The 121896-nt window shown below is 37.0% G+C and overlaps 1 protein-coding gene across 3 annotated transcripts; it reads right to left on the bottom strand.

The window, feature by feature from the left end:
• Positions 1 to 5894: 5894 nt before the first annotated feature.
• SCAF11 (SR-related CTD associated factor 11) lies at positions 5895 to 79531 on the bottom strand. Of its 3 annotated transcripts, none has more exons than XM_054591202.1 (17): positions 79297 to 79531; positions 59212 to 59265; positions 51039 to 51120; positions 48595 to 48752; positions 37591 to 37668; positions 35311 to 35328; positions 33199 to 33299; positions 31219 to 31277; positions 18335 to 18390; positions 18068 to 18177; positions 17016 to 17117; positions 15265 to 15371; positions 11854 to 14607; positions 10680 to 11026; positions 9493 to 9663; positions 8971 to 9090; positions 5895 to 8712 (listed from the first exon to the last, which is right to left on the bottom strand). In XM_054591202.1, exons 3-17 carry the CDS (start codon positions 51097 to 51099, stop codon positions 8566 to 8568), a joined length of 4389 nt encoding a protein of 1462 aa, XP_054447177.1. In that variant the 5' UTR covers positions 51100 to 51120; positions 59212 to 59265; positions 79297 to 79531; the 3' UTR covers positions 5895 to 8565. The 3 variants fall into 3 exon arrangements, with proteins under 3 accessions (XP_054447177.1, XP_054447175.1, XP_054447176.1); XM_054591200.1 differs by having other exon boundaries at positions 5896 to 8712; positions 9445 to 9663; XM_054591201.1 differs by lacking the exon at positions 35311 to 35328 and having other exon boundaries at positions 5897 to 8712; positions 9445 to 9663.
• Positions 79532 to 121896: the final 42365 nt, after the last annotated feature.

Here is a 121896-nt window from a genome sequence, read left to right as displayed (position 1 = left end):
TTAGCCAGGAAAAAAAATAGCTGAATGCTGCCACAGTCTAATACAAAGAGCACAATTTCAAGTGCAGACACACTAACATCAGTCTTACTGAGGAGACTAGATAGGTGACCAGTTCATTATCACAGTTGGCTATGATTGTGAAAATTTCATGTACTCTGGAAAGGGGCAATGGATATAGAAATAGGGACGAGCTGCTTCGGTTTCCCAACCTGCCTAGGTAGGTGGAGTGAGGAAGGGTGATTGTGGGGCGCACACTGCTGGGTAGGCCTGGTGACGAGCCGAGAGGCAGGGCTGTCAGACCGTTACAGTGACTGGCTTTGGACTCAGGCCCACTCGGGAGGTGTGATTTGTCCGCTGACTGAGTGTTCTTGGGTAACTGAACTTCACTTCTGTAAAATGAGGTTGATAATAGAACCTCGATGCCGGGTTGTTAGGAAAATTAGGAGATAGCGTGAATAAAATACTGGCACAGAGCCAACAAGAAGCACTCAATGATTAGCGATCAAAACTCATACTTCCTAGAGTTGAGGACATGATGTCAGCTATTGAAGTGTAAAGGAAAAAGCCTTCTTGAAATGATGGTTTAGAAAAAGCCATTTATAATGATAATTTTAGCAGTGCCTATAATTCCTTTAAGCAAGTGTGTAAATAAAAACCTGTTCAATTAAGCATACACAGCCTGACATTCCTGTAGGAGTCTGCACCCTGGAACTGTGTGAACAACCTGGAATGTTCAAGACCTCATATCTCTACTTAGTGGGTTCTTAACCCCAATTAAGTAGATTAGGACTTGAAAACAAGGTTTAAAAGGGGGGGGGGGGCGCCAAACTCTCAGGAGCTGCTGCTGCTGCTGCTTCTGAGAGAGCAGGATAGAATCCAAATGGTTTTAAGGCAAGCTGTGATCTAATTATGCTTTTCTAACAAAACAGCTGTGATGTAGAGGGGATCTAAAAAGTTGACTGTTGTTTGCGTCTTGGTTGGACATTAGCCTCCACCTGGGAGATTTTTAAACTATCCCATAACCAGAGACACTAATCAGTCTGGGGTGAGCCCAGTTAGAGGTATCTCTGCAACCCTACATATGAGCTAGGTTGCAAACCACTGGACAAGTAAGTTGTATTTTCATCATTATCCAAGAGAGGAGATAGTGGAAAAACTCATCTGAATTTTAAGGACAGAAATTATCCAGGGAAATAAGATATTTTGCCATTCACATCGCTGACCCCAAAAAGGACTATGCCTGCCAAAAAGGACTTCTTGTGGTTAACAGGGCCCAAATTCATAGTTAAGAGTCCAGTAGCCATTGCTGACAGAGACCTTTCAAGTACACTGCATATCAGCAAAGCCATGGAGTGGCTAAGTCTCCTACACCACATTCCTGCCCTCTGGGCCACGACCTACTCTGTCCAATTGGAGCTTTGCAGCTACATCCTTATTTGCACCCATATAGACTACTCAGAATGGTTCCATTAACCATCAATCAGATTGCCCAATTCAGACCAATCAGGGACACAGTTGGGGACTTTAAACGAGCTGACCGCACCTTTTGCTCCTCCTGCAGTGCACTTTGTTTCCTTCCCAGGTTGCACTTCCCAGGTTTACAGAATGTTTACCTTAGGTTTCTCCTTTCACTACACCCCAGACGGGGACTCCTGCCAGCACTCGACTGACTGGTGGCGGCAACGTTTGTGGACAGCATCTATTATCTCAAGCCTCAAGGTAGTGGAGCAGCAGCCCCTGTATATAGGTCACTACAGCTCAAAGAAAGAACATAGTATATTCAAGGTCACAAAACTATGCCCTACTTCTATGTAAGTTCTAACTTCGCCCAGTAAGGCTATGAATGTGGCCCAACACAAAATCATAAATTTACTTAAAGCCTCTTTTGCTTATGAGTTTTTATCAGTGTTTGGATATTTAATGTGTGGCCCAAGACAGCTCTTCTTCAGTGTGGCCCAGAGGGGCCAAAAGGTGGGCACTCCTGGAAGCCAAGACACCTACTTAACCACCACAGACAGATTGTCTTCTCTAGTGCTCACAGGATTGGAGGCAATATGAACAAGCTAGTTATGGTTTGGGAAGTATACTGCCTTACGGCTAAAGGGTGTCTAAGCCACAAAGCCAGTAGATGCTGACAACTTACACACTAGCACCAGTTACCAGAGGAGGCCGAGTCTTCCCTTGGGAGCTGTGTGGGAAGCATCTACAACTGTCACAGCCAGGTGCTCAAGCTTGGACTTTAGGCCAGTTCAAGAGTGGGAAAGGAGTTGGCCTATCTCCAGCTTAAAGCAAAGCCTCTAGGCCCTTCCCCTACCTTCACGCCCAAGAAATGAGAACTGCAATTAAAAAAAATTTTTTTTCTGATCATACAACTCTTGTTCTATGTAGGAAACTTGGAAGCCAAAGAAAAGCATACAGAAAATCCTCTACTGTTCAGAAATAATCCCTATTAATAATTTGTATTTTCTGGTCTTTAAAAAACAGTAAGGTTGGGCCCTGGCTGGGGTGGCTCAATGGATTGAATATCAGCCTGCAAAATGAAGGGTCGCTGGTTTGATTCCCGGTCAGGGCACATGCCTGCGTTGCAGGCCAGGTCCCTGGTTGGGGGCATGTAAGAGGCAGTTGATGTATCTCTCACACATTGGTTTCTCTCCCTCTCTTCCTCCCTCTCCATTCCTCTAAAAATAGAAATAAAATCTTTAAAAAAAAACAGGTGTTAGTTGTGGAGAAAAAATAAACCCTCATTCACTGCTCATGGGAATGTAAGGGTACTGCCACTATGAAAGAACATGGGGGTTCCTTAAAAAATACAGCAGGGCCTCGAATAATGTCATTTTGTTCAATGTTGCTTTATGTTGATGAAAAATTAAATCAATTCCCAGGTGGGGCCACTGTGTGTGTCGTTTGCATGTTCTCCACATGTCTATGTGGGTTTTCTCCCAGGGCTGTTTCCTCCCACATTCCAAAGACAGGCAGCTAATCTGGTCTAAATTGTCCAAGTCTGACATGCGTGTGTCTCTGCCCTGCAGTGAATGGAAGTAGCAATGTGTCCTGTCCGGGGTGAGTTGTAAAGTCATTACCTTGTTATCTATCTTTATTAAATGTGTAGCTTACATGTGTTTCAACATTTAATATTAGTGTTTTGGGTCTTCAGATATTAGGTGATACTCTTGTGACAACATATGCCATAGGAACTAAACTCTTGTTTATATCAGTTAGTCTAGGGTGAAATCAGTTACCTTATGTATCGTTTCACTTTAAGTCACAATTTCCAAGAACCTATCAACGATGTTGACGACTTAATGCATAGCTGTTTTTTCGTACCATATTGTATTGCTCCATGAAGGCAAGAACAGTATTTCTGCCAACTCTTCCTTAGTGTGTAACACAGGCTGGTGCTGTATGTTCAATAAATGATGCAGAACAGTGATTTCCAATCGATGTGCTGCAAGAATTTTAAAAAGATGCAATGCATACTTGGCCAGGGACATTGACCTCTTTTCCCTTAAACTGTCAAATAAAAAAAATGACAACAGCCAACACAATAGCTGCCTGGTGTGACTGAAACAAAATTATACCTATTTTTTTAAATCAGGTCAGCAAAATATATATTTTGGTGTGCCACATTATTTTAATAGTTTGCTTCCCATGAGGTGAAAATGGTGGAAAATTGCTGATGCAGAATAGTATGACCAAAGCTTATGCTCCTGGAAGATTAGTCTGCAGTGTTTAAGATGATCTAGTGTGTACAGAATCTAAGTAACAGTTGAGACTATTCAGAGGTCAGACAGTAAGGTTCCCAGCAATGGGAACCTTAAAGAGAGATTTTATTGCAAAGTAAGATGATACGGAGGAAACAGCAATTGTTTGAGAATGGAGATGGAGCGAGGAGAGCAAAGCATTCATGAAACATGGCTTCAAGATTCAAGGCTTAGTATCTCTAAGATAGGAAGACATGGGAGTGTTATTAAAACGGCAAAAATTACGTCGTTAGACACAAGGTGAATATCCTCTCCTCACTCCTTCCCCCAAGTCAGTTTTGTCCTCTTCTCTGCTCCTACTATACTTCACTTTTTGGTCAAGCCATTACTCCCATGTGCTATATAAATGTTAGTTTACATCTGTGAGCTCAGGGAAACATCCCAAGTCAAGAACTGACTTTGGCACCTACCAACTCTAGGTCTGAATTCTGGTTATACCACCAAGTAGCTGTGTAACTAATTCAGTTAATGCCTTTAAAACTTTTTCTCATTTATTTACTGACTTGAGAGAAATATCAATTTGTTGTTCTGCTTTCTGAAGAGATTTTATTTATTTTTAGAGAGGGGGGGAAGGGAGGAAGAAAGAGAGGGAGAGAAACATCAATGTGTGGCTGCCTCTCGCACACCCCCTTACTGAGGACTTGGCCCGCAACCCAGGCATATGCCCTGACCTGGGAATTGAACCAGCAACCTTGACATATCTAGATGATGCGCTAACCAACTGAGCTACCTGGACAGGGCCCAGTTAATGTTTTATGCATCTCAACTTTTTCATCAAGAGAACAAAGATAATGATTAGCTTTGGTTTTATAGATCAAATGAGGTAACATAAAATGTTTGAGCCTGGCACATATTACAAGCTTATAAATGTTAATTTTGTACTATTCTTTTTGAAGACCATGGTATGAGTAAACTTGATATGTGAAGAACCCAACAATTCCTGAGAAAAAGTAGGCATGCATTGTTTGGTGAGATGACTGTCCATTAAGACCTTATAACAAGAACAATTTTATATGCTCAGTCACAATATCAAAGGTAGAATCGTTAAGCTCAGGAACTGCAGTGGGACTATAGATTAGTATACTCCTTCTAGAGAGCAGCTTGGCAACACCTATCCAAATTAAAATGTACTGTCTTGAAATTCAATGTAACCCCATACAAAAGAAGGTTCATAGAAATAAGTCACAAAGTATGTTCATTAAAGCATTGCTTCTAATAGCTAACCGAAGAACATGATAGAGCCACCATAAAACAGAACATGGACAACAGACTGTATCTTCAGTTTCTTAAGGGGACTAGAGATGAAGTTTACAGAATATAATTTATGTGCTGGGGAAACTGATTACTCTGGAACCTCAAAAAGCATTTTTGTAAATACGCTGAAGAGTGTGGGAACATAAAGAAACATCTTTCTGATGGTTCTCTCTGGATAGAAAAACCAGCCTCAGAAAATGATGGGAGTTTTACACTAACTATAATTGAATTTTTAAATTTATGGGGAATTAAAGACTGACTGACCAAGATATTCTACTTCTAGGAATTAATCCCCAGAAAAATATCTGAAATGGGCAGAATTTATGTAGTCAGATGTTTACATCAGTCTTACTTTTATTAGTATAATTTATATTTTACTAATTTATTTACTTGTATTAGTAAAAACAACTTATCCAACAGAAGGCTGGTTCCAGTTAGGGAATATCTGTGTAATTAAATATTATATGGCCATTAAAAATCATGCTGTATTTTTTATTAAAATGGCAAGTTCTCAATACATCACTAAATGAAATGGATGTTACAGCAATTTATGTGCAGTTTCATCAGTGTTAACAGTTGTTACCTTTAAATGGTAGAATAAATGATTTTTCTCCTTTTGTTATTCTGTTTCTTCCCTCTTCACTAATTTTTTTACTTACCAAAGTTTTTCTAATTTCTTACAATGATTATATAATTAGGAAAAAGTGCTAATAAAATAGATGCTTAGAGCTAACTCTAAGCTTGCTTTACCACTTGGACATTAATGTAACTATGATGCTAGTTACTTCGGTACCATCCAAAAAATACTTCAAGAAATGTTTGGAAGGAGTTACAATCAAGTAAAAGTCCATTTCACAGGAATCTTAATAAAATGTTAAAGACACTACTTTGTTTATCAAAAGAATTTATTAGAAAATATTACATACTACATATCTGTTTAAGAGCATTGTTTCAGTAGACAGCACTCCATCCTCAAACAACGTCTCATGGACCATGGGCAACCCCTGTGGTTCTGAAGCTACACCTTTTAGATGAACATTCAAGCAGTACACACTGTGACCGTTTAAAGGAAGGTAATGAAGAGAATGTGGTAATTACCAGGGGGGAAAAAAGCACAAAAAACTGGAATGTTCAAATAGTAAGTAACTACTTTCAGTCTCAAAATTCCAGGCATCGCTATAGCCTAAAACATTGGTCAATGTGACTAGTAAGTTAAAGGGACCAAGGTTTCAAAGGTCAAGTTAATACTGAATCTTCATAAATACTGTAACCCCACAAAATGTTTTTGATTAAATTTACGTACATGCAAAATTAATATAAACTTCTGAAAAAAAGCAAGAACGGGGAATGTTAAAGCAACGTATCTTTTAACATAAAGCATGCACTTTCTAACACATTCTTAAATATTTCAAAGTTTTAAAAGTTTGAATTCTAATCCAGTAACATTCTTCATTAGCTATTTTAAATGCGGTCTAGCCAGTACCCCAGCCAGATATGGAATACACACTGGTTATTTTCAAGAAAGATGAAAATAACTCATGGCAGTGCTAATAGCGACGTGAGGCTTGACCATACCACACCACCGAGTTTTTCTTCAGAACTTAGTTTAAATATGTTTGCAAAAGATAACTCGTGTAAAGCAAATTTTAAGATGTCACCCAACTCCCACACGTCACTGAAAGAAAAGGAAGGGAAAACGCAGGCATCCTGTGATCACTCAGTTTAGGCAAAAATGTGCTAGAGAATTCTCAAAGTGTGAACCAGCTTTAACTCCGAATAGATTGAAAGTTCACACAATTTTTTCTAGACCTCGAAACTAAAACAAATGAGGATGTGTGCATTGATATTTAAAAGTCTTAATATTTTATTGGAAGAAATATACTTCTAAACTTCTTTCCCCATCGTAATCTAAACCCAAACTTTAATTAAAAATATATCAGTAGAATACCAGTATCACTAATACCCAGAAATACAGAATAAAGATCAAAAACTCCTTGGAAATATTTCTAACACTTTTTGGGATTACACTCATAATCTAATAAAGATTATGAACTAGCACAATCATTATTGGGACCATCGTTTCAAAATACTTTGCCTATCAAAGCTAGCACCAGGAAAGCACTGTGCACATAAAAATTGAGAAACACATAATCTTTACTTCAGAAAAGCACAGTCCTACAGAGTATTGCTCTTGCTAGTTTACCTAGTAAAAGGGTCAGTCTGTCTCATTGAGGCATATACCTAACTTGAGCCATTAAAATCTAAATAGCTTTCCAGTTATTTGGTATCTATTGAAAACTGTTACTAGAATAAAAGATTATCATGGAAGACAACCCATTTTTTCTTCCAAAATGCCAATTAAAATAATGGCACTATAACACTTTTAACTTACCTTTTATAAAAATTAACATATTCTAGTATTTAAAAAAAAACCCACCAAATCCCTAGTCCCTGAAGGCCTAACCAAAACTCCATTACTTAATTCCTCTCCCTTTCCAAGACACAGATTTTAATGTGTCTATATTTTTGCAACATGCTCAACGGCCATCACGTGGTCACCAAATTAACACTTTATTCATTGTAAAGCATTTGGAGATTTCTCAAGTGTGAAAGAATTTCATTAGTAATTGGACAGATGAACAACAACCCGAAAGCCACTGAAGTAAGACGCATAATTCTACCTTAGTCCCAAGGGAGGGTCACCACCACTTAACAGCAATTCTCCAGTTGGCACAGATAATTCATCATCTCCAACAGGTAGGAAATAGGAAAGAACATAATATTTACAAAGTCAACACTTCTTCCAAACTGGTCTTCCGAATTCAACAAAGAAGTTATTAGACTGCCAAAGTCGTAAATCTAGCACATCAAACTGCTTCATCTCCATACGGGGGAAAAAAGGCACAAAGAAAAACAAGCAGCATACCCTTTATTTGGTGATACAATGGGTCAACAGTGTTCCAAAGTTTTGAACACTGAATTTTACTCATGTGATAATTTGTATTTTATCTAAGCAATTTATTCAGATGTGTGCTTTAAAAATACAGATTAGGAACCCTGCAGTTGGTATGTTCTGTTATTAGAAATATTTTTCATGGTAATACATTACTTAGCTTTCTATAATTAGAGGGAAAAATCATATAGATCATACTTTATTTTTAGCCTAACAGAATAAATGTATTATATATACATCTCTTCCAAAACCAGTGCACTTAGAAATGCCTAATTTATGCACTCCACTGTTCAAATCAAAAACGCTGTACATCTTTCAGTACCCACACTGCGACAGTCCTAGTAAAAATGCACATTCCTTTAACCCCTGTACTTCCCCTTGAAATTGCTTTTATTGGGAGGTGGGGAGGAAAGGATATAGAAGTTGCAGTGCAGAACTAGTATTTATTTTGAACAAAACATTATATCCTATGTTAAAAAAAATAATTTTATCAAAACCAAATTTCAATCACAGTTATGTACGATTTTCAGTTAAAGGTACTAGTTGAAATTGCACTTTGCAGGTATCTTGATAGTGTCCTCTACAGTGCTCTCCACTTCAGCCTATGTTTTTTTCAGTAGACACAGGTTCTTCCAGAGCTTTCTTTTGGCTTCCCTTCCGTGAATATTTGTATTTGTCTACATAGGCTTTAACCAAATTTGCCACTTTAGTAGAATTGACTTCTCCACTTTTACTATGACAAACCTATGAAAAAATGAGGGGAATTTTTTTCATAGTTAAAGGGAACAAAATGGGAAGCTTGGTGAAAAACAACTAACCCCAAACCAGACATTTTTCCATGGTTTATATCTCATATGGACTTATTCAAAAGGTAAAAAAGCAGGCAAGAATTAGCGGAAGCTAGCTAGCCCTTATTATTTTAATTAGACTTAAGCATTCCTTTGTTAAACTAGAGAAGGTAGAAAACAATGCATACAGAACTTCACTAAAGCTTTAACTTACTTTGTCTACTGCTTTTCGTACAATCTCTTTATATTCTTCCTTGGTGATATCTTTATTTTGGTAAAATGGCTTAATGGCCAGTTTTACCTCCTGTGCTGCTTTCTCTTGAATTTGCAATTTCTGATAAGAGGAAAATGTATAATTATTATTTGTCCAATCATATGCTTCCAAAAATTTCTTTAAAGGTATAAAATTAAAAACACAGTGCATTTGCATTATTAGAAGGAGCTCATCAAATATCAGTGCTGCAAACACAAAATTTATGTACTTACATATCAAACATTTCTAAAAATAAATATGAAATATTACTAATAACTTATTGGGCATCAAGGTATCTAGAAAGTACCCTTCAAATAATATTAAAATTTAAGACTAGCAATAAATTCCCTTTACCACTTATACAACAGAAAGCTATTATTTTTTCCACTTTATCAGATACAAAATTATGTAGGTTGCTCTCAACCTTGAACTTGCCTTGTCTGTCTTCGAGCTATCTGCGCTGGCTTCCACTGTAACACTTACTTTGCTTTCTGCCAATTTTACAGCAGCATCAGAGGCTTTGCTGTGACTCGATGACGAAGTATTACCAGAACTTGGTCCCTGAACTGTTTCCGTATTTCCTGGGGCTGCTGTTGGAGCAGGCAAGACTGGTGCACTCATGTTATTACTTACATGAGAAGCACCAGGAATACCCTGTTTTAAAGAATTATAATTAGTTAATGAATTACTTGTACTCAATAGAAGTCTTTTAGTCAGGTATTAGAAATAACATTAAAAAAATTCAAAGCAATTCAACCATAGTACTTAAGAGAAATGCGTATTTCAGGTCATTCATATCAAAAAGGACTCTGAAGAAAAACGGGTAACATTCTTCAACAGAACCCTATTTAAATATGCCAACGTGACTTTTAAATTATATATGTGAATTGTAATGGTCTGATACCAACATAAAAGAACAGCACTTAAAGAATAGTATCTTTCCTGCAAGGCTCTTCAGGAAAATTAACTAAAATATAAGTGCCCCCCTTTATAGAAGGGAGAAAATGAGACAGTGAAGTCAAATGGCTTGCAGTGAGTTGATAGCAGAAAAAGATTTGAGATCCCATTTTCTGGAATCCCCTTCCCCTGTTCTTCCAACTATATCTTGCTGTCAGGATTCTAGAATTTCTGAAATGTAGACATAAAACTATAAGCAACACAATGTTTATAAGTTATTATTTAAATTATCCATATGCCTCATAGGCACCTCTTTCTTTTTAACATGATAAATTCGTGAAAATGAAACACAGGTAGTGATTGATAATGCACAGCTTAACTGGTGTCTGTCTAAACAAGACAACACAGCCTCGTCACAGTACTGTATCACAAGTTCCCGCCCCCAAGAAAGTCCAATAAACTAGGGAAGAATAAGCACCCAAGACTCGATTCTAGTTTGGCTCATGATCTGGTCTTCTTAATCTGAAAAAAAATATCTGGATGTCAACGACTGCATAATGTAGCCTAGACTTAATATGCATTCAATTCATTTTCTTACTTGGTGGGTGGGAGGTTTGGGGAAGAACTGTGAAAGAGGGGTTACAAAGATTTACCATAAACCTAATCGAGTAATTGTTTTAAGATGCCAGAAAGCCCCTTCTTGAACATCTGTCCCTAATAGCTAAATGTTTACAATGGCTATGTTGATTGAACTTGAGTTGCCAAAAACATACCTGCAATTGCTTTCCATCTGGCTGTGAAGCCATGTAGTTGACTTGCTGGGATGGCGGGGGAGGGGGTGGTGGTGGTGGTAGTCCCTGAGATACACTGGTAGGAGCAGCTACCTGCACGAGAGGTACTCCTGTGTGCAGATGCAAGGGTAGCTGAGGATGAATATTAAATGGACCACGTTGGATATTCATCAAAGGAGCATGAACACCCACTGGGTATGGGAAGATATTCATAGGCTGGTGTTGTGCATTCATTTGTTGCTGCATTACATTCATTTGTGGTTGCATCATATTTATAGGTAGCTGAGAACCATCACCTTGTTGGTTTGTTTGGTCTTTTAGGTTAGAATCTAGTGAAAGAAAAAAGGCTTATGAAAAAAATCACGTTACATTATTTCTTTAGACAGAGAAGCAATGAACCACTGGTTATAGTAAAATTAAACAGCAATTAACAGGCTCACACCACCTAAACCAATCTCCAATTATTTGTCTTAATCCCATCATTTCTAAATAATGTGGGCTGATTTTCCAAATGAAAATATTCAACTAAAATAATTTTTAATAAGGTTAGATAACATCCATCAATATTAGCAAAGAATAAAATAGCTCAAGAAACTTATGAAAGAAATAAATACAGATTTTATTTAGATGACTAAATTAGAAGGTTAGTCCATTTTTAATTTTCAATGGCTTCTTTCTTTCAATGTTAACAAAAAAAAAAAAAAGCCAAGCAAAGATAAATCTTTATTAAAAGAATGACTTAATTATGTAAGAACAATGATCAAAATAATTCCAGTGCTCACATATGAAATAAAATAGAAGTTAAATCCGGAATAGAAATACTCCAAACTCTTCTACTGTAGCAAACTGTACTTAAAATGTTAAAGTTTTTGGCAAGGTTTGGGGCACGAATGGGATGAAAGAATATTAATGTGTATATATATTTATATAATGTAAAATGACTTGTAAACAACTGGGATTCAATTTAACATTATACAATTATAAAGAGGGATCATTTCAATTCATACAAATACAGCATTAACTTCTTTCCTCAGATAAAAGTAATTTAACATTATACAATTATAAAGAGGGATAATTTCAATTCATACAAATAAGGCATTAACTTATTATCTCTTTCCTCAGATAAAAGTGTTAATAAATAAACAAAACATGTTACCTTGTTCAACTGTCTCCTCTTCTTGTCTCATCCATCCGGACTGTGAGCCTGAAGAGTTCCTCCCTCGTCGCGAATAATAGTTTTGTACATCTGCTGGTAGTGTCTTTCTCACAGCCCAACTAGATGCAGATGTCCACCCAGATCTGTCAGCTGGTGTATCAAATGAGAACTCTTGCTCACTTTTCCGTTTATATGGTTGCTGTTCCACAAACTTGAAAGACTCATTCCCTGAACCATTTGAATTCCCTGAGAGCGGTTTTCGGTTTTGCCACCGATTTTCATTTTGATCCGTATAGGCAAAACTACCTCTGTAAGTGCCTCTGCCACGGTTACCTCTACCACGGTTAGACATCCAACCTGAACCAAAGTTTTTATTCCAAGAATTCCCTGAATTTTCATTTCTAGTTTCTTCCCAATGGGAATTTTTTAACTTTTCTGGATTCCTGGTCCTCGGATCAGGCCCAGAATTTATTTTTTCTGTTACCCAACTGGGACAGTCATTTCTATGTTTGTCAGCAGAATTTGGATAGTCAGCATCTGAACTGATGTCATTTTTTTCTTTTCTTGTATCTTCATTCTGTTTCTCTGGGTCATTCTTTCTGTACCGATCATTTCCTCGTGGACATCTCCATCCATCATTTGCCCACCTTTCCTTCCACCGAGGAGAGTAACTGTCTCTGTCACTTCTACCAAATGATGAACTCTTACTTTTTGTTCTAGATCTTGATGGTGACCTAGAACGAGATCTGGACCTAGACCACCTTCTGGTTCTCCTTTCTCTATCTCTATCTCGGTCTCTCCTCTGCCCATCTCTATCACTTTCTCTTTCTCTGCTCCGGGACCTGGATTTTTCTCTTGGGGAGGAATCTTTCACTCTTGACTGAGACCTTCTATTCTCTCTAGAAGTCTCTCTTTTGGGGGAGAGTGATTCTGATCTTTTGCCTTCTCTAGTGCTATCTCTTTTTGGAGATCGAGACTGCGACTGCCTTTTTTCTCTTGCAATATCCTTTTTTGGGGACTGAGAACGAGATTTTCTCCGTCCTCTTGCAGATTCTTTCTTGGGAGATGGTGACTGAGACTTCCTGCTTTCTTTTCCAGTTTCTCTTTTGGGAGATGGAGACTGAGACCTCTTCCTTTCCCGTGTGGTGTCTTTGTTAGGAGACCAAGTTGTAGATGGGGAATGAAATCTAGATCTTCGAGTACGAGGCTTTTTGGTTTTATCTATCGTATCTATTGGGCTTTCAAATGGCTGAGATACAGTTTCAACCTTTTCACTCACAGGATCAGAAGATGGCATGTTATTTTGAGAACTGCTCTCTGCTGAGCTTTTATTCAACTGTTTTGCATCAGCACTTACAGCCAGTTCAATTCCAGATTCATTCTGGTCACTGCAAAATGAATCACATTCCATAGGTATCATCTCATTGTTGTCTTCACTAGAGTGCTTCTCAATCTGCTCAACGTGTATGTTAGGCAATTCTGTAGATGTGGGATGTTCAACCAGAGACTCAGTTTTTTCTTCTAAAAATCTGTCTAATTTGGTGTTAAGATTATTTTTTAATAAATTTTCAGAGTCTTGCACGCTACTGAAATTTTCAATCCCTGAACTATTATCACATGTTGCAGTTGTTTCTGCATCTTCAGTTTCAACATGGGCAGGCAACTGAATCTCTGAGCTCTCAACAGATGTTTTGTCAACTGTTTGTGTAATTCCACCCTCAGAAGGTTCTAATTTTGGGCTGTCTACAAGCTGTTCTGCTTTTACTGTAGAATCTTTATGATCAATAATTTCTACTATAGGACTCATTATAACCTCTTCATTATTAACATCTATTATTTTTTCTTCATTAACCTCTACAACATTTTCTTTATTAACCACTAGCTCCACATTCTCAGGTAACTCACCTAGGCTTGGCATAGGTTGGTGTACTTCAATTTCAGATGCTGAACATGTAAGAAAATCATTTGGAGGATGATCTGTACATATATCTGCTTTTAACTCTGGTTCTGAAGGTCCAGCTATTTGGTCTTGATTTTCTAATGGATCACCTCCTTTTTCAAAGATATTTTTAGAAATCTCACCTTCTAAAAAAACATTAGCCTCAACACCTGTATTTCCAACTTTTTGAACTTCCTCCTCCCCAACTGGCACAGGAGGATCTTGAGTACAAGAATCAGAATGTGAAGATTCTACTCTTTCCTCTATATCATGGTTCTCAGTATGTTCCTCACTTTCTTCTATTTGCTCACTGCAACTTTTCAAGCCATTAGCAGACTTATCTTCTATATTTGTCTGCACAGTACAAGTGTTACTATTTTCTTCATCTGATTGGTGCTCTTTCTCTAACACAGGTGGTGTATCAGATTCTGCAGTTTCATCTACTGAATCACTGGAAGATGTTTTTTCAGGGGGTACAGAGCTCCGAAGTTTCTTTTTCAATAAAGGTGGTTTTCTTCCTCTTCTTACAGACTTCCGTTTTGGAGCCTGTCTTGTTTGTTTTTCAGACTCAGCTGAAGAAGAAACACTTACAGATGGGTTATTGTTATCTGGTGCATCACACCCAGAATTATTTGATACTGGGGATCTCTGAGACTGAGTGACTGTTTCCCCTCTCGTGTTACGTGTAGATCTCCTTGTTGGAGTTGTTGCTGCAGGTTTTCGTCTTGATCCTCTGGAGTTTGATGTACCAGAAGTTTGCTTCTTCTCTTCTCCTTCTTGAGTATGTGCTAGTGCATATCCCTTGCAAAAAGTACCTAATAATATATATTTTTTAAAAAAGTAAAAATATATGTTTCAATAAAAGATATAGTTTGGCCTTAGCTTATTTTACTTAAAAAATAGACATCTACAACAGAATAAAATATACTTATGAATGAAATTACCATTAAATGTATAGCTACTACTATCTGAGTAATGTCAAGTATTTATCAGCTTCCTTTAATGCTACTGAAAAAAGTTATTACAAGATTTGAATCCATGTAGGCAATTTTGTAGGAAAAAAACATAGAAAATATGTTTGGTCTGATAACTGCCATTTGCTTTATGAATTGGTATTACCTAGGCAAAATACAAGAGAGAACAAGTTATCCACAAATAAAGACTCAAATTATTTGTCAATAATTAACAGGAGCTAGGAGATGGTACTGCTAAAGATCTATGGTTTGGATACTGAAGCCCTAAACAGAAGGGAGACTTCTAATCAGTCTTCAAAAACATTAACTTGTAATTTCTTAAGTAAGAAGGATTTTCTAGTTTGAACAATTTAAAAATCAAGTCATTGTCTAAATATTTCGGACTTACTAATTAAATCTTATTTAATAGCTTTTCTAAGTCATCAACTCTCACTCTTACGAGACTGAAAAGAAGCTCATAATAATTTAAAAAGTAGATAAAAACTTCACAAACTTTACCGAAGTTCTCTAACGATACGGTACTTGATGGAAAAATAGTTCTTGGCATCACAGAAGAGATGAGAGGAAGGACTTCCGTTTCAGTATTACAGGCTATAAAGCCAATTCTGAAAATTCAAAACAAAGGCATTTTTGTTCAAATCATTTAAAAAATTAAGCCATCAATTTCCCCAATCAGGTTAGGGATCTTAAAATACAGTGTGCCTAAATTATTTTTTGCCCCAATAGTTCAAAGTAAATTCAAGGTTACTCATTGTTGAAGGAGGTCTACCAACTGGCCACAAAGGAAAAAAACCTTTAAATGCATGTTTTTCAGATAAATTAACAGAAAATGCAGAGCAAGGTCAAATTAAATATAAGAGCTGTTTCTCTTTTTAAATAATTTAATATTGTGTCATGATTTAGCTATTCTTTTGCTATTCTAAAAAAGTCACTTGAATAATAAAATGCACAGATTTTAAATGTACAGTTTGATGACTTTTGCCCACTGTATTTATCTGTGCAACTACTAACCCCATACAGAAACAGATCATTCCTACTGCTCCAGAGAGCACTGGCATGCTCCTTGCACACTACTTCTATCCCAGGCAACCAAAGAGATAATTTGGTCAAATTAATCAAATCAAGGTTTTAAAGAAATTAGCAAGATCAAAGGGAAATTTGTCCACGAATAAATAAAAACCTAAATAGTGAAAACAGAACCATATTACTTGAATTTAGAAGCACTTCATAGATGACATCACAGCTTTTTGTTACATGTCTTTGTTTTACAGTGTATATATATATCAAGGCCCCAAACATCAAAATATGTAATTTTTTTTTAAAAACCTGATTTCTATTGCTATACTACATTTTCAAATTCCTCACTTTAACGATGATGGCTCTTCAAAGTTCCTTGTGTCCCTAAGGACCTGCTAAGACCCCAAAGTTTCTGCATCCAAACCTAATCCACTCTCAGCTTCTTCTTTTCTGATTCATATTTGTTCATCAGTTCAGGTCTCCTAACAAGACTGTCTTATTCAATATAAGGTGAGATTCTAGAATAGGGGCTGAGAAGCTTGAAAAAAAATGTGTAACATATACACGTACAAAATATATAACTCCAAGAAAAGGTTTCATATTATACATATCTAGACTTCCTAACTTTACTTCTGTCTGTTCTACTGTCATTCCAAGTGTGTAGGTCCCTATGCAGAATTACATTACAATGATATATAAAATAAAGTTACAAGTTATAAGCAATGACCTTGATCTTTATGTATAAGCTTGATTTAAGTATTTATCATGTACCTACCAATGTGCTAGTAGCCTCAGGACTTAAATTAAGAAAAGGCAATATTATATAATGTCATAAATACCAAGGCAGAGTAGGGGCTTGATCAAAGAACTATTTAAAAGAACACTGTGGAAGGGCAATACCACAATATAAGCAGTGATTCAGCTAATGGCACATAGGTAATACTGGAATGGGGAAAAAGTAGAAGGAGGACAGATCTGAATACTATACTAACAATGAATCTTATCATTTAGATACTCTCCCTTTTAAATGAATCAAATACCTAGATTTTAAACAGGTTAAAAAAGTCTTCAAGGGGCTCTTTAAATAGCACTCCTTGTTAGACACTAAAATACAATTTGCACAAAACTGTCTTAATAACATAATTACTAAATATAAGATATATTTGTACTTAGGTATTAATGATATGCTCATGTTAGCATTTAAACACTTCAGTAAATAATTTCTTTTTTACCTTCCAATTCCAGGTAATGTATCAGGAAACCATGACAATTCCAGTTCCTGTCTCTTCTGCCTAATTAATGCACTGATTTCATTGACTTCTATAAATTCTGTACTAAAAGATAAATTTTTACACCTTGATCAGAATTCCAAAAATTTAAGTCTGGAATAACAAATGAGTTCATGATATATACAATTATTTTCATACCTAGCATTATAAAGCACATTTAAAAGAATTAGAACCGTTTTCTATTTAAACACTTTAAAAATGAACTCATTCCTAAAATTAGTCAAAATAATGCTTCAGTTTCTATTTAAACGATAGAATATTTTAAAAATCAATTCAGACTAATATCATTATTGAGAGAAAAACAACCAACAGTTTCTAGTCCATGAACCAAAGCTATAGCAAGCAGTTCCAGCAGAAACTGTAGGTGTAATAGTTTCCATCTGAAACTAAGCAAAGGACCAAAGAAGAAAATCAAAGACGGTATTGTTACCATAACAAAAAAATGGGTATAGTTCAACTTTTCAAGTTCTTTTTCAAAGGCCATCCAGATGTAATTGCTTTCTTTGGTGCCTTGCAAAGCTTGTAAATTAAATCATAATCTGTCTTGTTAGTTCAACCAACTCTATGTGATTTTAAAACTCCAATTTAGTTAACAAAAGTCCACATATACCTACTTAGTATCTATTTGCCAGACACTCTGGATTGAAGATGACTCAATCTACTCTGAAAGGGCTCTGCTTTCTAGGTACTACTGCCACAATTTAACAAGTAGCCTACTTTTCTACATCACATAAAAAGCCTCTGTAGAACAACTTAATTTATTATTAATGGAAACAAAGCCCCACTAGCAGAGGCAGTCATTGCATAATAGAGAACACAACAAAATGATGGGTTTTTCTTTGCTAAAACTAGTTTATTTTCCAAAAGAAATAAAAACAGAAAACAAGGTGGGCTTTTATAATGTTTCTTTAGCCTGAGTTTCAATTTCTACCAAAGTTAATTATAACTAGAACATCAAGTATAAAAAGCATAAATTAAGACTAGAAAATACTAACCAGTAAGCTCTACAGGTAAAAGAAGATTCTCCAGTGTGACTACTAGAGGAAAACATATTTGAGAGAAAATTTCTGAAGTACTGACTTGTACACTGATTTGATCTTCGAGGCTAGAAAAGCAAAGAAAGGGTTACTGAAACAGCAAACAAAATGCCTCCACTGCAGTAGGTAAGAGCTATATTTAAAGATCTTCATATACCTGAGGCACTAATGTTATGTACTAAACAATCATAAAGTATTATCTAAGAAAAAGATTTTTCAACAAACCTTCTTTTTCTTTATTTCAGTTTTCTTTTCTCTGACTTCACTGTATTTAGTTTTTCCTGTACAAAAACACAAAAAGAGTTGGTTACCTTGTCTTAAGTTTTATTTTAAAAATTATTTGTAAAACTAGTATTGATACCATCATATTGACAAAATGAAGTGAAAATATGCAGAAAAGTTGCCTTTAAAATAACAGTACTTTTATTTACATAATTCTTCCAAATGCTAATTTTATCTTATTTTGTTAAGCCACAGATATATATATAAGAGACCACAACAGATGAAACTGGTAAAACATGTAGTACTGCTTTGCTTAGAGCATGAGTATTAAAATTCTAGTCAACATTTTCTGGCACCCTATGCAAATTTAAACCACCATGTAGCTAAAAAAAAAAAAAAGTATATATAAGAAGTCAAGTTACTTCATACCAACAATGTACTCCATATGTCCTTTTCCAGCTATGACCTAAGAAACAAGTCCTGTTAACTCACCTCAAGTAAGAGCTGACCAGGGGACCTGAGGCCACTTAACCACTGGCATCATCTTCCAATAAGTACCCTCTTTCCTCCTCAAACTTTAGAATTAGAATGAGGAAAAGCAGAAGTGTTGATTAAAACAGCTTTCTGTTATAGAAATGTTTTTGGCTGCACTGCTCATGACTTATTTTTTGGCGTTACCTGTCCTACTTGAGAACTTATTTCTACGGATACATACTTCCAGGTTAAGGAGGATAAAGAATAGTCTCTGCTAATCACAAAAAATGTGCTAGCATCTTTATAGATTACTGCTCTTAGTTTTTCTTTAGATACCTGTGCTGTCTGCAATGAACTGGGGCTGGTACTGTCATTGCTCTCTCTTCAGAACTCTGGATAAAGTCTACAATGTAAATGACAACTGGTCTTTCACTCTTCAGCCTTGCTTGCCATGAGAGCTTACTGACTGTTCAAAATAAATCACCGTAACTAGGCAGCCTGTTTCCTGCTGTTGGATGACCATATGTGTCTGGGGTTTCCTCTGTCAGTCCAGTTAGTTCTAGCCTATTTTCTACATAAGAGCATACTAATTTCCTTTTAAGTTATTATACAACAGCTGTTTGATTTCATGCTATTATTCATCGTGCACACATGTCCCACCCAGAACTGTTGTAACAAATATAATTGCAACATTGGGTAGAGGGGTGCTGGCTGAGTTCCAGGAACTTATCTTCCTACTCTTTGATGTGTATTTAAGAGATGATACAGATTTTTTAAATTGCTTAAAGAAGCCAGAAATTGAAATGTGTGATAGGTACCTAGCCACTTTCTTAGAAATAACTACTTCCTCAGCTAGACAGAGAATTTCTGTATTGTAGCCACAGTGTCTCTTAGGCCCTAAGGTACTGAATTGCTTTCATTCAGGTTTCATTCACTCAAGACTTAATGACTTACATTCTGTTTACATAGCATTTCTTCACCTGGAAGCCTACCTTGGGAAGCCAGCATTAGACAAAATGCTATCTGAAGAACTGTCAGTTTTCTGACCAATACAAAGTGTGAAAATCTAGTTCAAAAGCTGTCTCACAAATTTCTGTGTAATTCTGAGGTAATAATTGAGCAGCTCCAATAACAATCTCAAAAGTGTTCAATACTTGTGGATTTATCTAAATTGTGGTTTCCTGGAGACCATTTCACAAATCTATGCTACTAATCTATCTGTCTCTGAAAAGGAGTGATGTATATTCTCATTTAATATTTATCAAATAATGCTTGTACATACTTTAAGAAGTCAAAAAGCACTTCTAGACTTATAAAGAAAAACTACAGAAATCCCACTCTTGATTTTTGTTCCCAAAGCACTCATCAAATCCTTTAACTGTTTCTTCTAATATTTGCTCATTTCTAAGTAACGTGTTTATACTATTCTAGCTTGATTTTTTTCAGGTTCAGATATTTTCTTTCTTTTTTTTTACTACAGAACAGATTTTCAACCCTTTTCATCTCATGGCACACATAAACTACTAAAATTTTGTGGTACACCAAAAAATATATTTTTTGCCAATCTGACAAAAAAAGGTATAATTCTGGTTCACTCACACCAGACAATTATTGTTGTGTTGACCACTGTCTTTTTTTAAGTTTGACAATCTAAGGGAAAAAGATAAGTTCCCTGACTAAACAGTCAGGTATTGCATGTCTTAAAAATTCTTGTGGCAAAACAGTTGAAAATCACTGGGATAGACGATAAAGATTATTCTCTTATACCACTGATCTATCTCCTTTTCTACCTCCACCTAAATATTCTTCTTGATATATCCACATTTGATATAAGCAATATTACATTGTAACTATAAAAACATTATTCATGGCTGAACTATACAGTGAATTATGATTACTGTTCTTGTATAACTTGTTGCTTTTCTTAGAGTTAATAACTGCTGTTTTTCTCTTGTTTTTTTTTGTATTATCTATCATTAATTTAGCTAACTCTACAACAAAAGTATAAATCTCTTACTACGCTCAAATACATAAACTCACCCATAAAGTTTGTTCCCCACTCTCTTAGAAGAAATATTGTTCCCTTTTCTTGCTCTAATCTGAACTTGTAACCCTCTAAAAGCTGCTGTTCAATTGTCATTCTGGGACTCCTCTGTCATTTTCTTGATAGTCCATTATCTTTTTCCTGGGTTGGAACTCATTTTCCAAATCTCACACTGTTCCTTTATTACTTTTGCATTCAGTGAAGCATACATAACTTTTGGTAGAATTCTGAGAAAAGGTGTTGTGGGAGTGAATTTTTGCATTCTTAGGTGTTTGAAAATGTCTTTAGTCTGCCCTAACACTTGATTAACAGTTTGGCAGGGTATAGAATTGTCTAGGTTAGTAATTACTTTCCCCAGAGTTTTTAAGACATTGCTCCACTGCTCCATCTGTTGTTGATAACATTCCTTTATATGTGGTCTGCTTTCTCTCTCTAGAAGTTCTTAGGGTATTAGGATATGTGAGGTTCTAGAATTTTATGAAGCACTTAGTATAGTTCTTTCCTCCCTTACTAGGTGTTAGGTTATTTCTTTATCTGAATACTCACACTCCGCTATTCTGAGAAATTTTCCTTTGCAGTACTTTTCTTAATAACTTTCTGCCTTTTGTCTTATTTTTCCTTACTAAAATTTTATTATTCAGTACTGATTTTATGAACCATCTCTACGACTTTTCATCCTGTTGAATTTTTAAAATTCCTGCTATAATATCTTTAATTCCCTAAAGTTTTTTTTCATCTTTTGTTGTTTCATTGATGAAATATTCCTTCTCTTCTTTCTGATGGTATTAATTTTTAAGTTCTTTCCTATTTCTCAGCACTGGGTTGTACTTTCAGGTTCCTTTTGTTTCTGTTTTGGTGTCTGTTATATTGAACAAAGCTTTCCCTCAAACATTTGGTGATTCTTGATTGTATTGTTTATAGGACACTGAAGTATTTATTGATAATGGTGTGGATGGGTAGTCACAGTGTTCCAACTAATGGGTTTGAAGCAGAGATTTGGCTATTTCAGAGACTCCCAACTGTTACTACCTCTAAGTTTTTTCTCTTAGGCAACACAATATCCCAGAGCCTTCCATCTCCCACACTGGGAACAAGCAAGACTTCCAGTGCTTTGAAAAATGACCACAGGTAGAGAATTAGAGACCTCAACATTTAATTTCCCTCTCTTTATCCTGTTGTTTCCTCTATTCTCATTCCTGCTAGAGTTCAATCTGGTTCAACCCCTCACTACAGAGTAAGCCTCCAGCCTCTGCCTGGGTAGTCTTCTTCCCCTACCCTGTTTGGCCAGGAATCTGCAGGATAAACTCCTTGAAATTTTTTTGCAATCAATTCTGCTTTTTGACATTACGCCAATTCCTTGCCTTCAGAGATAACGGAGTCCTCCAGATCCAAGACAGTCTAAGGTTCTACTGTATGTGATTTAATTCTTAACTCCATTCTCCCCATGAAAGGTGTAGGTTTCAGCTTTCCGCTAAGAGAGTTTACCATTCACTTTGTACAGTCACTTTCAAGTTTCTATATTGTGGATTCTCTTATCTGCTGTCTATTCTCTCTAGTTCTCCTAAAGTTTTTCTGTTCATTTCTTTGTCATTTTATTAGGGTTCTGGGAGGGATTAGAGAATTAAACAGGTGTTCAATCTGCTATGCTTAACTTAAAGCTGTCTTACTCATTTGAATTAAGCATATCTCAAACATATTTCATGAACCACTAATCCCAAAAGATGATTCATGAAAACATCTTTTTCTATAATATAACCCTCTATAGTAAAGGTTCTGAGCTCAGAACCCAGTGCTTGGCAGGCACTCAATTAAAGTTTGATTAATTTAATTCAAAGTTAATAAAGCTATAACTAAATGGATATAGCATGTATTTAAAGAAGTACTCCATTAATAAATTCATGAAAAAGAGATGCTTCTATATACAACACCATTATAAACTCTTAGCCCAAGGAGCAAGGTACATAAAGGAGGTTAAAATTTTTAAAGTAGCACTATCATTCAGTTATCTAGTTTAACTGAAGAATGAAAGTGACATTTCCTTATATAGTTTTCCTAGAGTCATAGATGATTTAGTGGAAAACCTAGTACAAAACCCAAAGGGCCAACTTCCAATATTGTCTAGTAAGTTTAAGTATTAACTAATGTTCTACTAATAATTTCTAATCCAGATAAAAGAAGTTCAGAATGTTACATGCTCTATTCATTAGTTTGTGTATAACATAAATAATTTTAGGTAAAAAGTTACACATAAATGTTCAAAGAACAGCCCCTTCCTGCTTCAAAAAACTTGAAGAAATTAAAGAAGCTAAAACTGAGTTCTTCTAAAATTTATCCAAGCAACCCTAAATAAAGAGACAGACATTTTCCCAAGATGTTCATTTATAAAAAGAAATTTAAATTATCCTTAAAACACCATGATTCTAGTTCAGTGTAACTGAGTAAATAAAGATGTACGTAATCTGCACATCTTCCAACTAACTCTAGCTTCACCCTAACTTTGTCTCTTAGTTCCTGCTCAGTTATGATAGGTTAGTTACTGCCCCAATACTGTGAAACAATTTACAAGTTCTCTTAGTCTTCTAAAAAGACCAGTTGTTAATATCTAAGAAATGTGAGAGAAACAAGATGGCAGAAGAGTGAGTGGAAGTCACATTGACCTCCTCCCGGGACCAATCTGAAATTACAACTAAATTGCGGAAAAATTCCCTAGAAGAAACAACTGAACAATAGCAAGAGAGGAACCTTATAACCTCAGGCAGATAGAAGGATCAACTTTAGCACAACCTAACTAGTAAGGAGAGTGGTAGAGACTCGAGAAGATGGGCAGGGCATCCATGGACAGCAGCATCAGAAGGAGAGAGAAACGGCCAGTTGGATTCTCCTGAAAAGACCAGGGTCTAAACCATAAGCAAGGATCTTCAGCCTACAGCACGAGAGCACAAAAATGACACAGATAACAACCAGCTGCGAAAAGCGACAGGGTTACTCTCTGCCAGAGACAGGAACCTGGAGACCCAAAAAGCCATTTAAAGGGCCAATGCATAAATTTTTATTTGCAGTCACTTACCCTAGTCTCTGGCAAATGCAGGAGCAAAGTGGGCTAGAGACGCCTGAGGAGAGACTGGGAAGGGATGCTTAGGGGGAAAACTGACAGCAGCCAGCAGGATCCTGTCTGGTGGGTGCTGACTCATCTGCCGGACAGCAGCAGCCATCTTGCTCAGGCAGACTACTCCCCTGAGAGGCAACAGCATCAGGACACAATAACATCCCCACCCCCCAACATTGGAGAGACTCTGCCCTGTCCTGGTGGTGCTAAAACCTGACAGCTGAGTACAGAGTGGCAGCCACATATAGTAGATCCCTGGCTGAAGGGGGCGCAGAGTGATCCAGAGGCACTTGGGGAGAGACTGGAGGTGGGGACTTTGAGAAAAGAATGGAGGGAGTAGCTGGCGGGATCCCAGTGCTGACTCCTCGCCATATAGCAGCAGCCATCTGGCTCAGGCACATAACTCCCCTGAGTAGCAGCAGTGTGAAAGGACCCAATAACCTTGCCTTCAGGAGGGACTCTGCCCCACTCCATGGTGTCTAAGCTGGCCTGTTGAGTGAAGACTGACTAGATTAACAGCTGAAGGAAACAGCCACAGATAGTAGATTCCTGGAAGTCTTGAACAGACTGCCTAAGGTCAAACAGGGTCAACAGCTGACATCATCAGGGGCAGATCCAGAAAGAAAAAACAGCAATCTCCTAACATAGAAGTTCGCACCACAAAGTTAAGAAATCAAGACAGAGCAATTTAAGAAGCAGAAGCAAAAAGGAAGGGTCTCATAAATAGCAGGAAGACAAAGAAACACCCCCTAGTCAAAGGGAAAAGAGGAATCTCAAGAAAGAGAAGTAAGTGAAATAGAGGCTAGTAAACTATCAGATATTGAGTTCCAAACAATGTTTCTAAGGAAGCTCAATGAGCTCAGTGAGCCTTACAAAAAACTACAGGGAAAAGAGGAGCTTACTGCAAACTATATCAGCATGAAAAAGGACACAGAAACTATCAGTAAGAGATGAGAGGAAATTAATACAATTTCTGAATTGAAGAACACAGCAGAAGGATTCAAAAGCAGGCTAGATGAAGCAGAAGATCAAATCAGCAAGCTGGAGGATAAGATAGGAAAAAGCTCCCAGAAAAAGCAAGAAAATGAAAAAGCACTCAAAAAGAATGAATAGGCCTTTAGGGAAATGCAGGACAACCTGCAATGTAGTAATATCTGTACAATAGGGATACCAGAGGGAGAAGAAGAGCAAGAGATAGAGAACCTGTTTGAAAAAGTAATGATGAAAAACTTCCCTCATTTGAGGAGAGAAAAAGTCACACAAATCCAGGAAGCACAGGGTCCCATTCAAGAGGAACCCAATGAGGCCCCCTCCAAGACACATCATCAAAATGGCAAATACCAAAGACAAACAGAGAATCCTAAATGAAGCAAGGGAGAAAGGGGTAGTAACATATAAGGGAGCCCCGGTACAGCTAGCAGCTGACTTCTCAACAGAAACACTACAAGCCAGGAAGGAATGGCAAGAAATATTCCAAGTATTGAAAAGCAAAGACATGCAACCAAGACTGTTCTACCCAGCAAGGCTCTCAATTAAAATGGAAGGCAAAATAAGGAGTTTCCCAGACAAAAGAAGGCTAAAAGACTACATCTCCACCAAACGAGCACTGCAAGATATGCAAAAGGGACTGCTTTAAGGAAATGAAGAAAAAGAATCTATGAATACCCAGTTCCTTTCACAGTCACCAATACTTGATATTACTAATGTTTTTAATACTTATTAATCTGATTGTGACGATGTGTTGTTACTTTTTATTTGTTGAAACTAAACCTGTTTTTGTATATTTCTTGCCTATTTCTATTTTATTTAAAAAGCTTTAAATGACTTTTTGATATTCTTTATCCATTTTTTGATTAAATGTAGAATTTTTTCCCTTAAAAAAACTATTAACCCTTTTTTAGATGTGCTGCAAGTACTTTCCCATTCTATTATCTGTCCTTTAACTTTTTTTATATGTATATTACTGTACAGTCTTAAATGTTTAATACAGTCATACTGTCAATTTTTACTTTATAGCTTCTGGGTTTGAATATTTTACTTCAGGGTAAGAAAAATATTAGTTTGTATTTTCTCCTAAAACTCGTTAGATTTTACATATTGATTTTGAACTCATCTGAATATTGTCTGTATAATGTGTGAAATAGTGCTCTCTATATTTGTTTTAATTCAAGTAATAGTGGTTCATGTACCATATTTGTTAAATAGGCCTTATTTTCCCCACTGACTTTAAATATCAATTTAATCATATATTACATTGTTAAATATATACATTTGTTTTTAGAATGCTAATTTTATTTCATTGATCTACTTGATTATTTCTGTGCTGATGTCATTTTTTTAACTGCTAAGACTTTATAATGGATTTAAAATCTTACTATTTTATAATGGATTTTGACATTTAAAAAGATAAATAAATAAAATCAATCTGCATTTTTTTAAAAAAAAGAAGGAAGGAACTCCTACCTCTTGTGACAACATGGAACTGGAGAGCATTATGCTAAGTGAAATAAGCCAGCTGGTGAAAGACAAATACCATATGATCTCACCTATAAGTGGAATCTATTCAACAAAATAAACTAACGAACATAATAAACCACAGGCAAGGAACCATAGAACAGACTGAAAGTGACCAGAGGGGATGGGGAAGGAGGACAATGGTGGGAAGAAGGAAAAAGGGCTAGACAAAGAACATGTATGAATGACCCATGGACATGGACAACAGAGTGGGAACTGACTGTGGTAGCGGGATGGGTGGAGGAGGGCAAACGGGAAAAAATGAGACAACTGTAATAGAATAAACATTATTTAAAAATAAAAATTAAAAAAATCTTTAAAAAACCTAAGAAATCTCATAAAAAAATGTGAAAATTAAAGTTTAAAATTCTTAAAGGTTCTATGGTTTATTAACAGTATGAACTTTAGCCTAAAAAACAAAAGACTGATATCTGTCACATTTCTAAAAGGTAAGGCAAACTAATCAAGGTTAGTTGGTCTATTAAGTAGGGAGCAGACACTGTACTACCAAAATGATAATTTTACATTAAGAATTGTTTTAATCTCAAAAGTGCATCCAAAGCCACCAGAATAACACAATAATAGTCTGAGTTATAAAGGCTGCAGACAACCATAAAGTGAAAGGTTATAAGGTGGACAGCATTAACTCCGTCATGCTTTAGTATTATCCTGCAGTGAGAAGAGTCACTGGATGTGTTAGCTGTGTGATCTTGGCCAAGATATTTTGGCCTTTTAAAATTATTTTAAAGTTTATAATTATGATCTATTTTGAACATTCTATGAAGTATATAAAATGACACCTACAGATGTTTAATTAATGTTCATATTTAGCCATTTTTACTTTAATTAATCTGTCTCCTTCATTTCACTAGAGGAAGTTACTTTCCTAAAATCAATGGTATCATTCTCACATGTCTTTATTACTTAAGCTTTCCAAGTTTCAGTTTCCTGTTTGTTATATCCATTGATCAGTTATCTTTCATTATCAGAGTTACAGCCAAGGGCAATCGAATAAGTACTTAATAACATTACCATTGGAAAGTGCTATACAGAAAACACAATTACTACCCTCAAGAAACTTAAAACCTTACTAGGAAAAAAACATAAAACAGCCCTGGCTGGCGTGGCTCAGTAGGTTGAGCACCAGCCTGTCAACCAAAGGGTCTCTGGTTCAATTCCCAGTCACAACACATGCCTGGATTGCAGGCCAGGTCCCCAGTGTGGGGCGTGCAAGAGGCAACCACACACTGATGTTTCTCTCCCTCTCTCCTTCCCTTTCCTTTACTTTCTAAAAGTAAATAAATACAATCTTAAAAAAAAAAACAACACACAGAACAAGACAACATATTGTATTTCACTAAAGTTAACTAAAACCTTGAATTATGTGCCACTATGAAGGGAAAATGGCCAATTAAATTCTTATAGTACATTTTTTTAAATTACAGAAAATTTCAATATAAAAGAGGGAATAGCATAAAACCCATATCCCAACCTCCACAACTATTAATTCATGTCTAATGTTAATATATCTATTACCTGCTTGAGATCATTTTGAAAAAAACTTTTTGACATCAGATCATTTACTGTATAAGTATTTCAGTGTATAACTAAGTCTAAAAGGTAAGTGCTCGTTGGGGTGGGGGGGAATCCATTAATACCATTAGCACAATTAAAAAAAAAATCAGTTGATTTGGAGTACAACAAAAGGTTGTGGGTTCAATCCTCATAGAGCATACGGGAGGCAGCCAAACAATGTGTTTTTCTAGAATCTCCTCTTTCACTTCCTCTAAAATCAATGAACATATCCACAGGTGAAGACAAAACACACAAAAAATCCCAATAATTCCTTAATATCAAATACCTAATGTTCAATTTTCCCCAACTGTCCATAAAGTTGTATTTTTTTAGAACATGTTAGAATATGGATCCAATTAAGATCTATATGTTGTGACTGGTTAAATGTGTTTTTGTCTATCTTATTTAATCCTCACCAAAGGATATATTTTTTTTTTAACATTAATTTTAGGGAGAGAGGAAGGGCAAGAGGCAAACATCTATATGAGAAAGAAACATCATTCAGTTGCCTCCTGTACATGCACCTCCACCTGGGATCCAACCTGCAACATAGGTATGTGCCCTGACTGGGAATCGAACCTGTGACCTTGTGATGAACAGGGTGAGGCTCTAAACAACTAAGACACATGGCCAAGGCTCTTTGTCTCTTAATCTACAGGTTATCCTCCATCCCTATTAAACAACTTGGCATTTTTTTTACTGAAACCAAGCCATTTGTTTGTGGTCCAAGTTTTGCTGATTGCATCCCACTGTCACTTAACATGCATTTCAGTCTCTGTACATCTTGTAAATTAGTAAAATGCAGGTTTGTTTGTTTTTAGGGTTTTTTGGTCATATTATTGTATATTTACTGTTATTTCCTTCAATGAGAGTGTATTGAAGCATGGTTGTTTCTCTTTTTGTGATGCTAATAACCACTACTGATCAGTTCCTAGAACTATTAATTCCATTAGTATACAAAATGCTAATACATGAATTCTATATTTTTATCTTCAATTAAATTATTTGCCGAAATACTTCTAAAAATATTTAACTTTCCTTTACCACCTGTTCAATTATGCTCATTAGTAAACTGATGTAAAGTTTATTTAGGAAAGCAAGATAGAAGTTCAGATTTTCCTTTTATACATGTCTCAGTTTTCACCATGAGTTGACTCTTCAGCATCCTCCAAAATTGACCAATTAGTTAAAAAAATTTTTTTAAATCCTCACCCAAGGATATATTTACTGATTTGAAAAAGAGAGGAAGGGACAGAGAGGAAGAGAGAAACATCAACGGTTACTTCCCTGCCACAACCAGGGATCTAATGCGTGACACCTTTTGGTGTATGGAGTAGGACAATATTCCAACCAAATGTGCTACTCAGCCAGGGCTGACCAATTAGTTTTTATGTTTATTTAAACCTGAGTATTTTCTTTAGACATAATACCTAAATACAAACTAACTATTTCACCAGGTATATAATGTATTCCAAAGCAGAAAAAACCCCCCAAAAACTGGCCATGTTAGAGATGTTACATTCCCCAAGTAAAGAGCAACTGTATAGAAAAACTAAACAGATAATAAATACCCAGTACCCCACAAATGAATCAAACTCATTCAGTTAAGACATTTCCACATAATTACCTTGATCACCCATTCATAAAAGTAAAATGAGTATTTTACAAATGACTTCAGACATCCAGACATCTTCACTTAAGTAGACCCAACATTAGGTTTATAGGCCTTGGACAATGTTAACCTTCTGACATGAGTAAGTTTCTTTAAGAACTATAATTTAAAATTAGCGATTCAAGTGTTAAATTAGCCTAGGATATCCACTAAAAACTTTTTTAGTATTTCATATTCTGAATTGTAAAACAAAATCTCAAATGTAAATGAATCATAGATTCTTACAAATGGTTTTCACTATGCTGAAGCACTTGAGGTAAGGTTTGCCTAAGTTTCTCTCTCTAAAAAGAAGTCCAGGCAACAAATACATACTGAAAGAAAATTTTAGTGGTCTTCAAACCAAGATCAACATAGTGAGAGTAGGCCAAATTATCTAGAGAAAACATATAACCTCATTTAATCTTTCTCAGCAGTAAATTTTATATCAGATCCTATACCCAGCAAAGTCTATCCATTGAAAAGGATGCTCATCTACCAGCAATGTCACAAAGAAATCTGATATCTAAGGTTCTTTAACAAAAGAAAAATGCTGATCTAATCATTAAGTTCTTTTAATGCAATTTCACTTTAATAGTAAATTACCAAAGGCAGAACGTTTCTTAATCTGTAAATCTGGAATGTATAAATCCCAGAGGTCAAGTTAATTAAATTCAGAAATCACAACATCAAACTTGATATTCATAATGTAAAAAATGAAGTTGATTATCATTTACTTTTAAGAACAATGACTTCATTAATTCTTTATATCTATAAAGAGAAATTCATTGCAACCTTTCTTGGAAATTAAATGCTCTCCTTGCTTACAAACAGTTCATAGAAAGTTGTTCTTTAGAACAGAATAAACAGGCTGGGCACCAAGGAGGAGTCAAAAGACACTATTGTGTCATTTTTTTCAGGACCTGCCCCAAATTATTCCTGTTTTGGAGAACTATGTACTAGATAAGAACAAAAGACAGTAATATTGAATATTTCGCTGCTCATGTAGATACATATATATGTAAAAGGTGCTTTATTTCCAAACATAAATTTCAAATTAGAAGTGTGGCTAGAGGCCACACCACCACTTCCTCTGGGAACTGTGAATTAGCTTCTCACTGTCACAGACTTCCCTTGCTACTTACTACAGTTACTGGTCCACAAGGTTCTTAGTTTTTCCCCTTTCCCCTAAGTTCTTCTGCACTAATGGGTGGAGTAAGACCCATTAGTAGGTTGCCAGCCACCAAGTAACTGAAAAATACCCTTTTCTTCTTTTTCCTTTCTTTCTGTCACTCATGCACTCTCCTCTTTTTCTTCCTTCAAGCTGAGCATAAAATCAAAATGGGTAGGAAAAGCATAGATGATTCCATGAAAGCAGTTTACTTAGGATTTAACCACTGTACAGAGTTCAGTAGAGTTCTGTCTGTGCACAGCTGTTTTCCAAACCAAAGCGTTACTAATAAGAACTCTGACACAAGCACTAAAGAAACAAAAAAGGTAGAAAACAAAAGTAAAAAGCCACTTACTATGCATCTTCAAGTCATAAAGCTTTGCACTTAATAGATCTTCTCCTATGATTTTTTTCCTGTAAACATCAAAAAAGAGGAAATAATTAAGAGAAAACTGCCATTTTGCTCATTTATTATCAATTCCCTGCCCACCAAAATGAAATTTACTAGGCACTGAGTTTTAAATTCTAGCAAAGAAAGTATAGCTAGTTGCCCCTCCCCATTCCAGTGACTGACAATAGAAGTTTACTACCAAGACACAAAATACCATTACAATCCCTTTCTCTAGAACTGAATGAAATTATCAGAAAGAAATAGTGTCTGTCAGGGCTCCTGCTCTGGGAGGGAGAAGCAATGGACACTGTTGAAATGCTGAAGAGATTAGGCATATATAGTAAACATAAGGCTGAATGGGAGGAAAGTTAAAAATTTTCCAAAAGATTCTAAAAAGAATGTACTGTAAATTTCCAACAGCTGAAAGATTATCCACCTTGGGAGAAATCATTTAAGGGTCTGACTTGATGGGCAAAGCAAATTACTTTTCTGTATGTTACTTCTGTACACCATCCCCTTATCATAAATCTCTGAGAAAAAGCAGTTAAGCATGTGGACTATCTCAGCTGTGTGAGACCCACTGTATGAACCTATTATAGGTCATGTAGTGATGAACACTACACTCTCAGCTAGAGCAAAGAGAACTGGGGTAATTCTGAGAAAGCACAAAAATACACACCCTGACATTGCCACAGCCAGTGACAGGAGCTATATTAAGAATTAGGTTGGCAAAGGTGTTGGGGAAAGTATGCTACTATCTACTACATAAACATATGCATGAATCAAAACTGACTCAGATACAGTTAGTTAAAAGGAAATATAAATAAAATCTGCACTAATGCAGTTAATATGGGTTTATAGATGGGCTCTTGTAGTGGGTGTTTCATGAGTCCCTTAAAATCATATACAAAGTTTTGTCTATGTTTTATAACATGATTTTCTGGAAGAAGGTGTCTACAGCTTTCTTCAGATTCTTAAAGAAATCCCTAACTTCCCAAAAGTTAAGATCTAGAGAGCTATAGTGTTATAAATTACTGGCATGATTCAATAAATCTCAGAGACTACTGCCGACTATTTTGGTAACTAAATAAATTTATACTCTTAAGAAATTAGTAATCTGATGAAATGAACTAATGAATTATATATTTAATTATGAATTTGACAGTATACTGACTGAACCATACAACTTTTGGACAGCTCTAAATATATTTCAGATCAAAACGGGCTTAAATTTTAAAAGTATTAGAACAAGTTATTTTATGTTTTAATAATAAATTAATTTCCAGTTTATTACTAAAAACTGAGGTAAAAAAAATACGTTAGATATCTATTAAACTTAAGCGCTGTATTTCTAGGCAATTTTGCTTAACAATAGCAATTAAACAAACAAATCCAAACATGTTAAATCTTTCAAAAACATAAACATTTGTTACAGTAGATAGCAAGTGTCTGCTATAATACAAAGAAGCAAAATGAGAAAGATAGTAAGTACTCTGAATTATAACTGTCTCATGAAGAATAGCGAGTTACATCATTGGTTACTTTCTATTTTTTTTGTCCATAAAGACTAAAGCAGTGCTACTCAAAAATGTGGTCTGTGCACCAGTGCTTATCCATTATTGGTTGTGGTATGTACGAAAATGAATAAGCATTCATAAAGTTTAACAAAAACTTTACACTGCTGTAACGTTTTATTTTACAAAAAAATACAAATCTAAAATCAGATTAGGATAAAAACTAAGAAAATCAATTTCTCAAAGATAGAGCTCAAATTATAGTCTCAGCTTTCAGCTGGTCTTTCCTTAAATTATCAAGTATATGCTTTAAAAGAAACAAATAAATTTAAATCCCACATCATTTTTTAAGTACTCATTTATTTATTTTTTTAATAGCTACCTTCAGGTTCTATGCATTTGGACTTCACTTCTAAAATTCATTACTAACCTCATATAGCTTTTAGAATTTTCATGACTGGAAAGCTGTTTCTTAAAAGAGTTTTCATTTATCTTGTCTTTTGTTTCTCTCAACTGTCTTTTTACCTGAACCTATGAGAAAAGCAAAAATCGCCGATTTAGTGATAATCCAGCATCACAAATGATAACATCTCAATTTTCCCTTGAAAAGATAAAAAAAAATTAAAGAAACAAAACTGAATGAAACTCTAGCCCAAGTACATATGCTTACTCATTCAAGCATGCTAAACCATAAACTTAATACATGTGCTAAGCTCTAGGGAAACAAAATAGTGGGAGATAAGCACATAAAGAGATTAAGTACTCATAATAAAGATATAAGCACAGATCAGCATATGCACTGACTGAAAATTAACTCTAGAAAAGACTTTAATGAGTAGATGATTTATGAGTTGGTCTTAGAGAATGAGTAATTTGTCTACAAAAAGTGCTCTAAATTAAGAAAAGAACACAGAAGCCAATGCAGATGGGAAGATTAGTAGGCTATGGAGTTGATATAAAGTATTAGGGCCAGATTATAAAAGGCCATGAATAATGAATTAATTCTATAGGAATTAGAATAAGTGAGGTTTTTAAAGCAAGTGAATGAGAGGATCAAATTTGTTTGTTAGGATTTACTTTGGCAGTGGTGTGAAGAATGAAGCAGTTAAGGGGAGACTATAAAATCCAGGAAACCAGAAGAAAGCTCTTAGAATACATGGTCTAGATTTACACTGAGAAAATAGTAACTAGCCACATGTGGCTCCTGAGCACCTGAAATACAGCTAGTCTGAATTGAGATGTACTTAAGTGAAAAATATACACAGCATTTCAAAGACTCAGAACAACAAAACAGAAAAAAAATCTCTCAATAATAATTATTTTAAACTATTACATGTTGAAATAACATATTAGATATATTGGATTAAATAAGTTATATTACAAATTATATTTGTTTTTGTTTTTTACTCTTTTATATGGCTGTTAAAATTTTTTTAAAGATTTTTTTTATTTATTTTTAGCGAGAGAGGAAGGGAGGGAGAAAGAGAGGATAAGAAACTTCGATGGTATGAGAAATATCAATTGGTTGCCTCTCGAATGCACCCCAACCAGGGACCAAACTCGCAAGCCAGGCATGTATCCTGACTGGGCATTGAACTGGCAACCTTTTCAGTTTGCAGGACAATGCCCAACCGACTGAGCCACACCAATCAGAGCATGGCTATTAAAATTTTTAAATTACATAGTGGCTTGTATGTTTCTATTGGCAGAACTGGTCCAGGTGGCAGCATGATAGCCTACAAAGAGTTAAAAGCAGATACACGGAGAAGGAACAAATTTAAGTCATTGGGCAGAAGGAACAGGCAGAGATGGGGCAGAGAGAAAAAAATGAAAAATACCCTGATGATTTTTGGATTTGTTAATGTTTAAATTCCTTTTGTATTATAAATGAAGTTATCTAACAAGTGGGTGAAAATACAAGTCTAATTCTAAGGAAAAAGATCTAGGCTAATGACAGAATTTTAAAGACTTAGAGAGAAAGTACAGCTAGAGAATTGAAAGGAAGATCCTTATAAGGCAGGGGTCCCCTACCTCGCTGTGGACCAGTACTGGTCCAGGCCTGTTTCGTATTGATCCAAGCCTGTTAGGAACTGGGCTGTACAGCAGGAGGTAAGCTTAAATGTAATGCACTTGCATCATCCCAATACCATCCCTTCCCCTCAAGTCCCTGGAAAAACTGTCTTGCACAAAATCGATCCCTGGTGCCAAAAAAGTGCAGTGGTTGGGGACCACTGCAAGGAGCCCCAGTGATTTAAGAGGAAAGCAGGGCTCCAACCAGGTAACTAGCTCAGGCTGGTTAGAGCATCCTTCTGTAACACCAATGTTGCGAGTCTGATCTCCACTCAGGGCTCACACAAAAAGCAACCAATAAATGCATAAATAAGTGAAACGACAATGGAACAACATATCAAAGTCTCTCTCTCTCTCTCAAATCAATAATTAAAAAGGAAAAAAGGTATGGAGGGCAGGGAGGTGGCAAAGAAGATTGTAAAGGTCAGATAAGTAAAACAAACACATACATAACACATACTTACATACATACCCATAAGAGAAGTATAACCTAGAAGCCAAAGAAATAAGAGCACTCAACAGCATTATATGTAATGAAAGAATGAAGTCAAGAAACAGTGGGATTGGCCAGTCAGAAGATTATTCTGGCCTTTAGTGAGGACAGTTTTAGTAGGACAAAATGACGGAGGTGAATGTTCAATGGAACTGGGAATGGAGAAAATGAAATAAGCAAGTGTAGACGTCTCATTCAAGTTTAGTTGTAAAAGGAAAATGATAATAAAGTGAAGAGTCAAAAGAAGCATAGGTCAAAGTAAGATACTGAGAGTTGTACATGGACAATATCACATATAGGAAATACATTTTAAGTTTGACAAAATTAGGTTAACAGTGCACCAAATTTTTAAGTACAAACCCTATTAAATAAAACAAATTTTTACTCCAAGCAACAGAACAAAATTTTACAGGAAAATATCTTTGGAAACTAGCTCATGTTAATGAATTGTTAACAACATAACATATAATCTAGAAAAACAAAAAACATGTCTTTCAGAGAAGTCATGCTTTAATTTTGATTATAATATAACACATTTATCTTTTTGCCAAGATTTATGCTAATGTGCATAGATGTCCAGACTTACACAATTACAACAAACAAAATTATTTTTCATGTGTCTTTTTATTTGAGTTGGTCTTATTTGTACATCAAGACACATCTATTAAAAATATATCAAAACAAAGTATAAACACCTAAAATGAGACCATCTAATTCTTAAATAGTTTTATTCCATATCCCTTCCTATTCACACGGCAACCAAGTTTACCGCTGACTTACAGTACTACCTGATAACAGTTTGTTTTTCCCATCAATGGCATCATTCATATATATATATATATATATATATATGTATGTATATATGTGTGTGTGTGTGTGTGTGTGTGTATGTATATATATATATATATTTTTTTTGGAGTATTCTCATTTTTAGCTCTATACCATTTGCGACTTGCTGGAAACAGTATGGTGATTACCAGCGGAAAATGGAGGTGGGGGCAGAGAGAAGAGGGTAAACGGGGGGGTAAATGGGGGGTAAACGGGGGATAAACGGTGACCAAAGGAGACTTGTCTTTGGGTGGTGAACACACAATGCAACAAAACATATGATGTGATACATAACTGTGCACTTGAAACCTACATAATTTTATTAACCATCATCCCAATAAAGTTAATAAAATTTTGATGAACAAATAAACAAAACAGTCAAGGTCATAGGAATAAAAAAGGCTAAGAAAATGTTCCAGAGTGAAAGAGATGAGTCATGACAACTGATTGCAACACATGACCAAAGACTTTCTTTTGCTATAGGGACACTGTTTGAACAAATAACACCCAATTAAAAGATATAGATTATTTTAAAAAGTCTCTTTTTTATACAATTTACTTAACTACTTACTGTCTTTTTCTCTTTTCATGTTTTACTCATTAACTCCGAAATATGTTTCAATTTCTTTTTTCTTTTATTTGTAAGCCAAAAATGTGCATACAAATCATATTCATAGTTCACAATAATTAACATCAATGAGGTATGTATAGTGCATGCATCTCACAGACGTGGTTAAGATTCAGCATTATAATAAAACTACACTTAATAAAAGAATGAAGTCATTTGCCTATGACAACCCTGAAACTCTTGAGAAGTCTCTCAAGATTTCCAAAAACCTCCTTTTCCTTCTCCAGTTAAATTCCTTTTCCTTCAAGCAGGTTTAAGAATTTAAGAACAAAGACACCATTTTATATTTAATTTTACCAGCTTCATCTTCTTAATATTACATTTTCTTTTATGAAAACATACCTTTCAGGTATTTTGGGGTCAAGTTTTGTGGGGGGTTAGTCTTCGAATCTATTAGTCCATTTCAAATATTTTTTTCAATTATAAAGTATATTCAAAGCACTATCCAATTAATCAATCAATGTTTTTTGAAATACATCCTCACACTAAAAATATTCTAAGAATTAAAATACTTTGTAACTAAGAATGTGAAACTGCTTTTGGAGATTTGATACATTTTGTGGAAAAACATAATGTGACTACCAAAAATATGCCCTCTTTAGGGGGCAAAGTCAAAAAAAAAAAAGAGTCAGAATTTTTTAATCCTTGTAGAAAAGTCTGGGCTTTCATGTTGTGGACGAATGATAATCACATATCAAACCCAAAGTTGAACAGGTCACATATTTATTCAAACTGGAGAGCTTTTAAAACAAATAAATTAAGTTTATACTGTTCATGCTGCAAAATAAAATATAAGCCCTTACCTTAACACAGCCTTCCAATGCACTGACTTTAAACACTGCCTGGAAAGGTTTTCGGTCAATTGGACATGAAGCCAGTGTCTGAAAAATGATTAACAAAATAAAACTTGAAAAATGTTTCCTTAGAATAAATTAAAATTAATATATAACAAACATATTTATGATAAGTTTTCTACCGGAACAGGAAACAAAATTTTTCTTCTTTTAAAGGTGAAGATGAAAAACTTTCCACCGGCATCATGCCACAGAGTAATAAATACCTTAAATTTGTTTAACTCGTTCAATATTTATTGAGCATCTACTGTACTCTAGGTAAGTGGAATACAATGATAAGAGATAAGATCTCTGTTATCAAGGTAATACCTATTAAGACCTGCATGTCCAGTTGAGAACTCCTGGGATAATAAAAGACAGCTGGGCTGACAAGGACAACTCTGTTATCTAAAGCTCTTGGGCAACTCACTATCAGCTGTAAAACGAATGGCTTGAACAGGTCCCATACGGATTTTAATATTCTATGACAATTTTGTCTCCCAAAATTAATTATTTTAAATAGGCAGTTAAACCACCAATAAAATTTTTTTAAGATAAGAAAATGAAGGAATCCTCTACTCCTTTTCCCAGCCACCTAGATGTCCTCTCCAGAAGTACCATATTTTGCCGTGTATAGTGCACACTTTTTGCCCACATTTTGAGGGAAAAATAAGGGTGTACATTATGCATGGGTAGTACTAATTCCGTATCTATATTTCTTAATTCTTTTATTTATGCTTATGCATTAAAAGTCTAACTCTAGAAGGCATAATGATATCCATATGCAAAATAATACCCTGGAATATGATAAATGTTTTGTTTCTCAAAATAAATAAACTGAATTAAAAAATTAAAACGAAATATTTTTTTCCTGAAAGTTTGGGCCAAAAACGTGAGTGTGCATGATACACAGAGTGCATTATACATGACAAAATATGGTAGTTTCTTATAGATCCTTTTGGAGATAACCAATTAATATACATATATATGTATTTTAATATAAAATATATTATAATTCACATGCTGAACTGAATTTTGTTTTTTCTAAGTTATGTATCTTAGATTAGTTTTTATTACCACTTCAGAGCTGCCTCATTCTTAATAGCATGGTATGCCATAATAGTTTTTTAATTTTACATTCCTTTTATGAGTTAGGTTGGGCATATTTTCATATTTTTATAAGCTATTAAATTGCTTTAAAAAAACTGTTCATGTCCTTTGCCTAGCTTTTTTTTATTAGGTTGCTGGTTCTTTTCAAATAGAATTGCAAGCATTCTTTACAGATATGGAAAATGGTCCTTCAATCATTCTGCAAACCTAAATCAAATTTATTTTCATGTAAATATATTTCCTATACCTTAAAAACTGATGTGCATCACTATAATTAAGAGTTTCTCTGAGCCTTGCCCTGGTCACTCAGTTGGATAGAGTATTGTCCTGATATGCCAAGACTGTGGGTTCAATCCTCTGTCAGGGCACATACAAGAATCAACCAATGAATGCATAAATAAGGGGAACAACAAATTGATGTTTTGCTCCCTCTCTCTCTAAAATCAATTTTTTAAAAGAGTTTCCCTGATAATACTACTAAATATTTGTATAGAAATGGGTTTATATTATCTAAACAATTTAAGATAAAGTTGTCTACCAGGGTAGAAGAGTAGATCCTGTAGTCTATGAAGAAAATACTAAAATGTGGTATTATTAATATCTGTGGTTTAATAACTTAAAAATAATTCAAAAAGTCAACAGGATTTTAACAATTTAATAGTAATAGTCTAAAAGACCAGAGACAGTAATGGAATTTTGATAAAATCTGATATTCCCTAGTGAAAAAAATGTTGTGATTTTTACCATTCTGGACTTTGGTATATATTGATGCTCGTACAAGTACAGGTAGGTCAGACTATGAAAGGCCCTTGATTATATAATACATGTTTCACAAAACTTGCGACTCACTTTGGAGCTGCCAAAATATAAATTGAGCTACTTTTATTACTCTGTTAGACTTAAGTAAGTAGGCCTTGATAAAATGTTTTACCACATCTGAATTAGGAAATGTGACCTTATTATATATTAAATTGGTTCAGATGGTAGAATCTAGCTCAGCCTACTTCTAAAGTACTATGGGTTTAAGATGCTATTACTTTCCCCACAGAACACTTGACCTTAAGAAGCTTTACTACAAGTAGCAACAAAAGTGTCCAAATCTTTTTAATAATGCACTGCAAAGAGCAATTCTAGTTCAAAGAACTCAACATCATGATGATGTGTTTGTATTTAACCACATTAGCATTTACTGTATGTAATTCTTAGTCTAGAGGTTATGTTAATACATTTATCATTCAAAAGAATAAGTAAAAACTTTTAAGTACTTCTTATTTTTACCAAAGTTTCAAAATATATTTTAATTTCAATTTTTTAAGGTATATTTTGATAAACATGTAAAAAGATAATAAAAATGTGTTTCCTTCAAATTTTTTTTAAACCTATTAGGACGATGTGTTGAGGCTCTGGATTTACATGGTACTTTCATATCTTGTCCTTGAGTGTAACCTTGAGCAAATCACATAGTCCCTCTGTCTCAGTTACCGTATTAGTGAAAACAGGGTTAATAATATAACTTATTTCTAAGGTATTTATGGGAAAAAAGGAATGAGCAGTCTTAGAAGAGTGTGTGGTATATACTAAGTATTATATAAACTCCATCAACTAGCTTTACTGGGCTAACAATAAAAAAGCCTGGTCTATTAACATAAAGATAACCCTCAGTATGATGTATGAGTTATATACACATGTGATAGACATGAGCTCTTAATGACTTTCTGTTGGAATTTCAAAAGTTCATGATATGTAAAAGTTAAAGTTATCATTTTATTATATCTATTCTAATATGTAACACTTACTAAGATCCCAAGAAAGCCACTCTGTGTTCAAAAAATTTATTATATATCAAATGCATTGAATTTTTCAAAAACTCTGAAATTACACAATCCTATTTTCTTCTTTATTAAATTTCCTCTGTTGACATCAGGTAAATGGCACTTTTTCCTTTACAATGTTCAAACTGACAGCTTTAACCTGAGCCATTCCATTCTGATCTATTTTAAATAACAGAATTTTGAGTAAGAGTTTTGTTTTTATTCTTTTTTACTTAAGCATAATTACCATGGATTTGTCTACAGCTTTATTTGAAGGTTTCTATTGCTATTATAAAAACAAAAATAAAAAATAGTAGTAGCTGGAAAATCACTGCTATCTATTATCACAATCTGCATGCATATATGTGTATTTCCTAAAAAACAATCTACTTAACACCAGAAAATAAGTTAATAGATTTTCTTTGGTTCAGGTTCAGCCATCAGAAAAATTTCTTAAAACCAAGTTATCCTCTCCAAGTTAACAAAAGCACAGCTTGGAAAACAAGCTATCTAACGTAGACAAAATCTCTTTGCTATTGCTACTGAGAAATGATGATATCCATTTCTGACCTTAGAGCAGTTCAGCAAAGCATTTCAAAGGGGAAACAGAAAAGAAATTTAGTTATTCTAAATTAAGTCTTCATAGCACACTTTAATAAATTAAAAAGATTTTAAAAAATTAAGTAGATCTCTTTCTTTGTTAATGTATACTATAAATATAGAACTACTACAACACAAGTGCAAAGACACCATCATTAATAGATACTACAGCATAAAATCACATAATATGATGAAAAAGTTTTACAAATAGCTTTTTAAAAAATTGTTTGCACTGCCCTAATTTTAAGGCATTTCCAAAGGTACTTCACCATTAGATCCAGCAGATACCCACTTGAAAAATCCAAAGACATTTTAATCTTAAGTTTTCAGAGTTTGTGCCACTAAACTAATTTAGCTTTTGAGTTGTGTAGTTTTGAAAATTCATATTTAAAACTCGACGTTGAAATTTTTTGACTAATATACCTACCTATTCTACTAAAAATAATTTTAATTTTGGAGAAAAGTATCCCAAATTTTGTTTTACTTATTATACACAACAAAATAAACATCTCTTTATCATTTACCATTTGATTCCTTATATACAACAAAAATATCCTTAATTATTCACCTATTTAAATCAACATGGCTTTCATTTCAATAATTTTTAAATTATCTAATTTAATTAGTGTCATAATCAAAGTAGTCCAATATCACCATTTAACTTTGTGATACAACTATTAAATATAATAGGACTTGATCACTGCTTTACAATGTAATGTGTATTTGAAAACAGAGCTTACATTTTACTGTGAATGCTCTGTACTAAGATTATTATCAGTTAAGGAGGCAATTTTGATAGAACAAAAATCTTCCTAATGATTTCAATAAAACATACCCTAGTATTCTGAAGCGTTGTAAATTCCCAGCTCAGACAAACCCATATTTAAATGTAAGAAGAGGAAACCTTCCTTATTTGGGAATTCAGGATTCTTGATTTCTAATATTTCTTGCTTCCTGCTGCTGCTCTATCCTCAATCACAAAGGCTGCCTACAGATAGCCCCTCCTAGAGAGAGAGAAGCAAGCGTTAAAGGTAAGTGCTTAAAGACTAAGTCCCAGTACCTATGCTTATAGCATGGTTTGTATGTTCATGGGAATCTCTAGAACATCTATCTCTGCTACTAATAAACACAGCACATTATATAAAACTGCAGTTCAAAATCAAATAAATATTATTTAGAAATGTACACTATTAGAGGTCAGTGCTTATTTTAAAGCTATTCCCCATGACATATCCTTTTAGGGTGATGATTCCAAGATTCCTAAGCTGGGCCTCCAAAGAAAGTGCTCAAACTGTAGTCAGCCTACATGTTCCCTACCACACTTAACCAGTTCTTTCAAGACAGTCCTTATCAATCCGTATTAGTGAAACTGTGATTCTTTGTAAGAGATTTCATGAATGTATTCCTAAAAGACAAAAGGCTATCAGTGACAAAAATAACACCAAGAAGGCATTTTCTCTAATTACTTAAAGGAAACCTTTCAGATTCTCAAAGATACAACAGTTGGGTAGAATTACTTTTAATTTTAATTTCTTCTGACATTTAATAGTTAAGACTTTCTTTTTCTAATATAAAAACAGAAAATTCTATAAACTAGCTATATAAATCGTTTTACAAATTCTGATATTTAAAATGAGGCTATATAGAAATATACATTAATTTATCCAACTGGTAAAAACAAACTATTTTAAATTAAAGTCTATTACATATATACTAGAAGGAATGAGTGTTTACAATGCAAAGATTTTCTTTGTTCTATCAAAGGTTTAACCAGAGGATTAACCTACAAGGTGAAAACAGTGGGGGATTTGGGATAATTAAGTCACAAATCCTGGAGAAATCAGAGCTAACAACTTGAAGGATAAAGAGAGAAAGCCCTGAATCATCTATTGCACAGGTTATAATAATTAAATGAAATGTATTTGACAATGCTTTATAAATTATAAGGGTAAGTACTAACCGTAGCATTCCACAGGTATATTTTAATTATTACTATTCACAGAGAACTATATAACAGAGAGGTTTGGTTTAGTTCAGGAATAAAGAAAAATTTAAATTATAGGAAAAACTGACTGAAAAATCCAAACAATATAACTTTGTTGAATTATGTAATTGAAAAATTACATAATCACCAGAATGATGTGTAGATTTATATTCACAGTATATAGGAACATCTATATATAAAATACATCCATAGTCATGATATAAATCAGTCATATTTTGATTTTTGGTATGTATCATTAATTCAAAAATGTACTCCTCACCTGTCTGCATTGAACACTGCTGTTTGACTTCTTCAAGAACTGTACATCACCATAGTAAGACTCTCTTCATTTCTAGTCTCATGAGAGAAAACACACCTGTGCCACTGTCCAATTTTGATTTCATTAACCTCACTTTCTCAAACTGAAGCTGTCAGAATTTGATATGAAATAGAAGACTGAGATAAATAAATTGAGGGAGGATAATTTACTTATAGTAAGTAAGGTAATGACATTTCAAAAATTACTTAAAAAATAAGAAAGATATTTTATATTACTTAAGAGAGAAAAGAACTGGTGACATCAAGAACCTCATAATCACATATATTATTGCATGTCCCTTAAAATAAAGTAAAAACTCTTGAACACTTCAAGCATGAAACATTCCCAAGTTCTCAAACTTTAACTGTTTAAGGGCCTGCAAAATTTGAAGCACTTCTTGGCAACCTGCCAAATCATAAATTCTATTTTCTTAACCAGCATGTATATGAATAGGGTATTATTCTTATCTGTGAGAAATCGTAATTATGGTGAGTTGTCACTACTATAGGCATGTGTCAGACTTCTCTAGCCTTCGCCTTTCTGATTATTGACAGTCACACGCTGCTTAACAGGGACACTTTCTGAAAAATGCATCATCATGTGATCATGCCATTAGGAGACTGCGTCATTGCGCAAACATCATATAGTGCACTTTACACAAACCTAGATGTCTAGCCTACTAACCACCTACACTATGTGGTACAGCCTATTGTTCCCAAGCTATAAGCCTATACAACACATAATAGTACAAAACAACAGAGGCTAAATTAATCACAAGAGAAAATGATTCACTCAAGAAACATGGTATTCATAAGATGTATAAGACTGCTGCTAGTTTAGCATACTGTTTTATAGCACACTTTTTTAAATAAGTAGAAAGAGTACGTTCTAAAATAACAATAAGAAGTATAGCTTAGCCCTGGCTGATGTGGGTGAGTTGGCTGGAGCATCATCCCATAAACCAAAAGGCCACGGGTTTCATTCCTGGTCAGGGCACGTGTCTGGGTTGCGGGTTCAATGCCCAGAAAGGGTGTGTGTGAGATGCAACTGGTTGGTGTTTCTCTCCCTTTCTTTCTCCCTCCTTTCCCTACTCTCTTTTAAAAAAAAAAAAGTATAGTGCATCATAAACCAGTAATATAGCTGTTTATCTATCAACAAGTATATGCACTGTACATAATTGTATTGCTATACTTTTATATGACTGGCAGTGCAGTGGGTTTGTTTACACCGGCACCAACATAAATATGTGAGTAATGTGTTCTACAACACTGTGATGGCTATGACTTCAAGGCAAAAGAATTTTGCTGCTCCATTATAATCTTACGGGACTCCTGTTGTATATGCAGTCCATAGTTGACTTCAAGTGTCATCATGCCGTCCATGACTATACTTTAAAATACGCAAATTCAGGCAAACATGTGCAAACTAAAAACTCTCTTTATGTTTAGACTGTATTTTTGTTCACAGCATGGGTAACATAAATAACTTTCTGAGGGGCTGATAAACTTTAGTATGCTGGCTCTATACATATTTATTTCATCAGTTTAAAGGCTTTCTTTTGTTTAATTTCAGATTCTCAGCTCTAATATTGATGCTTTAACAAAAATTTCAATTTTATTTAAGCGTCAATTGCTGTGTCTTTGTTTAGTTCAATATTCTATTTCTACAATTTTATAAACGAAAGGCTTACTTATTATGAGTTCCTTAAAATTAAACATAATTATACTGGACATGCTTAATCTGAATTTGTTCTAGTGACCTCAAGGGTAGGCAATTATGCTATGGGCCATTTAGGCCACCACAGGTTCCATTATCTTGAATCTTTTTGCTCTAAAGTGGATTCTCTGAAATACCTAAAGATTAAGTTCCATTATTTAATCATTTTAAAAGTCCTTACCTGGCTTTTGTTTTAAATAACCACAAACCAAAATTTTAGAGCTCAAGGAGACTGATACTAACTTTGGATATAGACACTTTAAGAACACAAAAAATTTCAGGAATGTATCCAAAACATATATACTAGATTATTATACACCTTAATTTTACTTGTTCCTTACAAAGCAGAATTTCTTCAATGCCTAATATGTTAAGGGGAAGATAAATGAGTCCTCCTTTCTGGCTCTTGATATCCACTCTGAATCATATTTCAGTGAACCTTAAGTACAAATTTTCAGAATTTCTGAAAGACACATAGGACTACAAAGATGGTCCTGCATACTTTTGTACCGTTTTCTTACTATATGTATTTCCAACTACTATAAATCTCACTTTGACTTCTACCTTCCTACTAGAAGTGTACATTAGTAAAAATTTAAATTATAGATCAATTTTTTTTAAAATTATTTTAATTTCAGGCACTCCCTTGAGGTTATTTAGAAACAAGTAGCATTCCAAATCCTTGCCTTGAGTATTAAATAAATACTGACATAGTGATTTAGCGTAGGGCCTGAATAATTAGGAGACTTTAAATATAGACATTTACTTCCTAATCCTGAGATCCAAAGTAAACTGCATGCCTTCTTAAAAAGCAGGAGCAGTTTGAGCCCTGGCCAGTGTGGCTCAGTTGGTTGGAGCATCGTCCCATAAACCAAGAGGTCAGGGGTTTGATTTCTGATCAGGGCACATATGTGGCTTGTAGGTTCAGTCCCAGGTCAGGGCACGTAGGAGAAGCAGCTGACTGATGTTTCTCTCCCTCTCTCCCCACTCCCTTTCCTTCTCTTTAAAATCACTGAGCATGGTCTTGGATGAGGATAAACAAACAAACAAACAAAAACAGGAGGGGTTTGAGGAAAATGAGAGTAGAGATTAATAACTAATAGTCATGGAAAAAAGCACTAGTGAATCTAAAATCTGATTGTATTTGTCAAAGCATATATATACACTTCAAAATACATCTCATTTTTACCACACCAATAAAAGATTCAAACTAAAAATTGAGCTCAAAGACTAGGTGATTTTGTTAATCAGTATTTATTACTTATAATAAACAATTTATTAGTAGATTATGCTCTTCTTACTGCTCTATTTAATGGTTTATTTAACTGATTTGATGGCTTCCATCCCCATTAGGGACAATAAAATAATCAGAATATTCTCTTTATTCTCCACTTTCAATTTTAATTACTTTTGTTTACCACAATACCCCACCCCCATCACAATTTATGGTAGTACAGCAGATAAGTATTCTTTTAAAAGCAATTTAACTTCAACAAGAGTAACACAAAAGAAATATTACATGCAAGAAGGGCGTCAACTGCAACACTATGTATGCCATCAAGTATTTTCAACTTAAAAATATTCAACAAGAGTTAAAAACAGATAAGTTTGGCTCTGTCTATTAGGATTAAATATATATATATTTTTATATATATATATATATATATATAGTGTACAACCTAGTAGTTCCACTTCTAGACATACTACAGAGGCACCTGGAACATGTACATCATAGTAAAGCTTATGGCTGCATGAAAGATATATGTAGAGTATATGGAAGGGTGGAGAATCATGTCTATTTTACAAATTCTAACTTCCACAGAGAAAAACATATACTCAGATTACACTGCTAAACCTTACAATTACGTAGTCGCTGGACACAATCTTATGAAAAGCACTAAATTGGAACCTTCTACCCATTTGGTAATACTGCTTCTCTACTGGAAGCAAATATTTATTTTAAAAATATTTAATCACAAAGCAAACCCGGATGCACTAAATTCATCACAGATGAAATCTTTAGATGGGTAGTAGAGAATAAGCACTCTTTTTGTTTGTCTGTTTGTTTGTTTGTTTTCTAAATGTCAGAGTTCTCGGTCAGACTTGAAAACACCTTAAAACAAGTCCTTGGCAACCTCCAAAATACTCTTGGTGACTGTGCTATCCTTCTGGCCATAATTTGGGACCAGAAGAGTATATAAAAAGTCACCTTTGAGAATAAGCATTCTTATTTCATTACTCAATGCTCCTGCAAACACAGAATTTATAATTATATCAAATAATTAAATGAAACTCAAAATACTTTTTCCCAAAATACATTTTTCACCTATCCTTAGTCACTTTCTGCCAAAGACCAGTTCAGATTTTAATTTAAATAGAAATGTTTCCAAGTATACTATTATGAACTCAATTGGTACAAATCTTTTTTCCTCCTCCCAAACCTCAGCTATAGTCAGTATACAGTTATATTCTCCTTTCTACGCTATTTATGAATATATAAGTAAAACATAGAACTCTGAAACCTCAATTATGTAATCAGTGATTACTTCCAATGTGTTTAGGGATATCAAACAATTTGAATGTAATTAATGTTACAAATATTTTTGAGATTTACCTCCCTTACCAATGTTTATACACTGACAAATTACTAATTCTAAACATATAGCATAATTAATATGACAATGAATTTTATTTCACAACCCATAACAATGGGCCTTAAAATGAATGTTCATGTACCAGTACTATGACTGACTTATGTAGGCCCAAACTGAGTGAACACAATACACTAAATTTATTTTAAATTTATTTTTAATCATTTTTCAACCTATGAAGAAATTCAGTTATATCTCTAACTCAGACTCTGAATTAGTTCATACTAAATTAGAGAGTGCAGTTCTAAATTCATTTCTGCTTCTTTAGCTTTGAAACCTTCGCCAAGCTACAGAATGCAAAAATCCAAATTTCCTCGTCTATAAAATGGAAGGACATTATTACACCTGCTCTCGTTATCCCACAAGGCTACCATAAAGAAAAAATTCAATTGATCTATGTAAAAAGTCTCTGGAAAATATAAAACACAAAGCAGACAGAGGGTATTATTAGTAGTAAACCGGTATTTAGCCCAAGAGGGTCAAGTATACTGAAGATGAATAATTATATTTCTACCAGAAAAATAGTTAACCTGTTATGTCTATGAAGTTATCAAAAAATTTTTAAAAGGTATATATTCAAATTTTTTCCTAAAAGAACAAAAGCTGAATATATTGACAGATTTTGAATAATACAGGGAAATTTTTCCAAAGTAAGGGGAACATATATTACTGTGAAATAATTTATGAAAGGGAGTGTTAAACTGTTAGACTAAATGGAGTGAAATCATGATAAGAAACTAAAATACAATAATATTTAATACTTATTTAATATTTAAGACTTACCTCTGCCCATTTAAGAATACATGTCATACAGAAGACATGATTACAACTTTCTGGAAACCCAACTTCCTTCTCTAATAGGCAACTAAGACATATAGGACATCTGTCAGCTTCACTGTACAACAGACCAGTGGCAGCAGTATTATCTTTGTTGTCTTCACCTGTAAAAAAAAGCAGCCATATATTCTTTCAAGTTTTCCAGACAAAATGACTTATGTTTGTGTCAGTATCATGGACTAAGTAACTTTCTAATATGAAGTAATGAGATCTAAATACATTATAACAAACATACTCCTTGAGCATAATACTCACAATGTTAACATATTTTTTTAATGTGGAAATGAAAATAATTTGTCATGAATTTATTTTTAAAATGGTCACATGGCTCAAAAATTTAGATGTGAAAAAGGTGATAGTGACAAATCTCCCACTTGTATCTACCCCCATCCATCCAGTTCCACCCAACATTTCACAACTGTTAAGTTTCTTTTCCATTCTTCCAAAGATTTTTTTTAATGCATAGATAAGCAAACCCTAAAACATGTTCTTTTAAATTTCCTTCACACAAATGCTGGAACACTATACACACCAGTTGGCTTTTTTTTGTACTGTTCAACCTACTGATGAACACTCACTTGTTTTCAGCTGTTGGCTTTTATAACAACGTTGCAATGAACAACTTTGTCATTTCACATTTTTAATAGTTTTTTATAGGATTCAATTCCTAAAATGAATATGTCAGATCAACATGTATGTACATATCTAATTTGGATATACCAAATTATACCTCTTAGGTTTTGCACTAATTTAAAACACCCACCAGCAATGTAACCAACATACAAAATTATGCACTGCTGACTCAAAGTAAATAAAAGCAACTCCAAGGTTCAACATAATATAAAACAAAAATAAAGAAATGGTCAGCTGATATGTGAACAGTATACACCAAGTAAATAGAAAATATAGGATACTCCTGGGAACAAACATTCACACTAGTGTTCAGCTCTGGAGACTAACCCTTAAGACCTCAGCAGGAAAACTTTCTGAGAGACTCTCACGTTAAGCGAAGACCCTTAAATGGTGTTAATGTGGTTCCAGCACAGGTTCAGGGGAAAAAAACACAAATCCTCTGCAGGAAAGCATCCTTAATTCAGTCCCCCAGGATTCTACAGATTAAATTGATCAAATATGAGCTCATAATCAAACATTACCAAACCTAAAAAAATAAATCACCTTGAATAAGAATCAGCAAAAACAAGATTTAGATTTTACTTTTATATTTACATATTATATTGATTATAAACTTATTTAGATATACACTGGCTTCAAATATTGGAATTTTCAAATACTACATAGAATGACTGAACAGCAGATTAGACCCAGAAGAAAAAAATACCTGCAGACTAAAAGAGAGAGAAAACTACTTAGGCTGTAAAAAACTCACAAGGAGATATCATCTATGAAAGAGGATGGGAAATGAGGTCAGACCCAAGTCTAACATTCTAATTGAAGTCTAGAAGAAAATAATAAAGAAGAGGCAATGGTCACAGCATTAATGACTGGAAAACGATAAAATAAAAAAATAAAAAACAAAAGACATGCCAAACGGAAGAAATGAAAATAATCTGTGCCTAGAAACAGTATAGCAAAGCTGTACAACATTAAAGATGAAAACAATAGTAAAAGCAAAAGAGAAAAAAAATAGGTGATCTAAAACAGAATGACAATTAAGGCTGAAAAGAGATTTCTTGATAGTAGAAATGAAAACCGAAATGGCTAAATTAAGTGCTAGGAGAGGGGGGAAAAAAAAAAACTATCAACCCAGACTGTATATCTATCTTTGAACAGTTTTGGAAGGATAAAATAAATACAAAAACTTAAAGAGTTTATCACCAATGGATTTTTCAGTAAAAGAACTTAAGATTTCAGAAGAAAAGCAATGGAGAAAAAAAACAACCCCCTCAAATATTCTGTCTCAACTATCATTTGTCGTGCACAGAAAAACAAAATAAGTGATGGATGACTATATAATATATAAAACTAGAGTAGGATAATCAAAATTAAAGTGTTTTAAGGCTCTTCTACTGTTGGCAGTGAAGAGTAAAACATTAACTTTAAGAGCAGAGAAAAATCAGTGCTATTTTACAAACAAAACAAAAGACAACAAAAACACAGTGTGTAATTCCTACACAGGTAAGGAGTAAAAACTTAACAAGAAAAAGAAAAGAGCTCGAGAAACCCAAAACCTTGATCAATCTAAAATAAGATATGGAAGGAGGGGGAAAAAAATGTGTGCACTTCTTATCCAGGCAGCTTATTTCAGAATTTAAGAACAAAAATAAGTAAAAATAAAAATCCTTATATATTTTGAAAGGTATACAAGTGAACAGTTTGAATACATTAAGTTTTGCTTTCAATATAAAAGCTTTATAAAAATAAAAAGTTACCTTCCGTATCTTCATACTCCTGATCTCCCACATTTAAGGTATATACAGTTTTCTTCTTCATTTCTCTTTGAAACGTGGTTCCCTATAGGATGAATTACAGTAGAGAATTTTAATGTATACCTTCTCCCAATAATATAAAAAAGACCCAAAACTGAAAGAAATTACTTTACACATAAAAGAAAACAGTACAAACCAGTAAATTTTGTGGATAATTCAGTATACTTTTATAGTCCTTGCCATCAAGGACACAGTCTTACTAAAAGGAAAAGCCTTAAAAAGTATTAAGCAACAAAGACTACATGATAAATTTTGTAGTCAAACTTAAATATAAATGGATCTTAGAAAAAAGGAGATCAATTTGGACTACATTTTCCATTGAAGTTGTTAGGTTATATATGTTGAGGAGTTCAAGGCAAAAAAGGAGCAACATAGTATAAAGGGAAAAAAAAAACACCCAGCATTTAGCTAGGCCAGTCTGACAGGAACAAGAGTGAGTGAAAAGTGTAAATGTGTGTCTGTGTGTCCTGAGGAAGGACGAGCATGTATGCCAAGAAATTCATCTGAAAGATTACAGTGAGGAGAAAGGAAAGCAGTAAGCAGAGCAATGTAAATCAAGCAGGCTTAGATTACAGAGTTATCTCTAATGGTTAGTGAGAAGTTTAAATTCAATCTTATAGATTCCTCTGAAGAAGACTGACATGATAAAAGTGATGTAAATGATTCTTTTAAAATGACCTACCAGCAAAGCACAGAGCAGATTACAGTGGGGAGATACTAAGGCCAAGAGATTTGCACAGCTAAGATAACTCACTCTAAAGTGGACAGAAAAGCAAGAAATTAAAGAGTTCAAGAATTTCTGAGATTTGATAACTAAATTAAAAAAATAATAATACAGGGAAGGAATGAGAGATTATTCTGGCCTAGCGAATTAGAAAAATGGTGATCCCAACAGGCAAATGAGAAATGTGGGGAAGGGAATTAATTTGTTAGTAAAGAGGAACAAATGTATGAAGTAAAAGCTTTTTAAAACAACTCTTAGAATTCTTTCTTGAATTGATGCAAGACATGATTTCAACAAAACTATTCAAATACCTTCTGGAATACCTAGACACAAGAAATCACTAACTTCATCTGTTATTATTCTCCTATGTGTATATTAAGTACTTCTAAAAATTAGTTTCCTAAATAATTTATGCATGCTAGTTTCTACATTAAAGGAATCCATTGCCCAGGAAAATTCTTTATTAGATAAGTAAGAAATGTAAAGGCCTGGCTTTGGTTCAAAAACTGTAAAGCAGAAAATAAATTTAGTAACATTTTGTATAGAATAGTAATAATTTAAAGGTTTTAGTGTATTAAAAGTTTGAAATGAGTCAGGATTAGAGTTAAAGAGTCAATTCAATCACAGCCTACCTTAATAAAAGTAGGATGTCAAACTGAAGAGGAAATCTCACTCAGCCTACATTTACAACATCTGTTTTAGTGCAAGTGCTATTCTTTAGGGACAAACAAAATGAAGACTGTCCAAGGAAGATGACTAAAATGATGGCAGCCCTGGAAACAGTAACATATGCAGAAAGGTAAGGGAGTAAGGCTGTTTAGCCTGGAAGTACCTAAAGATTAAGGAGAAGTTAGCAGTTATCTTCAAATGAAATGGGCTTTTCTGAGGGGAGGTAAAATAATCTATCAGTGAAGGTATTCAAAGAGAGGCTCAATTATATATTGGGGTTGTTTTTTTTTTTTTTTATTCAAAGGTTTAGTGACTGCTATAGACATACTATTAGGCAATGCCCTAAGTACAGAACTTACTAAGACACAAATTCCTGCCTTTATATTCTAGCAGAGGAGATAAAGTAAAATATCTAGTATGTTAGATATTGAGAAGTGCTGTGGAGAAAAATAAAACAATGCAATTTTTTTAAAGCCATACAATTAGTACGACTAATAAGTGAGAAAGTGGAGAAGCTGTTATTTCATACAGAGTGTTTAGAAGAAACCCTTCTGATAAAGTGACCCGTGAAGAAGCAATAAAGTTATGTAGGTATCTAGACAAACTGAATTCTAGGCAAAAAGAACAGCAATATGAAAGTCCAAAGGTGGAGTAGAGGAGCATGTCTGGTGTGTTTAAGGAACAAAAACAGATTAATGTAGCTAGAATACAGTAAAAAGACAGGAAAAGTAGATAAGGACAGAAAGGTAACAGAACATAAAATCATGCAACATCTTCAGGACTAAGGTACTTGCTTCTTTGAGTGAGACAGGCTTACAGGGGATTTTGAACAGAGGAGGTGGCAAAGCAAAAAGCAGAGGCCAGCATGGCGACTACTGCAACAATCTAGAGGCACAAGTCACTGGCTTGTACCAGAGTAGTAACAAGGATGATGCAAAGTGCTCAGATTCCAGCTGTGTTTTCAAACCACAGCCATAAAGATTTGCAGACAAGATCAAATGTGGGGTGTATGTTAGAAAGCAAGAGTCCTGGATAATTCCAAAGTATTTTGAACGGAGCAACTAGAAATGATGGACTTGGTGAGACAGAAGATTTCTTTAAAAATATTCAGATAGCCCTGGCTGGTGTGGCTCAGTGGACTGAGTAGTCAGCCTATGAGTCGAAAGGCTGCTGCTTCAATTCCGTCAGGGCACATGTCTGGGTAGGAGGCCAGGTCCCCAGTTGGGGAAGTGGAAGAAGCAACAAGTCAATGTTTGATGTTTTTCTCACATATCGATGTTTCTCTTCCTCTCTTCCTCCCTCCCTCCCCTCTCTCTAAAAATAAACAAATAAAATCTTTAAAAAACTAAAAATAGAAAACAATTAAAATATTCAAGTTGTTATAGGTTACTCTACTTGATATTCACTCAGCAAGACAGTATCGCCCTGGCTGGGTAGATCAGTTGGTTAGAGTGTCATCCTGATACACCAAGGTTGAGGGTTCAATCCCCGGTCAGGGTACATTCACAAGAAACAACCAATGAATGCATATGTAAGTGAAAACAACAAATCTATGTTTCTCTGTCTCTCTCTCTAATCAATAAATTAATATAAAAAATAAAGACAGAATCAGTATCACTTGGGGAACTTGTTACAAATGCAGGATACCTCAGGCACCACCCCAGATCTAGTGAATAAGAATCTGCATTTTTAGCAAGATCTGTACATAATTCATATGTATTCATTAAAGCCTAGGAAACACTGCTCTACACAAATTCAAAATTTAGTTGATTTTAGAGCTATGTTGTGCTCCTATATGACCTATAATTGAGTATAATTCTTTATTTGGGTAAAGTCATACCATAACCTCTCCCCAATTATCTTAAATATCTAAAAAATATATTTAAGTTGGAGTCAATTCAATGTGGTAAAATGTTAACTGGAAAATTAACAATATTTTTAAAACCTAGGAATTTTTCAGAACATGTAAAATACCATCCTTTCATGTAACTAAATAATTTATGTCCTATTGAATAGTTTACGTTATTTTCACATATCCTCCCGTAAGGATATTAAGTTTATAGTACTTATACATTAATACACAATTATAATTTATATTTTACAATAAATGTCTTCTCTGTTTCAACTCATGTGATAAAATACATAATAGTTTATCACTGAGAAGCTAAGAAACCTCAGTCATGTTACAGACTGCCTTTCCTTATATATTAGAAATCTGCTTTAAAAACTGAGTGTTTCAAATTTTTAGAAGTTGTGTGCTTCTTCTGGAACATTTCATTCATTAACTGTTTCCATACCTAAAAAACAATTATGCCACATTACCAGTTTATTCATTCAAAATTATAGGGTCTTAGCATTTAATTAAAAAAAAGTCCCAAGTTTCAGTTCAACAACTTGCAACCTGTTCATGTTAATCTGTTCTAACTGCCCAGACTCAACTTTTTAATCCAAGAATCCAGGGTTTTTAATACCAGTTTTGCTTTAAACTTCCAGTAACGGGAGCACAGGAATACAATACAGACTCATGGTCTTAGCCAGTAATTTGTGGTCAACAAAAGATCTAAGAAATAAGCCGTGGGTGGCCAGGACTATCCTTTATGGTTTCCAGAAAAGTCAGATATATACCAATTTCATGATTAACTATTTATGACTATAATCATTAGGTCATATATATATTTAATTATGGGGAGTGGGGGTCTGGGGAGAAAGAATTCTTTTCTAATTTTCAAAAATTTTATTTTAGGGAAAGGGTAAGGGAGGGAGAAAGAGAGGGAGAGAAATATCGATGTGAGAAACATCAACTGGTTGCATTCTGCCTTCTGCAAGCACCCCAGTTGGGGCAGGCCACAGAGCCTGCAACCAGGCACATGCCTCATGCCCTGACCAGGAATCAAACCTGTGATCTTTCAGTTTGCAGGACAACACCCAACCAACTGAGCCACGCCAGCCAGGGCAGTCATATTCCATCTAGAGTACTTATTAGTATGCTTTGTAAGTTAATTAGCTATAACTCAAACAATATTTTTTAAATTTTAATTTACCTCAAATAAATTTCTAAGAATGGATGTTCACTCTAGATTTTAGGTAAACTCTTCATTTTTCAGATGAATTTGCAAATTTAAATCTTTAATGTCTCTTCCCAGGTCTTATCTTTCCAAACTAAAATACTTTCAAGTCTGTTATCCCTAATATAATGATCTTAAAGTACTTCTACCTTCCAGGTTGCCCTTTTCTATTATTGCCTCTGTTATGTATTGCAAACATTAATCCAAACATGTTCATAAAACAGTTTGGGAAGAATAAATGACCTAACTTTAAAATTTTATTTATCATGAAAGCTACCAACTTCTAGAATGTGGAATGAAAAAAGCATTGACATAGAACAATTTTCAGGAACTTAACACCCATTTTCCCACACAAACCCTGGAATACATGAAAGTGAGAGTCCCAGGCCAGCCCTTACAGTGAACAGTAGTACTCTTGCATATATGAATGTTCAGTTCCCCAGAACACTGCTGCCCAATAAGGAATTATTCTATCAAGCCCTTGAAATGTAGCAAGCGAAGAATTAAATTTTTAATTTTATTTACATTTTAATTAACCTAAGTAGTCCAATCTGACAACTGGCTACTTTGGGATATAACTACCATCCTCTATAAAAGAAAATTGCTTCAAGTTATACCAGCAATGCTAACAATGTATTTTCTACTACAGCAGTTAGTTGATGGAGTATTTCAAGGGATTAAAGCACCAGAGGCTTCTGGTCATAGACACTAAACCATTCAGCTTTGGCTGGCTCCATTTAAAATCCCCATCCTTCTTCCCTTATCCCCATCTTATCCTCTTCCAAAGTGTGCTTCCTTCCATCTGCTACAAAACAGAACTCCTTTCCTTTCCAGTTCACTTCAAAACTCCCTGGTCTTGCTTCCTCCTACTGTCCTTCAAGCTAATCCACAGTATCTAAAGAAATGAACATCCTAGTTCTAACTATAATGTTAAGAGTCCAACAGATCTAAATTCAAATCCCAACTCCACTACCATGTAATTAATGGCTGTTATTATTATTATCATTGCTAATAAGAACAGAAAAATAGGGAAGGGTAACAAAACTGTTGTTTACCCAATTTCTTTGTTTTCCCTAGACAAAAGTGAAAGACAAATGCAAACACAAGACAAAAAAAAAATCAATATCTGGCTAAGAAACTAATAGCCATATCTAGTAAAATATTTTGTCAGAAAGGTAGAATCAGATCCTTTGGGTACAAAGAAAGAAAAAGAAGGTATATGAATGGCTATGAGGAAGTTTAATTCTATTTCCCACCCTATTCCTAAACTCAATCCTGCCATTACAGACTCTACCAAATACAGGCACTAACATGATAAATGGGAGCCAGAGTTGAATGACAAAAATACTGGAGAAAAGTTAAGGGCTGTCATTATGTTGGGTACACTTAAGCCAAGGAAAAAGCACACTTCATGAAGATGCTAAATATTATATTGATCTGTATTGCTAAGGTACTCAGAGAATCCACAGTGGCTCTCTGAACCTCTCATAGATAGGCTATTCCTATTTATTCTTTATTTCTAATCTTCCATCCAAGACAAACCAGTCCCCAAATTCAACCCCCTGTCCAAAAAACTTCAACTAAAAAAGAGGGGGCATTCAGTAAGGTACACCAAGTAATGTATTTCAGTGATTAATGACTTGGACACTGGTGTTAGGCAAGCCATTGTCTAACAATAATAAGCATCCAAATGTTAACCATTACTGTTAATGCAGGACCTTCCATCCCAACCCCAGTCTTAAAATAAAGTGCCTCCCAATTATCTACTCAAAAATTTGATTCTGCCTATAAGTATGTTATTTTCCCTTGGAAAAACCACAGGCAAGGCTATTTTTTAATGATGTCTAGGGAGGGATTCTATCCATTATTGTAGGCCAGTAGTCAAAAAACTGGCTGTGTTTTTAATTATTAATATTTTTTAATCCTCACTTGAGGACATTTTTTCATTGCTTTTAGAGAGAGGAAGGGGGAGAGAGAAGGGGGGGGAGAGAGAGAGAGAGAAAACACTGATATAACAGAGAAACATTGATTGGTTGCCTTGACCAGGACCAATCCTGCACCTAGACATGTGGCCTGACCAGAATTGAACCCACAACCTTTCAGTGTACGGGACAACACTATGCTCCAACCAACTGAGCCACTCCAGCTGGGGCTGGCTTAGAGTTTTTATAAATAAAATTAATTTGGTTGACACACAGCCCTGCTTATTCCTTTACATATTCCCTATGGCTGCTTCTGCACTACAATGACAAAACTGAATAATTCCAACAGAAACCAAATACTCTGCAAAGCCTAAAATAATTACAATCTGGTCTGTTTTATAAAAAGTTTGCCAATCCTATTAAAGAGTACAGAAGATTACCTAGTTTTGCGGTGTGGTTCAGTCTCTCATTAGAGGGCTACTCAAGCTTTCCTAAGATTAGGACTCTACCTATATTTGTATTCAATCTGCACTCTGGCACAAGAGCTGCTTATTACACATTTTAGTCAATGGTTCTGCAATGTCATCTTTAATTTTCTTTAAAATTCCCCTGAAGGCCATGTAATTTTGTTGATTTATCTACCTTTATTTTATCAATCTGACTTAAACTATCACAAATATGTGCCCTACTGTCTTCAACTTGTTCACTTCAGAGTAAGGTTAAGGCAATTAACTCCTTCAGCTTGACAGTTACTTCCTTTTCAGCTCTTCACTACAAAAATCAACTCCTACTTCTGATATGTCACTGTTAATTTCTTAATCCCTTGCAGAATGCTCCACAAGTATTATTTTCTTACCTCATTTCCACCTTATAACAATTTTGTCAGATTTTGTAAGTACACTAGCTATTCCAACATATTTTTGTTCAGGATATCCTTCACATGTGTGTTTGGTGCTCGAGTTTTAATACCAGTACTCTTCATAAACAGACAAGAATATTCCCATAGAGCAGGTTTTATAAAAACTCTCTAGGTTCAAACCTCACCTTGCCTGTCAGTAGCTGTATGACCTTAATCTCTTTAAAGCCTGTTTCCTAATCTATAAAATAGAGATATAGTAGTAACCACTTCAGTCATTATAAAGGTTAAACTACATAGTCATATCAGCCATTTAAATGCTTAACACAAAAGAAGTACTTAACTAGCATACATGCACAAACACATGAAAACCCCCCTACTCCAAATGGATTTTAGGGTACAGCACGATAAATCCGTATGGCTTTAATAGGTTTACATTATTTTAAAAAAGAAAACTCCTGTATTTCAAATATCCACATATAGAAAAAACAGTAAGAGTTAAAAGTTCACAAAATTTAAATTGTCAAATATTTTTTCAAACATTTTATAGCACAAACAGAAATAAGTTCTTTATTCTCCACTGAAATTTATCAAGATTCTGGATTATCTGGAAATAAAAATGCTGAACCAAGCATAAAATCTAGGGTAAAAAGGAAATAATCCTGAAGTTTTTGTATCCTATTCTCTACTTTATATACACAGTAGTAAACAGCTCTAACATATGGCAACCCCAGCAAAAAAAAAAAGGGGGGGCGGGGGCATGGTTAAGCTATAACCACAATAGTCGTACCTAGGCAGTGTCATTTATTTATTTATTTGTTTTCTAAGAGTGTCATTTAAAGTATTTAATAACTATACAAACATTCAGAAGCCTTCTTACCTGTAAGATTCTTCAGGATAAGACGTCAGGTAATCAGCTTTCCATCAAAGTATTCTGGGAAGGGAATTATGAAAGTTAGTCCCATTTTATTTCATTTTCACTCAGCTGCTTCTGTATTTAACTTGAGCTCAGAAGAAAAGATATTGGAAAGTATAAAGAACAACTTATTCCAGAGGGCCCCTGGATGTAAGAACGATTTATTTAGAATGTAAGACATTTTGATAGAGTAACTGTATGCCTTCAAATATGAAGACACACATGGGTGCTGAAGGCCAACAATAATAAAAACACTTTATTCAGTGAGGCAGAGGCACAAGTCACTTTCAGCATATTAGAAAAATCCAATTGAAAACAAAGTAATGGAGAATTAGGAAAAAAATCTATTCTAACAAATAGATGGGTCATATCACCCTAGAATGCAATTTAGGGAAAAAATACACAAAAAAGATACTTAAACATCCCAGCAATTTAACAACTACTAGAATCTAAATTATTTCCTAAACTAAAGATCGTAAAAGTATCCTCAACCAATCATCACTTTTTTTTTCCAAATAGACCCTACACCAGACCCCCTACATTTCCACACCCTGCTTCTAATTTATTTATTTATTCAATAAATATTTAGCCAGTTTCCCTATTTTCTAGTTACTGCTAGGCCTTAAGCACTGACACACCTGACAAAAACAGAAACCAACAATTACATTACAGTGTAGCAGGTAGAATAATGGGGGTAAGCACATTATGCAAGCACACAATAAGCATCAAATCTTTTCAAGATTTATGTGTTTGTAAAAAAAAGGCTTCCCAACTGAGACCAAATGGATTAAAAATATATTTTTCTACCTACCCCCCATTATAGCATTTCCATCTTTATGGACTCAGGACTGAAATTGTCATTTTTAACATGATAGTGAGGATTTTAATTTTAAAGAAAAGGAAGGATACATGCAAATAAGAGCACACATGTCAGTAGATGTTATGGCCATTTTAGACCTTCCTTCTAAATGACTAGTGGGCAAATATAAAAGATACATTGAGCCTGACCCCACATCATAAAGGCTTATGGCCAGAAAAGGCTTTTCAGACTAATTAACATTTATTGGTGGAGAGAAGTATCTTCTTCAAATTTTATAAACTAGTACATTTTCACAAATTATCTGAGTATATTAATTATCTAACTGAACAACATGAATTTAAAAAAATAACAGGCCTTTAATAAACAAAACATTTGTCCCTTCAACACACCAGTTCCTCTCTATTCATGATCATGGATGGTAGTTACATATTTTTTTAACATCATATTATTTCAGTTAAGAATAAAATTCTTAATCAGGAAGTAAAATGAAGAACCAGTAAATTAGGGTATTCACTTATAAAAACAGCAACAAAATTTTTACTTCTACCAATAGCTTCATTACACCCAACTTTATAACTACCAACCCATAATAAAAGAGAAATGGATATGAAACTCAGAATATCAATTTTTGTGTTAACAGAATTATTTACAAGCTGCTAATGTCCAAATTATTTGTGCCCCCTGCCCACCCAAGTCATATGCTGAAATTCTAACCCCTAATGGTAATGGTATTATTTAGTAAGTGTGGTCTTTGGGAAGTGCTCATAGGGAATTATTTGGGAAGTCTTGTGAGTAGAACCCTTATGAATGGGATTCTTGCCTTTTAAAATGAAGTCCAAAGAAATCCCTAGCCCCTTCCACCATGTGAAGATGCAACCCAGAAGAAGGCCCTCACCAACCATGCTGGCACCCTGACCTTGGCTTCCAGCCTCCAGAACTGTGAGCAATCAATTTCTGTTGTTTATAAGCCACCCACTTTGCAATACTTTGCTATAGCAGCCAAAACAAAGACAAATGCCCTGTTTTCAGTTACTATGGCACATCATTCCCTGGATATACTTTCTAGCTCAGTTTTTAAAAAAGATTATTAGTGATTTGGTTGCCTGTCAGCAACTGATCAACAGCAGCAATTTCTAGGGCTCTTTCATATTCAATTCCTTCATCCTGGACCTATCCAGAAAAAGGCTTGTTTTCCAAGCACCATTCACTGATGAACCAATGATCCTATATCTTGTTTACCAGGTAAACTGAAAACAAAGAAGATGAAGTCACCCACACTTATAGGTCTTATAATAAAATCAGCTTCATACTTCAGAAGGTCTCTAAAATTCTTGCACACAGCATCTGCAACAGTGAATGAGTGCCAAGAGTCCACAAAGCATGTCACCCCATACTACTGTTTTATGACGACCAGTAACCTAATTATTGAAATAAATCATTTTTAAAGGCAGGTAGAGTAACGGGGGAAGCACATTATGCAAGCACACAATAAGCATCAAATCCTTTCTTTATATATAAAGAACTCTTTATATATAAAGAATTAAAAAATCCCAAAATGAAAGGCAAGCCAGAAATTCTCAGGCAGAACATGGATCAAACTGAAAATAGAAAAAAATTTTCAAACATAATATAATTATGGGAAATTAGAGTTCATGAAAACTATGCTGTAAAAGAGAAATTAATTTTCCTATTTCCTTCTACAAATAATGTAGCATCATCTCCTCAACAAGGCTTGTGCTGTTACACACGGCAGGTTCACAGATACAGTGTGGGGCAAAAGAAGGTTTACAGTTGTTTGTATGGAAAATAATACATTAATAAATAATGAAGAGTAAATTGTTTCTCATACTTACAACTGTAAACCTACTTTTGCCCCACCCTGTCTGTTGAAAATGGCAAACTGTAACTGACAAACCATATGTAATTATGACAAAAGGAGAGTCAAGTTGCCATTACATTGTAAAATAAATGAGATTGGGGAGTTCCAGTTCTGGGTAAAATGGAGTACACACATCCCACTTTGTTAATCTCACTGAGACTATAAAACATGGACAGAATAAATGGAGCAGTTAATTGAAAACTCAGAAGTTAATAATAGCAGGTGAATTGGAGAAGAGCTCAGAACCTGTAATATTATCAAAATGGCAGTGTTTCTAATTTTTTTCCACATCCAGTTTTGCCCAAGCCTGAGCTTAATGGAGACTTAAACCTAAAAAGTGACCAATGATAACAGAGGGAGCTCTAGGAAAAGCCCTCTAGTTCTGTCCAAGGAGCGGGAAAGGGGACACTCAGAAAAAGGAAGAGAAATCTCTTTCTCTTTTTCCTCTGTTCTTCATCCTTCATGTCCCAGTTCCCAGGTAATCCTATGGTTGGTGCTAGCTACAAAAGTGGCAGCAGCAGGGTCAGCAGGAGCCTAAAATTCTGAGGAAGAGTGACCACCCTCACCGACTGCAACAACTCTGGCCTAATCTCATTGATTTTTTTCTCCTGTCTTCCTTTCACTTTGCTCCAGATGCAATTGTGGAAAGTACACACCACAGTGGAGTAAAAGAATACTATGCTTTCTGGACAGAGAACAAAAAACAGGGTCCCAGGAACTTAGAAAATACCATGGATATAACAGAGAGAAAAGTGCTTAAGAAAGTAACCTATATTGTTTATAAATTCCTAGCTTGCCCCTGAACTGCATGTATACATATAGATTTAACTAACCATAAGCAGCATACCATAAATTCTGAATACTAAAAAATGGGAATAGACCCCCAATGGCTACTGGGTAGTGCACATATGGAAAAAAATCCAAATAGCATTCACTGCAAAAGTTTTGAAAATAGAACTGAGATTAAACTACAACCTTCAACAAAGGTGGTTGGATCTTGTGGCCTCACCAAACTGCCTGCCAAAACAAAAATATTATCAATCCCATAGCATTTAAATAAGACACTCAGTTTCAAGGCATAATATTCAAAATGTCCAAAACACAATCCAAAATTGTTTGGCATAGAGAGAACAATGAAAATTTTAAGGTCATTTGGGAAAATCCAACCAACAGAAACCAACACCAAGATGCTACAGATATCAGAGCACTGGGTAAGTTAGCAGACAAAGATTTTAAGCAGGAATAAAAATGCTCCAATAAGTAAGAGCATATACTCTTGAAATAAGTGGAAAGCTAGAAAATCACGTAAAATCACATTATTTGCTGCAAAGAAATAGAAGATATAAATAATTACCAAGTGAAAATTATAGAACTGAAAAATGTAAAACCTAATATAGAAAACATACTAACAGACTCAACAGCACAATGGAAAGTCAGTGAACTTGAAGACAAATTTATAGAAAATACCCAATGTGAATGGTAGAGAGAAGAAATATTGGTTCGCAAGCCAGCACACAATCCACTGATTTGAGGTTTTTTATTTGTTTTTTTTAAAGATTTTATTTATATATTTTAGAAAGAAGGGAGGGAGAAAGAGAGGGAGGAAACATTAACATTGGTTGCCTCTTATACACCCCCTACTGGGGACCTGGCCCATGACCCACACATGTGCTCTAGACTAGGAATCAAACTGGCGACCCTTTGGTTCAAAAGCTGGCACACAATCCACTAAGCCACACCAGTCAAGAAGAAAGAAGAAATATTGAAAAAACATTATTATCACCCCAGGGATACCAAAACCCTCATATTCACGGCAAGAGCTCAAGGGGAGGAAAAGGAGTACAGTGGGAGGAGGGAGAAGAAAGGAGAAGGTGGAGGAGGAGGAAACAGCAGCAACAGCAACAATAATGGTTAGAAATGTCCCAAATTTGGTGAAAGACAGAAACCTCTAGATTCAAGAAGCTCACAAGCCCCAAACAGGGTACTTACAATGAAATCCATGCCTGGACACATCACAACCAAACTACTGAAAATTACAAAGGAAAAATCTTGCAAGCAGCTGAAAAAACAATGTATTATACTTGTATGAGGAAGGTGGGTTAATTATTTGAGTAACTACTGATTTCTCATCATAAACTGTTTAGGCCTGAAGGAAGTGGAACTATAACCTACAATCCTTAATCTAGTGAAATTATTCTTAAGGAACAAATGTGAAATTAAAAGACATTCTCAGTTGAAGGAAAACCATAATATTAGTTGCCAGCTCTAAAAGAACTGCTAAATGTTCTTCAGTAGGAAGAAATGGCACATGAGGAATAATAGAAGAGCAACAGAAGTGGTAAATATCTAGGTAAATATAATTAACTATTCTGCTTGGGAATTCTTTAAAATGACTGGCAATTAAAAGAAAATGTGAGGCTTCTGATACAGATGTAGCACAAGACAATTATAACATAAAGGGGGAGGGGAAATGGACCTATATGGTGGAAAGATTTCTATCATTTCACTTGAAGTAGTAAAATATTGATTCTAAGAAGATGAAATATAAGTACGTATATTATTATCCCTAGAGCAACCCCTAAAAAGTTATATATAGGCAAAAAACACGACAAATTACAATGGAACACTAAAAATTGTTCAAATAACCCAAAGAAAGAGGTTACAGAACAAAACCAGAAGGAACAGAAAATAAAATGGTAAACCTAAACCCTAATGTACCAATAGTTAAAATATGTGAGATGCAGTGTAAGTATTATAGCGTTATACAGCTTCTATCAGAAAAGGTCTCAAATCAATAATCTGAACTTCTACCTTCAGAAACTAAAACACAAAATAGATACAAACTAGGCAGAAGGAAGAAAACAGAGCATAAGTCAGGAAAATTGAAATCAGAAAAATAGAGAAAATTCAATGAAACTAAAAGCTCTTTCACCAGATCAATAAAATGTAAACCTCTAGCAAGACTGATTAAGTATAACAGCACTGAATAGCCCTAACACTATTTAAAGAAATTGAATTTATAGTTAAGTCTTCCAAAAAGGAAATCTCCAGGCCCAGATAATTTCCCTACTGAATTTTACTAAACATTTAAAGAAATAATACACATTCAATACAATCTCTTCCAGAAAATGAAAGATAAATACTTCCCAACTCATTTCATGAATCCAGCATTATCCTGACACAAAAACCAAAGATAATACAAGAAATGAACAAATTGATATACTAGATTTCATATAAAAAAATAAACTATGGTATACAAACTGCCAGTTACAGAATTAAGTCACAGAGTTGTAAAGTATGGCACAGGGGATTATAGTCAATAATATCAAAATAACTTTGCATGGTGACAAACAGTTAACTAGACTTAAGTGTGGTGATCACAACCTAAGTTATATAAATGTCTAACCACTGTGTTGTATAATTGAAACAAATGTAATATTGTACTTCAACTATAACAACAACAAAAAATTTTTAACCTATGGTACATTCATCCATATAGTAGAATACCACTCAGCCATAAAAAAGTATGAACTAATGTTTTACTCAACAACTTATATGAATTTTTAAAGACAATATACTGAGAGCTTCTGAGCTGGTGAACACATGGAAATGTGGGAAGAGCGGTGCACCCCTGGAGAGAGCATGGAAGCTCCAAAATTCTTCCCACCTTTGTTGTCCTATGCCTCTCTCCACCTGGCTATTCCAGAGTTACATCCTTTTACAATATATCAGTGATGTAGACTTGAAAAATTACACAAATAAGACTTTGGGCCTTTGCAGAATTAAGTCAAGGTGATCATATTTGTGCATATATATTCCCAGAAAAATCCCCCACATTCTGCAAAGAGAACCAATGTATCAATCCCTCAGCCAGAAACTCCGAACCAATGAAATGCAAGTCAATTAAAAAACACAAGTATTAAGCACTTAAATAGGATAAGATAAGATAGGTCAGATAAAGGGAATATGCCGAAAGAAGCCAGTTTCAAAAGGTTTCAGACTACACAACTGCACTTATATAACATTCTCAAAAGGTTAAAACTGTAGTGATGAACTATTATCAGTGGTTGCCTGGGATAGGAGAAAGTTTGACTACAAAGACAGCGTGAGAGTGTTATTTTTTAGGGGGGAAGATGGAACCTTTCTAAATCGTAACTCTGGCAGTGGTAATACAAACTTGTATATGTTAAAATTCACAGAACAACATACCCCAGGAAGGTCAATTTTATAGTACATTAATAAAATGTTTAAATATTTTTAAAACTAAAGAGTAATATGAGAGCAAATCCTCACCTGAAGACTTTTTTTTTTTTCATTTCTTTTAGAGAGAGAGGAAGAGAGGGAAACACAGAGGTGAGAGAGAAACATCAATTGGTTGCCTCCTCACATACACCCTGATCAGGTATCTAACCCACAAACTGGGTACGTGCCCTGACTGGATATTGACTCCACAACCCTTTGGTATAGGGGACAATGCTCCAACCAATTGAGCCACACAAGCCAGGACAAACAAAGGTACTTTTTGATTGACAATTTCATAGTCTCAGCCTTTTCAATGGTTGTATACCAACACAATGGTGATAGTCAAGCACACAGAGGCCACCCAAATTACATCACCACAGATGAGATTGAGAGGAGATATTTGAAATTTCTATCTCTGGTTCCTGCGCTTCTATAGCACTAAAAGGTCTGACAGACAATACATACCAATAGCCTGTGGAGACAGAGAATAAAAGCAACAGGCACAATTTCACCTCCCCACTAGGTTCTAAGCCAGAGTTGTAGAAATAGTCAGTTCCAAGACTATAGAAATGGTAATGAGCTGGCCAGCTTTTCACTGCTTGGGGGAAGACAGGTACTGAAGTTGGCTCCCATTTGGGTTACACACTTATGTAACAGTTGTCCGTTCTATGAGAAGAGCATACCTACAATGAAATACGTAATTTAAAAAAGAAAAACAGGCACCTTTAATGCTCCTGAACATTACCATAAAGAGTTTGATAAAGAAATCATATGACAGGGTTCTATTATTACTCCAAATGAGAAACAATTATAGACCAGCATATGTCCTCCAAAATTTCAATACATTTATGCAATTCTTCTCTAATAACCTCACTCCTGCTTAAGGTATGGAGAAGGGAACAGGAAGAGCTGATTACATCATCTTCGTTTGTCCTTGAGATTCATATCTCCATTTACTAAAGTTCTATGACATATCTAATTTAAATGATAAAGAGGCAAACCTAAAGCTCTTACCTTTTTTTTCTGTTTTGGTTTCTTTACATCAGCAATTCCTCAGAGCCTATTGCAGGTCACTTGAAAGAGAAGAGTTACAAGTGTGGAAATGTAAAGTTTACATTTAGAAGATTATGCCTATGCCTATTAGAAACTAAAGGCAAAAGGACAGTGAGATGTTAAGAGATTCATCTTACCTTGGGATCAGCAGCCCTGTATTCTATCTGGGAAGAATAGCCAAGAGAAGAAAAGCATCCTGGATGGAAGTACGGACGTAGAGGAAGAACTAGTGTTTTTTTTATCCTTTACTTCTAACCCAAAACAGAAAAACTGTCATCTACGTCTTTAATTTCACCTTGGTCTACCTTGGCAAGACTCACGAACTGAAATGGCAATGTTTGTCTACCAACCTCCCTAAAAGAAGATGGGGAAATCAGGCAAGACGCAGGAAACACTTGCAAATAAACAAACAAATCCTAAGTATTAAAGGAGAGGAATTAGTGACAATAAATGGCCACATGCAAATGCTTGTTACAGAGAAATGGAAACAGATTTCATCTATGGCAACAGAGAAAAAAGATGAGTGTTTGAAACATTCGTTCTGAAATACTGCTGTTCTGTTTAAACAAGATTTAAAAACCTTACATTACAGAGTTTCAACTCTAGAAATTAGTCTTTTTTGTGCAGATGCTAAATGGCACTCTGACTGGTACCTCAAGAAATGTCACTTTCCTGGTACTAATCCCTTCTAAATTGGTACAAGCTGCTATAACAAAACTAATATTGAAAATAAAAAGCAATTGTGCTATATATTAAAAATAGCTCCTACTGTTTACTCTAGCTATGTGTATTTTCTGAATTTCTTAAACTCATTCTAGGTAGTTATCTCAGCTAGAGATAAGTACAATTTTGTTACATAAATATGTAACCAATGTGTTCTCAAATGAATACTTCACAATTTAAAGAGGCATTTCACAATCCTACCCCTATGAAACACTACTATATATTCTAACCTGGAAATACGTTATTACATAATATGAAACCATTTTTAAAAAAACAAAACATTCTTCCACATTAGCATGAGGCATGGACAGATACTGGGATTCTCTCCTACATGTAATCTTATTAAAAATGCTTTGAACATCCCAAGAGATAAGTTTTGATTATGCTTTTCATATTATTTTTAGCTATTACTTTTGACAGGTAATATGTTCTATAATTTAGCTCTTACACTATTTTGTGAGATTACTTCCATTTTACATATAATGCAATTAAGTGACTTATCCAAAGTCACAAAGCCAGTGGTAAGTACCTCTTTGCCAGAAAAAAAAACTCTTAATTCAAGTCACTAGATATTAGAAGTATTCATACAATTATTAGTGGTAAGACTCTTACTGATTCATATGACTGCAAAGTTATTAAGCTGTTTTCTGCCGTGGTCACTATATCACCAGGATCTATCACCAATGTCTTCAAATGAGTGCCTAATAAACAGTTCTGAATGAATGATTTATGTTTAACAACCATAGGCAATATATACTCAGCACATTTTATTTGTGAGGCATGGTTCTACACTTCTCTCTGTCTGTCTGTCTGTCTGTCTGTCTCTCTCTCTCTCTCTCTCTCTCCCCCCCCCCCATGCAGGAAAAAATGAACACTTCTGCAAAGAATGGAAAGCCAACAATTCTCAGCAGAAAACACTGACTAGAAAAAAAGAAACAAATGGAAATTTTAGAACTGAAAAATACCATGTCTAAAATAAGGTCTCAATAACGGAATACAAATACAAAGGAAAGAGTCAGTGAATGTGAATATACATCAGTAGAAGTGATCTAATTTGAAGAACAGAGAAATAAATGACTGAAAGAAAATGAAAAGTCTCAGGGTCCTGTGGACAAAATCCAAAGTTCTATACATGTTATACATGTCATTTGAGTTCCAGAAAAAGGAAAAGAGACTAGTACAAAAAAATTTTTTGAAGAAATATGGCCCCAAAATCTTCCACAAACTTGGTGAAAGGCACAATTCAAAAATTCACAAAGGTCAGCACTACCAAATCATAATCAATTGCAGAAAAGCAAAGATAAAGAAAAAATCTTTAATGTAGACAGTGAAACACATCACACGGGAAATTAACGATTCAAATTACTAAAAACTTCTCATCAGAAACAATGGAATCCAAAAAGACAGCAGGACATCTTTAGAGTTAAGTAACTGTTAATTCAGAATTCTATATCCCATGAAGCAATCCATCAGAAGTAAAAGTGGAAAAGACATTTCCAGTTAAGAAAAACAAAGAATTTATCATTGGGGCCACTTTAAAAGATACGCTAAAGGAAAGAGAAATGATACCAGTGAGAAATTTGAAATACCATTAACAAAGAACAAGAAAAATAGTAAACTGCCAGGTATATATGAGACTATCGTTCTCCTCTTAAGTTCTTTTAAAAATGTATGATTACTGAAAACAAAGATTACATAATTGTAGATGGGGTTTTCATTGCATGTGTATGTAGTACATGCAACAACTATACTAGGGGGAGTTGTAGGGCTTCTACCTTTACTTCAAGTGGTAAATATTAGGTACACTGAATGATTAGGTATATGTATTATAATCTCTATAGCAGCAATTAAAAGAGAAATTGCCAGATTGGATTTTTAAAAAGACTGAATTACATGTTGTCTACAAGAAACTCACTTTAAATATAAAGACATGGATAGGTTAAAATTAAAGTATGGTAAAGGTATGCCATGCAAAAAATGATCAAAGCTAGAGTAGCTATATTAACATAAAATATATTTTAAGCTTCTCTTAAGGGCTTGATTGTATTTATTTCTCTGCCTTCAATTTCAGTTTTATCTAGTTTTGCAGCAGTTTTTGAAACAATTAAAATTATTTTGTTTCATGTATCTCCCTCATACTACTCATATACTGGTATCTAAGTAACTGGACATGAACAATAGTTCCTAAAGAAATATGGCCTAATGCATTAAAGGTGTTACTATCTGAAAGCTTTCTATGACAAAGTTTTGAATGAATGACAGCTTACAAATTTTTTAAGTTATTAATATTTTACTCCCCATTAGAACAGTAGTTAAAGAAACAATTGTCTTGACAGGCCATCTAGGCACACAAAATAGTGTTACAATTATACTTATGTTAACAGATCATATATCATTTATAAACTGTTTCACTGAAAACAGCATTCAAAACAGTGTTGCTGCAGCTGCTCTCTTTAATGTTTATATTTCTCTTTGTGTTTACTTTAAGATGCTAACCTACTACTGTGGTCAGGATACTGAGCCTGGCATTGGAATACAAAGACATATTAAGATACTGTAGCCCTTCCTGGTGCACAAAGTAGAGTTGGAGAAATAGAATACATAATACAAAGAATACGACAGCATATGCTTGGTGCCAAATATGAGGTACAAGCATTTTTCAGTATTAATTTAGTCCAAATGAATTCATTTGGGACAGCAATAAGAAATAAGGCCAAAGACATAATTATAAGCCCAAATGTAAAGAAACTTTAAGTCCAAGGTAGGACTTAAATTCTTTTTTGCAAAAAGCAGAGAATCACTAAGGAAAAGGCCCTCTCTCACTGATTTATGTATTTTGAGAATGGTCCTCAAGATGTTTAAACTGGGGGTTTTTAAGATAATGCAGCAACACAATATGAGGGAAGAGAGGAAAGTACAGAAAACAAGTTAGGAGAACACTAGGGAGCAATACAGAAGGCCTGATGAGGACTAAAGCTTCCCAAGAGCAAAGACCATGTTTCATCCCCAGACCTAATGAACACAGAAAATCAGCAAACCTGAAGCACAGGATTATGGGTAGGGAGAGTGCCTATATTTTATCAGGCAATGACTAAATACTCTGGCATGTCTTTGCACATTTAATCCCCAACGTATATATCAAAAACTGTATCACCACCAACATTGAACACCAGAACATTACATTAAAAAGGCTTGAAAATCACTCACAAATGGAACTAACTTAAGGATATGAAACACAGGAATAGAGTTAGCTAAAATTACCACTGGATTTAGTTAAGTAAATGCTACGAAGTTAAAATAGTTGAAAAAATTGGAACACTGATTAAGTCACCTATACAAGGTGATAATCAGTATATGGAACAACAAAAATTCAAAGCCAGGTCTGATTGCCTCCAAAGCCTATATACAGAAAAAGTCAATTTTTATTTTATTGACAATAAATTTATTGTCAAAATTATATAAAAAAGACTCCCCTAGAAGCACATTGAGAACTCTAAGAATGAAAGTGAGAATAAGGAAGAAGATTAGTCTTATCACTAATAGAAATGTGAGTCTCAAGAAGGTTTAAATTTAAAAAGTTGAAAACATTTTATCACCAATTTTCACTAAAAATTTTGGTGTAATACCTTTTATAAGAAACAAGTTAGTATAATCTTTAAAAAAAAAAAAAAAAAAAAGTCTGTACGCTGCTATTCTGCCTGGAAGTGTTAGAGCTCAAGTTGGTGAGCAAAATATCATAATAAGGATGGTGAGGGAGCCTAACATGAGACACTGGAACTGGAGCAGAAAGGTGAGGTCCTTAGTATGAGGTATGAGAAGTGTGGAGTGAGACATGCATCCTGGCACAAAGTGTCAGACATAAGTAGAGTGAAAATGTTATGCAACAGGGGAGGGAGCAGCAGTGGCAATGGAAAACAGGTATATATAGAGGATTGATCATATAAGTAAATATTGATAAATGAAGGATAACGGGAATCAGGTTTCTCCTTGTAAGAGAAGGGAGTTATAAATTTGGAAGGGGAGAAAACTGTAAACACTGTGGATTGAAACTGGTACTGACTCATGGTTTTCTATACACAGATGCATAAATGAATACAGCACCCAAATTTTGGTTCCTAAAAAACTTTCTCCACAAGAAAAGAACAAAGAAACCCATTTCCTTGGAGAAATGGTTTATTCTAGCATAGTGGTAGGGAAAGTACAGCTGAACCTGGAACATTTTCTTGAGTCAAAAAGTAAGGAAGTGCTCAAAACAAATCAAAAGAACACAGAAACTACCTTGAAAGGGCTTTCACTGGTGAAAGCTGAGAATCTGAGAATGAAAAGTTTGACAAGGACTGGGTTATTTAAAGTCTCAAAATACTTCCCTATCCTAATTAATTACTAAGAGGAAAAAAAGAAACCTTTATAGTAAAGAAGCTTGTGAGACTTCACCTTAATCAAGTGATCAAAGTGCATATCTGCAATGAGAGAGAAATTATATCATTTCATCACGACAATGCACCTGCTCATCCATCACTTCTCATGTAAACTTTTTTTGCAAAACATCCAATCGCCCTGGTGACTCAGTCCTGATAGGATGCAATGAGAAGACAGTGTCATTATTGCGACACTTCTGACAAAAACGTACAATCTGAATTCAACCATAAGGAAATATAAGGCAAATCCAAACTGAGAGACATTTTACAACAAAACTAACCTCTAATATTCTCTAGTTTCAAAGTAAGGAAAATAAAAAAAAAAAAAAAACACTTAGGGATTGTCCTACGTTGAAAGAGTATAAAAAGACATTACAATTAAAAGCAACACAAAATTCTGAACTAGATCCTTTTGTTACAAAGGAAATTACTGTGGAAACTGGCAAAACTTGAATGAAGCCTGAGAGTGAGGTGGTAATAATACAACAATGTTAATTTCCTGATTTTGGTAAACTTTATGCAACAGAAAGTCCTTGTCCAAATGCATCTGCAACTTACTCTCAAATTGTTAAAAGGGGCAGTTCTTTATACTTATACTTGGAACTTACGCAGGATGATGTCTGGAATTTACTCTCAAATGACTCAGGGGAAAAAGTTCTCTGTATTGTACTTGGAACTTTTCTGAAAGTTTGAGATTATTTTTTAAAAAGGAAAAATATTATCTATAATATTCACTTAAAAGAAAATGATTACCTATGATATTCACTTACAGCACCTAAAACTAGCATATAAGCAAAACAATACTCCTTTCAAGTGAAGAATGTGTGTTTCCACCTCTTCTTGTTTTATAGTATTTCCTGCTTATCCACAGAGGATATGTTCTAAGATTACCAGTGGATGCCTGAGATGAATAGCATGGAACCCTATATACGTGGTCTGTCAAAAAGACATCCAGCCATATAATATGAAAAATAGACACAGTTATTGAAGATGACACAAGATACAAGAAACATTGTACATAGGACAATGACACCTCAGTCCTCTTCAAAGTAGGCACCTTGGGACCTCACACAGTTACCCCAACTGCCATTAGCTGCCCCATTGTATTTTCCTGAATCTAAGTGACAGTCTGAAATCTCTTCCCTTGCAAAGGTGATTTTGACTTTAAGAGGAGCCAGAACTCACAGTACGCCAAATCTGGGGTGAAAGAGGACTGAGTCACCAGGGCGATTTGATGTTTTGCAAAAAAAGTTTACACAAGAAGTGATGGATGAGCAGGCGCATTGTCGTGATGAAACTGCCAATCACCCATTGCCCATAGCTGCAGTCTCCTGAATCACCTGAATGGTTTCTGCAAAGGAATGTTCAAGCTTAACGGAAAATCTGATGCAGACTCATTGCTCCACTTGCTCTGTCATTTTGAATGCAATGGCCACACAGTACACATGCTCCAATCACAGCGTCTACTGCCCCCATTGAGTAGTACAGTGAAGTAGTCCTTGTTCATGCATACGTATTCCAGCCCACTGTTCTTGACCGCCAGGTTACATCAATGTCATGCAAACTGTTCTCATATTAACAATGCCTGGACTTTTTCGAGAAAGACCTTTGTATACTGTTTTTTCCTATACACACATTCCTATGATAAAGCTTAATTTATACATTAGGCACAGTTGGAGAATAACAGTAACTGCTAATAAAATAAAACAATATACTGCAATAAAAGTTACCTGGTCTCTCTCAGCAAAATAGCGTGAATTTTTTTCCTTCCTCACAACTTAAAGATAGATTTGTTCTTACTGTAGACCACAGCAACTTTAGCATACAATTTTTTCTTTCCTTACTGAATTTTTTTCCTCACTATTGTTAGTCTAGAACTTTCACATTTTTACTTAAAAAAAGCACTTTATGACGTCTTTTTGTCATATCTGAATTGCTGGTTGCTGAATTGCTACTCTTGCTTTTTGCGTCATTAAGTAAAATAAGGGTAACTTGAACACAAGCACTGTGATATACTTTGATTGATCTTATAATTAAGACAGCTACTAAGTGACTAACCACTGGTAGCAAAAAAGGTGAATATGCTAGCGTGATGTCCTATGCAGGACAGAGAGGGATGACAAGAGATTTAAAACTTTCAAATCGTTTCCTTCCAGAATTTTTCCACTTAATATATTTGGAACAGATTTGACTAGAGGTAACTTAAACCACAGAAAGGTAAACCTCAGATAAGGGAGAACTACTGTATAAGACTACTTCATTATATATAGGATTCTTAATGACTTTTTATCTACATCTACACTGTCCAAAACAGTTACCACTCTTCTGGTTGCACTGGACATGCTTCAAGTGTTCAAAAGCCACCTGTTGCTGTCAGCTACTGTATTAGGCAGTATAGATACAGGACACTTCCAACTTCACAGAAAGGTCTACTACACTGATAAGGAGTTTGGGAGGTCAAATGATATGTTGACTAACTAAAGGCCAAAGAGTCATATGGACTTCAGTACTGATTCTTAGGAAGTCAAGGCTGCTGAAAGAAATCAAATAAAAATATATGTAAAATGTCTAGAAGAGAATGTTTGGCACACAATAAATATCTGATAAAGATTAGTTCTCTTCTGTAACATGGGTGGATAATTTGTTCATCTTCCTCTTCTGCTTATTCAAAAGGCCAAGGAGTTCAATATTGTTAAATTCAATGAAATTTAGCTCTTACCTTAATCAACTTTCATCAATACTGACCCTATTGACTACTCTCCCCTTGAAATATGGACATACTTCAGAGATACTGGGGGTCTGGTTCCAGACCACATCAATAAATCAAGCTGTAATCTTTTTGCTGGTGGAGGGTTTTTCCTTCAATTTGTAAGAAACATCTCTGAAGCACAATAAAGCAAAGCACAATAAAATAAGATATGCCTATGCACTATCCCCTGCTTTCTGTAATGCCTGACTCATCTCCTACTTCTGACTTTCAGAGTATTCTTTGGGAGCTCATATTCCTCCAGCAGACTTAAAAAAAAAGTTAGAGACCATTATGATTCCATTCTAGCATCTCTTTTTTCCAAGTAATATTCCCTTCCCCAGGCAATTCCATCTAGTTTCAATTACCTACATAAATGACTCCAGTTTTCTATTTCCATAACATACCTCTCTCCTGAATTTTAGAACCATATATCTAATTGCCTACAGACATTTCCGCCTGGAAGTTCCAAAGTATGGAACTTCCAACGACAGAATCAAAAGGACCATGGTTTTTATTTGGTACCATCATCAACCCAATTGTTTAACTCAGAAGTCATCTTTGAAAGTTTTCTCTCCTTCACCTTCAGTCTGTGAACTGAGGCCTACTTATCAGAAATCCATTCACTGTTGCCCATCTTGACATTTCTCATCCTAATTCAAGCTATTCTCATCTCTTCTGGACTACTCCAGCAAAGCCTTCACTAATTTTCCCACACCACTCTTACTGCCTCTCCTCCACTCTAAACTAATGTTCTTAGTTCCTTCTATATTCTGACAAATCTGTTTCAAGGTCACATTCTGTCATGCTCTCCTCTAAAAACGTGGGCCCTTCCACTGAACATAATGCATGGATAGAAGTAATTTAGTTTATGTAAAAACTGAGACTTGCATAGCCAGAAGTTTCAAACCTTCAAAAACCTTCTAAACCTTCTAAAAATTAAAGATTTTTAATGTTTTTACAGTGTTTCCAGCTGAAAGCATGTTAATCCATTAAATACAGGTATACCTGCTTTGTGTCTGGTATTGCTCAAGACAAAATAGTAACCAAAACTGACAATGTCCTCACTGAACCTGCATTAGAGTGAAGAAGAAATACAATAAACTTAAGTTAGTAAATTATACAGTATGTTGGAAAATTATAAATGCTATGGAGAAATATCTAGATTTAAAAGGGTTAGGAAATGTGGAAGGACTGCTTGCTGTTTTATACATAATAGTCAGAGAAAACCTCAGTAGCAGAACAGTGTGGTTGGAGAAACTGTGAGGTAACAAAGTCAGAGAGGAAGAAAAGTCTCAAAACATCGAGAGCCTGGTAGACCATAATTAAGGACTATGAATTTTACCAGGGATGCCTACTGAAAAGTGACATGATCTGACAAATTTTAACAGGATCACCCTGGCTGTTAAGACTGTAAGTGAACAAAGGTCAGTGAGACTTTTAGTGAGACTTTTTAGGAAGCTATTTTGCAAGTGAGAGATGCTGTTGGTGTTTTCACATTTTATATTAAAACTTTATGTGCCTAAGTGCTAGGAATTTAAAAAGCCACAACTTATAAGAAAAAAAAAAGAGAAAGAAAATACTATGAGGACAATGCAAAGATGAGTTTTTGGGAACAGCAACAGATGATGCTGGGTATTTTAACTGTGGGCTCTACTCTGTGCTACTAACAGTTATCACCATTCAGATGCAAGATGAGGTGCAAGGCTAGTAAGGTATTCTTTGGGACACAGGACATAATTAAGAATTCAGGTTTTAAGCTTCTTTATTTCACAAGTCAAGATCCAATTTACATCACTAAGAGATGAGGGTGAGGGTGGCAGAGCTTGCTAAAAAAAAGTTACAATGAATATTCTAGGGATGGATGACTTTTTATTACTTTTATGCCTGCCACTCTCTTTAGTTAGGTTTAACAACTTTCACAGATGTATCTAAAAAGTTCAGTATTCAGTTGATGAGTAGTATAGCATTACACAGTATAGCATTTATTACCAAAAGATGCTACTGATGATGAATCAACGATATCATGCAATGGCACTGATTCATCTTGTCTCTGCTAATCACCAGCACAGCTTTTCAAGAAAATTGCCTAAGCACTGCTTAGTGCCCAAAGAATGATGGGGAAGTCAGTGACCCCTGAAGAGTTTCATTCAGTTTTAAACCATGCACCTCATTACCACCACTGAAAGACACACACAAAAAAATTCCCCTTAAACTTTTTCGCCCACACATTTCAGGCAACATATTTACAATTTTTTTTTTATTCTACAGTTTTCTTCCGCCTTGACATACTGAAGAATGTCTTCACAGCATGATTTCACCGAGAGTAAACAAACACCCAAATCTTGCCGGACTAAATCTTAAAATGTATTCAAATTCCCAGGCAGAAAGGTCACTATTTGAATGTAAAATAGAGTGACCAGTATACTTGCAAGCACCAAAAAAAATAGAGTGAAAAAGTGTAGCAACAGTAGGAATTGCTAATTTTAAAAAAAAAACAAAAAAAAAAAACCAAAAAACCCCTCACAGTACATAAAAATGATACAAAGAAAACTCAGGTTATCTTTGATATGATAGTATAAAATTAAAAAATCCAAAGATAACTTCAAAGTTTCATTTCTTCTGCCCAATAAGTTAAAACAACAGAAGTCCAACAAATGTTCTGCTGCAGCTCTAAACCAACAGCAAAGAAGTGAGATGATGAAGCCAAACGCGGAAGAAACAAGAGAATGCAATAGTCTGGAAAGAAATTTGATTACATATCAAAATTTTAATACAATTACGAGTATAATACAAAAACCACCTGTTGTTAAGAATGTTTTGCCCTTGCCCTGACTAGAGTGGTTCAGAGATTGATCACTGGCCTGCAAACCAAAAGAGTGCCGGTTCGATTCCTAGTCAGAGCACATGCCTGGGTTGCAGGCCAGGTTCCCAGTAGGAGACCTGCGAGAGGTCTACACATTGATATTTCTCCCCCTCTTTCTTCCTCCTTTCCCTTCTCTCTAAAAGTAAATAAAATCTTTTCAAAAAAATGTTTTGCTCTCAAAATTCTGCTACCAACCTAAGTAGTCTTTTGCATCAATTAACTTTTCTTTTACAATACATTTTAATGTTTTCCTAATATTCAGCGAAAATTCACAAACTGAGAAAATTTAAGATAAGCACCTACTAGCTAAAGCATTATATTAAAAACTTTTCGATCATTTGTGCTTAAATATCTCAGTTCACTGGTAGTACAATAAAGATGTTAGGTAAAATGTAATCCAAAATGAATGAAAAATGCTTAACTCGTAGACACTGTATAAAATACGGAACAGAAATACACTGGGGGTATTTTAAAACGCAACATTTCAATCAACGAATGGTTTAAGCAACCGCTCTCAATCAGGCGTTTACTTTTAACAGAAGTTTTCAAAATGTATGTAGATGACAAGCCCGCCAGCTATCTGAATGTCTCTAATGGTTCAAAATCCCTCTGTCTGAGGAGGAGGGGACTGATTAAGCTAAGTTTAGATCTACTGGCCCTTTTGTTGTCAGTCCAGGAAACGGGTTTAAACTTTGGGAGTGGGAGAACAGCCTGAAATCCAGGGCAAGAGGTCAACGCTGATGTTTAGAAGCAAAGCGCTGGCTGTTCCCCATTCCTGCGCTGTAAGAGGTCACGACGTAGTAAAGTTTGGTTTCACAGGCGGGCTCGGACGCAACTGAAAAAGCAAAGTCTCCCCGATAAAGCGGACTCAAGGGTTGGGGAGCTCCCGGAAGCCCAGCAGGTCACGTTTCCACTGCAGGGAGGGGGCTGTATGTGTGGGGACTCAGTCCTGGAGTCTCCTTCCTGAGCACCCCCCCAGCCCCCATCCCGCAACCGGGCGGCGACAGGCTTTGCCGGCAGAGGCGGGTAGGCCACAAGGAGGAAATGGGACAGGGTGCCGACAGTGAGGCGGCAGCGGCCTGAGCGGGGCCTCCGTGGCCGAGTAGAAGAGACCTTCCCGCCGCTGCTTTCCCCGCCTCGAGAAGCAGTTCCAACTTTCCTCCAAGCGCCGGACGTCGCCTGGGCCGCGCAAGATTCCGAAACTTTGTCTGCCCTCCTGTCGCCAACCTGGAACCACCCCTCCGCCACCTCATCCCGACAGCTGCGCGAGCCCATCCACCCCTGAGGTCGGCCCGTGTTTACCTCAGGCCGAGGTCGAGGCGCTTGCTCCAGCGGCGGCCCCACTGCAAGTCCCTAGGTCCCCGTCACGCCACCGCCAAGTTCCCCAACATGGACTCCTTCGTCCGCTTTGAGGTGTTCCAGGGACCGCCGGGGCGCCAGCTCTGCCGTCTGGGGTCGGGAGGCGGCGGCAGTGAAGGGAACGGACCGGGCTATGCTGCTCCGCGCGGCTTGCGCCACTGCTGCTCCCCCTCCCCCCGCCTTGTCTGGCCTCCTCCCTCCCCTCGGGCCTCCTCCCTCCCCTCGAGTTCTCTCTCCCCCTCCCTCCACTCTCTCGGCGGCACCGCCTCTAGCCTATACGCTAGAGGCAGCCACAACGGTGGTGGCTGCTGCACCCTGCGCACTCCCCTTACTCGCTTGCAATGAGCCAGTGTACCGCTGCAGAGCTAGACCGGACCGCTGGGGGGCGCGGGCAAACCACCCTTTACGACACAGGAACGTGGCAGGCGGAGTCACGTCACGCCTGTGGGTGGGAGGAGCGGGAGGGAGAAAGGCAACCAGTGGCGAGGACTTCTGGGAAACATTCTCCGGGTAGCCCTCCTCCCCCCGCCCGCCCCTTTGGCGTAGTGCTCATGCGCCTTGCGTGGAGTTGAGGAGTAGGCGCTGCTTCAGAGGTTCCAATAAGCAATTGGAGACAATGCAGGAGGCTCTTGGGGACTTGGATAGGAGGGGGTTTGCGCGACATTTGCTATCCTATTTTTATGGTAATTTATTAAAAGAGTGTTAAGATGTTGTTTGCGGATGGGTTGAGTTTTCACCCAGCAGCGTTTCTTATCTGAAATACGTGTCTATACCTTGTGAGCCTACATCGTTCTTCCTTCCTGGTGGGCATTTAAAAGATTCCAGAGTGGAGTTAGATAATAACATATAATTATTAATTCAATACTTTGTCAGAGCCTGCAGACAGGGAACCTGTGTACCCCTGTCAATTTCTTCCCCTCCCCCACACATAAGGGCTTGAAAGGACAGTCAGCTCCCATTTGCTACCTTGGCACAATTTGCCTAGCAGGCCTATGACCGTGTTAAACATTCTTGTCATTTTACTCTTCTGCACTTGTGTCTCCAGGACTGGAAATTACTGGAAAACAAGAACAGCTCTAATGGCTCCCTACAGCCCCAGGCAGAAGATAACATTAGAACAAACTACAGTCTCATGTTACAACACCCCAACAGCCCAAGGGCCACACAACAACGCCCCCTATGCTTTTTTAATCCAATAAAAGTTCAAAGCCCCCACCTGTCCATGCTGATTTCTCACTCCACACCATGCCCCTCTCCTTTCTTGGAGAATGAATAATAACTTTTTTTCCTACACTTTCTTCTCTGTGAATTCTTTCACGGCTTGCATCACTGACCACCCTCACATTTTGGTGGCCCATATAGAGATGTTCTCTATTTCTCCCTCCAGCCTCCTAAGACTTGTGACTAGGGGAACAGTGAGCAGTAGAAGCTTGACCTGCACTAACCCCCTAACCCTCTTTCTGTGAGGTTCAGAGAGAGGATTCTAATCCTCCATCTCTCCAGACTCTGCGGACAGCCTCCTCCTCACCCATCTTCATGGCCAGCAATCGGTAAGTCTGACTCTCGGGATGAAAACATCCTACTGAGAATGATAGCTTATCCCCTTGTCTCGTCGTAAACCCCAGTACTGGATGTATCACTTTTGCAAGGTTTTTGCTGGGACACCTCCAGCCATCTCTGTACTGGTTCAGTCTGTTCTCCCGGCCCAGGGACACCAAGCTCTGAGGCAGAATCTCATGTTTGGTCTGCCTTGAGGCTTGAGGATGCCCAGCTCTGGCCGCAGATCTGTAGGTCGTTTGAGTTGGGCATACCCTTCTCAAACTTCCCCCACCTTGGTTTCCTTGTCTCCAAGACATCCTTCCCTTTTCTTTTGATGCACGGGGCAATGTTCCAACCAGGGGAGCCACCCGGCCAAGGCCCCTTTTCTTTTTCTAGTTCTCACCATGGGCAATACTCAGTCGGCCCCACCCAATGACTCCCCATTGGGATGTCTGCTTAAGAACTTGAAGGCTCTGGGACTTACTGACCTCAGGCCCAAGTGCTTGGTTTTCTATTAAAGCACAGCCTGGCCTTGATACAAACTCAGTGACCAGGAAGTTTAGCCCATGAACGGATGTCCTAACTATACCATCCTCCAACTGACCTGTACTGTCATTGCTCTGAGAAATGTTCTGAGGTTCCTTACATTCAGGCTTTTTTCAAACTCTCTTTCCATCCTGATCTCCGCACTTCCTGTCACTCATTCTTACTTATACCTACTTCCCTTCCTCCTCTGTCTTCCCAGGATTCAGACAATCTCCCCCTCTCTGCACCTCCTCCTCCATATCCCCCATCACGTGACTCTTCAGCACTTATTCCATCTCCTCTCCCTACTTCCCGTACCTCTCTCTCTGCCCCCTGAAGATTGGGTTTCTCCAGGCCATACTCATTCAGGCTCTCTCTTCCAGGAACCTCCTAAGCCTGGGACCCAGTTCCCTCACCCTGAGGTTGCTGGATCTGTGGGCATTATTCAGGCCCAGGCTCCCTTTTCAGTATAGACCTCTCCCAAATTGAAGTCATACTTGGCAGTTTTTCAGCAAATCCAGGTAAATTTACAAAGGAGTTTGAATATCTCACTCTCTCCTATGACCGCTCCTGGAGAGATATACATATTATCCTTTCTACATGTACCAATTCGGGAGAGAGAGGCCATATTTGGCCAAAACACAGGAGAACAGGGATGACCTAAATCAGAGACAGCCTAATACTTAGGCCTCTGGGGCCACAACCGTCTCTGACAAGGACCCCACTTGAGACTACTGAAGTCCCCTAACTGCAGAAAATGGAACCGCATGCTCTCCTGCCTCATAGAGGGAAGAGGGAATGAAGCAGGCCACTATTAAGCCTGTTAATTACAGCAAGGTTAAGGAAATCACTCAAGGGCCAGGTGGGAATCCTGCTATTTTCCTCTCTAGGCTCTCGGAGCCTTTTCACCTCTACACTAACCTAGACCCTGATTCTAGGGAGGGCCAGTCTATCCTAGGGATGCACTTCATCTCCCAGTCAGCCCCGGACTTTTGGTGCAAACTCATAAAGCTAGAAAAGGGCCCTCAGACCCCGCAATCAGAACTAGTTAATCTGGCTTTCAAAGTCTTTAACAGTCACGATGAGGATAGACAAAAGAAAAAAAGGGGTGTGATCGATGACAATCCCAGGTGCAAAAAGAGGTTTTTCAAATGGTGGCCTCAGCAATTGAGGGGGCTCTACCAGGAGGGACTTACCTGAGGCCTCGACGCATCAGCAAGGACCATCATCGGTGGCACCAGGGCCCCAAACCTGCTTCAACTGTGGACAGAAGGGTCACTGGAGCAAAGAGAGCCCTAAGAAAAAGCGGCAGCTGCTGGAACTGTGCCCATGTTGCAAAAAGTCGGGGCCCTGGAAGAAGGGTTGCCCTCTCCTCAGGGGAGGAAATCGAACTCCCCTTCCAAAACGAGCAGGCACTCCTAGAGGGGCTCCCTCCATACCCACAGACCTCCTTGGCCTCCTCCAGACATAGGACTGATGGGCCCTGGCATTGGACCAGGCACCACTTGGTGCCATCAGACTGGCCCAGTCTCAGGTAACTCTCTGTTGCAGATAAGCTAATTGATTTCTGAATCAATACCAGAGCCCCTTACGCTGCTCTTCCGGAGGTTTTGGGCCCTTTGTCTCCCTCAGGCTTACCAAAACCCACCAGTGCTCCTTACAACACTTCTGTTCTCTTCGTCAGGAAACCAGACGGCTCCTGTCTACTAGCACAGGATCTCTGAGTCATGAAAGGCAGTCATCCCCCGCCATCCCGTTGTCCCTAAGCCCTGCACCTTACCTAGCACCATCCCTGCTAATACACAGGTATTCACTGTCCTTGTCCCCAAGGACACCTTTTCAATCCCTCTTTCACAAGAGTCACAGGACATTTTTGCTTTCACCTGGACTGATCCTGATACTCAACACTCAAAACAACTCGCTTGGACCTCGCTCCCACAGGGGTTCTGGGATAGCCCCCATCTATTTGGACAGGCCCTGGCCCAAGGTTTATCCTCTTTCTCTCCCAGGAAGCACCCTCCTCCAATACGTAGATGACCTACTTCTATGTAGCCCAGAGCTCCAGACCTCCCTCTTCAACACCATCACGCTCCTCACCCACCTAGCGAACAGGGGCTATCACATCTCCCCTGCAAAGGCTCAAATCAACCACCTATGCACTGTCATTTACCTCGGCTTCCTCCTCTCGGCCAGACAACAGGCCATTACGACACAACGTAAAGAACTCATTGTCTCATTAAACCCTCCAAGTACTAAAAAGGAACTCGGAGCCTTCCTTGGGCTAACAGGATACTTCCGCATTTGGATCCTAAGATACAGCTCCATAGCAAAACCCCTCCAAGAGGCACTTCGGGGTCCAGAACATGAGCCCTTAGACTGGAAAACACTCCTATGCCAGACCTTTAATACCCTTAAAAAATCTCTCCTCTCTGCTCCAGCCCTTGTACTACCAGACCTCAACAAGCCTTCTCTACATACATGAGAGGTGAGCCATTGCACTAGGGGTCCTAGGACAAAAATATGCCCCGACTTTAAGGCCCACTTTTCTAAGATCTTAGACAATATAGCTAAGGGCTGCCCCCTTGTCTCAGGACCTTAGCAGCAATGGCCCTTCTCATAACTGAGGTGAGTAAGCTCACTTATGCTCAGCCCCTCCATGTCTGTACCCCGCATCAGGTCCTTGGCCTCTTTAACAGCAAAGCCCATCACTTCTTCCCCAATAATCACATCACTCAATACCAGACCTTACTCTTAAACAATCCCTCTCTTACAGTGTCAACTTGCACAGTCCTAATCCCAGCCTCTTGACTGCCAGGCCCTCAGCATTCTTCTCTTGAACATTCCTGCATAGATGTCCTTGAACATTCCATAGCAATCTGTGCTGACCTTTTGCATACTCCTCTGTCTTCACCAGATCATAACTGGTTCATAGACAGGAACAGCAACATTCTTGGTGGACAGAGGAAAGCAGGATATGCAATAGTTACTACCATTTGCACAGTTGAGAGCTATCCCTTACCACTCAACACCTCGGCTCAAAAAGCTGTGCTAATTGCCCTTATAAAGACTCTCCAACTAAGAAAAGACCTAAAAAATCAATATTTACACTGACTCTAAATATACCTATCACATTCTCCATTCATACGCAGCTACCTGGAAAGAACAAGGCCTCCTTACCACTCGAGGATCCTCTATTAAGTATGCTGGTTTAATCTTAGAACTACTATGGGCAGCACAATTACCTGCCCGAGCAGCCATTATTCATTGTAGGGTCCACCGGCGAACTCGATCAGTTGAGGCCTTAGGGAACAACAGGATTGATCAGGAGGCAAAAAATAGCAGCCTCTTTACCATTCCCAGCAACACGAGTGCTATCCCTACCCTCACTACCAGGCCAGTCACCCAGTTACTCTCCTGAGGAAATCTTACAATATACTAAATTCAGAGCTACCTGGGAGGAATCTTGCCTTCTATATGAGGGAAAGTATATTCTTCTCCAATTTCAGGGATCCTCCATTTTACAAGACCTACACAGCTCTCTTCATATTGGCAGCAGGCCCCTGCAGGTACTTCTGTCTCCCCACTTATATTCCAAACAATTAGAAAACAAGCTAAGAAACACCACTAGGAACTGTTCCATCTGTCAGCAGGTCAGTCTATAGGTCCACCTCCGGTCCCCTACCAACAGGCCCATTATAACCTCCAAAGACCGACATTCTCTTCCATAGGTCTCTTTAGCCAAACACCCCTCTGCCCAACAGCATGCCTCTCTACCCAAGCACCAACTGTGGGGACATTTACCTGGACAGGACTGGCAAATAGATTTCACCCACATGCCTCCCCATCGCAAACACAAATACCTTCTCACTCTCATTGACACTTTCTCAGGATGGATAGTGCCTTCTCTGTCACCACTGAATGGGCCTCAGAGGTTACTAGAGTCCATCTCCAGGATATAAATACCAGGTTTGGACTACCAGCCTCACTCCAAAATGACAATGGTCCAGGCTTTATTTCCCAAATCACACAACAAATCTTCCAAGCTCTAAGCATCTCTTATAAGCTACATGCAGCCTGGTACCCCCAATCCTCTGGAAAGGTTGAAAAGGCACACTCTACCCTTAAACAACAACTCATGAAACTCTCACTAGAACTCATCAAAGCTGGGTAGAACGCCTTCCTTATGCACTTCTCAGGCTTCATATCACCCACAGAGCCCCTCTTTTTATAAGCCTCTTTGAGCTTATGTATGGCTGCCCTGCCCCTTTATCCCCTTTTCCATCCACTGCACCTCCAGCCCTAGGCAACTACCTCTCTGCATTAGAATTAGCCAGACATTTCCTCCACCAGGACACAGACACCTATTTACCTCGACCTACCTAATTACCCCCAAATCAACATTTACAGCCTGGAGATTGGGTTTTATTAGAGGACCTCCCTGGACAAACTAAACCCTTCCAACCTCCCCGGAAAGACCCCTTTCCAGTAATTCTCACCACTCCCACAGCAGAAAAGCTCTCAGGACTTTACTGTGAATACACCTTTCCCTACTCAAACCCACTGACCCGCCTAAGAACTCTCCACAGGAAGAACTGGCTGAGGACTCCACTCTTCCCTCCTACACCTGCCAGCTAATTTCAGATACCAACCTCCAACTCACCAAAGTCTAGCCAGTGGACACATGAGCCCTGGAAAGTACCTGACATCTGGTATTACTGAGTAATTCCCCTTTTACAACTCCATGCCAGTGCCTCTAAGAGATCTCCTCTGTCCTTGCTGGGAACCCTAGCTTTATTCCTCCTAATTATTTTCCTTTGGGAAATGCTCTCTTGAAACTCCCTTACCTACCTACAGTCCAGGAAGCCCTTATTTTTTTAAACAATATGGCTACTCAGCCCTATAAGAACTGTTGGATCTATGCCAACACCTCTCCTAAAACAGGACTAGCAGCAATTCCTATCCCTCCTTCAGAATGGAGCCAATTAGAGATCCATTTCAGTCGACCCAGATGTGCTGTTAATGAAAAAGTCAAGTCCAAAATAGGCCACATACTTCTCAGTCACCTACACCAACAGGCCCATTATAACCTCCAAAGACCGACATTCTCTTCCATAGGTCTCTTTAGCCAAACACCCCTCTGCCCAACAGCTGAGACTACGCCGGGGCAGATCTTTTCCCAACATACGTAAGTGCAGCAGTCACTCCTTTACCCTATCTTCTTCTTGGTCATGGGTCTTGTTAGTAGTTTGGGCCTCAAGTAGCGCAAACTACTACTCTGACTCTCTCTGTTACAGAATCTATATCCCCAAACCTCCCAATATAACTATCACATACATGGAAACAAGCTAGTTATTTCGGGATTCCTATTTGCCCAGGCCCCCAGAACAACTGCCCCTACAAATACCATAACTTTTGGTTCCAGCCACATAACAAAGGACAAACCATTAACTGTAAAAAGTTGTTCACTCCCCAAATTATGATATTGGCTGGGACTCCACTATTTCTCCCTTCAACTGGGCCTTCAATTTCTCTTTTATCCCAGTTCACATTGCATGCCTCCCCCACTGGCAGGAACAACTAACTACCACCTATGAGGATCCAGGAAAGGATTATCCAAACCCTACTTCAACATCATGATTGATATTTGCCTAAACTCAAAAAATCTCACCTACTTCTTCTGGGGGGATAAGGCCTATCTTTTACCTGCTAATTGGTCAGGCACTTGTACCCTTGCTTATATTATTCCCAAACTCACCCCTGTCAATGACAGCATACCTCTCCCTTTATACTCCCAACCTTATAGCTAAGGCCCCCCTTTGACCTGCACAAGAGTCAAAAGGGGGGCCTTAGTTGTAATCATCATAATTGGCATTCTACCTGGAGTAGGAATCGGCATTGGAGACCTTTTAAACTCCATTTTTACGGCCCAGCGACTATCCTTAGAAGTAACTCAACAGATAATTGACGTAGCCAACCAAATTAATACGCTGCAAGAACAAATCACTTCCCTAGCAGGAGTAGTCTGACAGACTAGGCAAGCCCTGGACTTACCAATGGCCAACCAGGGAATGACCTGTGCTATGCTTAATGAGGATTGTCTTTTTTGTTAACCAATCTTGAAAAATACAAAATAATCTAAGAAATCATAGACAATAAATCATATCATTGACAAAACTAATAAATTCTATAAAGAAGGGACCAGAGGAGGATTTGACTGCTGGGATTTTAAAACCAACATCTGGTCCTGGTTTTCTTGACTGACTACTTTCCTATGTCCTATCGTGACTCATCTCTTTATTGCTGCTCTCAGGCCATGTCTCCTAAGATACCCTATGTTTTCGCCCAACAAAGCATCCAAGCTGTAGAAGACTCCTTTTGCAAATGACCCCTGGCTATAGCTCTTGCCTTTGGGCTGTCCAGTTCCACCTTCTCCCTCCTAATGGCTCATACCTGGATCCACGGACAGGGACAACTCTACATCCCATCCATAAGTCCACAAGAAGTAGTTTCAGAAGAAGAGACATCTACTCCCTAGAACCAGAACCAGACCAGGTCATTAAGAATAAATCCATTTTAAAACCAGAGGGGGAATGAAAGGACAAAGTCAGCCCATTTGCTATTGTGGTACCATTTGCCTAACAGACCTGTGACCTTGTTAAACATTCTTGCCATTTGACTCTTCCTGGCTTATGCCCCCAGGACTGGAAATTACTGGAAAACAAGAATGGGTCTAACTGCTCCCTACAGCCCCAGGCAGAAGATAACATTGGAACAAACTGCAGCCTCCTGTTACAACACCCCAACGGCCAGGGGCCACACAACAGCAACCCCCAACCCTTTTTTAATCCAATAAAAGCTCAAAGCCCCCACCCCTCAATGCCGGTATATCTCTCCACACCATGCCCCTCTCCTTTCTTGGAGAGTGAATAAAAACTTTATTCTCTACATTTTCTTTTCTTTGTGAATTTTTTGACAGCTTGCATCATCGACCACCTTAACAGGGCTGCCAAATCTTTTGTCTTACCTCAGAAATACCTCTACAGACTTTTCCCAAGTCACTGGCCCTTTAACCTTATGTTTTCTCTTCTGGGAAAATTCTTCAATCTCCTGACTACTCGTCTGTCCTCTTGTGTCTACCCCTTCTGTTGCCAAGAACAGCACCCGTTATTAGACTGGTGGAGTCAGGCTGGACCTTGGTTCAGCAACCTCTGTCCTTGAGTTCTAGCTAAGAAAGAATTCAGAATCAAGACCTGAACTATAAGAGAAAGTTTATTTAGAAAGTCACAGAGGTAGAAGTGAGTTGTAGGAAGAGATGGGCTCAGAAACCAAGTTGCAGAGGTAAAAGAAGGACTCTTAGAGCTTTGGGCAGAGAGGGTAAAGGCAACACACCTGGTGGGAGAGAGGAGGGAGATGGGAAAGGCGTGGGCAGATGTGCTCTGGAGGGAGAGAGAATCTTGGGTCCGTACTCCTAAGGGCTTTTAAGGGTGGAGCTTTTAGGGGGGTCTCAGAGGAGAATCTCAATAGAATATTCATCAGCTTTCCAGGTGTGTCCTTTCAAGATTGTGGTCTCCATTGATTGGTCAGCTCCAGGGCGGCGGTGGCGGGGGGTGGTCATTAGTCAATGCAGCTGGTCCTGAGGTCAGCCATGGTGTCACTTCTTTGATTTTGCTGCTTTTCTGGGCATGAAGCTGAAACAACTGAAGCCTAGAAGTATCTGATGCCGGTCAGAACCTCATCATGCTGGGGGGCTTAATACTTAAGGGTTACACTCTGGCCCCCATGTTTTTTGACCCCCTAAAGGGGGAGCACTAACCCACATGACTAGCAATATATCAGAGGAGAGAACAGTCAGGGCAGGGTCCAAACTGCATGGCCAACAACCTGAAAGGTAATGGGGTTTAAACTGCATGACCAGCAATGTGCTAGGGGAGGGAAGCTTACCCTGGGGGTGACGTCCTTGTTTTCTGAGTAAACACCCAGGGCTTTCTTCCCTGGTGGCCTTCCCTATGTTGCCCATTGTCCTTGCTTTGCCAATGTCTATCTACCTACCTACCACACTTCCACCAGGTGGCCCTTTAGCAGCCCCAGCCCACACAACTGTCCAGCTAACAACTCCTGCAGGATGAGTTCAGCCCCCAGGGCCGCCCCAATGACTTGGCTTACCCAGGTCTCAGTGACAGTCTGTCTTACTGCTCATGCCTTTATCCCCTTCCTCCTTTTCTGTGTGAATTGCTTTCTCCTATCCTTGCTGAGTCCTGTCCAGGATGACTTTCTTCCCACTTTCTCAAGATTCTGACGAGTGGCCCCTTCTTTGCTAAACTCACCCAGGCTAGGCTGGTTGTCCTATTCCCTGTCCCCTAAACTGTGAGGTGGCTTCTCTGGCACTCTCATCCAACGCATGGTGTTTGGTCTTCTCAATGTGTGTCTCACACTGTGAGCACTGGCGCAATGTCTTACCACTTTTGTCACAACAGCACCTGACACACTGTCTGCCATTCACTAAGTACTTGATAAATAATTGCTGAAGGAATGTACGAATGGCAGCCTCGTCTCTCTCTATTTCAAACCTTTGGAGTCTTACAATGTATAGTTTTTGATATGAAGTTTGGGCACTTATTTTTTTTAATATATATTTTATTGATTATGTTATTACAGTTGTTCCATTTTTTCTCCCCTACATTCCCCTCCACCCTACACCACCCCACCCCTCAAAATTTCCCCCTTCCTTCATGTACATGGGTTGTACATGTAAATTCTTTGGCTTCTCCATTTTCTATACTATTCTTAACCTCCCCCTGCCTATTTCGTACCTACTATTTATGCTGCTTATTCCCTATACCTTTTCCCCCATTCTTCCTCTCTCCCACTCCCCTCTGACCTCTATTTCTATGACTCTGTTCCTGTTCTAGTTGTTTGCTTAGCTTGCTTTTCTTTCCTTCTTTTTTTTTTGTTTTTTTTTTTGTTTTTTTTAGGTTCAGTTGTTCACAGTTGTAAGTCTGTTGTCATTTTACTGTTCATAGTTTTGGATCTTCTTCATTTTCTTAGATAAGTCCCTTTACTATTTCAGATAATAAGTGCTTGGTGATGATGAACTCCTTTAACTTGACCTTATCTGGGAAGCATTTTATCTACCCTTCCATTCTAAATGATAGCTTTGCTGGATGGAGTCATCTTGGATGTAGGTCCTTGCCTTTCATGACTCTGAATACTTCCTGTCAGCCTCTTCTTTTGAGAAATCAGCTGATAGTCTTATGGGAACTCCTTTGTAGGTAACTGTCTCTTTTTCTCTTGCTGCTTTTAAGATTCTCTCCTAATCTTTAATCTTGGGTAATGCAATTATGATGTGTGTTGGTATGTGTTTCCTTGGGTCCAATTTCTTTGGGACTCTCTGAGCTTCCTGGACTTTCTGGAAGTCTATTTCCCTAACCAGATTGGGGAAGGTCTCTTTCATTATTTTTTCAAATAAATTTTTGATTTCTTGGTCTTCCCCTTCTCCTTCTGGCACCCCTATGATTTGGATGTTGGAACATTTCTAGGACAATTAAAGTTGTCCTAGAGATTCCTAATCCTCTCCTCATTTTTCTGAATTCTTATTTCTTCATTCTGTTATGGTTGGATGTTTATCTCTTCCTTCTGCTCCAAATCATTGATTTGAGTCCCGGTTTCCTTTCCTTCACTCTTGGTTCCCTGTATATTTTTCTTTATTTCACTTTGTGTACCCTTCGCTTTTTCCTCCATTTTGTGACCATACTCAACCAATTCAGTGAGCATCCAGATTACCAGTGTTTTGAACTGTGCATCTGATAGGTTGGCTACCTGTTCATTGCTTAGTTCTATTTTTGGAGCTTTGATCTGTTCTTTCATTTGGGCCATATATCTTTGTTTCAGCATGCCTGTTACGTTGGAAGGAGCAGAGGCTTTGCCAGGGAGGGGCAACCGAGGTCACTGAGTTGTGATGCTGTCTGTGGGGGAGAGGTCCAAGAGGGGACAATGATTCTTGCTCTGCTCTAGGCCAGTTTTCAGTCATTTCCCCTGCTACCACAAGCAAATTGGACCCTTCTGGTGCTGATTCCCAGTGAGTGTGTTTGTGTACATTCTAGGACCCTTTGGGTCTCTTCAGCGGGCCCTCCTATGAGGCTGGGAGTTTCTCCTGCCGCCACAACCCCCGCAGGTTTTTACCTCCAGAGGTTTTGAGGCTTCTTTTTCCCACACTGGAACCCTGAATTGTGTAGTCTGTCTTGCTCCCCAGCTGTTCCTCATGGTTTATCTGCATGCAAGCGTGGGACCACCCTGTCCACCAGCCACTGACTCACCTACCCAGTCCTCCAGCAGCTGCCTTGTCACACGTCCTCTCTGCCCCAGTTGCCCATCTCTGCCCGTTACCAGTCTGGATGAATGTTTCTTCTTTAGCTCCTTGATTGTTGGACTTCCATACTGTTCAATTTTCTGGCAGTTTTGGTTATTTTTTGTTTCTAAATTTGTTGTTGTTCTTCTTTTGGTTGTGTGAGGAGACAAAGTATATCTATCTACGCCTCCATCTTGGCCAGAAGTTTCTGAAGTTTGGACATTTAAATGGGCTTTAGTGTGTTGGGATATTTGAAGGAATAAGGACTTATAGGAAATTCTTATGAAGAACATTTCCTTATCACTGTCAGAGAAAACAGTACATTATAAGAAATGTTTTCAAGGATGATTAATACAGTCACTGAAAACTTTGTTCAAGGAGTTACGATAGCTCTGGCCAGTGTGGCTCAGTTGTCTGCAGCATCATCCACAAACTGAAAAGTTGCAGATTTGATTCCTGGTCAGGGCACAAACTTAAGTTGTGTTTGGTCTCTGGTTGGGGTGCATAAAAGAGGCGATTGAGCAACGTTTCCCTCCCTTTCTCTCTTCTTCCCTTCCCCTCTCACTAAAATTGGTAAGCATGTCCTCATGTAAAAAAAAAAAAAAAGAATTATGATAGACGTGGCCAGATAGTTCAGTTGGTTAGAGTGTCATCCCAACACACCAAAGTTGTGGGTTGAGCCCCCGGCAGAGCACATATAAGAATCAACCAATGAGTGCATGCATAAGAAAAACAAATCAATGTTTCTCTCTCCCTTTCCCTCTCTCTCCCCCTACTTCCTTTCCTCTCTCTCTCTAAAATCAATAAATAAAAAAAGAATTACATGATAGAACTAGATAAAAGAAATTATGAGCTCTCCAACACAATGAGTGTGTCGCTTTGTTATGGATACATGTATACCTTCACCCTAAGGAAGCAGACCTTTAGGAGTGTAACTTCAGATAGAGACTTCTGTTGCAGCATTCTTCTCTGTGTATTTTGTAGAAAAGAATCTTTTTTGTGTGTGGAGGGGGGATGCTCTCAAAATTTAATTAAAGATCAAATGATAACATTTGCCAAATAGAAAACTATAATTTTTAAATTGATAATAATACTATACCATTTCAGCAAGACTGAATGATACAAGTCTTTTTATATATTTATTCACTTGGCAGATCATACATTTTTCACTTTTTACAGTTGGACTCCTAGGTATTGTGAGAGTATGTTTTAAAAGAACAATGCTCTTAATGCTAATGTGCTAATGGTTTCTACTTTCATGAGTAAATAGAAGATGGAGGTGTTTGTAACAGGGCCATCTCTTGCCTCGCCAGGAAAAAGACCACATATATTTCTGTACATGCAGCATCCTCCTAATTATGTTTGTATGATGAAGATTTATTATTCTCACTGTTGTTTCAATATTTTTTATTTATAATAAAGAAATAGAGTTTTAAATAAAATATGAACTATAAAATGCAGGAGTAAAGATTGATATACCAATTATCACCATCAACATTTTAGATTTGATTATAACTATTAAAAAAAACACATGATATGCATCATAAAACAATACTCAGCTGAAAGTCTCATTGGTGTGCTACACTTGAACTAACACTTAAAATATCAAACTTGTCATAGAGCAACAGAAACCTGTAGTGGTATCTTTAAAAAATGAAGGGTAATAAGTGTACTGATTTTGACAGAGATTTATCAGAGATAACTGCTATTATTAACTTACAATTATAAATTGAATACAAAATAAAATTCAAATTAAGATGGGGAATCACAATATAAAGACATTGGATTAAGTGGGAAGCTTTGTTCCAACATGGACTCTGTCATTTAATACCTTGGCAGTTTTTTTTTCATTGTCTTCGGTTACAGTTGTCCCACCTATTTCCTCCTTTACTCTCCCCTGCCCCTCCCCCTCTGCTCCCACAGTCAGTCTCCACCCCATTGTCCATGCCCATGAGTCCTCTATTCATCTTCCTTGACTTGCTCCTTCCCCTTCTTTTCCCCTTTATCCCCCTCCCTGCCTCCCCTCTGGTCACTGTCAGTTTCATTTCCTTGTCTCTCTTTCTGTATTGCTTGTTTGTTTGTTTTGTTGATTAGGTTCCACTTATAGGTGAGATCATGTGGTATTTGTCTTTCACCACCTGACTTATTTCACTTAGCATTATACTCTCCAGTTCCATCCATGCTGTTGCAAAGGGTGGTAGCTCTTTCTTTCTTTATGCTGTGTAGTATTCCATTGTGTAAATGTCCCATACTTTTTTGATCCACTTATTTACTGATGAGTACTTAAGCTGTTTCTAGCACTTAGTTATTTTAAATAATGCTACTGTGAACACTGGGGTTCAAAGGTTCTTTTGAATTGGTGTTTCAGGGTTCTTAGGGTATAACCCCAGCAGTGGGATCACTGGGTCAAAAGGCAGCTCCAGCTTTAGTTTTCTGAGGAAATTCCATACTGTTTTCCACAGTGGCTGAACCAGTCTGCACCACCAACAGTGCACTAGGGTTCCCTTTTCTCCACAACCTTGCTAGCACTTGTTTGTTGATTCATTAATGATGGCCATTCTGACTGGTGTGAGGTGGTATTTCATTGTGGTTTTAATTTGCATCTCTCTGATGGCTAGTGATGTTGAGCATTTTTTCATGTGTCTCTGGGCCCTCTATACGTCCTCCTTGGAGAAGTGTCTGGTCAGGTCCTTTGTCCATTTTTTAACTGGATTGTTTGGAAGATCTTTGCAATATTAAAACAATCACCTTGTTTTCCTGGTCCTCAGTTTCCATATCTATTACAGTAGAAGTTTTTATTTTAGTGATCTCTGTGGTATTTTTATAGCAGAAGTATATGGATTCAAAGGGTGGTTTAAGACTCCCACATGCAAAAAATAACCAAATATACAATATCTTTGTAAGGAATGAAAAATTAATGCTATTAGAAAAAGTTAATTTACAGGAATTTTAAAAAGCCAATGGTTTCTGTTTTCACAACTGCAAAGAATTTTAATCAAGATGATACTGATTATTACCCAGTTGTTTTCTATGTGGAATTAAATTTATTTCAGCAACAGTCAGTTGGGTATCCACTATCTGGAAGGGTCTGTGAAGTGATTGTAGATGACTGAACATTGCCTCAAAGACTTTAGTGGGTACAGATAAGACAAATACCAAAACAAACTAAGTATGATATAAGTGTTATAAAAGGAATAAAAACAAAGTGTTGTGTAGGGTAGGGTCAAATGAGAGAGAGACTATAAAAAGGATCAAGGACAATTTCATAAAATAAAGCAAATCTGAAATAAATACAGTTGACCCTTGAACAACACAGATTTGAACTGCAAGGGCCATTTATATGCAGATTTTCCCAACAAATACATACAGTACTATAAATGTATTTTCTGTATGATTTTCTTAATATTTTCTCTACCTTGATTGGAAGAAGACAGTATATTCTGCATATAACACATAAAATACGTGTTAATTGGCTGTTTATGTTATCAGTATCAGTAGGGCTTCCAGTCAACAGTAGGCTATTAGTAGTTAAGTTTTGGGAAAGTCAAAAGTTACAAACAGGTTTTCAGGTTTCGGGGGTGGGGGTACAGTGGGGGGTGGCATCTCTAACACCCCCCTCCCCTTGTTCAAGAGTCAACCGCATAGTCAGGTATTATTCCACATTTGAAGATTCCAGTTTCTCTCAGATTTGTCTCCTACTCCCCACAGCACCTCTTCCACGTTTTTACTACTCCTCTCAAGTCTCAACCTCACAGTTACTCCTGCTGAGCCCTTCAACCCTGAACCCAGATATTACCACACAGTCTCTATAGGAAATAACTTTCTCAGCTTCTTTCCATATACCTGCAAAGTCTGTCTATAACTGTCTATGCCCACACACACTTGTTTCCTTCCTCCATCACACAGGAAGAACTAACTCTTCTTCTTTAAGGCTTAGCTTTCTACTTGTTCTATAAATACGTTTTTTTTTTTTTTTTCCAGACATTGTGATTTAGAGAGTATTAACATTTCTAATAGCTTGGGAACTGAGCTACCAGCTTTCTAATCTAGACAAGTAAGGGTATACATTTTTACGGTCCTCCCACCTCTTATCTCCATGATTCCCTAAAAGAAATGCATTTGCAACACCAAAAACTAAATTTTATGAACTACTGTTTGTTTACTTGCATTTCCCTGTGGAACAGTGAGGTTTTCACAGCCCTGGTACATTTGGAACTCTGCTCTGAAACAAATTTACTTCATCCCCTCAGAACCTGGTCTGTGGATTATGCTGTTTTCAATATTTTCTTTTTTTTAAAGTATATTTTATTGATTATGCTATTACAGTTGTAGCATTCTTTTTTTCACCTCTTTATCCCCTTCTGCCCCGTACACCCATTCCCTGCAGCATTCCACTCCCTTAGTTCATGCCCATGGATTGTACATATAATTGTTGACTTCGCCATTTCCTATACTATTCTTAACCCCCCCTTGTCTATTTTGTACATATCAATTATACTTCTTATTCCCTGTACTTTTTTCTCCATTCTCCCCTCTCCCTCCTCCCCCTCTCCACTGAATACCCTCATGTTCCATTTCTGTGATTCTGTTCCTGTCCTAGTTGTTTGCTTAGCTTGTTTTTGTTTTTGTTTTTTTTCAGGTTCAGTTGTTGATAGTTGTGAGTTTGTTGTCATTTTACTGTTCATAGTTTTGATCTCCTTTTTCTTAGATAAGTCCTTTTAACATTTCATATAATAAGGGCTTAGTGATGACGAACTCTTTAAACTTTACCTTATCTGGGAAGCATTTTATCTTGCCTTCCATACTAAGTGATAGCTTTGCTGGATAGAGTAATCTTGGATGTAAGTCCTTGCTTTTCATGACTTTGAATACTTCTTTCCAGCCCTTTCTTGCCTGCAAGGTTCCTTTTGAGAAATCAGCTGACAGTCTTAGAGGAACTCCTTTGTAGGTAACTCTCTCCTTTTCTCTTGCTGCTTTTAAGATTCTCTCCTTATTTTTAATCTTTGGCAATTTAATTATGATATGTCTTGGTGTGTTCTCTTTGGATACAACTTGTTTGGGACTCTGTGCTTCCTGGACTTGTATGTCTATTTCCTTCACAACAGATTGTGGAAGTTTTCTTTTATTATTTTTTCAAATAAGCTTTCAATTTCTTGTTCTTCTTCTCCTTCTGGCACCCCTATGATTTGGATGTTGGAACATTTAAAGTTGTCTCAGAGGTTCCTAAGCCTCTCTTCATCTTTTAAAATTCATGTTTCTTCATTCTGTTCCAGTAGAATGTTCATTTCTTCCTTTCATTCTAAATTGTTGATTTGAATCCTGGCTTCCTTCCCTTCACTGTTGGTTCCCTGTATATTTTTCTTTATTTCACTTTGTATAGACTTCACTCCTTCCTTTATTTTGCAGCTGGACTCAATAATTTTTGTGAGCATCCTGATTACCAGTGTTTTGAACTCTGCATCTGATAGGTTGGCTATCTCCTTGTCTTTTAGTTGTTTTTCTGGAGTTGTTATCTGTTATTTCATTTGGGCCATATTTCTTTGTCTCGGCACACCTGATATGTTGTAAGGGGCAGAGCCTTAGGTATTCTCCAGGGCGGGTCAACCCACTTTGCTGCATTGTGGTGCTGTATGCGGGGGTGGGGTCAGAGAGGGAACAATGCCACTTGCTTGGCTCTTGCCCCACTTTCAAGAGACTGGCAGTTTCTCCTGCCATGACAACCCCCACAGGTTTTATAGCCAAGTGTTCTGAGGCCTTATCTTGTCTGTGTTGGAACCCTGGGTTGCACAGTGTGTATCACTCCCCAGTTGTTCCTCCTGGTTTACCCACATGTGAATGTGGGACCACCTGGTCCACCAGCCACTGCCTTGCCATGCATCCTCTCTGCCCTGGCTGCTCGTCTCCTCCCCTCTTACCAGTCTGGATGAATGTTTCTCCTTTAACTCCTTGGTTGTTGGACTTTCATACAGTTTGATGTTCTGGCAGCTCTGGTTGTTTTTTTTTTTAAATTGGTTGTTTCCTTCTTTTAGTTGTGTGAGGGAAGTGAAGCAGTGAAGCATATCTACTTACGCCTCCATCTTGGCCAGAACACCTATTTTCAATCTTTTCTTTACTGCAGATTATCTCTTTTCTCTCCAAATCTAAAAATAGCTTACATTTTAAAATGACTTCCTCATTTCACTTTCTATTCACTTTTTTAAAACGTAATAAGCATTCATTTTACCTATTTAACACAGAAGTACATACAGTACATTAAAAAATACATGAAGAAAAATATAGTTTTTTGTTCCCCACCCCAATACTAGATAAAGCCCATGTTAAAAGATCGATGTTTCTCTTCATACTTTTTCTAGTGGTTATAGAAACATGTATAAATAGAGGTTCCAATTTTTATTTTTATAAATAACAAATCACACCATATATATTTTTCTACAACTTTCTTTTTCTTACTCAACAGTTTATCATAGATATTCTTATCTATGTCATTCTTTTAACTTGCTGCACAATACTATATAGTATTAACATACCATAATTTTAAGCCATTCCTTTATTGATTGATAATGCAGATTTGTCCAGATTTTATGCCATTATAAACAATGCTGGAATAACTTTCCTTAATACATATATCCTTTTAAAATAGTGCAATTTTTTTTTATAGAATTGAATTCTTAAAGTGAGATTGTTGATCTCACTTTAAGATAAGTACACTTTTTATTTTCCTGTAGAGGGTATATATATATTGGTTTGTTTTGTTTTGTTTTGTTTTGCCACCCAGCATTCATCTCTTTTTCTGGGTAACTGCACCTCAGTTTTATTCCAATAAATTAGTCCCCCTTCTCTCTTAATCCATGGTGTTACAAGTGGTATTGACTCCTCCAGTGGCTTCTATATTTGGACAATAAGGCCATAATATCCCACTAGATACAATGTCCTGTAGTTCAGGGATGGGTGTATGACTCAATGCAGGACAATAAAATTAGATTAGGGATTTTTTTCTCTCTGCTGGACTTCTGCTGTGAGGATGTTGGCTCTCTTCATGAAGAGAGACACTTACTGAAAATGATTTCCACTCAGAGGAAGGCAGAACTCAGACAAGGAAAGATACTAGATTCTAATGATAACATGTAGTTAGATTTGATTTAGCTATGTCTATATTTTTAGTTGTTTGACTCTATAAATGACTTTTGGAGGGGAGGGTTGAGTTGGGTCTTCTACTGCTTGCAACTGAGGATGGCTTAAGTGACATGCTGCCAGATTACCTCTAGAATTACTGTAGTTTACACTCCAATTAAAGGTTGAAGAATGTCTTCATTTCTTGCTGATGCTGAAGCAGGAATTTTAAACTTTTTGTTAGTGTAATATGCATTAAAACCTATCTTACTGTTACTGTTATTTTAATTAGTATTTCCCTGATTACTGGAGGGGTTGAACTTCTTTTCATATATTTTTGGGCTGTTAATAGCCTTTGTATGTTTTCATATTAAGTTGTTTGTCTTCATCTTTTTGTGCTCTTTTTATAGGATCCCTTTTATGTTAGAGCTCTTAACTCTTGATGTTCCATATATGTAAGTACTTTTTTCTCATAATCATCTTTTGTCTTTGCTTACAGTGGCTTTTTGTCATAAGACAGTTATAATTTTTATACTGTAAAATCTGACCATTCATTCTTAAACACACTGTAATTAGGCTTATGTTGCTACCACTATATTGAAACTGCTCCTGGAAAGTCACCCGTGACCTTATACTTGCCAAATACAGTGAATTCTTTACAGTCCTCAAGAAGCAGTTGTTATTTTGTATTGACTTCCCAGTGTGTTCCAGACTCTGTGCTAGGCCTTGATTGCCATGGGGAGCACAGGGCTCCTGGATCTGAGGGTCACTGTCAGAGGTCAGCTGAGGTGGGATGCCAGAGTCTGAATCCTGCAGAGCCCATCCTGGGGTTGTCACGGATTGCGGGGATAAACACAAGTCGTCGCAAATACTTCTCTGTTTGCCAGGAGAGGGGACATGGCTCTTTCCTCTAGTGGACAAGGCCCTCAGCCCCTTTATCCAAAGGTTTTTATTGAAAAGGTTATCAGTGGGGCTAGGTAATAGGAATGAAAAGGTGATGTCATTATATCAGTATGTTAATGTTTTCAGAGAATAAATGATGTCTTGAAGAGAACAAATGGCAGGAACACACCAATTTACATGGGTCCAAGAGGAGACTAGTAGACATGAGAATGTAAACATGAGAGTGCCAAAAGGTTTAGGGTTAGGGTCTGTGCATAATGTAAACCTCCTTCCCAGCATGAGCTGGCTATCATAGCTTTTGGGGGAGAAACAAAGCATGCTTTAAAGAATTTACTTCTAGGCCTGATTTCCTCTGGGAACTGCCAGATCCAGTTTAGAACTGTCTCCAGTACTGTTTCAAGCCTGACTCAGGCAGGGGGAGGGAGCCACCAAGAGACAAGAAGACTTCTTTCAGATAGAATGAGGACCCCAGCCATGTCCAAGCTGAGCCAAGGGGTGTGGGTCTTTTTGCCCTTTCTCCGTGCCCCCCAAGTCCTTGTCCTGCTGCCCATTTTGTCTGTGTCTGGCTTAGGTTGTCCCTCCTTAAGGAATCTTATCTGTCATTGATTATTGACCATCACAGGACCAAGCAGGATGATGTGAGGGAGGCAGAGCTGTACCCTTGCCAGGGGGACAGGTTATGTCTCCTCAGTGGCCTGTTTTCCCAAGGCCTCCTTGATTATTTCCAGCCTTGGGGCCCTCTCGCCTGTCAGCAGGGCTACAGTCCCTGAAACCAGACAAGACGTTTCCCAACACTTGATGATATAAAGATAGATAAGATACTGTCCTTGCCTTTAAGTAATTTACAATTTAGTGCAACAGTCAAGCAGATGAATGTAATTTTAATATGTAATAGATGCTGATGTTGAGTTTGTGTTATGGGCTGAATTGTATCCCTCTCCCTAAAGTTCACCTGTTAAAGTTCTAAGTCCCCAGTACCTCAGAATGTAATTGTATTTGGAGATAAAGTCTTTCAAAAGGTGATTAAATTCAAATAAGATCTTTAGGGTAGGCCCTCCTCAAATATGACTGGTGTCCTTATAACAAGAGGAGATTAGGATACAGACATATGTATATAGAGAAGAAAGACCATGTGAAAGCAGAAGGAAAAGGTGGCCGTCTACAAGCCAAAGAGAGAGGCCTCAGAAGAAATAACCCTCCTAACACCTTCATCTCAGACTTCTTGCTGCCAGAACTGTGAAATAGAGAAAAATAGATTTCTCTTGTTTTAGCACCCAGTGTGTGGTACTTTGTTATGGCAGCCCTAGCAAATTAATATAGTTTGTCTCCACACATCTCTTTCATCCCTTCCCTTTGTGTTGCATCCACATGGTTATGAAAGTCAAGGATTAAAACATACAGCCAATTCCAGGAATTAACTTTGATTATTTTAAACTATCCAAGGTAATCCCATACCTCCTGCCACAGTGAGTGGTTTAGGAAACCCAGATTTTGGCCAGTTTGTGTCAGCAAAACTTGCAAAGCTAGTAACTCTGAGAAAGATTTTTCTTCGTTCTTCAAGCAAAGATATTAAAAACCTACTATCTTTCCATCTGGGTGGTGAAAGTTGAGCATATAAACTATGGAATTATTGCAGCTACTGTTGTGCACAAAGTTAGCTTTGGAATAATGCTGCTTCTGGGGAAGACAGATCAGAGAAATGGAGCAAAATTGGGTCCTTGACATCATTAAGCCATGGAATCAAAACAGGCCTGATACTTGCAACAGTTACGTGAGCCAATAAATCCCCTTCCTAATTTAAGCAATACATTTTTTAAATTTTTATTTTAAATTTTATTTTTTCCATTACCATTTATCCCCCCTATACCCTTTCCTACCTCCAGTCCCCCCAGCAATTACCACACAGTTGTCCACGGCCATGAGTTCTTTCCCTTTTGCTTGATCCCTCCATTCCTCCAAACTCCTCACCCCCCTGCCCCAAGCTGCCAGCCTGTTCTCTATGAGTCTGTCTCTATTTTGCTTGCTAGTTCAATTTGTTCATTAGATTCCACTAATGAGTAAAACCATATGGTTATTGTCTTTCTCTGACTGGCTTATTTCACTTAGCATAATGTTCTCCAGGTCCACCCATGCTGTTGCAAAGGGTAAAATTTGCTTCTTTTTCACAGCCAAGTAATATTCCATTGTATAAATGTACCATAGCTGTTTTATCCATTCATCTACTGATGGATACTTGGGCTGCTTCCAATCTTGACTATTGTAAATAATGTGACAATGAACATAGGGGTGCGTGTGTTCTTGCAAATTAGTGTTTTGGGTTCTTTTGGCTATATTCCCAGAAGTGGGATTGCTGGGTCATAAGGCAGTTCCATTTTTAATTTTTAAGGTAACTCCATACTGTTTTCCACAGTGGCTACACCGATCTGCTTTCCCAACAACAGTGCACCAGAGTTCCTCTTTGTCCACCTCCTCGCCAACACTTGTTGTTTGTAGCAGTTTTGACATATTTTTTTAAAGTCCCTGCTTTCATTTGACTTTTTTATTTTTAAATTATATTTTATTGATTATGCTATTACACTTATTCTGATTGTCTCCCCTTTCACTCTCCATCCAGCAACCCCAGCTCCTTCAGGCAATCCTCCACCATTGTTCATATCCAGGGGTCATATATATAAGTTCTTTGGCTATTCCATTTCTACGCTGTATTTGACATCTTCATGGATATTCTGTAACTACTCATTTGTACTTCTTTTTTGTTTTGTTTTGTTTTGTTTTTTAATCTTTTATTGATTATGCTATTACAGTTGTTCCGTTTTTTTCTCTCCTTTATTCCCCTCTACCCTACACCATCCTGCCCCCCCCTAGTTCATTTCCATGGGTTGTACATGTAAGTTCTTTGGCTTTTCCATTTCCTATACTATTCTTAAACTCCCCCTGCCGGTCTTGTACCTACTATTTATGCTACTTATTCCCTGTACCTTTTCCCCCATTCTTCCCCCTCCCCCTCCCCTCTGTTTTACTGTTCATAATTTTGGATCTTCTTCTTTTTCTTAAATAAGTCCCTTTAACATTTCAGATAATAAGTGCTTGGTGATGATGAACTCCATTAGCTTGACCTTATCTGGGAAGCACTTTAGCAACCCTTCCATTCTAAATGATAGCTTTGCTGGATGGAGTCATCTTGGATGTAAGTCCTTGCCTTTCATGACTCTGAATACTTCCTGCCAGCCTCTTCTTTTGAGAAATCAGCTGATAGCCTTATGGGAACTCCTTTGTAGGTTACTGTCTCTTTTTCTCTTGCTGCTTTTAAGATTCTCTCCTAATCTTTAATCTTGGGTAATGCAATTATGATGTGTGTTGGTATGTGTTTCCTTGGGTCCAACTTCTTTGGGACTCTGAGCTTCCTGGACTTTCTGGAAGTCTATTTCCCTGGCCAGATTGGGGAGGGTCTCTTTCATTATTTTTTCAAATAAATTTTTGATTTCTTGGTCTTCCCCTTCTCCTTCTGGCACCCCTATGATTTGGATGTTGGAATGTTTAAAGTTGTCCTAGAGATTCCTAATCCTCTCCTCATTTTTCTGAATTCTTATTTCTTCATTATGTTATGGTTGGATGTTTATCTCTTCCTTCTGCTCCAAATCATTGATTTGAGTCCCATTTTCCTTCCCTTTACTGTTGGTTCCCTGTATATTTTTATTTATTTCACTTTTAATAGCCTTTGCTTTTTCCTCCATTTTGCGACCATACTCAACCAATTCAGTGAGCATCCAGATTACCAGTGTTTTGAACTGTGCATCTGATAGGTTGGCTACCTGTTCATTGCTTAGTTCTATTTTTGGAGCTTTGATCTGTTCTTTCATTTGGGCCAAATTTCTTTGTCTCAGCATGCCTTGGAAATCGTTGGAAGGAACAGAGCCTTAGGTATTTGCCAGGGCCGGGTAACCCAGGTCCCAGGTCACTGAGTTGTGATGCTGTCTGTGGGGGAGGGGTACGAGAGAGAACAATGACTGTTGCTTGGTTATCAGCCAGTTTTCAGTCATTCCCCCTGCTACCCACAAGCAAATTGGGCCCTTCTGGTGCTGTTTGCCAGGAAGGTGTGTTTGTGTACATTCTAGGACCCTTTGGGTCTCTCCAACAGGCTCTCCTATGAGGCTGGGAGTTTCTTCTGCCACCGTAACCCACACAGGTTTTTACCTCCAGAGGTTTTGAGGCTTCCTTTTCCCACATTGGAACCCTGAATTGTGTGATCTTGCTCCCCAGCTATTCTTCATCGTTGATCCACACTCAAATGTGGGACTGCCCGGTCTGCCGGCTGCTGCCTTGCCATGAGTCCTCTCCACCCCAGCTGCCCATCTCTGCCCCTCTTACTGGTCTGGATGAATGTTTCTTCTTTAGCTCCTTGGTTGCCAGATTTCCATACCATTCAATTTTCTGGCATTTTTGGTTATTTTTGTTTTTAAATTTTTTGTTGTCCTTCTTTTGGTTGTGTGAGGAGGCAAAGTGTCTACCTATACCTCCATCTTGACCAGAAGTCCATGACTTTGATATTTTTAAACTTGCAATACAAAATGTCCCAACAGTTATAAGAAACACAGGGAAGTGAACCTATCACGGACTGAGTTCCCTGAAAGAAGCACTTTGAGATGAAGACTGGAGTGCAGAAATTTCATTGGGGAGTGCTCTTCAGATCTACCTGTGGAAAAAGTAAAGAAAGCAGAATTGGGTGGAGAAAGAAGTTGAAATGTGATGCAGTCCAACAAAGGCCTCAGCCATTCCCAAAAGGAGCTCTGAAGACTCTATGCTACCTTAACAACCAGTCAATTTGGCTGAACTCAGAAAGGTAAGGTGGACCTTTTGAGCCAATGATAAGTTCTGAAATAGTTTATGCACTGTTGCATAAACTTATAAAGTTTATAATGCAGTGGTTTTTGGTATATTCACCAAATTATGCAACTATCACCATGAATCAATTTTTGAACATTGTTTTCATCATCCTTTCTCCCAAATCCCATACCCTTTACTAGTTACTTCTTACCACCTCCCACCCCATCTTTCAGCTTTACACAGTTGTGGATCTACTTCCTGTCTATATTCTGGACATTTCATATAAATGGACTTGTAAAATATGTCAGCTTTTGTGACTGGCTTCTTTCACTTAGCCTAATGTTTTTAAGGTTCATGCATGTGGTAGCATGTAGCAGTACTTCATTTATTTTATTATTAATTTTAATTTCTTTTCATTGTTAAATATTATTCTGTTGTATGGACCTACCACATTTTATTTATCTTTTCACCAGCTGATGGCCATTTTGGTTGTACCCACTCATTAGGTATTTTGAATGATGCTGTTATAAATAATCATGTATAAGTTTTTGGGTAGACATATGTTTTTATTGCTCTTGGGTATATATTTCAGAGTGAAATTGCTGGATCACATGGTAACTCCATGTTTAACCTTTTGAGGAACTGCCAAACTCTTCTCCAAAGCAGCTCTACTACTTTACATTCCCATGATTAGTGTGTGAGGCTTCCAATTTCTTTACACATTCTACATCATTTGTAATTTTGTTTTTTTAATTAATTATAGCCATTCTATTGAGTGCAAATTTGCATCTCATTGTGATTTTAATTTGCCTTTCCTTGATAGCTTATAATTTTGAACATATTTGCATATGCTTATTAGTCATTTGTATATCTTTTTTGGAGAAGTATCTATTTAGATCATTTCCCATTTTCAATTGTGCTATTTTCCTTTTTATTGCTGAGTTGTAATAATTCTTTATATATTCCATATATCTAATAAGGTCCCTTATTATTAGATATATGCTTTGCAAATATTTTCTCCCATTCTATGAATTATCTTAACTTTCTTAATGGTGTCCTATGAAGTACAAAAACTTAATTCTGATCGTGTCCAATTTATCTATTTTTCTTTTGTTGCTTATGCTTTGGTGTCATAGCTAAGAAATCATTGTGTAATCCAAGGTTGCAAAGATTTATGCCTATGTTTTTCTCCAGGATCTTTTTAATAGTTTTAGTTTATACATTGAAGTTTTTGATCCATTAATTTTTATGTGTGTATATGCAACTTCAGTTATTTGCATGTAGATATCCATTTGTCTCAACCTCATTTGCTGAAAAGACTTCCTTTCTCCATTAAATTGTCATGGCATTCTTGTCGAAAATTAGTTGACCATGAATGTAAATGTTTATTCTGGACTCTCAATTCTATTCCACTGATATATCTTTATATCAGTTGATATTACGTCTTGGTTACTGTAAGTTTGTCTTAAGTTTTGAGATTGGGAAGTGTGAGTCCTTCAACTTTGTTCTTTTTCAAGATTGTTTTAGCCGTTATGTGATTTTCTTACACATTTTAGAATCAGTTTGTCAATTTTTGCACAAAAAAAAAAGGGCAACTGGGATTTTGATAGTGATCAGGTTCACTCTATAAATCAATTTGGAGAATATTACCATCTTAACAATATTAAGTCTTCTAATCCAGCACATTGGATGCCTTTCCATTTATTTAGGTTTTCTTTAATTTCTTGCAACAATGTATTATAGTTTCCAGAGTGTAAGTTTTACACTTTTTTGGTTAAATTTATTCCTATTTTATTCTTTTTATGCCATTGCAAATGAAATTGTTCTCTGATTTTCATTAACAGATTGTTAATTGCAAGTACATAGATATACAATTGATCTTTGCATATTGATTTTGTATCCTCCAACCTTGATGAACAATTTAATGGTTCTGTTTTTTTAGTAGATTCCTTAAGATTTTCTAAGTATAAGATCATGTCATTTGCAAATAGAAATAGTTTTATGTCTTCTTTTCCAATCTGGAGGCCTTCTCTATATTTTTCTTGCCTAATACCCTTGCTAGAATCTCCAGCACAGTGTTGAATAAAAGGAGTGAGAGAGGCATCCTTGTCTTGTTCTCGCTCTTAGAGGAAAAGTGTGCAGCCTTGATGAATCATTAAATATTGTGTTAACTGTGGGTTTTTATAGAAGTTCTTTATCATGTTAAGGAAGTTCATTTGTATTTTTAGTTTATTGAATGTTTTTTATCATGGAGGTATGTTGGATATTTTTGTCAAATTTTCTTTCTGCATCTACTGAGTCAATCTTGCCATGTTTAAAGTAATTATTGATACAGTTAGATTAATATCTACCCTATTTGTTATTGATTTCTATTTTGTTTTCCTTGTTCTTGGGTCCTATTTTTTAAGGATTTTTTTCCAAGATTTTATTTATTTATTTTTATGGGGGGGGCAGAGAAAGAAAGGGAGAGAAACTTGATGTGAGAGAGAAACATCAGTTGGTTGCTTCTTGTATGCACCTCAGCTGAGGACCAAACCTGCAGCCTAACATTTTGCCCTAACTGGGAATTGAACCAGCAACCTTTCACCTTGTGAGACAATGCCCAACCAAGTGGGTCACACCGGTCAGGGCTGGGTCCTATTTTTATATTCTTTTTTCCTAACAGATGTAAGGTGATATGTCATTGTGGTTTTGATTTGCATGTCCCTGATGATTAGTGATGTTGAACAACTTTTCACGTTCTTGTCAGTCATTTAAATATCTTCTTTGGAAAAAATGTCTGTTCAGGTCCTTTACTCATTTCTTTTATTGAGTTGTATGAGTTCCTTATATATTTTGGATATTAACCCCTTATCAAATAGGTGGTTTGCAAATATTTTTCCCCTTTTGAAATTTGCTTTTTCATTTTTCTGATTGTTTCTTTTGCTATGCAGAAGCATTTTAATTTAATATAGTTCCACTTGTTCATTTTTGTCTTTGTCTCTTGTCTTTTAATGTCCTATCCATTAAGTCATTGCCAAGACCAATGTCAAGGAGCTTTTTATTGATGCTTATTTTTCCCCTAAGAGTTTTATGGTTTCAGGTTTTCCATTTAAGTCTTTAATCTATTTTGAGTTAATTTTTGTGAGTGGTTTAAGATAGAGGTAGAGTTTCATTCTTTGGCTCATAAATATCTAGTTTTCCCAGCACCATTTACTTGAGACTATCTTTTCTCTAAGCATATTTGGCGTCCTTATCAAAATATTAGGTGACTGTATTTGCATGGGTTTATTTCTGGGCTCTTCATTCTTTTCCATTTGTTGATATGTCTTTTTTTTAAATGTCATTACCACACTGTTTTGATTACAAGATTTTAAAATTTTCCCTTTGATTTCTCTTTTGACCGACTGGTTGTTCAGAGGTATGTTGTTTAATTTTTACACATTTGTGCATTTTCAGTCCTCTTCCTCTGACTTCTACTTTCATAATGTTATGGTTGGAAGAGTCACTTGGTATGATTTCAGTCTTCTTAAATTTGCTAGGACTTGCCTTCTGACCTATCATATGATCTGTCCTTGAGAACGTTCCATGTGTTCTTGAGAAGAATGTGTACTCTGCTGATGTTGGATGGAATGTTCTATGTATGTGTTAGATTCATGTAGTGTGAATATATACAGGGTGGGGCAAAAGTATAATAGGTTCACAGTGTTTGTATGGAAAATAATACAAGGATTAATAAATAATAAGAATAAGCTCTGTAGTTTTTTATGCTCACAACTGTAAACCCACTTTTGCCTCATCCTGTATATAATCTATCAGTGTATCTTATGCTGACAACTTTGATTGCATACCCTTTTACTCCTTTCCCTTTTATGCTTCTGATGTTCCAATATACCTCTTTTTGTGTTGTACATTTATTAATCAAGAATTTTAGCTATAGATACTTAATACTTTTGTCATTTAACCTTTATACTAGAGTTAAGTGGTTAACACCAACATATTACAATATTAAAGTATTGTGAAGTTTACTATATCTTCACCTTTACCAGCATGTTGTATATTTTCATGTTTTCATGATACTAACTAGTGTCCTTTCATTCATCTTGTAAAACTCCTTCCAGCACTTCTGGTAAGGCAGGTCCAGTGGTGATGACTCCCTCACCTTTCTGTGTGTGGGAAAATTTTTTCCCCTCTCTTATTGAAAGACAACTTTACAATAGAATGTTTTTGGTTGGCAGTTTTTTCTCTTTGAGCACTTTAAATAGATCATTCTACTTTCTCCTGGCCTGTAAAGTTTCTACTGAGAAATCTTCCAATAGCCTTATGGGGTTCTTTTACAAGTTACTAGCTTCTTTTTTTTTTTGCTTGCTGCTTTTAATATTCTGTTTGTCTTTAATTTTTGACAGTTTTTTATATTGTGTCTTAAAGAAGATCTCTTTAAGTTGAGTTTGTTAGGGGACCTCTGAAATTCAGGAAATTGGATGTCCAGATCTCTTCCCTGATTAGGAAAGTTTGCAGCAATTATTTTTTTTAAATAAGTTTTTTATCCCCCTCTTCTCTTTTTCTAGGAGTCCGATGATTTCCAAATTGTTTTTTTGGTGGTTTCCAGTAGATCACATAGTTTTTCTTCACTCTTTTTCATTCATTTTTCTTTATTCTCTGACTGGATAATATCAAAGGTCTTGCCTTTTATTTCAGAGTCTTTCTTCTACTTCTTCCATTCTGCTGTTGCTGTTCTCTATTACATTTTCAATTGAATTTATTGTATTCTTCAGCTTCAGAATTTATGTTTGGTTCTTTTTAATTATTTCTGTCTTTTTGTTAAACCCCTCATTTTGTTCATACATTATTCTCCCAGTTTCTTTGAGTTGTCTTTGTTTTCTTTTTTCTTTTTAATAGTTTATTGAGCTTCCTTAAAACAGCCATTTTGAATTCTTTGTCAGGTAAATAAATCATAGATCTCCATGTCTTTGGGGTTGGTTACTTAAAGATTATTGTTATCCTTTGGTGGTATTATGTTTCCTTGATTTTTCATGTACCTGGAAGTCTAACATTATTTTCACCCAGCTCCTTCAGTCTTGACTGAATGACTTTGAGAGAGAAATATCTTCCATCAGCACTGTTAGAGATTCTGAAGCTTTATTGTACCTTCTATGAATATGCTCCATACTTCCTGCTCCCTCTTGTGGTAGAATTCTTAAGCTTGTGTGTCTTCTCTTGACCCTACAAAACACCAGGCCAGGTGCTAAAGCCTCCCTTTTGCTTTCCCAAAGGCTGTGTGAAAGCTCAAGTTTGTAGTTTTTCCTTGGCCTGAAGATTCAGTCTGCCTTTCTGTGTACACTCATGAGTCATCTGCTAAAGCTTTTTCTCACCACCATGGAGGGTGTGCGGAGGGAGCCAGCCCACGGTGGAGCAGTGGGGGGGCAGGTGTGTGAGGCAGGCAGAGTTGTGGGCATAACTGTGGGCAGTTGGAATGACCCACGGGCAAGGTATCCCTGGTGGCTCATGAGCAAACTTCTTGATGGAGTATCTTTAATGCCCTCTAAGATGCCTATCTGCTGCTCTCCCAGCCTCTTCCCATTCGCCAGATGTGTATAGTTCATGGCTTGTGCCGGAGGAAGAGTGATGTGTGAAGTCACACTGTTCCTTATCCCCTCTCCAATGTCTCCAAACTTACACATTTTTTATTTCTCCAACAGTGTGCTGGGACTTCTCTGCTGGACTCCTGGACTTCCACAAAGGCTCTTTCATCTGCGGCTGATGGCATAAGACAGTCGTCTCCAGGGACTTCCAGAGCACAGCCAAGAAAGATTGGGGCTGATTTACGAATGTATAGGCCACTGCAGGGTCCAGGCCAGGATCAAGGTCTGTATACCTATCACTCCACGCACAGGTGGTCTAGACTGCTCCTGGGCCTCTTGGTGTGTGTTGCTGGATCCTGCAGCTCCCACAAAGGCAGTGTTTTCCTTCCTGTGGATAGATACTAAACTGTTTTGGGAGAGCATACAAGTGAAGAGCATCTTATTCAGCTATTTGGCTGATGTCACACCCCACCATCTTCTCACTTGCATGGCTTCAGAGAGGTCGGGTGTAATTCTTATCTTTGTTCCCTTGGTGTTTTTTTCTGATTTCTTTCGAGATTTTTTTCTTTATTGTTCATTTTCTACAGTTGTAATATAATATGCCTTGGCATAAATTTTTGTTTGTTTGCTTTTTTTTGGCATGTGTCCTGTTGAGCGTTCTCTGAGCTTCCTGGATCTGTGGCTTAGTGTTTGGTATAAATTTGGGGACATTCCCAGTCATTTCTTTTCTTTTCCTTTTCTTCCTTTTCCTTCTTCATCCTTCCCACTCCCTCCCTCCCTGCCTTTCTCCCTCCTTCATTTTTTCTTTACTTTCTTCTCTCTTCCTTCCATCCTTCCTTCTTTCCTCCCTCCCTCCCTCCCTCCTTTCCTTTTTTCCTTTTCTTTCCAGTATTCTCATTACATGTATGTTACACCTTAGGTAATTGTGTGGGACAAAATACACCATGGCTTTTCTTTACTCTCAAACTACTACCACACCTTACTTCACTTCTGACATCAGATATATGGGGTTTCCCCCCACACTTAGTAGTTCTCTGCACCACTACTTGGGTGTCCTACAATTCAATTTAATTCTGACACTAACTGGAGTTAGTGCAAACCCTACAGGTTACAGGTTAAGGACTTGGTCCCAGAAGTCTTCTCTCCCCATCTCAGACATTAGTTGCAAGTCTCAGGCTGTCACCTTTTCTTCTGACCAATTGATTATAAAATGGATGTTCCCCCGGCCCCTTATCAGACTCTATCGTTTGCTAGGACAGCTCACTCAAGTCAGGGAAACACTTAATTATGTGTTTGTTAAATAATAAAGAATATGAGAAAGGATACAGATGAACAGCTAGATAAAGAGATACTCTGAGTGAGGTCTTGAAGAGTCCTGAGTGAAGTAACTTCTATCTTCGTAGAGTTGAGGTAATACCACCTTCCTGGCACATGGATGTGTGTACCTGGAAGCTCTCTGAGCCCTTTACCTTTGACTTTTTTTATGGAGGTTTTATCATGAAAGCTTCATCATGTAGGCTGCATCAGTCCTTAACTCAGTCTCCAGTCCCTCTCCTCATCCTGGAAGGTGCCAAGCTTCTGATCGTGGCTGGACCGTTCCTCTGACCAGCTCCCATCCTGAAACTCCCCAGGAGCCCACCAGGAGTCCCCTTCTTAGAACAAAAGACACTCTTATCACCCAGGAATTCCAAGGGGTGTAGGAGCTCTGGGGTCAAAGGACAAATATTAGAAAAAAGCTGCTCCTGATATTTTTATCACTGAGGAAATGACAAGGGTTTTTGGAGCTCTGAGCCAGAAACTGGAGGCGGACGCTAGTTACTATTTCACAGCAGTTGTTCTCTCAGATCTTAAATATTCTATTTTGTTCTTTCCAGTTTACTTCTCTTTGCTTTTCAGTTTTGAAAGTTTCTATTGAGATAACCTTGAGCTCAGCTATTCTTTTCTCAGCTGCGCCTTCATTTCTATTACAGTGTTTTTGACCACTAGCATTTCTTTATTAGAATTTCCATCTCTATGCTTACATTATCCATTTGTCCTTGCATATGGTCTACTTTATGCATTAGAGTCCTTAGCATATTAATCATAGTTACTTAAAATTCTCAGCCAGATAATTTAAATATCTCTGCCACATCTGAGTCTGGTTGTGATACATGCTCTGTCTTTTGAAAGTGTGTTCCTTGCATTTAAGTATGCTGCGTATTTTTTCTCAGTAACACTTTATTTTTATTTTTTCTTTTTTTAAAATCATGTTTATTCTATTACAGTTGTTTCATTTTTTCCCCTTTGCCCTCCTCCACCCATCCCGCTACCACAGTCAGTTCCCACTCTGTTGTCCATGTCCATGGGTCATTCATACATGTTCTTTGTCTAATCCCTCCTCCTTCTTTCCTTCATTGTCCTCCTTCCCCATCCCCCCTGGTCACTTTCACTCTGCTCCATGTTTCCATGCCTGTGGTTTATTTTGTTTGTTAGTTTATTTTGATGAATAGATTCTACTTATAGGTGAGATTATATGGTATTTGTCTTTCACCAGCTGGCTAACTTTGCTTAGCATAATATTATCCATTTCCATTCATGTTGTCACAAAAGGTGAGAGTTTCATCCCCCTTTCTTTCTTTTTTTTTAAAAATTCAGATTGATTTTATTTATTTATTTTTTAAATGTCAAAATCCATTATAAAATACTTAAAAATTTAAATCCATTATAAAGTCTCAGCAATTAAAACAACATGACACCAGCACAGAAATAATCAAGTAGATCAATGAAATATAATGAGCATTCTAGAGACAAACATATATATCTGTCTAACAATGTAATATATGATTAAGTTAACATTTCAAATCAATGGGGAAAATAAGGCTTATTCAACAAATAAAGTGCATGGACCACTGTTCCTTGAAATAAAGCAAATATAGAGCCCAATTTCACACACTATACAAAAAGTATTCAGGGGAGTTAAAAATCAATATGTAAAATCTAAGGAGTTTTAAGGGAAATACAAAATAATATTTTTCATGACCTGGAATAAAATATTCAAACCCAGAAGCTATAAAGTAAATATTGACAATATGGCTATATTAAACATTTAACTATATAGTAATATACATATAAAAAAAGTTAAAGGACAAGGAATAGAATAGGAAAGTATTTGCAACACATCTAAAACATGGTTAATAAGTTCCTTTTTTTTTTTTAGGGAAAAGAGTTCTACAAACGTTTAATCAATAAATGGAAAAAGAATACCAAAATATCATTTAAAGCTTTTAAAAAGTAATAGAAATAGGCAAGAAATATACAAAAACAGGGTTAGTTTCAACAAATAACAAAGTAATAATTACAATAACACATCATTGTCACAATCAGATTAGTAAGTTTTAAAAATATTGATATCAAGTATTGGCAACTGTGAAAGGAACTGGGTATTCATAAACTCTTTTTCTTCATCTTCTTAAAGCAGTCCCTTTAGCATATTTTGCAGTGCTGGTTTGGTCGAGGTGTATTCTTTCAGCCTTCTTTTGTCTGGGATACTCTCTATTTCGCCTTCCATTTTAATTGAGAGCCTTGCTGGGTAGAGCAGTCTTGGTTGCAGGCCTTTGCTTTTCATGACTTGAAATACTTCTTGCCATGCCCTTCTGGTTTGCAGTGTTTCTGTTGAGAAGTCAGCTGCTGGCCGCACCAGGGCTCCTTTATATGTTAGTACCCCTTTCTCCCTTGCTTCCTTTAGGACTCTCTGTTTGCCTTTGATATTTGCCATTTTAATGATGATGTGACTTGGAGTGGGCCTCATTGGGTTCCTCTTGAATGGGACCCTCTGTGCTTCCTGGACTTGTGTGACTTTTTCTCTCCTCAAATGAGGGAAGTTTTCTTCCACCATTACTTTTTCAAACAGGTTCTCTATCCCTTGCTCCTCTTCTTCTCCTTCTGGTATCCCTATTATGCAGATATTATTACATTTCAGGTTGCCCTGCATTTCCCTCAATGCGTCTTCATTCTTTCTGAGCTTTTTTCATTTTCTTTCTCTTTCTGGGAGCTTTTCTCTACGTTGCCCTCCAGTTCGCTGATTCGGTCCTAAGCTTCATCTAGCCTACTTTTGATTCTTTCTACTATTTTCTTCAATTCAGAAACTGTATTCTTCATTTCCTCTTGTCTCTTAATGAAAGTTTCTATGTCCTTTTTCATGCTGATATAGTTTGCAGTAAGTTCCTCGTAGTTTCCCTGTAGTTTTTGGTAATTCTTTCTGAGCTCACTGAGCTCATTGAGCTTCCTCCGAACCATTGTTTGGAACTCAGTATCTGATAGTTTACTTGCCTCTATTTCATTTAGTTTTTTTTCTGGGGATTCCTCCTTTCCCTTTGACTGGGGGGGAAGGATGTTTCTTTGTCTTCCCATTATTTGTGAGACCCTTCTTTTTTGCTTCTGCTTCTTCAATTGCTCTGTCTTGATTTCCTGACTTTGTGGTGTGAACTTCTATGGTAGGAGACAGATGTTTTTTTCTTTCTGGATCTGTCTCTGATGATGTCAGCTGTTGACTCTCTCTGACCTTAGGCAGTCTGTTTGAGACTCCAGGAATCTACTGTCTGTGGCTCTCTCCTTCAGATGTTAATCTAGTCACTCTGCACTCATCAGTCAGGCTTAGGCATCATGGGGGGCAGGGCGCAGAGTCCCTCCTGCGGGTGGGGTTATTGGTCCTCTCAGGCTGCTGCTGCTCAGGGGAGTAATCTGCCTGGGCCAGATGGCTGCTGCTATACAGGGGAGGAGTCAGCACTGGGATCCTGCTGGCTACTCTCCCCCCAAAGCATCTATCTCCAGTCTCTCCTCAAGTGTCTCTAGACCACTCTGTGCTACCTTTAGCCAGAAATCTACTATCTGTGGCTGCCAGTCTGTACTCAGCAGTCAGGCTTTAGCACCACTGGGCCAGGGTGGACTCCCTCCTTGGGGTGGGGCTATTGTGTCCTCTCATGCTGTTGCTGCTCAGGGAAGTGGTCTGCCTGAGCAAGATGCTGCTGCCGTCTGGGGGAAGAGTCAGCACCGGGATCCTGCTCACTACTCTCTCAGTTCTCTCCCCAAATCCTCCTTCTCCAGTCTCTCCTCAGGCGTCTCCAGTCTACTCTGACCTTGCCTTTTCCGGAGACCAGGGTAAGAGGCTGCAACAAAAAATTTATGCATTGGCCCTTTAAATGGCTCTTTGTGTCTTCGGCCTCCCGTTTCTGGCAGAGAGCAACCCTGCTGCTTTTCGTAGCTGGCTGTTATCTATGTATTCTTTGGGTTTTCGTACTGTAGGCTGGAGATCTCTGCTTATGGTTTAGACCTCGCTCTTCTCAGGGGAATACAACTGGCTGTTTCAATATCCCTCTGGTACTGCTACCTGTGGGCACCCTGCCTGCCTTCTTGAGTCTCTACCACACTCCTTACAGGCTAGGTTGTTCTAAAGCTGATTTTTTTGTCTGTCTGAGGTTATAAGGGTCCTCTCTTGCTATTGTTCAGTTGTTTGTTCCAGGTGATTTCTCTACAGTTTAGTTGTAATTCCAGGTTGGTCCTAGGGGGAGGTCGGTGTGACTTCCACTTATTCCTCTGCCATCTTGATTTCACCTTGTATTTTTTTTTCTGTTTTGCTATTTGTAATGTACTGTGCTATAGGCCAAATGTTTGTGTCCTCCAAAATTCAAAATCCACCCCACACCCCCAAAATGTTGAAACCTAATCCCTAGTGTGATGGTATCAGAGGCAGGGCTTTTGGGAAGTGATTAGATCATCAGGGATGAGTGCCCTTATACAGGAGACCCCAGGGAGCTCCCTTGCCTCTTCTGCCTTGTGAGGACAAAACCAGAAAAGAGCTGTCTATGTACCAGGAAGTGGGTTATCATGAGACATCAAATCTGCTGCCATCTTGATTTTGGACTTTCTAGTATCCAGAACTGTGAGAAATAAATTCCTGTTGTTTGTAAGTCATTCAGCATATGGTATTTTTTTATAGTATCCTGAATGGAATAAGAAATATTGGTTGAAAGTAAGTGTTTTAAATAGGCATTTAGTAATTGGATGGTACATTCTAGAAAGAGGGGAAGTATTTTACAGTCTTATGATTAGGACTTTTAGTAGTCTTTTAGTGAACCTATGCTTCTGGTTGTGGACTTCACAAATGCTTCTCAGTACCCTCACATGCCCCTTAGGTGAGACAGTACATCTAGTGTGGGCTGAGTTGGGTATTTCCTTTTCCCCAAGTGAGTTAGACTGTGATAAAACCCCAATAGTATATGCTCTGCTACAATAGCTTCTCTTGAGGGTAGGACTTGTTAAAATAGAATGCTCTGGATATTTCAAAATGGCTCCTTTTCCTCTCCCTCTATTGGAAGCATAAGAGTGTTTTCCTCCAACGAGGACCTGGTAGAGTTCCTGGAGTCAAACCTCACTGAAGTACAGGGGCCCCTCTCTGACTTGGTCTCTCTGGTGTTTTTCACTATTAGAATTGTCCACACTGAGCTTCCAGAAATATGTCAATGACAGACTAGGTTTTCCTACTCTGGCCCCAGTTCCCATTGTGGGTTTCTACTCTGGTAAATTGTGATTCTTTGTGTAATATTTGTCTAAGTGTCTCTCCAACTTGGAGAACAGCGGTTTGCTCTGTGACCTTATTTCTCTGGCAAATCTAAGAAGAGTTTTTGATATTTCAGATTGTTTAGCTTTTTACTTATCAGAATGAAGTGGAGATTTCTAAACTCTTTCTGTGCTAAACTGGAAACTACAAGTACCATGATATCATTTTAATGATGAAAAAAACTGAAAGAGTAAGAAAGAAGTATTGCATCAAAAAATATTAAAATTCAAATATTATCCCTCTGTACACTTCAGTTCAAATATTAGCAATATTCAATTCAAATGTTATCCCTCTGTATATTTAGTAAGAAAAACCAATTTGTTCATGCTTCTTTGTAACTGAACATAGAAGATCCTCAGCTTGGGATTTGGCTATATTTCCTGATGGTAGAATAAGGATTCTGAATATAGCTGAGTGATTTTTACTAAATTTTTCTTGGGTCTAGTCCTCTGGACACATTTCTGGGTCCAGGAAGTGAAAACTAAGTGGCTTAAGCTAAAAACCAGAAGAGTTGTTTGACTACAGTCTTTAACCCACCAGGTCTCAAATGTCTTTGGTGCTCCACTCATAGAGGAAGTTAGAATTCTAAGGGAGCCATTTGCCCACTGCTGCTACAGACAACAGAGTAGCTCCAGCACCTTGAGAGCTAAGCGTGGCTGTTTCTGGAAAACTGCTGCACTTGAAAGAGCTTCAGGAGGGACAATGGAATGCAGAGGCTCAGCATGGGATGGCATTAAGTTCCCACCAGTGCTCAATAAGACATCAGTAGTCATCAGCAAAGAATTGCATTGATAGATGGAACAGTGGAAAATATTTTCTTTTTCGTTGTTGTTGTCCAATGGAACAAATATGGTAGGAGTTTAGGACAAGTGAGACAACCTAGGAATACTTCAAGGGTACCCTGCAAGGAACTGTCATCACTTGGAAGTAACTAGGAAGTAAATTTGGGCCTTAATAAAAACGTGACATAATTTGTGATGCTAAGTGAAATTTGGCAGCATTTTAATGCCCACGGACCCACAAGCCCTTTCTACCTTTGTTACTATTAGTAACAAGCAGCAGACTTTTTTTTTTTCTTAGCCTAAAGTTGTTATCAATGAGTGAAGGAGGCAAACAAGAGAACCTCTTCTCAATTGACATCTACTCAGGTTCTCAGAGGATAAAGTAAAACTCAAGCTGCCTTACAGAGAGTGTCCAAATGGGTAAAGCAAGCCAATATTTATTATCCCTAAGTCATAATATGCTACTTTCAATGTGGGTTTTGTATTAATCTGTACTAAATCTAATTTCTTTTAAGGAAATTGAAGAATGACTCACTCCATTTCCAAACACATTTTAGAAAATAAGAATCAAGATCCAAGAGAATCAAGATAGCAGAGGAGTGAGTGGAAATCACACTGACCTCCCAGGACCAACCTGGATTTACAACTAAACTGTGGAGAAATCACTTGGAACAAACAACTGAACGATAGCAAGAGAGAAGCCTTGTAACCTCAGAGACAGAAGAATGGCTTTAGCGCAATCTAACTGCCACTTACCCTGGTCTCTTGCAAATGCGGGGGCAGGGTGGGCTAGAGATGCCTGAGGAAAGACTGAGGAAGGAGGCTTTGGTGAGAGAATAGAGAGTAGCCAGCGGGATCTCAGTGCTGACTCATCCCCCGTACAGCTGCAGCAAGAGAGGACCCAATAACTCCACCACCAGAAGGGAATCTGCCCCACCCTGACCCGTCTAAGGTGGCTGCTGAGTGCAGAGTGAATAGGTTAACTGCTAAAGGAGACAACCACAAACAGTAGATTACTTGAAATCTCAAATAGACTGCTTAGGTCAGACAGGGTCAACAGCTGACATCATCAGAGACAGATCCAGAAAGAAAAAAACATCTGTCTCCTACCATAGAAGTTCACACCACAAAGTCAGGAAATCAAGACAGAGCAATTGAAGAAGCAGAAGCAAAAAAGAAGGGTCTCACAAATAATGGGAAGACAAAGAAACATCCTTCCCCCCCAGTCAAAGGGAAAGGAGGAATCCCCAGAAAAAAAACTAAATGAAATAGAGGCAAGTAAACTATCAGATACTGAGTTCCAAACAATGGTTCGGAGGAAGCTCAATGAGCTCAGTGAGCTCAGAAAGAATTACCAAAAACTACAGGGAAACTACGAGGAACTTACTGCAAACTATATCAGCATGAAAAAGGACATAGAAACTTTCATTAAGAGACAAGAGGAAATGAAGAATACAGTTTCTGAATTGAAGAAAATAGTAGAAAGAATCAAAAGTAGGCTAGATGAAGCTTAGGACCGAATCAGCGAACTGGAGGGCAACGTAGAGAAAAGCTCCCAGAAAGAGAAAGAAAATGAAAAAAGCTCAGAAAGAATGAAGACGCATTGAGGGAAATGCAGGGCAACCTGAAATGTAATAATATCTGCATAATAGGGATACCAGAAGGAGAAGAAGAGGAGCAAGGGATAGAGAACCTGTTTGAAAAAGTAATGGTGGAAGAAAACTTCCCTCATTTGAGGAGAGAAAAAGTCACACAAGTCCAGGAAGCACAGAGGGTCCCATTCAAGAGGAACCCAATGAGGCCCACTCCAAGTCACATCATCATTAAAATGGCAAATATCAAAGGCAAACAGAGAGTCCTAAAGGAAGCAAGGGAGAAAGGGGTACTAACATATAAAGGAGCCCTGGTGCGGCCAGCAGCTGACTTCTCAACAGAAACACTGCAAACCAGAAGGGCATGGCAAGAAGTATTTCAAGTCATGAAAAGCAAAGGCCTGCAACCAAGACTGCTCTACCCAGCAAGGCTCTCAATTAAAATGGAAGGCGAAATAGAGAGTATCCCAGACAAAAGAAGGCTGAAAGAATACACCTCGACCAAACCAGCACTGCAAAATATGCTAAAGGGACTGCTTTAAGAAGATGAAGAAAAAGAGTTTATGAATACCCAGTTCCTTTCACAGTTGCCAATACTTGATATCAATATTTTTAAAACTTACTAATCTGATTGTGACAATGATGTGTTATTGTAATTATTACTTTGTTATTTGTTGAAACTAACCCTGTTTTTGTATATTTCTTGCCTATTTCTATTACTTTTTAAAAGCTTTAAATGATATTTTGGTATTCTTTTTCCATTTATTGATTAAACGTTTGTAGAACTCTTTTCCCTAAAAAAAAAAAAGGAACTTATTAACCATGTTTTAGATGTGTTGCAAATACTTTCCTATTCTATTCCTTGTCCTTTAACTTTTTTTATATGTATATTACTATATAGTTAAATGTTTAATATAGCCATATTGTCAATATTTACTTTATAGCTTCTGGGTTTGAATATTTTATTCCAGGTCATGAAAAATATTATTTTGTATTTCCCTTAAAACTCCTTAGATTTTACATATTGATTTTTAACTCCCCTGAATACTTTTTGTATAGTGTGTGAAATTGGGCTCTATATTTGTTTTATTTCAAGGAACAGTGGTCCATGCACTTTATTTGTTGAATAAGCCTTGTTTTCCCCATTGATTTGAAATGTTAACTTAATCATATATTACATTGTTAGACAGATATATATGTTTGTCTCTAGAATGCTCATTATATTTCATTGATCTACTTGATTATTTCTGTGCTGGTGTCATGTTGTTTTAATTGCTGAGACTTTATAATGGTTTTAAATTTTTTAAATATTTTATAATTAACTTTGACATTTAAAAAATAAATAAAATCAACGTGCATTTAAGAAAGAAAGAAAGAAAGAACAAATGAAAGAAAGGAAGAGAGAGATGGAACTCTCACCTTTTGTGACAACATGGATGGAACTGGAGAATATTAAGCTAAGTGAAATAAGCCAGTTGATGAAAGACAAACACCATATGACCTCACCTATAAGTGGACTCTATTCAACAAAATAAACTAATGAACAAAATAAACCACAGGCATGAAAACATGGAGCAGAGGGGAAGGGGAAAGAGGGCAATGGTGGAAAGAAGGAGGAGGGACTAGACAAAGAACATGTATGAATGACCCGTAGGCATGGACAACAGAGTGGGAATTGACTGTGGGAGTGGGATCTGGGGTGGGATGGGTGGAGGCGGGTAAAGGGGTAAAAATTGAGACAACTGTAATAGAATAAACATGATTTATAAATTTAAATAAATAAATTTTTAAAAAAGAATAAAAACCAAACACATTTTATTTATTTATTTATTTATTTATTTATTTATTTATTATTATTTTTTTTAAATACATTTGGCTCTGCCTCCCCACCCACCACTTTCCCTTGCCCCCTCCCTTCTTCCCTCCCTCCCTCAGCTCTTCCCCTTTGGTTTTGTCCATGAGTCCTTGCTATGTGTTCCTTGACTTTCCCCTTCCCTTCCCTTTCCCTGCCCCCCCCCTTCCCTCTTGTCTCTGTTGATTTCTTTTCCTTTCAGTGTAAAAAACAAACACATTTTAAAATAAAGGCAGTCCTTGTTCAGGGACCACCAGCATTAACACGGTTCCTTCTAAACTGAAACACACAAAAGAAATTTGAATAGCATCTGACATAAAAAGTTCTCTCATTATAGAACCTTTAAGATAGAGTTCCTGTGTTTTGGAGGAACAGGAAATGAGATGCTAAATAATTGAATCTTAAATGCTATTTTGCCATATTGTCTCCTGAGGAAGAGATTGGATAGATGGTTACTCTTAAGTAGAGACCAAGTTATTTCAAGTGGAATCCCTACTGATTATTTTATTTAATATCATATTATTTTAGTTCTAACAAATAACATTTCCTGAAGACTCTGAAGCAATACTAAAGAAAAGACACTAAAATTTATATTCCTTAAAGGAAGAAATGATCGTTAAATTTCTTTTAAATGATGATAAAAATAAAATTTTGAGCTTTCTTGCTTGTTTGAAAATCTGTCGTTCTGTGTACCTCAACTAATTTGGAAGCATTCGGTGCCAGCCTTGATGACCCCCTACGCTGAGGAAACATTTACACTTCCTTAGAAGCATTAATGTCACAATAGCTCTCAGATTTACTCAAGTTTACTAGAGACATCAGGAATAAACAACAAATTCATTTTTTAAATTTCTTAATTGGAAAAAAACTAGTCTGGAATGTGACAGACTATCTCTTATATGATTCTTGTCACAG

Source organism: Pteronotus mesoamericanus, unplaced genomic scaffold, assembly GCF_021234165.1.
Source record: "Pteronotus mesoamericanus isolate MK-2021 breed Mesoamerican mustached bat unplaced genomic scaffold, CSHL_Meso_final scaffold_21, whole genome shotgun sequence".
In the NCBI taxonomy this organism is placed as follows: domain Eukaryota; kingdom Metazoa; phylum Chordata; class Mammalia; order Chiroptera; family Mormoopidae; genus Pteronotus; species Pteronotus mesoamericanus.
The sequence above is the reverse complement of the archived record's forward strand: the minus strand, read 5'-3'. Positions and strand labels throughout refer to the sequence as shown.

Bases quoted from the DNA above. Each gene is read 5' to 3' on its own strand.
- SCAF11 (XM_054591200.1), bottom strand. From the start codon at position 51,099: ATGAAGAAGAAAACTGTATATACCTTAAATGTGGGAGATCAGGAGTAT. The intron at 17,118-18,067 runs GTTAGTATTTTC...TTTATCTTTTAG, and splicing joins TTTACCTGTAGAGCTTACTG to TACAGAATTTATAGAAGTCA. The intron at 9,664-10,679 runs GTATGTTTTTGG...TCTTTAAAACAG, and splicing joins CAGATGGAAAGCAATTGCAG to GGTATTCCTGGTGCTTCTCA.